Genomic DNA, 129,797 nt, shown 5'->3' with positions numbered 1-129,797 from the left:
GCTTTCCCTAAAAGGGGTATTATGCAAAGCTATGGTTCACCGCTCCCCGTCACAAGAGCCTCCGCTAACGGTCAGGCTCACCCCACACCTGCCAGTTGGTGCCCGTCCTGTTGTTTATCTCCCGAAGCCCCCTCCTGTGTAGCACTGATAGATAATTGCATTGGCTTGTGAGACGTAAATAATGGCCAATTTTCTCCTTCTTCTGCCTTCCGCTAACTGCTTCCCATTGCGGCTGCGTTCTCCTTTTACCTATTAATTGGACACATCTTCTGTTTTCAATTACCCTAATTGGTTGCACTTGCAAAAAAAAAAAAGGTGCATTTCCACGTCCAGTCAGCTTTCTGCTAGCTGCTGGAATTTTCATCACAGATCCTCCTGTCCTCCACCCGGTTCTGAAGGGCTTCTAACTATTTTAAATGAGTGAGAAATCCTTTTCCAAAAATCAAATATAGAACCAGCCAATAAGAGGTTGATAGGTACTCAGAGATCATACTCCATTAAATTTGCATGGCACTGTCGTTGACAGCCGTGTATTGATGTGGCCGAGACAGCGGTCTATCTTACTTACTCTTTAAAAAGTAAATAAATCTAAAAGTGAATGACTCCAGGAACAGGCCCTTCCCCTGGTCTCAGTACCTCACAATGCCAACCTCAGACCTTATTTATAAGATGTTTATACCCATGTTTCTTCAAGTGCTCCTCGTTGGAAAGTTTTGCTGGATGGCTTAGTTGATGATGCAGAAAACCTGGTTCCTCACGCCTGAAATATAGGGCCTGTTCTAGCCGGGTTGTTGGAGGTGTGTTAGCATCTGAAGTGAATGTGTAGTGACAGCCGCGTGCTTGTTTCCTGATGGCTGATGAGCAGATCAGTGACTGTCAGACACCTCCACTCGCCCAGTTCAGCTTGTCTCCCCATCAATATTCCTCCAGGTAACAGCATCAACGTCAACGGCAACAGCAGATGTTACAGAAAAAAAAACTTGCGCTTGCTGATGGCAGAGAGCCCTAACCTGAAAGCTTGATAGATGGTTTTTGATTCCTAGATGGAGGAATTTCTATGTAAGAAAGAAAGAAAATTCAACAGAAGGGCAGGCAGAATGATTTTGTAAGTATTCAGGTACTGCAAACAGTAACCTCTGCAGGTATGACAGAGCAAGGATTCTGGTTCTTTCTTCTGTCACATCACTGAATCAATAACTCAACACAGTCAACACCATTACCCAGGCCTTAAAACATGTTGCTTTTATACTGTTTATTACACAGCTCCATAAAGGAAATCCTCCTTACAAAACAGCAAAGCTCAGATGAACATCTGTAGCATTTGGTCATTGCCAATGTGCTCAATTAGTCCCAGGCTTTTGGAAAAAATTTTGTGGCATGCAGACTCCTAGGAAATACATCAATACGAGCGAGAGGAACAGCCATTTTGATTGCTTTAACTGTGGCGGGCATGGCATTGAGGGTCTCCGTGCAGCACAGGGCAGCTGTTATCGGTGATAAAAGCATCTTTGCATTGGCACGGTTAATAGCTACCTTGCCAAACTGCTGCCCCTGTGGAAAACAAAAAGCTGACAGGAGCCTCCAGGTTACCGTTGACATGAAGGGTAAAGTCTCCACTCTTCTTGCCCAATGAGGGCTATCAGTGTCCGCTATTGCGAAACCCCTGTCATTTGCTCCTTTTCTGCATGCCAGCACCTCACTGTTTCTAATCATGCTGTCTGCGGTCATGTTCCCATCTGGTAGCAATTGTGTGCTGTTTTAATTCCCCCCACTGTGCCAAAAAAGCCCTGCCACCCAGATGCCCAGAGCCAAACTCGATGATGTCATCACCTTGAAGCTTTTTTTCCCCCACCTCCTCTCTGTTTCTTTGTGCCTGTAAGCAGAGGCGGTCCATTAGTCTCCTATAACATAAAATCTCTTTTTGTCTATGCATGAAATATGTATCCATTCTGAAAGAGCTTTGCCCCCTCTCCTCTACTCCCCCCCCCCCCAAGTGTTCAAGGAAAAAGGGAAGAATTCAATCCTTTGTAGACTGAAAGTGAACACAATTTATTTATTTTGCCTTGCATGCGTGTGTCTGTCTATGGCAGTTATTAGTTCTGTAATGCTACAGTGGAGGCAAAGCTGAAGGGAAATGAACATCAAAATGGCTGGCTTCGCACGCTGCAAGTTACAGCACCCTTTCCATTAGAAGGCATCGTTTACATTTGGAGTTAGTGTCAATACTGTTTCCCCTCCATCCATTCCAGGCTAAATTTAGCTATTTCAGGCTAAACGCGTATACGGCGATGACAGCCTAGATGCAGAACTATTTCCAATGCGGTCCTTGATGTGATGGGACTTGGTCTGGCTTACTTGGGCAGAAGTAAGGAAGGGGAAGCTGGGACAAAACATTCATCCATTGCTGTCCTGGAAAGCAGATTTCTCTGCAGTCTTTTTGCTGACTCTGCAAACCCCACTCCCTCCTGTCAATGGGAGCTTTAAGATGAAGTTGGCAGTGCTGGGAAGCAGAGGAAGATTTGATTTTATTTCTAACTTTTTCCTGTCTTTTTGAGCCTGGTGAAAATATTGACATCCAGCAACTGCAAAATTAATCTAATATTACCTTTTAAAATATCATTTTAAAATATGAAATATGAAAATGCTGATTATTGAGCCAAATAATTTATATAATGGATGTTTGTTTGTGAGAAGGATAATGTTTATGTATGCTTAAGTGTGTGTGTGTGTGTGAGAGAGAGAGTGAGTGTGTGTGTGTGTGTGTGTTTGTGTGTATTTGACCATGAGTCCTAGTCTCTAAAAGGGTGAGGCTATTCTTTTACTGCATGCAAACTGAATTAATCACAAAATGTAATCAGTACTTGTGGAATCTTTCACCCCCAGAAAAGGTTGTGGGCTATTATTTGAACCGAGGATAAAATTAGCCATTTATTTCAAGGTAATCCGAGTTTTGAAACTTGACCTGTCAAGGTATTGTTGCCAAAAACCACTGGAGAGGTTTTACAACTTCCAAGTGTAAAAATATTTTTATTACAGCCATAGAAAAGAGGATCTGAGGAATAGAGGCTGGAGAAACGATGAACCTTCTGATGAACCTGAGAACTAACAATGAACAAATGGAAACATCTTTGCTTTGGAAGTGATGAGTCTATAAAGACACAGCATAGGCACACCTGGAGCCCAGATATGTATTGTTGCCACAATAAATAAAACATATTCCTTATTCTCTCTTTTTCTCTCTCCATCTCTCCCTCATGCTCCTCTGGCACTCTATAAACTAAAAATAACTCTTGCATCTGGGTTCATTTTTCTCAGTTTTCTCTCCCTCTACCAGTGTCCTCTCCCCCTCTTGTCGACAGTACAATTCAACAGTTTCTAATCATTGTATCAGATTAGTGCCTTGGATCTTATCCAGGAAAGCAGATCCTGGCCAGATAAGTGCTGTTGGGCTCTATCTGGGCATTTAACACTGACAAATGCAGGAATTAAAAGGCCAAATGGTACAAAGCACGGGACTTTCCAAGCTATAACAAAATAGCCAGGAGGGCACCAATGGAGCTGTTTGTGTGAGTATATGTGTGTATCTGTATGTGTGATGAACGGAGGAAAGGTGGTTTCTGTTGTGTATTTGTGTTTGGCAGTTACCCTGTGTTGGCTTTTGTGGAGGCGTTTTACCCTTATATAGCTGGAGAGCACAAGCTAATTAAGGGTGCAGTTAACCCAATTAACTCGGCCACAACTCAGCTTGAACTGTGTAACAGAGCGGAGAGGGCTGTTTAATTGAAGCCTTTGTTCTTTAGCTTTTGTATAAGGGTTTGTTAAGCTGTGGTTACAAAGGATTTTTTTTTTGTCATGACGAATGATTGCGAGAGGGACAAACAGCAGATGTCCATGCAAACAAGAGGTCGCAAGAGAGCTAGTTTCAGTGACAGGTGGTCCATACAGCAGCATGTCTGTCCTGGGGTCTCACTGGCAATCAGCTATTCAGACAGTGTAGCTGCCACGTCTGCCTTTCAATGATGCCATTCCTTTGGTGGTGAAGGATGTTCCAGAGGTCGGCTGTTAGCAGTGAGGCCTTTTGATGACTGTAGATCAGGGGAGTTGTAAAGGGGTCACCATTGGCCACAGTACTGCCTGCCATCCATAGTCATTCATGTACCTTAAAGCCTACACATTCACAATGCTATGTATGTCTCGACTGTGGCATGTAAGCTCCCAGCCTGTAGGCACCAGCCAAGGAATCACTCGAACACCTGTGTTACCTGTGCACAACCAGTGTAAAATGATACACCACAGACTTTGTGGTGACTGCAGAGAGAGCAGAAATGCACTGATATGCCCAGATAAAATTTTAAGGCAGCACTCTTCTGTTACGAGAAGCCATGTAGAACAGTCTGGATTACATTTCAGATGGATGGCATTATGTCAATGAGACAGAAAAAAAGAAAATAGAGAGAAACTCTGTCCACGGTTGTTTTGAGGTTTTGTTTCACCGTCATTGTTTGCTCATGGGAGTTGCTGGGAACAATGGGCCTCATTCTTAGTTTACTCCACAGGGATGGAAAGTCTTTGGTTTGATTTAATGGGTCTGATTTTCCACTGTAAGGAAGCTGCCCGTCCTCTTCAGTATCAAGCGCTGGGCAGTCTGCCTTTCATTCACTTGTTCTGGAAAATCTCATGTCTGTTTCCTCTCCTTTTATTCCTGTCTTCGCTTGCATTGGAAAACTGGCTGTGTTTGTTTGTTTGTTAAGGTTGGCCACATAGACTGAATGAAACTTTGCGCCAGGCCTCGTCTGTAGTTCTCCTGAGTGTTCTTCTGAGCTGCCTCCGCTGCAGCTGTGCTGTGGGTGGTTCGCTAAAAACTCAATTGCACATAAGGAGGGAAAAGGTTTACTTGCCAAAGCCTGCTGTGATTCCCTCACGGGGTTAAAACTTCCAAAGAGGATAATCAGGAACAGAGATGAGGATAAGGGCAGAGGGGATCAAGCGGCAGACCCATTATTATTAATGGAAGTCAACGTCGATTTAGGAAAACACAAGCAAATTAAGCCACAATTGGCATTGTGCTTTTCTCTTAAACTTGGACTGAACCTCTATCTGCCATTCCCTTCAATGCAGTTTCACCCTTCAAAAGCATGTTTAGGATATCTCCCGCTGTTTCTGAATAAGAAAACCTGTGTGAAATTAATATGACACAAAAAAGGAGTACCAGCTCTAAGAAAATGCAGGCGCGCACACACACACACGCACACTGACAAAATCTGACATAGAAGCACAGCCCACACAAAACATGTTGCTCATCTGAGTTTCTCTGTGATTACCCCGAATGACAACTTCAAAGGGAGGCAAGAAAACCAGGCAAAATGCGAGCGAAATGTAAGGCTGCGCAGATTTGATTGGACCCACAATGATGCTCATTACGCTGACTTGCCTCTGGCTCTTGTCTCTCTGGTAGTGACTGAGCACAGTCTTGCAGCTCGGAGCTGCCTAATCTAATGGTGTAACAATCGTGCCTCGGCCCCAGCTCATATGAGGAGGGCTAATGCAATCTGTGAGAGCCCCTGGAATCAGAGAGTAATTAGATTGCCCTGTTCTTGATGCACACCACACTGACTCATTCCCTGAAATGGAACTGTGTTGGAATGGGGCAGCTTAACCCTTTCCTCGCCGCCGCTGATCCTGAAACCTGAGGCTCGTGAAGAGGCGGAGGAAATCCGGAGAACAAATATTTCACGGAAACCGAATATTCATCAAAACTATTTTTGAAATAAAAAAAAGATTCGCACTCTGCCACACAGAGAACCCTAAATAGATACTTGATTTTTCCTTTTCATTTTTTTAACATACCTGCAGGAGTTTCATAATGCAGTCACCACTTCATCATTTTTTGAAGTGAAGAAAATCATTGTGTTTTGCACTTTGCAAGATTTATATTCAGATCCAGCTCAAAAGCCTGTAAATTGCAGTTTTGAGAACAGCATGTGTCTTTTTTAACTTTGCCTGAATTTCTTCTGTGGTTCGAGTACAGGGTTATGTATGAAAGAATGATCTGAAAGTATAAATTGTAAGAAAAAATACATATTCTCACAGCTATATTTTTGCATCCAAATCTAATCCAAGGAAAAAAATAATGTGCTGCCTTATGTGGGGAGACTACATATTTTAATTATGATATTATTACATTAAAACGTATCTTCGGGTAAGTTGTTAACTGTAATATTGGTTAATCATGAACTTATGACACAACTTATTCGCTGAATGTCCTCAAAGGAATAATTAATTTTCTGGGGTTTTTTGATGTTTTTTCAGTTTTTGCTTTGGATTTTGATTTGGCGCAGATAGTTTTCATGTGCACTGAAGGATATTTTAGATATATATAGAAGCTTCTGACATCCTGCCAGATTACAATAGGCGGTATTAAAGGGTAATTAAACATAGCTGAATCCAAAGAAAGATTAAAAATAATTGTTTGACTATACATATGTCCAACGTCTGAGACACAAAATCACTGTAGAAGCAGCTTTGGAGTTATCTGAAGTGTACTTTCTTTCTTTAGACCATGAACCTCCAAAGTCTTCATACCAGCTGCCAGGTCATCAGAAACTGCTGTAAACATTCAAAAATATTCTTCATTACGCACAAACCTGTCTGGGTCAATCAAAAACATACACTAAATCAGAAAGTGAACAACCCCTTTTATGATTTAACCCCATTTCCCCCTCAGTCTGTTCAAAATCATTTTTGTTAGATGCCGGTGTCTAATTTAAATTGCCATTGGGGGTTATAATAACTTTGAGCATCCTAAGATCCCTGCTATACCACTGATTTTCAGCAGGGGGTGCACAATGTCAAAAATACAATACAGTGAAACATGCCCAAAGGTAAGTTGATGTCACGTGAGAAAGCATGGGAGGCTCTTTGTGACGAGTCTTTTTTAGAGGATAATTCTCTCTCTCTCTCTCTCTCTATCTGTATCTCTCACATTCACACACACAAACACACACATACACACAATGTATCTTCAGTTACATTTATATATGTGTGTGGTGTGTCTGTGTATGTGTATGCAAATTCAATTACACGTATAAATGCCTGAAAATCAATTGAATAAATCTGATCAAGCACACAGTTAATTGTAAAGAAATAATACAGAACTACTGAGAATGTGACATCATTGAAAAAATGTATACCTGACAAGCTTATAATCAATAAGCTTAAATTGATTTTCATAACTGCTTTTAACTGGAGACTTCAGCAAAAGAAAAACAAATAAGAACATTGAAGATGCATTTGAACTGATGAAATAATTACTACCTTCTTAATCCGTCCTTAAGTGCTGTAAAGGCTTCAATTATGCTAAATGAAGGGGAAACAGATGAAATGAATTATGATTGCTTGCAGTTTGTGACCCATGGAAAATTAAAAAGAACAAGGAATTGTTTGTTAGCACACTATGATATGCAGTTAATCCACAAAGGTCTTAACTCAGTGAGTAAATATTTGTGTGTGGGCGTGTCTATTATCTTGTTATCTTGCTATTATCAGAGTTGCAGAAAAAAACTTTGAAGTTGTTCTCATGAAGAAAGTCTATATGTTTCTTTTAAATGAAATTGATAGCAGACACTCTGTTTCTTTACTTATGGTTGCAGTTTCCCCTAAACTGGGTTGCCAACATGCGGATGAAGTTTGCACCAAAGTGCTTCATCAGTGCATGTGACCTTAACACTGACCACTGCATTGTACTGGAATGTTAAAACTGGGGCATGGTTAGTGTCAGTGGCACTTATGTTAACAAGAAACAGGGCCCAGCAGTTCCTTTGGTTACAGTTTGCCTTTAAGTACTTATGTGGAGATACAACACTAAAAGCAACGGGTCAAGACTGCATTTGATTCCTGTTCATGTAACCAAGATCAAAGTGGTCAGTACAACAGGCCATAGTATCTGGAAGAAAAACAATATCAGATCAACAAATGAAGAGTAGACACACACAAAAAAAAGAAAAACTACAAAGACTTTGCTCTGCTAGCCCTTGGAGACTTGCACTGGGCTCCTCAGCTGTATGTATGACAACGTCAAGAGCAATGCTCTCATAGTGTGTGTGTGTTCACTCTCCCTCAGTGGACACTCACAACTCTACCACAATCTCCCTCACTGCACCACCAAACAGTGACAATCTTTCGTTTCTGCCTTTATTGAAAAGGTATGCCTGCTCCCTCCAGTATTGTTTTACACACTCTGTAGTTGCTGGCGTGTGTTGGATCATTTTGCAAAAGAAAAACCAGATGTGGCCTCCTGCCTCTCCACTACCCACATCGCTCGCCAAGACTATTTACATTTTTGGCTTACTGGTACTGGGAAACTGACCCATTAGGCAGCCTGCTTTTTATTATCGTTGTTTACAAGTGTCATACTGACACTGCAACATTTTCTTGAAGGAAAAAAATATGTTGATGTGACTACACAGCCTATAATGAAGTGGTATTATTGTCAATGATTGTCAATTTTAAGAAAGGGAAATAAGATTTGAGACATTATGTCTCAAACCAGCAGAAGTTGGTAGCACCATCACAGGCTTGTTAAAGCTCAACTCCATGTAGAGAGAGAAAATGAGAGAAAATACAGTGGACATGAGTGTTCAATGCTTTCACTTTAACAGTGAACTTAAAGGTGTATGAAATGGATGTGGCAGTACATTTTATATTTTGTACATAAAACATTGATGGCTGTATTAGACGTGGCAAATGGCTGATCAATTTTAAAATGTAACAGTGCATCATACAACTATGGACCAGTTCTTTAAAGCAGCGGGTCAATGTTATCATAGTTTAAGATAAGATATACTTTTATTGAACCCTGTGGGGTAATTTGTCCTCTGCATTTGACCCATCCTAGTTACTTAGGAGCAGTGGGCAGCCACAGTGCAGCACCTGGGGACCAACTCCCCCACATAGTCACCCACATAGTCAGCGTGTAAAGTATAACCGATGAAATGCTATTAGCACGAATCATAAGCTGACACTGCTAGCCGGGTAGACTTAAAATACCAGTTAAAATGGGCTTCCATTCAATGGCCTACTTGTAAATAAATAAAATGATTCAGTAAGGCAGCACATTATCTGAGGTTGATTTACCAATATGGGCCACAGAGACCTCTGGTGGTATGCATTGAAACTGAGGACCCCCCTTTAAACCTGATTACCTTTTTTTGATTTCATTTAACTTGTTAATGTGTTGAGCTACCAGCTTGAGCATTGGAGGACGTTGGGGGATAGTTTACACTTAAACAGAAAGGTCTGGTTGAACCTGTGAAGTAGAACGTGTGCTATTATTGGCTCTACCTGCCATCCTCAACAGGTGGCGTTGCAGAAATTGAGGTGGCTGTCGTGCCAGGCCTTGTGGAGATTTTTCTGGAGCAGGCCCCAGGGTAGAATAGTGCAAGGGCCTCATTGAAAAATAATTTACAAAGCCACTGCCCCTTTAGCTCATGTAACCCCAGAACTGATGTAATTAGTCTCGTAAAGCCTTCAGGGCGAGGGAAGTGGTGGGGAGAAATACGACCTCCAACACAGATGCCTGCCTTCTGCTTCTGTTGCTGACCTGCTGCAAGCCACAGACACTCCTCGTACCAATGCTGCCATTATCCCGCTGCACCACAGCAAACTACTCAATATTCATTCATTCAGCTTTTTCTGTGTGTGCACAGAAACCAGAATCTAGGAGGAAAACGTCCTATTATGAGAATATGAGGCTACTCTGCATGCAGCGCTGTCGCTAAATGGGGATCTGTGCGTGCTGGTGCTAACCCTGGTGTGCCATCACCCGGAGGCAGAGGCATGACTCTACACCGCTATCCCTGTCTCACGTCACACTGGGGAGCGGTTTCTTCCCTCATCCATTAATATCGCTAATATGCACTGCAGCTGTCTGTCCTTGATAGAAAAGATTTCATTGAAAAAGTTTTAAAAATAATTTCAGCAGTACTTACAGCATCTATTTCCGGTGCCTGTAAGAAGCGGCCCTAGAGCTGGTAGAGTCGCTTATTCACTGACTCATCAGTGAGAATGCGGCTCCCTCAGCAGTAAACGACAGTACCTCATTTTAGCACTAGATGGCTAAACGTTTAACAAATATGTTAGCTATTTGCTGATCAGCTCCTCTTATTCAGACACTGTATATCAGCAAAATATTACACTCTTATTTTCTCCTACTTTGTGCCCATGGGTGCAGTTGTTGAATTGTTTTTTTCCCCCCACATGTTAGTCTAGTACATTTTCTTGTTTCCTTTTTTTTCTGTAGCAAAGCTACCTGTCTGAGAATAATCATTCCTATAGCCCTGGCCACATCACTAGTAGTAGACTGCGCAATGGCCCATGCATTTATGCATGAAACCCTCTGAAACTTTAATAAGTGTGCACCATTAATCTATGTGCCATCTTTAAAAGTGGGAATTAAAGTTTCATTTGTATTTTTCTTCCCTCCCCCTCTCCTCCCCTGCCTCTGTCCACCACCCGCCAAGCCGGCCAGTTAAATATTTATCAGTGCTGAATCACACATCATGGAACGTTCAGTCTCTTTGCCCTCAGCACATCTGTGTTCGCTCTCTGATTCCAGCCCAGGGAGACAAGAGGAGGACGATAGGTTCAGGAGAACCAGATCCTGTTACTGGGAAAACAGCCCTAGGGATTAAACATCTGTGAGATACATACCTAATAAAAACACAATATCACTATTATCAGTTTTAGCTTGAATCCAGATTTAAATCCCCCCCCCCCCCAACAAAAAAAAACACCTTTCTGAGATTCAAAGAAATAGTTTTTTTTTTCTTTCTCAATCATCGTATTTCATCATATATAACCACACTCATATAATAGCAACAATAATACTGCTGCCTCACTGACCACAAAGCAATATGGGTATCATTGGTCAGACAACCAATCAGCAGGACACATGATGGAAGGCCCAGCCTCTCGTCGAATTTGGACTAACATCCCACAATCTATGAGCAAAATATAAATATTTATGCTGCTTTACATGCTATATCACATCCCACATATAATGCAGTTTTTTGTCTACCTATATTTACATTTTACAAACAGCAATTTTTAAGTTAGTATGAGAAACCTCCTTTCAATTAGTTTTTCTTCTACCAGTCACAAGATCCTGAAAAGATAGCCTACCACTTCAGAGCGTTCACAATAGATTGAAGCATCTATGTGCGTATTTGAGACAATGACAATGACAAAAAGTTGACTACTACGGTAAAATATAACGAAAACGGCTCACAACAAAAGTACACAGCCCTGTGTAGCAGCAAACGCACAATAGTGAAGAAGTCCCCAAGATTTCAAAGGCGTGTAGCGATACCCTAAGGCCCTCGCGCGCAGCCCCGCCCTATTCGCTGGAGCACAGGCTGTGAATGGAAGGCTGCGCAGCCAGGGGGAGTGAGACATGCGGTGAAAGACGGAGAGAGCGCGCAAGAGAAAACCACCGTGTCTCAAAAAAAAAAAAAAAAAAAAATCATGTCAGCTCCATTGGGCTGTACACCACACACAGGGATGAACGAGGAGCAACACTAGGCATGGAACGAAATTGCCTCCCTCTCAGCGGCAGAAGCAAAAGACGTCGAAACAGGAACAACTTTGCAATTGATGCGGTATCTCCTTGCCACGCTGTGCTGTTTTAACTGCACGGAGAGGACGCAGCGAACGCAAAAGAAAACAAAAACTTAAAAATTGATAACTTTTATTTTAAGAAAAGCGACGAAGGGAAGAAACAGATTGAAGAAGGAAAAAGGTGGTTGATGCTTGAATTGCTCTCGCAATGTGACTGTGGCAGTCTCAAAAGCCGGACATTTGCAAACCAATGATTTCCATAGGATTGGATGTTGCCGTGCTGCGGAAATACTGTAATGTTGTTTTGAGTTTCAGCTAATAGAACAAGAAAGGAAAACAAGGATCCCGAAATCCGTATCAAAGCTGTTGTGTGTCTGAAATAGACCCATGGCATGCTGAACAGGTCGCCCAGAAAAGAAAAACTCGCTATGTGTTTAAATGTATGGGTGCACCGTTGTAATTTTAAAATATTCTTGCTCCCAGTTTGAGCACAAGCAACTGAATGGATGGATGGTAGCATATGCTGCTGAAGGCGAAAGTTTTAGCAAGTTATGCGGGAGGGGGATGGATTTAAAAGGCAAACCGTTGCATCTTTCTACTCCGTGAATTTGAAAAAGGACTTGACAGACGGCTTGTGGTGATTTCCAGACATGCCTTTATCAATCATTTTATTCTTGCAGAATGGATTTTAATGGATATTGGAACAGCTCACCGTGCAACAGTAGAAGAGTAGCGCGCTAGTTGAATTGTTTGAATGAACGCGGATTGTTGTTTACTTATATGAAGTACTGGCGTAACCTTGAAAACTTCGGTCCAGTGACACATCTGGATTCCAAAGGAGTGGACTGCAATTTGCTTGCCTTTTTGATCTGCAAATCATCATGACCATTTGAGAAAAGGAGAAATCTAAGTATCGAACAGTATCAATATTTAAAACTGACCTGTTTAAATACTAGACACACACTGACTCTCCCTGTAGGTTATCATGGACAAGAACTATATTGCTTACCAAATGGAGTTGTCACTTTTGGTGGTAGCCCTCATATCTTGGGTCTCGGTGTGGGCGGACGATAGCAAGGTGATTTCTGACAGATATGCAGTCTACTGGAACAGCACAAATCCCAGGTAAGGATTAGAAAACGGACTTTTCAAAATGAAACACAATACCCTCCAAACACACACGCGCGCCCACACGTAGGCCTAACTTAAGATCATAATGTTTGTTTATTAGAGTGTAGACTACAAAATGTGAGCTCAATAACTGAATCCTCACTCCTGTCATTTTGAACAGGATGCCTTCAGTAATATTTTCAGGATGTCTGAACGTCAGTCCAGAATATGAGTATCTTTATGTTTATTTAATGTACTCTATGGCGATGCTCGTATATAAAAGTGTTGCAAGTGTATCCACATTGCAAAGTTCTTAGGGAACTTCTTAAGGAACTTCCAGAAATTCAGCTGCATATGATGACTTGCCCCTTGACCCTATTTATTTATTTATTTATTTATGAGGAATTCCTGGACCAACATTTGTTGCCAATCTTTCCTGCCTTTATGCTCCTTAATTACACATTCCCACTGAGAGTTAACTGTGTACCCAGAAAGTAGGATTTGGATTTATTTGTGATATTTTTCAGTCAATATTGTGAGTTCATGGGTCTTTTATGCTTCCTCTGAAGCTCAGAGTTTCATTCCCCCCACAGACACTAATTAAAATATTCACAGTTTTTTATGCCACATCCAATTAATAATTCCCCAGTTCTGTGGCTGGCCGTGGAATCACACATTATATTTATCAGTATCATGTTAGCAGTGGGCTACAGTTTGCCAGTGACAGTGGCTGAACTGTCCTTTCCTGCTATTGGTTTATACAAATTTTAGTAGCATTAATGCTTTTATACTCAATACTATATACGTATAGGCCCTACCTCAAAATAGGCAAATGCTTCCTAGTCTGTTAGAAACAGTCTAGGAGGGTTTCTATTACAGTTCTCTTTTTCGATGTTATTGCATGAGAGACCCAGAATAAAACAACTGATCACACACTTAGTCACACATTATTCACAGTTGTTTACATAGTGAATGGCACAAAACATAACCAGTATTTTAAAGAATACAAATTTCGAATTCCTCACGTGGTTGTGTAATATTTGCCGTTATACAGAAATCAATACCAAAGGTAAGAACATGTACAGGTAATACATATCGTCTGCTAAAAATAAATGAATGCATTCTAGAGACACTCAGGACTTTTTATGATTCTCGTTAGAAATAAATCTCCATCTGTTTTCCTTAGCATTATACTGTCGATTGCAGTAGTGAAAGCAAGATTGACAGTTATATAGGTACTGTAAAGATTCACTACTTTGTATATTGTATGTTGCTTTAATACATGTGTTGGCTATAAAATAGCTTATTCCTGTCTTTCTGAAGATGGGACAAAGTGTTAGATTTAAGTTCAGAATTAATGAGAAATTTTCTTGTAAATAAAGTGTTCCAGATGTATAGTCAGGAGCTAGCAAAACTCCATGTGCATCAGAGATTTGTGGCACTCATGAAGTTTTCTTGTTTTTTGAAACAGTGATATACAGTTTTCCTCTAAATGTAGGGTTTACTGGATCACAATAATTTTTTTTTCTTTCAAATTTCTTTAAAGGAAATTTCTTAGGATGTTCTTCCTGTCAGTTATCATGGGCATTAAATACAACCCCTGGAACTCATTTATTCTTTCTCACAATCAAAAATAATAAGAAATGGCTCCATGAAATAACATTTTCTTTAAAAAAAAGAAAGAAAACCAAGAAACTAAAAATAAAATAACTAGTCAAAGAAGAAAACACAGCAGTTTTCCATTAGCTCACTGATCACAGGGCCATTCTCTTTGATTATTAAATAATATGCGTCCAATTTTCTGACAAACTGAATAGTAGCATGATTGCCAGGACAGGTTGAAAACTAACTTATGGAAAATATTTTAAAGTGCCAAAGCCAATGAGACGCATGGCTTTTCTTTCAACTCTATAAATACACAAAAATGTCCTTGGTAATTTGGTGTTTTGGACTTGTCTATGCGAGTGTACTACTAATGGAGAAAATGAGAATATACAAAAGGAGAACAGGAATTGGGCTCTTCCCACAATTTCAGTTGGTAGTTTGCAGGTAAAAATGTTTGCATGTCTGGCAAAGTTGCCAGCGAAAGCTTGAAGTTCACGCCTTGCCATATTAAACTGTTTAACCCACCCACAGTTCCTCTTAAACAAGTTTTCAGGGTAAACATTACCACTAAATTTACTAGAGTTAAATGTTTGTCCCACTAATTTTGTCCCATACGGAATCATATTTGCTAGTGATTTCCCCTTCTCAGTATTTTGTGGTGTTTGTTTTGGTAGAGACAGGGGAGCACAATGTTGTCTTAGAGTGTTTAGATTGGCCCGTGCAACCAGTATATACTGTTCCTTTTAGATATTGTTGACTTTTTTAGTTTTTCTGAATTATTTAATGTATTATTTTTGAACTTTGTTTTATGTTGCAATTTATTTTTTTCACCAAATATGTTAGCTGCAAAGTTCTCGCAAAACTTACAAATGGCCAAAGAAAAAAATAAATAAAGAACTCCCAAGACAATTGAGCCAATTTTTGAAAATAATCCATAGACACAAATTATTGGTGCTTATCAGTTATGTTTTGTCTTGTTTTGTGTGTATTGAGAGCACATTTAGACTGTTTAGTCATTGGGGTTTAGTGCACTGTTGACAATTAGGACAAATTAAATGGTGGAACACGGTTCTGTAAAAGCAGCTCAACTGCCGTGCATAGGAATTCACCTCGAGGCGAGGGGTGCTTCGACAAAGGAGGGTGAATGGAGAGTGTTTAGGGGGTCTTAAAAATGAGGCCTCCTTTTGATTTCATTTTCAAATGTAAAAAAAAAAAAGAACTAAAGTATAGTTTGGGGTTTTCATTTGAATGTTTATAACAGTAGGACCTATCAGGACATCACAGACTGGGCCTCGGTCAGCTCCTTGTTGACGCTCGCAGTAAAAGAAAAGTTTAGGTAGTGTGCTAGCTTGAACACATTTCTTGTTGCTCCATTTCATATGATTTTATTAACTATTTACAAACAGGGCATACTTAAGTACGTAGAACACATCTCTTCATGCTCCAAAGAGGGGTAATGTAATCGAATGAAACCTATAATATTGAATTTGATCTGAACTGCAAAGTTATATCCCTTCTTTCTTGAGAGATCCCGAAATGATAAAGATTTATGAGGAAGGTTTACGTGTTTGTCTGCACAAGTATAAATATGCAAATGAAAATTGCTGGACTGCAGTGTTAATTTTCCTACAAAACATGGTTTGTTTTGTTTTGCTGCCTTGCAAATTCTATAGGTTAATTAGAGGGTTAATGGGATGAATATGATTACATTGTATACTTGGAAGTTATTATGCATGAAATTGTTTCATCTCACAGCAAAATTGACGGAAAGCTGAATCTCAATTTCACTTGATATTTGCTTGATTTTCATATCTATTTTTACATTCTACATGGATGGCATAAGCTGTTAGCTAATGACTAGAGTTCATATAGTTGCTTGGCTGGTCATTCTTTTTTGTTAAAATGTTAATTTTTCCCCCCTCAGGAAATGTAATCTTATATGTAATGTTTTTTTAATGATGACTCATATATTATTGGGTGGGGTCAATGTCCGCATTTTTCGATGCCTCATGGATGAATAGGCTTGGCCAATATCTGTTTGTGATGACTCATATATGAATGTATGTTGATTAGACAGACGTGTGTCTAATTCATGGCTAAACTATAGAGACAGTTACCCTATAGCCGTCCTATGGTTCAGTTTCACGTATACAAACTTTAGTTTTCACAAATCCGGATAGTGAGCTACCCTGTAATTCAGTGATAGGTACAGAAACTAAAGTTATAATGTTCCATCAAGCAATTTGTTTCATTATCTTTATTTATAAAATACATTTTGGTTGACACAGCGCTATTTTCTAGCTAGACAGAATATAGTGATATTTATGCTGTTGCCATACTATGAAGTAATTATGAAAAAGGCAAACTGTTTTGGAAAAATCAGTGGTCAAAAGAAGATGGCTTTATGGTGGGTAGTTACATTAATCATTATTTATATTATTTCCACGCTCAAATTACATAATTGTATTATGATATGTTCAGTAATATCATCTAATTTCAAGACCGTTAAAACAACATTGCGTGTAGTAGTCTAAAAAATTTGCTTTACTGATCAAAAGTTTACATGACCAAATGTAAAATACAGCTGAAAATGGTTGATTTAGTTCGGTATAAAATGTTATATTGGTCATATTTTATCGTTATGTTGCGTTGTCATGTTATTGGTGATTCAAATTACAAAGCACTCAGGCCTCCTGGTAATATAGTGAATGGATGTTTCTCATTATTATAACATACACTGCGCAGAACAAAACAATTTAGGTTTATTTAAAGTTTATAGTATACTACACGCATATGTATGTACGTATTACATTGCTATGTAATACATACACAGCAATGTCAAATCACAATCTCAAAAAAACACTGGATTGGACAGATCATGTTACATAGCTTTCTGTGGGGGGGTGAATTGAGTTTTTCCTCTTACCTGTTTTTGCCCCATGCAGACAAATTAGTTTTGAATCTAAGGGGCTACTGCTGAATGTGACAGCACAATTCTTGGTCTTTTGATTTATAGTTCAGGACTTCCACTGAAACCTTCAGTCAAGCATCAAGCACTGGCGTGGCCTGTGGCATTATAGCTGCCGCGTGATTTAAGATATCTCTAAAATAGAAGCAAAATAGACCTCAATCTCACTGTATACTAGTGGGACTGATACATGACAATAAATACTGGTCTGACACCAAAGTACTTCCTTCTCAGAGTTCACTTGCCTTCGCTATATGTCTTGTATTTTTATTTTAAGTTCTCTTTTTCTTCTACAGTCCTTCTCTCTATTGACCCCATTTTGCAGAGGTTACTTGGGAATATATAGGAAGGAGGGAAGAGAAGAGTAGAGATGGCAGTCAATGACGTTGTTCTCTGTGATGCCATTTTTGGGTTTGGCTCCTTGATGTCAAATACCAAAGATGAGCTTTTTAGAATCTTAACTTTAGGCTTGGCAAGTTAGACCATAAAAACGGGAATGAGTGCAAAATGGCAGGAAACTGTTTAGCCAGCGTTCCACTAGATGGCGCTGCATTGTTTTTTGCATAAGTATACAACCCAGTCCGCCATTTTCTGTCTTGAAAAAGCGATCTTTTTTTGGAGTCTAGAAAGCAGACAAGAATAAATGAGAGAGAACACAATTCCAATCAAAGAATTTTGAATGAATAAATTGGCTGTGTTGTTTTGTAGAAATGTAGGATGGATTGCCTAAGTTAGATTGGTCAATGACTCATTAGCAGTACCGCATGGAAGACTGATTAAGACTGAGTAAACATTTTGTCAAATATATCGCTGACCTGAACTTCGAAATTAAATATGTTTATGCATGTTCTGACATTTATATTGAACTGCATGAATTGTTAACACTGTATCACGTAAGAAGATATTTCATTGAGCTCTGTTTAAGATGGCGGCTTAATGGTGGAGTACCACAAAAGAGAACTGGGTTTCTGATATTTGTCAAAGTACTTTGTTAAAGTATTTGCTGAAATTGTATTTGCTATTTCAGGATATTACAAATATATAAAAGATGTTTCCGGTATCGTACATATCGGTATCTGTCATATGTCCAAAGACATGTTATTATCAGTATGCATAGAATTATTCTGAATTTATACAATTTACTCTTTAGTTATTTAAGAGATGCTTTTCGCCAAAGCAGGGTACAAAAGTGTATTTCACATGGTAAGCAAATACCACAATATATAATGCTGGTCAATTAATAATTATAATATTCTAGTCCTACTCTCAGAGACATAAGGAATAAACGCATGTAATGAAGCTCAACTGTCAATGTAGGATGCCGTACCACCAATTCAGGGATCGTTTTCACAAAGGAAAATGCCTGAGATGTATAAGAATATTTTTTAAATGACGATTTGGTGTAAAAAAAAGAAAAATAATTATGCAAAGAATGTGAATTAATGAAGAAATATATATATTATTTTTAAAACTGATAAATAACTTTGACGAATAGTGTGTATCGTCAATGTATATGATTATTGCAGGACATGAACAATATCAGGCCTGGTACATGTTGTCTTCTCCTCACCGTCTCTGGGCTGTGAAATGGAGAACCTAGCATGAGCTAGCAGTGGATAAAAGATGTTTGTGAGAACAAGCACTTTGTTATATGTCCCTAATGGTACTTCTAATGGAGAATTTGTATGCAAAAGGACTGCTTTGTCTTACTGGGAGAAGCAAATTGCCGTAAATCTGTTTTCTGTATTCAACCAGACATAGCTGCGTGACATTAATTCATTTTTCGAATTCAAATGGGCTGCACTTTGGGGTCACTAGACCTGTGTGTACAAATCAGCCGTCTCAATAAGCAGAGATGTAATTAATTTGAGCTATCATGAGAGCGGTGACTTCCAGTGCAATTTCTTCAGTGTAAAGTGTGGTTTAAACCAGCCTTCCTGGGGAAAGCACAGTTTGTTATTGCGCTGTTTGCTCTTTGTATCTTGTGGGAGATCCCACTTGTCCTAAAGGTTAGCGACAAAATCTCTTTTTTAGAAGCACGCCTGAACGACATTAAGCTCCCAAGGTGCTCACGGACGCACATTCGTCTTTCTCTGCAGAAATGAACTGCATCCATTTCTGTGGCATTTCAGACTGACATTTGCTCTTAGTGCTCTAAACACAAGTTGACCCAAAACTTAATGACTAAAAGCAAGGTCACCATTTTGTCTCGTTCAGTCGCCCCACAATTTATTTTTCGTCTTTTAATAAGAAATTGCTCCTCTCAATAGACAGGAAAAAGCCACTTTAATTGATAAAGTGCTAGGCTGTGCATATTTGTAAATCAAGACAATCGGATTAGGATATAAAATATTTGTGTTTTGAGTCCACTTGTCAAAGATATTGTGTCCTTTAAGTGAAACCTAATGTGGAGCCGTGCAGACTGTACCATCATTTTTATTTAATTGCAGGCCATTTCTTTTTTATATGAGTCTGCAAGAAATTGATTATCACATTATTGTTGTTTACTCAATAATTGTATATGTACCCTGTACAGGTGTACTAGGGAGGAGGGGCCAACAAGTGACAACATAAAATCAATTAATTAGTCATTAATTGATATACAGTTTCGTCATGGGCACGATATGGGAGTTCTCAAGCAAAACTTTTTCTCAGTTTATTAATAATCCTCATTTTATATTCCAAGTGCACAAAAAGTGCATTTTGTCTTTCGCGTTGAATTGCATGTTAATAGTCTTGCACATAGCAATATTAAATGGCTCTAATATTTAATTAAAGATTAAAGTTGGAACACCATATCTTCAAAAGCAGTTTGTATGAAAGGGGAATATTCTAATCAGTAATACAGGTTCAAAGCATCATTAAATAAAATGACCCAGAGTGTGCATGTGCCCTGAGCCAACTTCAAATGGGTAGGACACAGCATTTTGCTGCTAGTGCTAATCAAGGTTATGCTAATGCAATATATTTCAAATGGGACATTTACACTACCGTTCTGTCATCTGAACCTGTTATTGATGGAGAAGGTGCAAGAAAGACTTTCATTCATATATTTCTGTAGCTGGCTGTTCTTTCGGTCTAATTTTGTCAAAAAGTGTAATTATGCCCCCATTAGAAATGGCTGAAGACTTAAGATCAAATAGATTGTTCTCAGATGTCCTTTCGGTTACAACATACATACATTTGTTATTTTGAAAGTGTGTTCATTATTGTGCTGAACTGTGAAAAGACACATGTAGTCAAAAAGGACATATGAAAGTAAATGAAAAGTTAGGAATATGTGAATAATCTATATGAATCATTCATAACTATATACACACAAATAACACATTATTGCCTGAAAGAAACTATACTTAGGCATACTTCTGAAATATTAACGTGTTCCTAAGTCACTTCAATCATGCTGCGATTAAATGTAGACGGTCTATACATTGTGGTAAATTGTCTTTGTAATCGTATGAAATAATTTCATTTCTGTTTGTGGCTATCGTAAATTTTTAGTATCTAGAGTAAATTGTCCAATATCATCCCCATGCAATCCTACATTCTGATTATTGTCTCATTTTGAATAGGGGGTGTAATTATTCCAAATGCCTTCCCTAAAAGTCACACATGCTCACAAACTAATTAAAATCAACAATTTATGAAAGTCACATTTTTAAAAAAACCAGTACATACCTTGAGGGTCTTTAAATCGTCAAGAGAAAAGAATTACATACAGTTTTTACTTGAATGTGGTTTTATATCAGAAAATGACAAGAACTCACCTCATTCTGTATTAAGATAAAAATGCAAATTACAGCTCAGCCATGTTATGTCTAGGCACAAGACTTACATCAGTGTATACTCTGCACAATGGTCTTCTCTTACAGAGATGTGGATGGTAAAAATTGCTCCAGGCTGCTGAAAAGAAGGTCTTGTTTATTCATTCAGCCTTCAACTAACTTTTTTCAAACCCCATTCCATTGTTCTAACCTGTGTGCAGACAGCTTAGGCCATCGTCTTCCTTAGCATTATAGTCTGTTTGCATTTACACGAGTTCACTGTGCCTATTCCGCATTGCGCAAAACAGAACACCTCGCTATCAGGAACTCAGTTATTGATGAACAATGAGTAAGAGTTTTCGTTTTACTTCAAATTATAAAATTTATATTACTTCGAAATTTGGAATTGGGAGGTAAGTAGCAACTAGAGACAGTCAGGCGCTGTCTATTTTATTTAGATTTTACTCCCTCACACGTATGTATTTCTTTTCAGTTTTAACGCCTGACCCACATTCGCTTTGCTCATAAATGGGGGCTTTTACGTGTACAGTGCGCAGTCAGAAATAGCTAGCTTGGCTATATGCTCAAAATGAATGTCGCTGCTTTTTTTACTGTTCCAAAAAAAAAAAGAAAAAATGATAACCTGAGCTTTACTTCACAGCCTTCGGTCGAAGAAAAAGACGGGGAAAAAGCATTTGGCTGAAGACTTCTGAAATGCCACTTTTATTCTTATAGGTCGATGTTATGACTCTAAACAGATGCAGGACACAGTCTCACTTCCTACTCCTTAGCATGGCTCACAAACCTCACTTCTGTGTAGCATTGCTGGGTTTTTCGCATTGTCTAAACAGGTCTGTGTTGCATGGTCATGGAGCTTATTTTGAATTGAATAGAGTAAAACCCTCTGTGCCACTCTTTAGCTGCTCTCTTTCTCTCTCTCTCTTTCGCTCTTTCTCTGGTGTTGAGCCATTTCGAATCAAAAAAGGTTTTTACTGCTCACTGAAATTGTTGTGTCAAATTAAGGAAGTCTTCTTGATTTAAAAATTGAGTTGAAAGTATTGTTCTTTGGTTTGCCATTGGTTGTAGAAATTACAGGCCTTTTGTTTATTTACCCATTTCAATGAATAATAATAGTAGCATAATTTGAATTTTATTGGCTGTGCAATGTGTATTAATCTGAAAACTCTGCTAAACATAATGTAACCACAAGATATAATTGAGAGCATGCAGCTCAAATGACTTTCTAAACATCCTAATGGCTTGTCGCTTGTATAAGGGACAGTCAGGACTGGACAAATTGAATACATCTATGTGCGCTTGGATGATTGCTCATAAGAGTGACGACAGTGCTTCCTTAATTGATCCTGAACATTAATTTACCTTTGCTTGCACATACACATACACACGCGCACAATACATTGTCTCCCTCTTCATTAATGCTCCATTGCATCCTGATTCGGCTTTTATCTGCATCAAAACATTAATCAAATTACCGTAATGGTGTGCAGACTAAAATGCTGAAGTCTATTTCTTTTGTCTTTATAGTGTATTTTATGGACTGATTTCTCCACTCTATCACACATTCAAAATATGTGGCTTCTTTTGTGTCTGACTGTAGATCCACCCCATAGCAAGCATTTAGAATACTGTCCATTAGTCATTGACGTGCATGGCTTGCTGTGTTGTTTTTAGACAAAACCAGCTTTTTGTGTAATATGTTTATCATGATTATAGACTGTATTAAAATATAACGTCACAAAAATGAATAGAAGTCAAAATAGTACGCATTATAAAGTTATAGCGACTGCCTACATGTGATCAGGAGGGGAATAATAATTTAACAGTTCATAAAGTGTGTTCCCGAGGGTATTGATCATCTTCTGTGGAGTAGATGTCCCTCAAATTATTTTTAAGATCGTAGAACGGCAATGTCTGCTTCATGGCATCTTCGTTTTAGAAGCATGGCTACATAAACACACTCAGTAAAATGTGTTCATGGCTGAGCAGAGAACCTGTAATTTTAGCAGTACATGACAGGCCTGCTGTGATTTAAAATATTTAACAGAAACTCGCTAGGTTGAATTATTTGACGGAAGCCAAAACATTCAAAGCTTCATTTGGCTTGTTTGTTCTTTTAAATTTTCTGCCGGAGTCATTCCAATAAAAAAAATCCTTAGATTTGATTCAATGGCTGTGCAACACAAAAGTATAACATGTATATTGTATCAGATAATGCCAAAGTAAGAAACATTGTATGAGATGAAAGCACTAGGAATATAAGTACATTTACCTGGATTTCGACTACAATTTATTAATTGTTTGAACAGTTCATGGACTGTTGTGAATTTGGTATAATTTGTGGGTGATCTTGGAGACATTTAAAATCTGGATTTTGAAGGCACTGCAGAAAACCAGCATAGACAAATTAGGTATGTGGAAATTTTGGTCAGGAGTTGGGGTAAAGTGCTGCATCGTTTTAGTCGAATGTGGCTAGCATTGTTGAAACCATGGGATACTGTTTTGTTGGATGTACAAAGCATTTGTACTGTAAATCTGCCTAATGAGTGTCAGTGAATTTGTTTGCTTGGTACATTTAATGCAACACCTTTTTCGTGAATTTTGTTAAATTTTTTATCTTTTCTGTGAAAAAAAATATTTTAAAGGCGCTATTAGACAGGTAAACAGAATATATTATTTGGAATTTTAAGTTGTAGATGTAATAGTCCAGTACAGATATCAGTCCTTTATGTCATTGCTGTTGGGATAAGTGCTTTTCTAAAATAAGCCTTCTTGAAAACAAATTCTCTTAAAAATTATATTTGTATACACAAACACACACAGACAACTTCTGCTGCTATGTTTATGCTTGTGTTGATATCATATGTAAACACACATTTCAGTTGTGCTATTTACTGTAAGACACATGTTTATGGCCGTCAAAATGATCTTAAAATTATCTCGCTGAAAAATGTAATGATTTGCTGGTTGTGTGCGTCAAACATATTCGTAATGAAATATACAGGAATTCAATTACAATACAGTTACATAGCCTGTTCATATTACACACTTATGACTCTTTGTTAAGCACTGAATCCTCTCTACTCATTTTAACATTTCAATTTATTATTATTTAAAAAAAATAATTTAAAAAAATAATAACCTATTTAATAAAAACTCTAAAACCGATATTGATGTTTTTGAAAATAGGAAACCTGCTTTAGATTTCAGGGGTGCCATTCATGACGAATATTCTCCAACGCACCATCTTGTCTGTATTGCACTTAGCAAGCTAGCCAGGACATATTTCTCTGGTTATACACTTATAAGCTGTGCTATGATAGAAAAATAGATATATGGACAAATATAAGTAAGTAGCCTGACTGGTATCACCTAGCTAGTTTTGAAAGGAATTTATATAGCATAACCTTTAGCGTATATATAGCGTAACTAGCTACTACACTATAAGCAATTTCAACAATACAAACAAATAAAGGAAAAAGAGATTTAGAATGCTTTTTTTGTATGCCATCAGCATGCGATTGGTCATCTGGTTGTTTTCAGGATGTGATTACCTTGGCAAATGTGAAAGCAGAGTGAATCTGAGGCTTCCAAAATTCTAGTGCTTTCTTGGCGAGGTAGATTTGTAAATGAATTCTGAACTCTGCTGGAAATACCGCAGTCTGCTCTCCTTGGGTGTGGAACTAGTTAAACCTGAGATACACTAACACATCCCGAAAAAGTCATGCAAATGGGACACACTCCTATAGTTTGCCCAGTAATGATGTGTCACTGAAAATGTTTTAATATTTTATGAATAAAAATAAATAAGGAATTGCTAGAACGCTAATATGCTGGACGTTTTCATGAGATATTTTCGGTTCAGGCATGGTGGACAAGGTGCGAGGACGTTCGTAATTGCAGTACCTAGTTTAAATATCCTGACATATACTGCCGATTGCATGATGGTTGCAGTTTTACTTGGTAGGTCTGTGCTTACCTATACACATAAAAAAGTATTATGTGGCTGCAGTTTTTTCCTTTTTTTGGGGGGGTTGGGGGACGGCGGTGGAGAGTTGGCTGTCCCAAATAAGTGTCAACAGAATAGAAACAGGGTGGAGTATTCAAGTGCATACTATTTTGAATTTGTATGTTTATGTTGCTGTTAAGGCGCAGACATATTTTAAGGCATGTTCCCACTTGGCATTGAAAGGTTCGGCCCTGCTTACTTCCAACTTCTGGGAAGACAAACTGGAGTTCTAGCATCCCTGTTGGTTCCAGCATTTTCATCTGGATTTTTGATCTTTCCAGGCCCAGAAGTGTGTTCAGATCGTTGAGCCCATGCGGGTTCTAAACAAAGATAAAATATGCATTCACACTTTTCTTCTGGTTGTATCATTGATTGATGGTTTTTTTCAAGTGGAGGCGAGGGGTGTCTGTGTACAGTAGTGCTAGAAAATGGTCAAGATCGGTCTGAGTCCTTTTAAAGTCAGATGGGACAATGTGAAAGATGGCTCATACAGCAGCCACCTACTGTAATTGGTACACTTTTTTTATATAAAAATGAATTTGGCTTGGCATCGATGCCTCTTTCAAGCATCAATAATTAAAATTTACTGATGATAATCGACATTTCAAATGAAAATACTGACTGTTTATAAACTTGTTGAGTTTATAAACTTGTTGAGTAGCCTTTAATAATGATTATAATCATCATAATCTGAATAAGGAGAATGGCAACAAAATCTCACATAATGCAGATGTTTTATTTTTAAAATTTGGCATTTAGCCAGCACAACTTCTCCATTTGTTTTGTTTTTGTCGATTTAGGCAAGACTTACTCATGCATAGAAACGAACGAACATAACGTCTCCGTTGCGTTCAACTGCACATTTTCTCAAATAACTAATCTTTGGAGCAGGATAAGGAAATGGAAAACACTTGAATAAAACTGAATTCAAAATACAACTTTCATTAGGCCCACTTTCCATTGTAGGCTACTATGGTACAAGTCAAGAAAGAAGATTTATAGCCTAATCAGACTACAGCATTGCATTCATAAAATTCGGTCAAATACTTTATATGTAACTATACTAGTCTCTGTTCTAACTTTGTATTTGCTATCTGCCATGCAGCAGCATGTGAGAGAAGCAGTCTACAATGCCATATACACTATAGAGTGTTTAATAAACATACAGTGCAGACCACAAGTGTTTGGACAGTGTCACAGTTTGTGTAATTTTGGCTCAGTTCTATAGCACATTGGATTTGAAATGAAACGATTCATGTGGGATTAAAATGCAGACTGGCAGCTTTAATTTGAAGGTATTTATATACATATTGGGTGATTTGTGTGTGAATTCCTGCCCTTTTAAAATGTAGTCCCCCAATTTTAGGGGAGCAAAAGTAATTGGACAGTTGGCTTCCCAGCTGTTTCTTGGCCAACTGTGTGTCGTGTCATTAATTCACACACAAGATAGATATCAAAAGGTCTTGAGACGATTCTAAGTGTGGAATCTGGATGTGGAGTTTGTTGCTGTTGTCTCTCAACATGAGGACCAATCCAAACAAGTGGCAATGCCAGTAAAGCAGGCCATCATGGGATGTAAAAATCAGAGGAAATTGATCAGAAACATTGAGTGTGTCAAAATCAACTGTTGGGTACATTGTTAAGCAAGAAAACACTGGTGAGGTCAGCAATAGTAAACAACCTGGTAGGCCACAGAAGACCACTGTAGTGAATGACCGAAGAATACTTTCAATGAAGGAAACCCCCTTTTCAACTGTCAAACAGATTAACACTCTCCAGGATGTAGGCGTAGATGTGTCAGAGACTAAAATAAAGGGAGCACTACATCAGCATAACCTCAGTGGGTTTACTGCAAGATTCAGACCACTGGTAAGCCGCAAGAACCGAACGGCCAGGTTGGAGATTGCGAAAAAGTACATAAAAAATGTGGAACAAACTCTGACAGATAGATGAGATTAGTATTAACTGGTTGCAAAGTGATGGAATTTGAAAAGTGTGGAGAAAGAAAGGAACCACTCATGATCCAAAGCACCACAGCCCCCCCCCCCCCCCCCATATCTTTGAAACATGGTGGAGGTAGTGTTATGGCTTTGGCGTGTATGGCTGCTGCTGGAACTAGAGCGAGCTCACTTGTCTTTATTGCTGATAGCAGTAGGATGGATTCTGAAGTTTACAGAGACATCTTATCTGCAAAGATTCTACAAAATTCCTCAGTACTCATTGAATGGTGTTTTACCTTGCAGCAGAAAAGTGACCCCAAACAGACTGATAAAGCAACAGAGAGTTTTTCGGTGTGAAAAAATGGAATGTTCTTGACTGACTAAGTCAATCACACTACCTGAATCCAATGAATATTTATTTCACTTCCTGAAGTCAACATTGAAGGCAAAAATCCCCCAAAACAAACAGAAACTGGAGATGACTGCAGTACAGGCCTGACAGGGCCTCACCAGGGAAGATACCCAGTGTCTGGTTATGTCTAAGAGTCACAGACTTCAGGCAGTCATTGAATGCAAACGATTTGTAACTAAGTACTAGATCTGATGATTTAAGATTATGTTAATTTGTCCAGTTACCTTTGATCCCATAAAATGGGGGCTGTGTATAAAAAGAGCTGAAATTCCTGCATGGATCACTGGATATGGATGTAAATACTCTTAGATTAACCTCATTGTTTCATTTCAATTCCAGTGTGCTGGAGTAGAGAGCCAAAACAACAAAAATTGCGCCACTTCAAATATACTGTATAAACTGTACTGTATTTTGGTAGCTGATTTAATACATCTCATGAACATTTAATTAATAACATTCCAAAACATAGTCTGCATAAATTTAGAAGATACATTGTTCAATACATTGTTTTCAATTCAATATCATATTCTAAATATTACATGATCCTAGTGTATTTCATCATTTTGAATGGCTAATAATTGATTGATAGTTGGTACCAATTTGCAGATTACAATTTTTTTTACGTTTACTTTTACTTTTAAAAATGAATATATCGTCGGGAAAATGTAATTCAAAACCCAATGTAAGTGAACAGCCCTTTGTGATAGAGCAACTGTGGCAGTTCAGATGGGATTTCACATTGACTCATGATGGTGGTATTATGCGACTTAGTAAGGACGTTCAGATCATTTTTATTACAATGATTGCTGTAGAAAATAAAGAATGGGCGCATTTATGAAGGACCTTCTAACACACTGTATAATTTGAGTCTAGTCATTTTCTAGCTTTTCACTTTCCCATTCTCAGGGCTCAGCCACCATAAATCTTTTATCTCACACGTTCATCCTGTAACTTTATTGTTCATGAATGCAAGCCAGATATCAGAGCACATTGATATGTACAGAAGTATTCTCCATGCCATATAAATACTTTATATTTAATTCATATTCATACGTAGACATAAACCCATTGAAATTAGGGAATAGGAAGGAACAAAATATATTCTGATTAAGTGTGAGCTCACAGAGAAGACAGTGGTTGTATATCAGGTTTGGAATGTCTTTCTGAGAAATATTACTCATTTTCCATTCATAAGTTTAATACACACTGTGTAAAAATTATATTTTAACAACATTTCCAGATGATAATGGAATTGATTTATTCTTCACTTCAGTCCAGTAAAATGGGTAACATTTGTAGTTTTTCAAACAGAAATAAATATCTAAACACAATGCGTATTGGACAAATTAAATAATCTCAAAACATGCATAGTTTAAAGAATACTATTTGTGTGTGATTGCTAGGTTCAGTTAATAATTAAAAACATTTAGGGCTTTTGGAAAATTACTCAGTGGCATAATAAGGAAAATATTTTGCGGTTTCCAGAGACTGTGATTTTTCTGTTTGTAATTTAGTTATTAACCCTGAGGTCACTTTTCTATCATTAGTGTAATTCTGATGGTCTGTTGTCAGGCGTGCTGTCAATCTGCCAATCTGTGAGCTTAATCATTCTGGCCAATGCGTCCCAGATTGCCTCACCTGGTTCCCCACAGTAAAGCTGGGGCTTCTGACTGTCGGCAAAGGTGGCTCCTGCACACATGTTTCTGTCTTTAAGTGGAGAAGCAGAGGGTGGAGAGTTGGTATACCACAGCGCACACAGTAAGCTTTGACCTTCAAATAACTTGAGATTTGAAAGAAGGAAGAAAAGAAAGAAAAGGGAAAGCTTGTGAAAAGTGTAGCATTGCTCTTGAGTCATCTGGGAGCTTTCTTTCCTGAATTGCAGACATGTCAAATCTGTCATTCTCTTCTCAGCTGAAAAAAAGGCTTTTGTCTAGAGGTCTGGGGGGCTGGTGGTTAGTTGGAGGGTGTGTGTTGGGAGGGGGGCATGCACAGTGGCTGGGGTTAGGCATAGTCTGAAACAGGGATCACCAGACCCTTTCCCAATCCCTTGCAGTACAGAGAGACTGGTGCAGGGATAGGCTATTGTGAATAAAAAACCAACCGAAATCCACCATCCTCCAGATTGCTTTAGCTGTAGCTGTGGAGTTATAATTGAACCAATATGGTAGTTTTCATTTACATTGTTCAAGTGATCAGGGTTTTCCCCAGTTCTGTATTTTATGATTAATGCTGTTTAGATTTTGTGCAATCCACCAGTCTTTTAGGTCCGTTGGATAGCTCATCCTATTAACTTATATCCATGTACTATATAAGATGAGTGAGTACTTAAAGAATCCAACCAGCATATATCCTAAAAACAAGCCAGAATCTTGCTTAATGCACTATTACTGCTGACCTCTGAGTATCTTTAGTGTTAAGCCTATTTGCAACCTGTAACATTGCACACATGGCAGGGTTTCTACAATGTTTTTATTCATAACATTGTAGCATTGTAATTAATTGAAGAATACACCAACCATTGGTGGAGAGAGAAAAGGAAAATGAAAAAGGGAGAAGACAACTCTAAATTACCTATAAACTAAAATTTCCGCTCTTGTAAAATATCATGGAAATTAGGTAACTGATTTCTAATTTCAAATTAATAGTGGGTTTCCTCCCAGCTCTTCAGCATTGATTTCTTAGAGAAAGTCAAGAATGACATTGCTTCTTTTTAATTTTAATTGAATTTGGTTGGCCTGAGAAGGGGCAGCCTTGGGCTCATGGACATGTCCACACACAATAAAAAGGGCGACTGGGTCAACAAATATCCAAAAAAAGTCCCAGAACTGGTAAATTAAGGTACCCAGCACATCTAGAGAGTACCCAGCGCACATTTTGTCATCTTGTTTTGGAGAGACTGCAACTCAACCATAACAGTAATAACAGTGCGTTGGTTGCAAGCAGATTGACATATGGCCTGGAAGATAAATGTTTGTTTATTGTTGTCCTTGAACTTTCAGCAATATTTGATAAGGACCTTGCTATATTATTAGGTGTATGTTTTGGCTGTGTTGGTTTCAGAAGTCGTCAGAGTCAGCCTTTATGAGCATCAAGGTGTGTCTCACAGATGGGAGGCAGTGTAGTCTAATGGGTAAGGAAGGAACTTTAACGGAAAGGTCACAGGCTCGATTCCCGGGTAGGACCCTGTTGCCGTCCCCTGCTTAACCTGCATTACTTCAGTATATGTCCAGCTGTATGAATGGACGCAGTGTAAATGCTATGTAAAAGTTGTGTAAGTCACTCTGGATAAGAGCGTCTGCTAAATGCCTGTAATGTAATGTAAGATGGAACCCCCTATGAAGGCAGCACTACACGTTCGCCAATGAAGCACAAAAGCCAATGTTTACATCACAGAAGGCCTGAAGAAAAACATTTAGGCCTATACATTTTTAAACAATTTCTTTAGCTAGGTAGTAGCTACCTTGTTAAGTAAAATTAAATGATTATCACTGTTTTGATAAAACTTGTATATTTAAATGTTTTTCCTGATTAGCTGAGCCCATCTGTATTCATACATTTCACTGGCTATGGTACATTAACTGGGTCTATGGACTATTTACTAGCTAGCTTGAGGAAAGTTCTGTGAGCCATTAATCACCCAACCTATTACTGAACTGTTTACTGCAGTTAAAACACATTCATTTATAGACATAAATAGATCACATGATTGATTAACTGCACTTGTAACCCACCTCCCAGTGTACCTACCTGATCAAGGCAATGATATAGGCTGCCATTGTTTCAATGTAAATTAACATTTTTAAGGTCTCGTTGTTTCACAAGGATTTATCAGATTTCCTGCCTGGCAAAGGAGACAACTGCCTTCAAATTGAACCAAATTTACGCACCTTGATAGACAGCATTCTGTAATGCCCATGAGTTGGACCAGCATGTGAAATTTCTGGGGCTGGAAGGACACCAACTATCATACTTGGTGTTATAGGTAGCTTCAGACTGCAATTTTTTGGCCTTAGAGATGCCTTGGTTCACCTCGGCTCAGCTGACTTGCTGCTAAGGTAGGCGAGCAGGCAGTTCAGTGGAACTGCAAATTATGAGGAGCTATATATAATACTAATGGAAGTGAAAAATTGCAATCATCAGAAAAAATTGAAATAGCAAGAATCTATTTCAAAAAATTGATTGAAGCCATATAATTATATGTCTCCTACCATTCTACTGTATGTACTTCTTTCAGTCGTAACTCATGACTCAATTGTCACAGATGGAAAAAAGATGGTGTTATAACTCAGTCTAAAGCTTTACATGGTTTGTAGACAGTCTGGAATGCATTATCTGAGGTTATCATATACCATAGTTCTTTGTATATTTTCAGAAAATTTACTCACACACAATGTTAGGAACAACCCAGTAGTTGTATTTCATACAAATAACACGTAATTCGAAATGGATTTAATGAATTAAGTTGACATTGTCAAGGTCTGCATTATACTCAAAAACGAACAGGAAAGCCAAATAAAAGTCATTCATCATGGTACAGAAATTGGAAAAGAAGTTGAAAGTTGCAGCCTCAGGGCAATCGGTTGCTGACCCCTAGATGAATTAGCAACTTAAAGAGCTGGTTAATTTGTTTTACTTGTAGTCTGCCAGTATAGTTACAGTCAGAATGGATATAAAATTGGCCTGTACAGATTTTTGATCTGTACAAATAAATGTGCGTATTTCAGTATTGCTTAGCACACTTAGAATTTCCATCAATGTCTGAAGCTATCTCCATTGGTTTCTCAGTGATCGGGCTTATATATTAAACCTTTTCATAGTGCAAACATCCCATCATTAATCACATTTTTTCATTCCTGTTGGTTGTGAAGTGTTGAAGTGTTGTAGATCTTTCTTGCATACTTAACTGGCAAGACTTTAGGTCAGAGTTAAAAAACAGCTTTATTGCCCACTCAGAGTGTGTCATTTGATCCTTTGAATAAATCACGTAATATGAGATGAATCACCTGAAAGTAATTCCACTGTCTCCGTCAGTGAAACTGTATGGCATTTGGTAAGTGACAGTGCAGTTTGTGAAACTGACAGCCCGTACCGCTGTACCATCGGGTGGTGAAATCTTCTTTTACGGCTACGTTTTATTTTATGTAAATTCTTACATTTTTTTTGCTACAAGATTTGGCGATCATGAGACGCTTTGCAAAAACTTGGCATTTCAGACCCCTTGTGCTCTGAAGTTCTGAATCACAGCGCGACTAATGGAAGTGACCTCTTGACTGGAGCATGTTAGCTGGCTGTGCGCTGTTTCAGAGAAAGAGAAAGAGAAAAACGTAGGCAGTTTGGAGATTGGGGGGGGGGGGGCAGAGAAAGAACAGGAAAACGTACATGACCAGCGTGACAATGAGAGTACAGCAGTAGCTGTGCGCATGCTCAGCGTCCCCGCACCGGGGGTGAGGAGTCTTAAAACTAGGTTACAAATAAAAAGGACTGACGTGTATTTGTTTAGAGAGTCACTCCTGCGTTTTGTGTTTTTTCAAAAAGGGAAAGACAAAAATGTACAAATGTACACCTTGTCAAGATCATACAGCAGCTTTCCCAAACTGAATTATATATATATATATATATATATATATATACGCTGTAGGTTTGTTAAAGAAGAGTATCTTAAACCACATTTTTGGTTATAAAACTGGGATGTTCATTTAAAGATAATATGTGCATAACATTTTATAAAATTATCAATAAATATAATAGAGTGCATTCACAATTTTCATGTTACTGGTATGAATTTTAGTATCAGTTCCAGGAGTGTAATGGCTAACAATGTTATGTCCATTCATTATGCAGGTTAGCATCATTTTTATTATGGTGCAAAGCATTTTTTTAAATAACCTTTTTGATAAGTACCTATATTTTGATGTTATACCCCTGTAACAGTTCCAACTTTAAGATAAAGAAAAAAATGCATGAAATATTGAAAAGTATTTTTTCTTGATATCAGCAAACATAGACATATGAGTAAGAAGTGTGTATATATGTAGTAGTATATTTTTAAGCATTCAAAACATATATATCCAGTGCCATGAAAAAGGATTTGCCCCCTCCCTTATTTCCTCTATTATTGCATATTTGTCACTCTGAACAGTTTGGGATCTTTAGACAAAATATAATATTTGACCAAGGGAACCAGAGTAAACACAAAACACATTGTGAACATTGTTATTCATTTTTCATTTATTTAATGGAAAAAGTTAAACAGTCATATAAAGTTAACAAACACCCATCTCATCCATGTGAAAAAGTAGTTGCCCCTTAGTTTCTCAATCAGCTCATTTAACCAAATTTAATTGATAATTGGATTCAGCTGATTGAACACAGCCAGGCTTGATTGCAGCCGACCTTGTTAAATTTAAACCTTACTCATATTGATACTTACCAACAAAGTGAGAAAAGTAGAAATTACAGCACTTTTTATACAGTAGCCCCTACATTTCATGGCACCATGATGTTTGAGACATTAATGTCCTGCAAATGAAAGTAGTCATGTTTAGTCATGCTTTCCTTTGCCTGCAATGACTGCTTCTGAGTATATTCTGGTGATGTTCTGCCAAGCCTGTCCTGCAACCATCTCCAGCTCCTGCTTGTTTTGTGGGCTGGTTAAGTTTTGATCTGTCAGACAGGTGTTTGGGGGTTTTTGTTCATTATAGTGAGAATTCTTTGGTCAGCAACAATAGAGGTCTTCCTTTAAGGTTACTGAGCTCACCAGTGCTCTCTTCTTAATGATGTTCCATACTGTTAATTTTTACATGGTGCAAACAAAATGTATAAAGATACCCTCTAATAAAAGCTGCCCTTTAACCTCTTAATTTGATTACTTGATTACACATCTAAAATTATGGAGTACAGAGTCAAATCAAGAAATAATGTCTGTGTTTGTCCCAAACATTATGAAGTTCACTGCATATACTGCAGTTTTTTTGAGTACTGCAGGTAGCCTGGCGTGATTCCTGCCAGTGCCCTCACTCCCCTGTGATGATAAACTGCAGTCTCACCTCGGGGCGGCGATGAAGCGAGCTGAACATCGGGATAGCGGGAGATTACAGAGCCTGTGTAGCGAGTTTAAACAGGATTAGCCATTCCAGCTCAGGTGCTGCAGTAATAGGATTAGGGACTCCCCTTTCTTGTTCATTCCACCGTTAAGCCGAATTATGGGATGAAAACAAAGAAGGTGCGTTTCTGGACTATGCAAGGATGTGTGGGAGATGCTGAGCTCTTGGGAATCAGCGTTTGCCAGGAATCGCCACACACCTCAGTGTCAGGTGTGTCCACACTCTGCCCAAGAGTGATTTGCAGCGAATGTTGGGCTCTCACCTTTGGTAGCAACATTTCCTGAGGTTGATTGGGTTTATGTATCTCAAAAGAACTGAATGAACATTATTATATTAATCCTGTAGACATGAGCAAATATTGGGTCCCATTAGATGAGAATTTAACATTTTGTACTTGTATTAGCAGCATAAGCCTGTAAGGTGTAGAAAATGTTCCATGAAATATCCATTTCTTTCATTTTTTTCGGTAGGCAGTTAAAATATAAAAATATTCAAAGACTGACAACATCTACAAATGTGCAAAGCTTATTTTTAATGACTCCTGTGAGGATTAAAATTCTTAATTGAGTTATGCTTTAAAATGAGTTCTTTCAACAATACTATTATTAGTTCCAAGAATTGACTGTCTTGGACATCACCCAAACAAAATTATAGTTACTGTAGGCTGTACCTACCACTACTAATGTAGGCTCTAGCTTCTCTGTAAATTCTGGAGGAAACGAATTAGCTTGTTTTCTTGTTTTTTTAAACTTGCAGTCAGCTGACCCCTCCTTTTGAACTGTGAATTTCACTAGCAGATCTGCTGCAGCAACTGTGCCACAGGCCCATGAGGCTGACACAGGTAGAGTACAAGTGTCCCAATGCCCCAGTAGCTAGCAGAGCCGCAACTGATCAATGGGCAGGAGTTACCCTTCTGACTCAAAACTATGAAGGTGACACTATGGCCAGTTACACAGAAACCCAGTGGAATACATTGCCACAGATGCTGGCTTGGGTGCATCACTGTATTAGTATTTGACAATTCATGCGGGAAGCACATGTAATGTAACACAAGGGTATTTGAAGTTGAGTTGAAGAGCAGGAATTTAAGAGTTAATTAAACATACAAAATTGAGCATCTCCCCAGGTTTGACTAAGTTGATGCAAAATGTACTTCTTGAAAAGAAATGGGAAATATTTTTGACAGCAAAACATATCCCAATGCTCCTGGAAAGAAAACAGAAGGGAACTGATATACACTACACTGCACACATTATTTTAGGAAAACATACCATCATTACTGCTACTGATATCCATATTTCTGTTAAAATTGTTCTTTGTAAAAACACATAATGATGGTATATAATTCTGTACTATCACCTGTGCTGGATTTTTACTCCAGATTGGCAGGTGGTGGGAGGGGGGTGGGGTTGGTGGTGCTGGTATTGCTGTCAGCTGTAAAAAGAAGTGGATATCTCCTCAGTGCCAGTCTTGTGGGGGCCCACAGGAAAAGCGCCGAGCCGTCTACCCCAGAGGGATCCACTTATAATCCCAGGGTTTATCCTTCAAAAGCCAGTCTCTTTGAGGTTCTTCACAGACCTTTGTGCTCTTCAGCCTTTTCTAATAGGGGGGTGAAAGTTATACCAGGGGTGGGCAGGGCTTGTACATTATGGTGGGTTGGGGGGGTGGAGCGGGTGTTGCAAAGACATTGGCTTAGTTTCAGTTCTGGAAAAAAGAAATTCAGAGAGGAAATCCCTGGGGGGGATGAGCATGAAGTAGCAGTGTACGACATTCCTTGTAGGTAGAAGGGACTGTGAGGATCCCCTCAACAGCTGAAAAAATTAACCAAAAAGAACCAGGCGTCTGCCTCTCAAAAGCCTGTCTTTGGAGCTGTCCTTCCGGGGATCTGGGTCTTAAGCTCCGTATTTACTTTCGATACCAAGCCTTGCTCTCTGAACGCACTTAATGTCAGTGTTCAATGAGGAGCATTTTACGCCGCTGTTCAATACTTGACTTTCATTGCTCTACACGTCATTGGCTGCTGTGCTCATTGCGGATTTTTAAGGTCGCATTGCATCTGAGCCCTAATGGGTGTTACAATGAGTATAGAATTTATTGAGTTTCTTCCTGAGCCGATTTTCCTACAATCGAGTAATGGTATTACTCCATCCCCCCAGAAATAAACTAATGATATACAGTCTTATTTGTTGTGTGTCTGCTAGACTTTTAGTTCTTTTGGCTGTTCTGACAATTTCTACCTTTCGAGCAGTGCAATCTTGGCTGGGTTCCCAGCAAATGCCATCATGACGAGCCTAAAGACCCTGACTTTCCATTCCACCAGCACCTCGGAAGAATGATTGTCCATATGGTTTAACTTTATGCTGTCAGTCTTTTGGTACTTTCCAGCTGCTCTGGGGTTAATCTTTTCCACTGTGCCAGCTATCCACAGTAAATACATATCAAGATAGGTTCATCCTGCAGAACAGTCATTGACTTAAGAGAAAACAACATTGACTTAAGAGACATTGAATTGTCTTAAAAGCCAATTTGTTCAGAATGCACTTCATTCTTCCTAATTTGAGTTCTCCCTGTTTCTTTGGGGTCTTTAAATCGCCTTCAGATAAACTGCTTGCTAGTGTACACAGACACACATACACTCATGCATGCTGCACATGCACACATGCTCACTCATGCACACATGCACACACATGCACATACACAGACGTTATTCAAACCCTTGATACATATATATTTGTATTCTAAACAATGGGAAGTTATATTATTTTATACAAATATTATCTCTCACAGAAAAAGACTTGTTTTAACAAGCAACATTTTTTTCACAATAAGAAATGTTGCAATTATCCATGCCCCTACTTATTCCATTAGATAATCGACAATACATCTATATTAACGTGCTACTTTTTAATTTTACCTTAATCTTAGGATACTATCTTGTGGCCTCCCATGGCTTCCTGTTAATAATATAAAATAACCTTATAAAATGAGGTAACAAACATGTAAGATCCATTACCATGTGTCATCCATTACTATGGGGAAATGAAAGAACTCTCAGAAGAAATAAGACAGGGGGTTGTTGACCTTCTCAAGTCAAGAAACGGTTGCAAACAAAACATTTTAAAGTAAAGATACCATTTTACACGGTTATATTAACAACAAGAATCACTGGAACAGAGGTAAACCTGCCTGGTAGAGGATGCAAGTGCATCTTCCTCCCACAGTTCCACAGTCGGAGGTCTGCAAAACTTGGTTGCATTGTGGGGACACCGAAGTCCCCAAGTCTACTACCAGACAATAGACTTTGTGGATGGGTTAAGAAAGCCTCTGGTGAGGGAAATTGACCAGAATGAGCATCTGGAGTTTGCTAAATGGCACGCACGCACTTCAATGGTGGGCTTGTTTGAAGAAGGATGCTTATATTGAAAAGATGTCATACCTTGGGGGAAATATGGTTTCCGATCCTTGATGATATGGGGCTGCTTTGCATCTGCTTATCCTGAGGCTCTTGTTCAAGTCAATAGAAACATGGCCAAAAATACTTTGGCCAGTATCCTGGTTACCTCTGCCAGGAAGCTCAAACTTGGTCACAGACAGGTCTTTCGACGAAACAACAATCCCAAGCATAACCTCAGTATCAACCAATACATGAAAAATAATGACCTCAGAATGATGGTTTTAAAATGGCTTTCAGTCTGCACTCCTGAACTCAATCGAACAGCTGGGGGTTGGAAGGGCTCTCCACCAGCACAGACTACAGGATTTGAAGGATCTTGGAAGATTCTGGATGGAATAATGGTCAAAGATCCTCACCGATATGTTCAATGACACCTTTGATGTAAAATATATTTTTAATTTGACAAAAATTATATGTTGGTTACTTCTATTGAATCATTATTAAATTAAAATGCACTATTTTCCACATTTTAGAATTACAGTGTATTTCAGTACTTGTATTATTTATTTTATACAGTATTCACAGTAAAATTGTTAAAGCAACTCTTACAGAGTGCATATGGTCTGTATTGGGCTCATATGTGGTCTGTTAGAGTTAAACTAACACTGGACATTTTAATGTGTTGTTAGGCTCCAGGGGTGTGTATCATTTCGGAAAGGGCTCCATATTTATATATTTCTGTAGTGATATTAATATGGAACAATAAGAGGTGCATTATAAGTTTCTTTCTTTTTGAATAATTTATAAGTTCAGAAACAAAAAAATCTACCAAAGGGTCTATTTTCCTTTCAGTTTTTAATTAAAGAAAACTTGAATCAAGGTTTTTGTCCAGAGGAAAAATTGCGACCTTGAACCCTTCAGATATATGCTATATCATGTGTTATATCTTTTTCATTGAATTTATACGTATATTGGCAAAACATTTTTTCATTGCTGCTCTGACCACCTCTGGCTGAAGGAACTTTCTGCAACATTTATCTATTTACATGTATGCGTACACACACACGCACACCCACACACGCATGCATATGAGAGGCATTTTTGGCCATAAATCATACTTGATCGTGCACACGCCATTCTCGCCCACGTACACCATTATATGCTTTCACGCACACCATTGTACTCTCTGAAACACGCTATTATACTCACTCACACACACAGTACTCTCTCATATACACCCTTATGCTCTCTCACACACACCATTATACTCACTCACACACACCATTATGCTATTCCACACACACCATATGCTGTCACACATAGCCATTCCTCTCATACACCATCAGAGAGTATAGTGTTGTGTGTGAGATTGAGCATGATTTATTGCCAAATCAGCCTCTCTCACACACACACACACACACACAAGCACAAACACACAAACAAACAAGTATGCACAAAGCCATGGTATGCCACTCCATTTCTAACTTCCCCAATTCACGTCTTGTAGCGATAAAGATTTTACAATTTGTACTGAACGGTGACTCATCTGTTGCGTGATCTGCCTTCCCTACATACTTAATTACAACAGTAACCACTTCAGAACTATCCGAGACATTTTATGGAGTAGACGTACCATTCTTTTTTTTCTGCATCAACCAGATGCTTGCAGTTTACTGAGAACGCCAGTGACTTTGTGGGATACTTCCTCATTACCTTCCCCACTGCTTTCATTATCCCGCAGAAATGACTCGGCAGCTGAATGTACAAAGAAGAGGCCTGGCGCTCGGCCCTCAGTCTGTGATCATCAGAATTCAATTAAACACTTTCCGGCCCCAGGTTGTGTAGATGACCTGTTTATGTGTCGGTATTTGTGCGTGCTGATACTACTGCAGCTGCTGGTATAGCATGTGTTATAATCATTTTGAGCTTGTAATGCATTTTGTTATTCATGTCCCCTTGCCACATATTTTTTCCCATTTTGAAAACAGTATTGCAGTGATCTCGTTGAGAACTAGAAAGTTGCAAAGCAATTGGGTTGAGTGTTCAAAACATTTTTTTGTCAATACATGTGAAGTTTCTGGCCTGTCTTTGGGTCTATTCCTTCTCTGCTTGTTAAAATCACTTTTTACTGTGAAAGCCCATGCTGGATCTACTTCATTTGTGGGAATAGAGGCTCTATTATATATAATAAATAAGGTAGTTAAGGCAGGTTCCTAGGGTATGTTGAAATAAAAGAATGTGCTTGAACACTTGATTCAGTGGCTACTGAGACTGACAGAAAGACTAAAATAGGCCTATCTGCTGCATTGGTGTTGGAGTCGTAACTATGACTCAGTACAAAATAAGAATAAAGGGTTGCTGGTTTATTTTATGATAGATGTCATATGTATTTGTGGTTAGTTGGTTCATATATTTCCATATCTCTGCACTGTTATGAGTATGTGAAACGTTTTTGTATTCCTGTGTTTAGGAAGTCTCTTAAACTGCAATTGTTTTTATATTTGATGTTGCTGGTCTAAATAGGAAAAAGCTATGAATATGAAGCTTGGTTTTTACAAGGGGAAGCAGTTGGTCACAATATAATTCACACTATAGCTTCTATATGGTGGTTTTTCATGTGTCTTAATGGTGATGCAGCATTATTAGTACAAAAAAAACTTTAAAGAAAATACCATGATCTTTTATTTTTTGTCTCCCTATAAGGGTGAAATGATGTGTTTGTTTATGAATCTTATCTACCCACGTATACATTGTTATCATGCTCAACTGTTGGTCAGTTCTTAGTGAAATATATTTTTGGTAAAAGAAATAATTTTAAAAATGACATGAAAATGATTACTAAATGAAGCTGTTTAGACAATGACAAAAAAAGTAGCTATAGCACAGACATTGCCAATGGACTTATATAAATAAACTTTGATTCAATACTACTTGACTGAATCAGCTGGAATCTTTCAAACTAAAACTGTACGTGGTGAATTTGCATCATAAGAATGTATTTTAATGGGCCCTTGTGTATCAAGGGTATGATGAATAATTAAATAATTAATTTGAGATTTTTGACCTCTTAATTTTCATATGTCAAGCTGAATTTGATTAGCTGAGTCATTTATCTTTGTATGCATGAGGATATTACAGGAAGGCATGAGAATTAGGAAAGGTCCCTTGTTCTGTTGTGGACTTATTCCTCATTATTTTCTTGAAGACGTGCAGGCAGTCTCAGATTGCTCACCATGTGTCCAAGTACTTAGCTTGTTTTTGTTGAGTTGCCACCGTATATTGCCTGCACGTACCCATGTGCCTCCGCGAGTGGGGATTTCAGGGGTCATTACCGTCTTTCAGAGCCACGCCTAATGTAAAGGATTTTTCAAGATGTGATCTTTGGGGAACCCTTTGAGAAACCGTTTCCGTCTGAGGCAAAAGCGGTTAGACCCAATATGGGATGAGTTACTTTTCGAAAACAAAACGCAGACACGAAGGAAATGGAGAGAGGCTGTGGCCGAATTGAAAGGCTGGAGTGTGTGATAATGGGTAAAGACCGGGCAAATGGGAGTCATCAGCGTGCGGAAATAAAATGGAGGCGAAGCACGCCGCCTAAATTCCAGACCCGTGCGGGGCGGAGCGGAAAACAGGCCGCCGAGGTGAAGCTCCCGTGCCAGTTTCCACCCCGCTGACGTCCGCTAAGGTTTATGACTGGGAGCCCGTAGTAGAAGGGGTCCCCCTGTCCCTCCTCAACTGGGCTGAGGGGTGGCAGGACGGGGGACTCGATAGCCAGGAGTGTTTTAATCTGTCTGTGGAACGGGCAATTAGGGAATCCTCAGAAGCATCGGCCCAGTGAACCTTTTATTGCAAAGTTCACTCCGCACACAGGGATTAAACTGGCCAAGAAGGACTCTGCTGGAAGGGTCTTTTCTGCCACATTAGCTTTAACAAAAAGGATTACTGTGGTCGAGGAAAAGCACCCCAATACCAACTCATCCTCTGCCAACGTTCAGTGGTTGCAATTAACTGACGTTCCCAAAGAAAGTAAATTTGAGGGGTCGGTTTGTATGAGTATACCCCCATCCCGCACCCACACCCTTCAGGAGTGTAATTAGAGGGAAGAAGACTCCGAGGGTGGGAGAAACGGTGAGGGGTAAAGGGGCTTTGTTCAGTTTTTGTAGGAAATGAAGGCTTGTTAGCTGAACCAGGCTGCTTGGCTGATCAGCTTGAACGGGGCGCGGAGTTTAGGTAGGGCTTTGGGTGGGGTGTGTGTGTGGTGGGGGGCCACCAATAAGAAACTGTGAGCACTCCAGTGAACTTGAATGCAAAAAGCCCACACTTGATGATCAGCCTGTATCTAATATGGCAGTAAAAGAGAATAGCAGGCCATTATATGGATTTCACTTGAATGGACCAGAGAGTCTATTTGACTTGAAACTTAGATGCTGCCAGCATCGAATTGCACGGCCAAGTGCTTGCTTGAACATTACGGGCCACGGGGAGAAGCTTTGGTGCTTCAGCCAGGTCAGATTTCAGAGTTAGAAGCAGCTTTATTGCACAGCCTGGCAAGGTCGCCGATACCGAGTGGAAGGAAGAAAAAACAAATAAATATACAAGGTACCATTACTTGTTCCACTGTTGTTGTTGTTTTTTTTTTGTTTTTTTTTAACAAAACCAACAAGCGGCCAAATCCCCTCTTGTTCTTTCAGGGCAGCGGGGTCTGCTTGAGTTTGGAGAGCTTATTGGAGGTCTTTGTAAAGTCATTGCTAACCCCCCCCCCCCCCCCCCCCCCGGCCCCCGGCCCCCCAGCCCCCTCTCCCTGCTCTGCCACGGAGTTTAAAACGTGTTAAACGGCGCTGCCCTCTCTGGAGCCCGGGTGGATCACAGTGGTGCAGAGCGTTTGGCTTGTTAATGCTGCCCTTAATCCCAGCTTCTCTGGAGGGGATCCTGCCTGACTCCTTGCCTGCTGATACAAGAATCTGCAGCCACAGCTTTCTGATGGGCTGCCTGGACAGCACTTTGGGGGGGGGGGGGTTCAACGACGCCCTGACACCCCAGTCCCAGCCAAGGTCAGCCCTGATCTGAGCCAAAACACGGGCTGAAAACATTGGGGCTCTCGCTGCTGGGCACCCCAAGTCTCCCTTCAGTCGCGTGCGCACCCCCCGATTGGTCCCCGATTGCTGGAGCAACTATTCCAACTAGCTGTGTGTTGAGACTTGGCTCTGCAGTACTTTTAGCTTTAGGAAGAGGCCATGTTGATGGTGACTATATTGAAGAAAATAAAATAAGAACAGGTTCTTCATCTCTAAATATGAAGAGGGAATTGGATGATGGTCTTGGGTCTCATCTACAGGCAAAGGGAAGTGCTTGCAAAGTGCCTTTTTTATATCATTCATAAAAAAAGAGAAATAAAATGCGTGGCCGTTGTTTGCGTTTTCAGCAGCCTGTACTTTGATATGACTTTGTATAAATCATTTCAGCAATGTGGAATGTGTTTAAGTCAAAGAGCATTTTTTTCTCCTCTTGCGTTATTCATTATTGATTACTTTAAATTATTGTGTGTAGCCATTTCATAAATCATTGAAAATGTAAGAATAACAGTTGCTCATATCCGTTCTCGTCCCTTGGGGACAAAGCCTTAATACAGATCTGGACCATTTTTGGGGAAATAATGAAATATTTTTAGGAAACCTAATTATACCGTAGCATTTTACCTCGTGGAGCCTCTTAGACACTTTAAGTGATCAAACAGAATTTAAAATGTAATTTCCCCCCCCCCCCCAGCATCGGTCACTCTAACCCCTGCAATTCAAGTCCATTACCTTGAGCTCCTCTACCACATTTAAGTGATTGATGAGTATTGATTGTAGTAAACACATGTGTATTGTACAGTGTATCATCCGAACATGAAAACATCCATCACGCAGTCGGGGAAAAAAGAAATAAAAAATCAGTAACGTGATCCTAATGCCTCGAACGCACTACCGCCGCCGCTTTGAGCCCCAGCCAGAAATCAGTCATGAGCCAGGCTGCGCGAATTCCCATTTCTGTAACTCGAAGCCCGGACAAAATTCCTCCCCGTGCGGTACGCAGGTAGCGGTCGCTCCTGCGTCGGCCTGTTGTTCCTTGTGTTTCTCTGCTCCTCACACCGGTGCCCACAGGGAGTCTTTATTAGGAACATTTTCACAGAATAAAACCTTAACAGATTGCTTATTGATCGGCGCTGGAGCCAAACAGTGAAGAAAAAAAAGGGAAAAAAAGAAAAGAGAAACTCGGGCATTTTTCTCTGTAGCAGCCCCGAACTGCCTCACGCCGCATTCTGTCTCCCATTCCTTTGCAATATCCATCTCGTGATATCCTTCATCCCGTCGTATCCACACGCAGGCTGCAGGGAGGCCTTCTCATATATCACAGCCTTCACGGAGAGGTTTTTTTTTAGTTCTTTTTTCACTGGCGTGAGTTTAAGTCCTAATCCCCCCCCCCCCCCCACCCCAATCATTACATGTGTGTTTTACATTGCTCCAAATGCTTTCTGTCTCCAGGCCCCATTTGTGTTGGCCGAGGTTTTGGTGGTCTTGGTGCAAACTTCATTATTTCACGTCCAATTCTTTCATTAAAAATGAATACTATAAATTACCTCGTTTTAATGCTGGAGTCCAATCTCTTTGTTGCAGAGGCCAGAAAATTTTTGTGAAAGGAAGCCCTTCTAGTACAACACTTAGCACAAATTCAAGTGCTAGTTATTCGTTGGCCACCATATCCACATTCATACTTCTGTATCTATTGCAATATAGAAAATTACATAAATAGGATGATAACAGATGTCACAGAATTTGGAATACTGTAACACACATGGTTTGCTCCAGAAACCCTGTTTTTTTACCCTAACTTTCTAAGTTAAAACTTGACAGAGAGGAAAATCACTATCAAATATTGGCTGTCATCATGTCCAGTGGTTTGGTGTCCAGCAGTCCATGTCTGATGTGTCTTATACAATTTTTGTTTTAAATTTGTTGTTTTTGTCAACTGTGACTAAAATACTGCTGTATAGTGATGTTTTCAGTCCCATTGTGTTCAAAATTTTTAAAGTGTTATTTATGCATTAATTGTTGAGTTTTTATATGAAGTCAGAGCTTATGAACACATTAGGGATGGAGGTTATTCAGGTTATTCAGAACTAGCAATAGTAAAAAGACATGTCCCTTTGTCCAATCTTGAAAGTATTTCCGTTTTTTTAATCCGTACCATTTAAAGCCATATCTTTTTGCATCTGTGAAATAAAATTGATTTAATATTTATAAAGGGCAGTTGCATATGCTGCTAAGGTTGAGACGCATTTGGTCAACCAGTCAGTCCATATCTCTGAGGTTCCTGTCTTTGAGGTACTTCAGCAAATAAAAACAGAATAGAAAATATTTTATTCCAACATAGTCCGTTTAGCTAGTTCAACCGCTGTATATGGGGCTGTACGTGTCTGGATGTGTGTTTGTGCTTTTGCTTTTGTTTATGTTTTTTTGTTTTTTTCGGTGGTGGCAAAATTGGTACCATGTTTTCCCTGAAAAATACATTTGGACATCACGTTCTTGTTGGAAACACTAGGAAATGAAATTCTTTATAACAGGTTAGATATGATCTCTTGTACATTGAGTTATCTGACAGATGTCATTGTTGCTGGTGGGTATGATTGGATTGTAGTGTGACTCAGCTCTTGCTTGCTGACTTCCCAGATCCTCTTCTCAAGTTTCTTCTTCTGGAACACTTTAATTGGATATATTCGTCCTTTGAGAAACAATATTTAAATATCCCCCACATAAATTAATTTCTCATTGATTGCTCGAACTGACAGATTGTTTAATTTCTTTTCTGTTTTACTGAAAATCCTGCTGTGCTCCCACACAGTAACGAATACTCTGCACAGCAGTATGGTGTGACTTGTAAGATCATAGCGAATATCTAATGAAAATCCCTGTGGGACTAAAGAATTGTTTTAGATACGTGTTGCTGCTGATACGGTAAGGAAACCAAGTCCCAATTTGGACATAAATATTTAACTAAACAGAGTCATTGTTAAAATAAATCAGACTGACTGTGAGAGAAATAAGATAGCACCCCCCTGTGACTTTACTTCATTTTTCTTTCTTTCTTTCTGTCTGTTTTTTTTTTTTTTTGGCTGTGATCAGGGTATAGGATTTTCCCCACAGAGAGTAATATATTTTATGCTATACATTTTTAGTTATTATTTCTAATGAGAATTCTTTCAAGGAGAGAAAAACTGCAGCAATATTCAACATTTAGTCCAAAAAGGCCGTATTTATGAGAGCGCTATTGACATTTTACCTCTTTTTAAAACGCACCTCGAAAAATTCACAAAAAAATGTTTTTACTCATCAAAGTAATAAATGTCCAGTTGCGTTTCTGCATTTATAAGATTATTTCATACAAAAGAAATTCTTCTCTACACTGTTGTCATTGCTTTTACAGTGGCTCAAAACCTACCAAGTTCTTTTTCTCTTTTCTTTTTTCCATACGCCGAGCAGAGGATTGTAGTAAAGGCAGTGCAATAACTGGAGAGTTAATGGGATTATGCAAATTGGAGCACTCTTAAAGGGCCCATTTGAAGTGGTTAATGGAGATTATGGAAATGGTCCGCTGGCTAAGACGCTTGGAGTGGAAATGAAAGGCGAAGGGAGGGTTTGGGAGAAATAAATAAATAAATAAAGCGGCTATCCTTGTCAGCAAAGGAAGAGGAGGGAAGGAACGTATCACGGTGGAGTGGGAGTCTGGGAGAGTCAGGAAGGTGGGATGGGCGTCGGGTGCAGTTTGGGAAGGAGTCTGGCCGAGTATTTGCACTGTGTCCATTTCTGGTTAGCTTATTAGCACCTCATTCAGCCACTCTGGTGATTGTGTTTCTCTTTGTGCTCTGGCTCTTTGTTGCTTGGGTTGGTTGACATTGATATTCACCAAATCTTCCTGTGGACAGTGTGCAATTGCAAAGGCGATCAGCTCTGCTGTGTAATAATATGCCTACGGTCAGGATTATAATGACTAAGGAGGTTTACACTAGAGAAATATTGGTGTGCTAACCACATTGAAGTATACCTTGTATTGTTTTGGAGATCAAAGAGAAAAAAATAATCATGGCACACTCAACTGTTGGATTAGCAAGTCTTGAATAAGCTTATTAAATATTTTAAACAGCAACCCCAAGGTTCTAAATTAGATTTGGCTTGAGTGTAGAGTGCAGAACTGGTATGTTCGACCTTTGCAGTCCTTTTCTGACATCAGAGTATCAATATAATTAAAACAGAATCGCTCTTGAACTGAAGCAGAAATGGCAAGTCATCAAAACTGGCACCCTATAAATAATTTAGACTTGTAAGATTAATTGTTATTTGTGAAAAATGTTGGTGAGGACAATCTTGCCAAAGGCAAACACTGGAAGAAATAAATGCTTAATTCAGTATTTCCAATGCTTTAGCAGTGTCTTACCAACTGTTTCTCACAGTTTGAGCAACGTTTATTTTAGAAATGAATTTCTGTATGATGAATTTGTTTTGTTGGTTACCTATAGTTATGAATGAAAAATGGAACTGAATTTTATTTATTGATGGATTGATACCACTTTGTGTAACGTGATGGAGAAAATGTAACAATTCCAGTATTTTATAGCTAGGCTGTCAAATGTGTGATGATGAAAAGAGAGTACAATGTTAAGATATTTTCACATAAAAACATGTGTCATTATTAAAAGGTGTTGTGATCAAATTGTTCATTATAAAAAAACATTTGTAAACGTGGAAGAATATCAATATTGAAAGCCTGTGAAAGTTTGTTACTCATATTCTCTCTTGAATTATATTAGTTTAAGTGATGACACAGACCATTACATATACTTGGCCTTGTATATCTTTCCTGAAAAACTTGCTTATGTTTTCTGACATTTAATTTTATGAAGTGTATTTTTACCTTAACTTCTGTTTGCATATGGCCTACCAAATGATCTACCAAAACACACTTTTCATTGAACTGCCTTGTGGATATTTTAAAGTAAACATCTGCTCTTTTACAAAGGAAGAAGAAGTTCATGGGGCGCCATTCGAAATGCAGTTTTTGTTTTGAGCACTTTATGTAAATCATAAGGTTTTAGTCGTGACATAGTAAGTAGCTTTTGAACTGTATAATAGCACAAATTAAGTTTGCACAGCACTTATCCCAGCTTGCAGTATTTCAGCCAGGAGGTGAGACAAATATGCTTTTTTATATTCTCAAAGGATAATGCCACATATTCATGCAAAGTACCACCCCAAAATATGAAAACAAAATCAGTTACATGGCATTGTCCTGGCAGGTGTTGCTGGCTAGCTAAGCGTTTACACACCGGAGGTGCTGCAGTTTTTAGTGGTTTTAGTTTTTCAGTTTTGGTAGTTTTAGTTTCTCTCCGTTGGCGATATTTTCCGTCTTCCCTTTACTGTAACTAAAATACTTCAATGGAAGATTAATGCACCACAGGACATGGTCAGGGCAGAGCGTACTGTGATTAATGTGCATGAAACATCTTTTTTTGTGAGCTGTGTTTGAGTTAATGCTCAGTTACTGACATACAGTTCATGCATGTAGTGGGAGGTATGTTGAGGTTGATTCATTTTTGGCAAATATCAAAAACCTGGTCAGAATCTATTTAGCTTGTTTCTGTCCAACCTTTCAAAGGTATTCTTTGATTTTGTTATTTGAAATCTAATAAAGCCAAAAGTGCAAGATGTAGTTTGTGGGTTCAAATCCCAGCTGGAAAATTACTGCTGTACCCTTGAGTTAGGTACTTTGCTCAAATTGCTTTTGTAAATATCCAGGTGTATGAAGTGATAGTGTGTAAAAACAGAAAAAATGTAAGCTGTGTAAATTTCACCAGAAAAGACCATGTGATAAGCAAAAACAAACAGAAAAATAAAAATAAATATGTTGAACCAGAATTTAATCTGAATCAGACTTAGCTTTTAAGGCAGTTATACCGTTGTGATACAGTCATTCCTTCTTTTGTTGGATTAATTCAAACAGTACCAATGAGAACCAGACATGAGAATTTCTGGTTTAGGACTGTTCTGTTCTGAAGCATACACCATGGCACGCTATATTTTTAGACACAGAACATGTTTCAGTTTTGCCAGCCTTTTATGAGCTATCTCGAAATTTGGATCATCATCTCCATTTCACTCCCATTGACAGTCATCTATCAGTGAAATTTTACTGTCCTTGATACTCTTTCACCCACTTGAAATCAGACCTGTTTTTATCTTATTTATTTTTAGTTATCACGGTGACAAATAGACAATTTAGAAACAATTAGATGGTTCTATACCTCACTGAAATTGTTAGTTGGGGAAAAAAATCTTTACATGGAATGAAGTGAAAGTTCTGTTTTGTCAAAGTTCTAAGTAGAAGGAACATCTGATTTGTTTTTGTTGTTGATTGCTTGCACTGCACGCACAAGTAGGCATGTTAATGTTATTCGCTTTTGAAAAGGTTGACTTTGCTTTTAGCCTTTTTCTCCTTTGCTGTAGCTATCATCTACCTGGCAAAGCTTAGTGAGAAGAAGCTGTGAGTTTGTTTTTGATATAATGCAGGAACCTAGTTTTCTGATTGCATTCTTCTTATTCCAACTAAGATGTAGTATGGTTTCTATTCCCCTGATTTAGGAGTGGTCCTTGGAGTGATTATAAATCGAGTTAACATTCGGCTTCCTGCAGATTTGTTTATCACTTGGTTTATGTTCTGTACAACATTAGGGAAGGCAACATACGAAGAACTTGACAGGGCACATTAACGGTATTTGTCTGGCAAAATTTTGCGAGGGCCGCGCTGGCAGAAAGATCTTGTACTGTAACACAATCTTTCTTCTGATTCAGTTCCTTCAGATTATCATTAAGACGAATACAGATCTGCAGCCTCATACTGATGCGGTGTAATAGTAAAAGGCGCAGGGTATGACCTCCCTTACACAGAGACTTGCATGAGATTACTCCCTAGATTGAAATGCTTTCTACTCTTATATTTAAATTCATGAAAAAGTGGTACTGGATTTGGAATTAAAGACGGAAGCAGATAGTGGATGGCTGGTGTGAGGAGGCTCTCATTGTCATGCGCAGGTCGATTGCGCGCTGGGCTGGGGGAGCACAAACAATTGAACATGCTGCAAAGTTTAAAAAGCTTTCTATTTCATTTAATTAAAGGACTAGAGTGGGCACCGTGCACGTTTGCAAGGGAAAGCAGACTTGGCAGAAGTACAAAGCAACGCAGGGAGGGTAGGGGGGAGGCCGGAAAAGGGATTGAGGTCTTATCTGTTCATTTAAAGGTATGGCGAGGAAAAACTCTGGCCTGAATTTCGAAGTCGTGTTTTAATTCAACCCAGGTGTCTGGTCCTTCAGGTTGATCCAATGGAGGGTTCACTGCAATGAAATTGAGGATCTGGTTAAAGTAAAATCCGAACCCGGGATAAGACGTGAAAGCCAGAAGTATGCACCGACCTACGGATACAGGGGTCAGTAATGGCGGCTTTGAAACACATTTACTTACAGCGAGTCCAGCGTTTAAACAACCCCTTAGCTAGTCGTCAGCAAATGGAAGATTATTTTTTTCCTCACCTGCAATGGAGTCAGGAAAATGCCTATTTAAACATATTGAAATAGGAGGTCAGATATGAAATTGAGTATATCCACCAAGTTTTGTTTTGGTTTTTGGTCTCTAAAAATGGTGGTCCTGTCTGAGGCACGAAATGGCTCCTTAATCCAAAATTGTTCAATTTGGCGCCTGATGTAAAGGAAACAGTGAATTTTATTTATTTAGTTTTCGTCACCCTTGAAACCAGTCGCATTACTTTTTGTTAGCATACGAGTAAAAGATTTATTAGAAACATACTTTTCAGCGCACATACGCTTTTGATAATCTTTGGTTTTACCGCAGACGAACCTGGCCTACCACACATTCCAAGGGTAATTGCTTTAATGATAATGATGGATGGTGGAGAAGTTTTTTTTTTAATGCCTACAATGTAAGCCGTAATATCGCGGAGTATAACATAAACATGATCTCTGGACCTTGTTTTATTACCAGTGGCTTGCCTTTTAAAGGGGCTGTTCCTGATGTAGCCAGGAACATTAAAATCAAGTGCTACAGAGAGGCCAGCTCTCCATTATGAATAGATGGGTCAATGGGATCTCTGAACCATGTGATGCATTGCACTTGTTTTATGTTACTCAGCTTAGGGGAGAAATGAAGAGAAATGTGCTAGCTGCTAAAAAACCAGATGCTTTAGTCTTGAAAGCATATTTAATTCACTTTAATATGTTTATTATCTTAATGGACCTTTGTTAATAATAACTGTCTCACTTCAGTGTGTAAAGTGTAACAGCAACATACAGTATTTATTTAAACCCTGCTATTTCATAGCTTACTTTTAGACCAACTGAGCTTAGTAAAGACAGTTTGTGTTGGGTGCTTATTATTACATGGTCGAATTTATTAAATATGTAGAAGGATGCATTATTTAAATTCATGCTGGTGTTGGGCTGGCATGAGAAAAGGTGTGTCGTATATGCAGTAAAGTGACATTTTTCACATTTATGCCACTTTCCGGTCTATTTTTTCAGTGTCAGCTGTGCCTTGTGGTTCAAAAGTTCAAAATATCATTGCTGCTGAACTTATTCATTTAAGTTAAAAAATAGTCTTCATCAATAAACTTGTAATTATGTATATATTCTTATGGAAATACATTCCGTTTGAATATTGGAATGCTTTGTATTGAGAGATTTGACATCTCAGCAGCTTGAATGTACAGTATGTGAGGTGGTGTGTGTGTGTGTGTGTGTGTGTCAGCCAGGTTACAGCATGTTGTGCTGCTGACTCCCACCCGGTGTACTGAATGAAGCAGTAGCTTCTCTCTCTGTAATTGTCAGGGCGAAGCATTTTGAGGACGAGGTCACAGTAGGTAACCGGTGCCGCTGACTTAGTACTGCTGGGACCTGACCCATCGTGGTTGCATTGTCTCACAGCTGATGGGACCTGACCCATCGTGGTCGCATTGTCTCATAGCTGATGGGCCGCCCCCATTGCTGCGAGCTCAGGTCTTTAGAGTTTTCGAAGGGTGAACTGGCTTTGATTTTAAGCAGGGTCCGAAGACGAACACGCCAACCACAGGTCGGCCAGCCTGCTCGCCGCAATCTCTACATTTTCTTTCTTTTCCACCTCACCCTGCCCCGCCCAAACCGCTGAATTGCTGGAGAAAGGGGGAAGAAGCGTGTGCTCTCTCCTCTCAGTACGTGCGCAGGGTTTCGGTTATTCTGGACTGCCGGTGCTCACGCTCCCGTCTGTGTGATTTGGCTGTGAGCTGCTCCACACAGCCACAAATAATTAATTGAGAGAGAGCAGCAGCGGCAGGGGCAACAGGCCCCACTGGACCCGGGCTGTACGGGCCCTTAAAGTGACAGTTCGCCGCGCGGTTCGCTGACAGTTCGCTGTCCCGCCAACCGGCCCTCGCCTTTTCCCTGCACCCGATAAATTAGCGCTAATCTCTCTGAAGAGAACGTCGGTGGCTAAGACGATGCGGGCAGGACCGCATCGCTGAGTATAAAGGCTCAGAGTGGACTCGTGTCGGTAATCTAAAATGGCTTCAGACACCTTGTTCTGTCAGCTTCACTTCAAAGCCGGCGCCCATAAAATCAGGAAGGGCAGAGTCGGGCTCGGGTGCTGTCCTGCCGAATAAATACCCTCTGCTCTCGGCTTAAGCCGTGAGTCGGGAAAGTACCGGAAAGGATATGACGTGCTGTAACCTCGCGCCTTTTTTCGGCACCTGTAGCTGGTCTCCGGTTTTGACGGAAATCCGCAGAGCGATGGAGCGCACGTCGGAGGCAGCTGCCCCTCCTGCCGGCCTCGTTAGCGGCAAGCTGTGAAGTGGCATTTAAATAAATAAAGGAATCGGCTGAAAGACCACCCCACCAACCCCCACCCCCGCGCCGTAGTGCCAGCCCTGCGTCTCTCAGCGCCGTCGCTCGGGCTGTCAGTTTCCGCGGCGTTTCTCCCCGGTTACGGCCGGCCCTTTGCGCTCGCGGCCCCCGGAGGGCCCCGGCAGCCGCGCGAACCCCACACACGCTCCCCCGAGACGCACCTTGTTCATTTCTCATAATTAATATTGAAGGTAATGGGCTGGCTGAATGGCCGTTGGAGACTTGCTCCCTCCACCATATGCTTTTCCCTACTTCACAAATGAGCAGATAGGGGGTGGGGGCGGGGGGGAGTTAACTATGTGTGATGCCAGACACTGTGTTCATCTTATTTTTTTGTGTCCTTTGGCAGTCTATCATATACACCTTTAACAAGGGGATTATATTGCAGATATAGTAAAAAATATATATATTTAACTACCCCTAGCTAATTTGTTGGCAGCCGTATTTAGATCTAGTTTTATCTTAACCCCTGGGACATTTTCATTCTCCTGTCGCCATAGGTGCACAAAGGATAAGCCTCCTACTACAAAGCTTCCTCCTTTTTAAAATGTGAATTAGTCTTTGCATGGAGCCCCTCTCTTGCTCCTTTCCCTTCCTCCCAAACCTGTTGAGAGCGCAAATGCAGACTGTATCCGTTCCATTTAGAGCTACCCCTCTCCCTCCCCTCCTCTCTTCCTCTCTCAGACTTCATGTTAACAAGTGCTCCCAGGTGGTTGTTGCCATGGCGATTTCCCCATGGCTGCCGTGGCGGTGAGCTCGGGGCGAGACGAGAAAAAGGTTCGGCGAAGACAGCTGAAGCCTTTCTCTGTGGCCTCCAGCTCCTGCGCCTCCTCATTTTCTCCGCTTTTGTCCTTAGCGGGGCGAAAGGTGCTTTACTCCAGGCAAATAACCCACTTTGCATTTTGTTTCCATCGGCAAAGTTGGTCCACTGGAGGCCAATTTCATTTGTGATTTATTGCGGGTTCCATATTCAAGTCCATATGCGCCGTCCCTCCACAGTTTGACGTGAGGCTACTGATTTGGACTATATTCTTATGCAAACCAATTTCAGCTGCACATTCCCCCGTACTTCCCAAAGCAGCGAAGACTGATACCCACGTCCAGCTGTTACTCTTTGAACTTTTTTTTATCAAGTTGGGATTAACGCCCAATGAGACTGTTCAAAATGAAAATTAACATGGGCACATGCCAGCAATATCATATGACACTAACCATTTTTGGACCCTGTATTTTGGCACTTAAAAGGAATAAAACTTTCATATAGGGGCTGTCATTAATGCATGCTTTCGTCCCCATAGTATTAAAACGGCGGTTTAACAATCTGCACATTTTCCTTGCATCAGACAGCCGAGCCTTTGGGTCTGTTCTTTTGTTCCATTACGGCTGTTCTCCTGTCTTTAATTTGAAAGATATGCAGTGCAGTCACATGTCCTATAGCAGCCCTGTAGTTGAATTAATTTAGTCTCCTGTGTGTCTGTGTGTGTGTGTGTGTGTGTGTCTGTGTGTGTGTGTGTGCGTGCGCATATGTGTGTGTGTGCGTGTGTGCATGGGTGTGCGTGTGTGTGTCCACGTGTGTGCGTGCGTGTGTGCGCATAGGTGTGTGTGTGTACATACGTGTGTGTTTGTGTGTGTGTGAGTGTGTGTCCGTGTGTGCGTGTGTGCGTGCGTGTGTGTGCCTGTGTATATTTAATACTTTAATACACAGATATTAGCTGAAACATGTCGAACTCAAAGGCAAGCGCGTGGCATCCCCTGTCGGATACATAGTTAACGCAGATGTTTTGTGAAATCAGGTCTTGCTGCACTCTCTGAACTGTGGCTGCTGTATGCTCAGTGTGCCTCAGTACTGTCTCCCCTAGGAGGGCGCAGCTACGAGAGGGAGAGAGAAAGGGAGACTTTCAGTGTGCGGCTGCGTCAGCAGGAAGCCTCCGCGCGGGCGCGACGCCCCCTCCACCCCCACAGGTGAGGGGAACAGGAAGGAGAAAGGAACACTTCAGCGAGAGTGGCGTCGTCTCTCCAGTTACACACAGGTGGAGTGGAAGTCTCTCGGAAACACGTAACACGAGAGTTCCCTGAGAGGGGCTCGGACCGCAGCCAGAGACCAGAAACACGCTTCCTCTGGCGGTCTGCGGTCGAGGGGGGGGGGGGGCCACGCCTTGCGTGACGCGCGCCGGCGAGGTGCTTTCCGCGCGACCGTGGAAGTCTAACCGCCGAGGCGGAGCGTGGGAGGCGACGTTGACGTATAAGGAGCGCCGCGTGCGCGCGGCGTGCCCTCAACCTTGTCGGGCGCGACCGGAGGGGTGATTTACATGCTCCGGCGTTCATCCCCGCGCATAAGCACCGCAGGCCGCCTCCTCCTTGGCAGGCGGAAGGGAGCGCGGGGGACAGGAGATTGGATCCTGAAAGAGATGGATTTGCTCGGCGGCTAAAAGCTCTCGCAGGAGAAAATTGCTTCGTGCTTCTCTTTTAGCGAAGTCTGAGTGGCCCTGCGTGTTTTCCGCGGGCCACGACCTGTGCAGTGCGTCACAGCCTGTGGTTACCGCTGCCCAGCGCATTCGTTTCAGTGTCTTTCTCCATCAGAATCGGCCAGGCAGAAGGCTGGTATTTTTAGGTGCGGATAATGCAACATTACTGGGTAAGGGGCTTGTGCGGTATAGGAGAGCTCTTTAGTAAATTTCTTATGAAGTTCTATATATACTCTCTTGTCATCTTGACAGGCCCTCTGGATAGGTAACGAAAGTGAGGTCTTTTTTTGCTGATAATTGTGCGGCGAGGGCGAGCCTTCGAGCCGAGCGGAGCGTGGCTCGTCGCTGTGAGCGCCGTCTCTGCTGAGACGCGCCCGCCCGGCTCACGGGCGAGGGAAGCAGGACTCACGCTGTGGTGAAAAGCGTTTTCTCCTGGAGAGGGACCGGAGCGTCCGGGGAGCTCTGAGTCACGGCTGTCCTCTCTCCGTCTCCGTCAGAGCCGCCTTCTCCCGCGTTCTAAACTTTGAATGACGTTCTCCCCCGTGGCTGTTTTTGTTGTGGCTCCCCCACCCCCCGCCCACCCCCTTCCAGCCTTCTTATTCCTCCCAGTGTGTTAGATGGGAGGCACCGATGGTGGACCTGCTGGCCAGGGGAAATAGTTTTTATTCAATGCATACCTAAGCAGGCCCCCTGTCTGTCACCTTACCTCTCTCGTGCACACGCATCACCTTCACACGTGCACGCACACACACACACACACATGCACGCACACCCCCACACGCACACATGCAGTAATACCCGCATGCACACACACACACATGCATGCACATTAATGTCCATTTACGCTCATACACATTCCTTAACAGGCACACTGATTTACTCACAGTCTTGTGCATAGACTCACATGCTCGCAGTCACACATATGAACACACACATATATATATATATATATATATATATTCCTTCATACCCATATGCGCAAACACACATTCACACAGAAGCACATATATATGCTCAAACACAAATGCACACACGCATGCATGCACACACATGCTCACACGCACACACGTGCACACACACGCATACGCGCATGCACACAGACTCACACACGTGCGCACGCACAAACCCACGCACAGCCATGCACACACACACACACACACACACACACACACAGTCGCAGTCTCTCTCCACAGTGGCCGGTCTCAGTGGTGGCCCTGCTCTGTCTGAGTCTGCCTAATGGGCTGCTTTCTCAAGCCTGCATTCCCAGAATGCTTTTAGTTTATTCTGTATTTGTCTCTTTTCTTGTTTCTTGTTTCCCCTGAAAAGGGTATTTTCAATTGAGTGGGGGCCTGTGGCGGTCATTTTCAGACTAAGCTGGGGATTCGAATCCCCGCCCACTACATCACACTGAATCGTAGCATTACCTTTTTGTATTTTCTTTTTCGTGCTTTAAAATGGGAAATTTTTATGCCTAATTTTTTTTTTATTCCTGTTGATATATTATTGAAGACAGAGTCTAAACATTTGGGGCGCCTACAATAATTGGTTTCCTTTCTCTACATTTATAAAAGTTTCCGTATTGTATATATGATTAGTTTCCTTATAATGGAACTAAAATGAAAGAGTAAGAAAATATAGTCGCATCTGTTCAAGAAAATTGTATTTGTCTCTAAGAACAATGCACTTTTACTCTCGGGACAAGTGTTGGAAGGCACCCTTGACTGCATACACTACATTGGACACTTTCTTTGGCAATGCTTTATTGTATCTGTCCCCTACAAATAATACAAAAAAAAAAAAAATAAAGTAGATGTTGCAGTGCCAGTGCGAATAACAAGCGAATAAGTCTAGGTATTTTCATGAAAGCTGCCGGGTACTGTAAATGCAGAATCTTATTGAAGCAGCCGAGCTGGAAGTATGGAAGTATGGAAGTTGTATCAGTATTACTGTACTTTTAAAAAATTGTTCAGCAGTTTGAAAGTTAATTCAGCGCTGGCTTTGCAACACACTCCAGGTGAAGTGATGCAGGGGGGAGAGAGGCACACAAACGGAAATTAATCTGGGGCTCTTATTTTTATTTTTTTTAAGAGTGCAAGACAGGAAGTTGAATGGGGGTGGGGTGGGGGGGGTCAACCTAAAATTGGAACTTGTTCCAAAAAAGAGTGGGTGCCGCATTATATCCTTCTCCTTTCCAAATAACCCCCCCCCCCAACCACATCCACCCAACATTCATTTTCACCCTTCAGCACCATCCTACACGTCTCCCCACCCTTGCCCGCTCTCCCCTCACATCCCCCCCTCCCCCTTTCTCTCTCAGCGCTCTGAGCTGCCACCTCCCTCTCTGTTTACGTGGTACAATGTGAAGCTTTCAGCCTGCATGGTTTAATGCTGAAAGACAGGCCTCCATAAATAATTCATCCCTCCTTCGCCAGCCTTCCTTCTGCATACGGTACGAGTGTTAGTGACGGTCTGGGGAGAGGAGGGGGGAATTGTAAGCAGGCTACAAAAGCGAAACTAACGAAAGCTCGGCTGAGCAGGCCCTCTGCTTAGCATTGTAGATGCGCACCTCTGGAGGGTTGAAGTGTGTGTTCGTCTGCGTGTGTGTGTTTGCCTGTGTGCATGTGGGCGCACGCGTGTTTGGGTTTGGAAAACTACAGTTCTTTTGCGGTTGGCATGGCGGTTTATGGTGGTTAGCATGTCCTTGATGAGTTCAATGGAAAGAAAATGATTTTTAACTGACATCTTGGGATGTTTAATGATTTTTATTGGACTAGGCAGGAAATGGTGTCATGAATGCAGCAAAGTTAGTGTGGAGCAGCACGCTGACACAGGACCGTGCTATACTTCATTCCCAAATTAGCCAAAGTTTCAAAGTGCAAGGTGTACATAAAAGTTAGCAGCCAATGCTTGTTGAGTTTTTTTCTCAGCTAGTCTTGAACAAATAACATTTTTCTATTATGCACAAATTTTGGAGGTTACATCAAGAATTTGATTGGTGACAGCCAGAAAACTGAAGGTTCCATTCTTCCTCTGTGTAATTATATACAGAGAAAATGAAAGAAGCATACCAGTTTGATAAAATTCTTTATACATGTTTTAATTCTGTTTGCGATAATACTGGCAAATTTATGCATCATAATTCTCCTAAATGAAGTGAAGATTTTTTTACATCACTGAAAGTCTTTCTCTGTTAAAATCAGCGATGTGTTTTGCTGTGGACGTGAATCTGAGATTGTTCTAATCAGGATTAATCTAGTATGGTGTTGGTGACCGTGATCCTTTATTTTGTTGATTGCAATTTGAATTTCAGATCCATTATAATTTAGAACACATCTGTGTTCTAATTGCGGGATCATTCCGTGTTAATGTGTTACTTTCAGTTAATTTCCGAAGGACCGCGATGTTCAGACAAGAATCTTTACTTTTAATTTATTGCATTTGCTTTTATTTAATAACCGATGTGCTGATGTTTCCTGGTCACAGTGTACTATGAGGCCAATTATGCTCTCCTTTGCCCTTTTAAAGCATCTTTTTCTTTGAAGTCGGGGGCAATATTCATTTTCAGGATCGCAATGATGAACGCTCACTTCCTGGATTCAATCGACATTTGTCCTTCGAATCACAATTAAGTGAAAATGTCTTTCTTTTTTTCCAAAGACATTTTGGAGTTGTCAACACTGATTAAAAATTCAAAACGTTGTTTTTATTGAAAAACATACCGTATGTTTAATTATAAATCAAAGCTAAGAACAGATGTTAAATTAATCCATTTCTTCTTTTTGTCTTTTAATCTCATAGCTATTTTAAGACTCTTAAGTCACTTTGATCGATCTCTGAATTTCAGAGTGGAAATAAAATAAACATTTGTTGGCATTCTACGTTGAAGTCATGACATTTGTTATCCAAATGAGCATCTTAAAAGGCACTGAACATTGAATTTGATACACTTCATGTAGACCCTGGACCTTTCCTGAGCACATGGTTATTTTGTTTATGGTGTGAACACAAAAAGAGCAGAATTTGCCCTGTAAATAAACGTGCCCCGACTGGAGGATTAAAGTCACACAGTTTAATCTAAAAATAGGAGCAGAGGTTTTTGAGTTCACCCATCATGTGTGCTGAACTGAAACGCTGGCCCCTGTGGACATGAAACAAGAAGGAGGACGTTTCAGTGTAATGGATCATGGGGTAATAACACTAAAACTTCAACAATTCCCTTAGAATTAATCTGTCTATCCCCAACGTGCTGCACATTTTCAAAAGATGAAAGCTATGTCCAGGGAATCTTATTTTCAGACACTTTATCAAGGAATAGTATTAAAAATAATACAAACTAGAAATCATTACATGTTCCATACCACTTAAATAATTGGTATGCTTATGCTTTTTTTATGAATTTGAGCCTGGTGCCTGTAATCCCCAGCTTGCTAGTAAAGCGAAAATATCAGCAGACAATTCACTGTGGACGAAAGAAAGTAATCTATTCCGGACATTAAAGAAAAACTACTTTAGGGGTAAGAATCGGCTTATCAAACGTAGTTTATGGTTTAGCTGCCTCATGGTTAAGCGTCTGGTTGATGGTGTGTGAACATGAGTAATGGACTGCAGTATATTCTTCAGCACCGTGTGTAATAACCCTGCATGGATCTGTGTACTGATATCCAGTGTGATGGGTAGCACGCTCCCGTTTCTCTCCCTGTGGAGCCATAGAAAAACAGGATCCGGTCTGGACAGCGGCTATAAATGCATGGCTCTATGTGTAATTCCTCCAGCTGGTTTGGATCCAGTGGCCGTGTTCCTGCAGGGACAAAGTGGGAGAGAGGTTGGGTGGACTGGGTGTCAAGGGCCGCCCGTGGGATCTGCCCACCGCTCGCCAGCAGGGCCCAGGCTGAATGGCCTCCGCTCACCCATCCGGCAGCCATCAGTGATTAGCAGTGCATTAGCCTCCTCCCCAGAGCAGCATTAAGTGCTGGAGCTAAACTGTGCCCAGCCTTCGGCCATGTTCAACAGAAACGGGGGAGGGAAAAAAAAAAAAAGATTTTGGAACGCAGACCAAGTTCCTGCAATTACAGGATCTGGCCCTTGCTGCCAAGCAGAGAGAGAGGGAGAGAGAGAGAGCGAGAGAGAAAAAGCCGGCTGTGATTTTGCTTCAGTCTTAAAAATGACTCACTGCGAAGGCTTCAAGGGCACTGCGAGTACAGTCCCCCCGCGGGCACATTTCGCTCGTCCCTTCCTTTTCATTTCCTGGCCCGGGCGCGGACCCCGGGAGCCGGGCGGTCAGCGGCGCGGCCGGACGAGGCCGGCGCCGGGCGGGGGGCTCGGAGGTGTGGCCTTGCGCTCGCGCGGCGCCCGCCTGAGCCCGAGCCGGCGCGCGCGGCCCCTTCCCCGCGGCGGCGCCCGCCTCCCTGATCCTCGCCATCAGTGCGGAGTCATGCTCTGCGCTCCGGCTTACTCGCGCCCGTCCGTCAGCGGCACGCGCCGGATAATACACTCGCCGCTCCCGCCTCGTCCTTCTCAGGCCCCGTCGCCGAAGGCGCCGTTCTCCCGGGAGGATCCGCGCCCAGGAGGCTGCGCGGTGTTAATTTGCTCCGCAGTAATCAGCGTTTACCCCTGCTTTTTTCATTGATTAAACAATGCCTGCGTAATGGTTTTGATGACCGCTTGATTACCGATGGTTCAGCGCACGCACCCGTGCATCTGTCTAATTGGCGTGTTCCTGTGCCGTCGCCTTTTCCAGCTGGACCGCAGCGTGGGACGAGCGTTTATGTCTGCACCACCGTTTATGTTTTACGCCCCTTTTACAAAACCCCAAAAAAAAATGTTCCTTGGAAAAGACAAAATGGATTGGCAAGTGCTGCAGTTCATTTTTAAGGCCCATTTGGCCATCAAAATGGACGGTCAGTGTTATGAGTGTTCTTTCCTGTGTGTAGTTATAGAGTACACTGTTGTGAGGCTGATAACAGCTCCAAAGCTAAAGGCAGCGATTAAGAATGTGACTTGCATGTTGCTGTGGGGAAACCCAGCTGGGAAAATATTAGGTCAGAAAAGTACCCAAATGTGTCTGTAGGGCACAGGATGAGGCTCTACAAGAGCGGCAATGTAGAAAGTCCTTTGGCACAGCGCTCAAATGGAATTATTCTGTTGCACAGATGTGACCCGGCTCATTTCACCTCGGTGTAATTGCTGCTTATGCCCTTGTACACCTCGGATAATTTCTTGACACAAATACCTATATGCTGTCGAGCTTAGGTCAGGCTGCGTGTGTGTGTATGTGTGCGCGTGCATACGCGACTCTAAAATTAAAGCAGTTATTTAATTAAAATGTATTAAACGTAGTGTGATCGCCGACATTGTTGCCGCTGGCAAGCGGGCCGGCCCTTGTGTTTGTCAGGAAGATCGGCTAATGATAATGATTGTGAGGTTGGAAGCTTGTTTCTAATCATGCGGCCTTAAGTGGCACGAGGCTCCTGGAGACAGACAGATTGTAAGTGAGGGAGCAGGCGCAGCCAGGCTCTTGCTAACAAGATGTCAGTAGACAAACCCAAACTGTCAGGTTCAAGGCTTTGTTTCTCACCCCCCTCCCCCAGTTTTTAAAGGCTTTTTGTGGCGCTAACAAAACAAAATCAATCCTTTGCTACCATTACCCTTCTCACTTGTGAAAGAAGTATTGACAGGGCTAAAGCAAAAGAAAAAGCTCAAGTCAGCAACTTAGAACAACCAAATGTGGCGGAGTGTGTGGGATGGAGGTGTGCAGTTCTTTATTTTCAGACATTTAAGGCTGCGTGCTTTCTCTAAAAAAAGTGAAAGACATTAGCCGCTAGATGAATGACAATGTCCTGCCTGCTCGTACATTAGTAATCCAGTATTGGCACTTCAGGTAATGGCACGTGCACATCATACATCTTAAGGTCTCATTTGTAGATGAGGCGTATTGGACATTAATGCCTAATGCACTCTCTTCCCACAGAACCTCCGAGGCAGATTTATCAGAGGAAAATACAAGCGCGTGCTTTGCCATCTCAGCAGCTAGAAAAGGGGAAAAATTACTAATCCTATAGAAAATCCAAAATATGATGTGGTGTGAGGTCTGTGGGGATTACAAGGCTTTAATTTTCCCATAATCCCTTGAAGTGAATTCACTAATGACATTAGCCCCCTTTTCATATGATACGAAGAAGAAAAGCGAAAGGGGGCATCGCTTAGAAACGTAACAGTGTCAACAGAATTATGAAAGCGGTGAAGAGCAGCGTGTTTCCAGGCAGAATATGAGGGGATTTAGACATGCGATGTTTAGGGGGGGAAAGAGAGAAATGTATATTGATTTCGGAATCTCAATTACTGCTCAGTAGAGTCCCGTCTCTGAGCGCCGTCGATGCCACGGCATCCTAAGGGCTTTTCGCTAATAACGGAACACGTGTTTGGCACCTTATTAATTCGCACACACGTGTCCCTGTCTCTGGCACAGGACCCCAGCCCCCCCAGCCCCCCACTTCCTTTATTGCTTTCCCTTCCCGAACCCGCTGTGTTAAGTTGTATGATTTATAAGTCGGGCTCGTTGGCAAGCAGACGTCCGCGGCCCTGTCATGTGTGACAGTGGGAGAAACGCCGGGAGATTAATGAACTTGAGTCTGTTACTGACTTCAGACCGTCTCTATCAGGACGTGAGCGATGCATACGGGCCCAAACGAGACAGTCGTCGCGCCGCCCGTCCCGCCCGCTCCGTCCCGCCTTGCGGGGGTACGCGCGGCGAGCCCACGCCGGCCGGCCGCCAGGCGCCCCCCCCGAATTTGCCGTGTTTCCGCACGGTCAAAACGAACGCGGACGGCACCCGCCAGGCCCGAATCAGTGACGTTCCGCGGAATCTGTCCGTTCCGGAGACGACAGCTCAAATCTTTTTCTGCGGCCGGATCGGCGGCGGGGGCTGGTTTAGCCAAATGCGAGGCTCGGGTAATCGTTCCTGGGTTCTGTGAGGGTGCTGGGGATGTCTCTTTAGATTAACTCTGCCCGCTGATTTCCCCCCCCCCCCCTCAGGAAGCAAATGGCAAGAAAAATGGCCTTCTTTAACCTTGCGCAGATTTTCCAGGCCTGCTAAAGTGCTGCAGTAAGAGGGGCCCCCTCTGGCTCGTACACAGCTCTGTGCTCAGTGTATGCCTTCTTGCAGATATGGATGACTAGCTGCAAGTGGCCTTGTTGCAGCGGCGCTTCCATCTCCATTTCGCTGTATTTTTGGAAAGTGTTTTCCTCACCGTCTTACCAACCAATGAACTCCCATGGACTACAGACAAATTAGGAATACTCATTCTTTACCATTATTATCTTTTCTCAATTTTAGCATAATTCATAATATTATTTTTCTGTCTTTTTATTTATTCATTTTTTACCATTGCTGCTTAACAAATGAGTTGTCCAGTAAAGAATTTAGCCACTGTTTTTTTTTTCTTTGTGCGTTGGCTGGTTTGTTTAATTTATAGCAGTGCGGTGCAGTATAAAAAAATGCACAAATGAAAGAAGCATTTGTCCCTTGGTGCTTGCCCAGTCTCTCACATGATTCCAGCTCTGTTCCATTTGGTCAGACTAAATCCTGGCCTCCGTCTCTCCCACTCACATACGGTCCTTATGTCAGCAGGCTTGTTTTGTTTTTCTTCGCTAGGAGCTTTCATCTAGCACTGATAGGATCCTAGGAAATCATCATTTGTAATGAAAAAAAGTCCAGTGATCAAGCACCCTACCACCCTCCCCCTCTGTGTAGCATAACAACTCCTCCTACTCTGTTGTGCCATTGGAAAAAAGACGGATGTTTGTCCCATCGCAGTCGTGATGATACCACATAGTTTTTGTGTCCATTTGTCTCTATCAGTGGTTCGGGATGTTTATGCTAAAAACTCCCTTAGCTTTTCTATAACAAGAAATGTCTAAAACCACCAGCTGGAAAAAAGAGTGGGGGGTGTTTCCATCAAGAATGTGTTTTCTGACATTGCAGAGATATATGTGACAGGCCTACAAATACAATTGGACATTCCAGATGGGGATAAAATAAAAAATTGGCCAATTTTTTTGAGAATGTTTTTTTCTTCTGAATTTCTAGCTTTTTATTTTATTTTTGAAACAGACACCATTTTATCCACCCGATCAATAAGAGACTTTATCCACTGAGTGTGTAAAAAATATTTTCATCAAGGCGGTGACCGATTTCTCGTTTTTTGGACAGTTGATTGTAATGGCTGTGTGAGATGAATCCTTCCATATTCCCACTTTTAATCCATGGCATGATAGTCCCCCCCCCCCCCCCACACCCCAGTGCTTCAGCACAGGAAAAGTAGAGCATAAACTGCATAGAAGAAATTAGTAAGCCATGTTGCGGCTGCTGATTCACAGGGATCTGTCAGAAACAGGCCTAATGAGGTTCTTGAATCAATAAGCTCCTAAGGATGATGAGAACTCTCTGATGAGGCTGAATGGCATCGTCTCCTTCAGAATTTCCTCCTTCCTTTCTGTTATTCACCTGCTCTCTGAATATCATGAGGGCCTGAAATCATCCTCACAAAAGGCATCTTTTCACTGATTTTAATCAATAAGATACAAAAGGATTGATTTGCAAGTATCGACAAGTACATTGAGGAAGTCAGAGAGGAATATCTGTTCCAGTGGGAGGGGGGGAGCAGTGAGTCCTGTTTTTTTCCCCTCCATCACGATTCAAAGCCGAGCAGATTTAGTTTCCATTTTCTTCATGTTCTATCACTTCTTTACCAAAGCTAACACAGAGGACAGATGTATACAAGGATGAAAACAAAAAATAAAATATGTGCATTTTTTAAAAAAGAGAGAAATTACAAAGGAAGAAAATGCAGAACCGTGACATTTTCACACCTTTCATTCTGACAAATTTAGGCAATCTGAAATGCAAAATGGTTCCAATGAGTTTGACTGTGAAGGGTAAATTGTCAGGGGCAAAGATAAATGCTGTTTTTCAAAACAGGAAAGCTAATAAAATTCATTTCTGGGTGCCCACAGAAAAGTGCTGAGTTTTTCATGTTTATCATATTTAATAAAACACATGTCACACAGACACCACAATCGATTAAGATAGCCTGAGTGATTAATCAGCTTAAAGCTCAATGTCACTGAGATATTGTGTGTGTGTGTGTGTGCGTGTGTCTGTGCGTATGTGTGCACGTGTGTGTGCATGTGTGTGTGTGTGTGTGTGTATGTGCACACATACACAGTCATAGCCTTATTTCATGAGGGCAAGTATACTAAAGGAATTGCAAAAAGAGACACCCATGATCTTGAGAATTTGATGACCATTGGATCTCAGGAACAGTCAACCTGACTCTGCTTTTCAAAACCCTGCTTAAGGTAATGGATGAGCACCAAAATAAGCGCATTTCTTTTAAAGGGCAGTAAAATAAGTGCAGACGTGTGGAAATTGAACACCACAGAGACACGTAGCTCTGGGAGCAGCACAGTACCCAGTGCATCAATAAAGTCTGAACATTTCAAGCCTTAATAAAACATTTAATGAGTCACCTGTTACAATAAAGGGGTTAGAATAACTGGGAGAGAAAAAAATTAAATTCTTCAGCAACTGGAATAAAATAAAGAATGTTGTGCTTCAGTTAGTATTATGAGGGGAATGCACTTAAAGCAATTAAAATTCACAAGCAAAGTCAATCTTGTGAAAGAAGTTACCCTCTGTGACGGCTGCTAAATGTTTGCTCAAGTCAGTGAATGGAAAGGCCTATAAATGTACGTTGTTTTCAGTGAGAAAGTTGCAAATGAAAATGGAATGTGAGGGGGACCACGTAGCTTGCTACCTGTTGGTCTGAGAAGCCACGTGCAAAGGTTCAGAAGAGGACCCAGAATGCCTTGCCCTGCACTGTTGGGGTGGTATCTTCAGGGCTTCGGAAGGGGCCTGAGGGGCATGTTCCTGTCAAAAGGGGGGTCACCCCTTCACAGAGCCAACTGCCACTCATGAGCAGGCCAACGTTGCCCTGGGCAACACAACAAAGCCAGCAGTGATGAGGTCATCGGAGGTTGGAGGGAGAGCAGTTAGGCCTCACTGCAGACTTTTTTTCTCCCTGTTTTATATGAAAGGCTGAAAGAGAAATGGGGGGGGGTCGGGATTATGGGGGCTCGTCCTTTGGAAACCTTTTCATTTTTTTTTCAAATCTGATTAGCCTTTGAGCTGCATATGGAGAGAAAGGACCAGGAGGAGAGGGGGTGGGGGGAGCAGTTCCCCTCGTCCGCCAGCTTTTGTGCCCAGTTGAGTAGGGACCTCAGTATATCACGGCAAATTAGGCTTTTACATTTTTTTAAGCAAGAGAGGAGTCCAGTGAAGAGAATGGCCATGTTTCTGTTTACCCGTATTGACCCACATCCCAGCCTTTTAAAACAGGGGTCTTCAGAGAGAGAGCGAGAGAGCGAGAGGAGGAGGAGAAGAAAAGAGGTAGATGAAAACCGAATGAAAGGCTGGGCACAGAATATGTTTTTTTGTGCATGCCTCATTCCTTGCCAGCTGCCAATGCTTTCACAATCGAGGTCTGGGCACTAGCAGATTAGTAGTAGTCCTACCCTAACCTCAGCTGCAGAGAGAACATACAGTCCCTCAGTTTCCACTGTGGGTAAACTGGGCACGCAGCCTGCCCTACAGTAAATTCATGACATGGGCATTTGGCCTACAGTTTCCCACTGTGGGGAATCAGGTTTAGGGAGCTTTGTTCTTTTCCCTTCTTCTCAGCGGCCTTGCGGGAATGCGTTTCGGTCACATGGCACATGATATTGCTGATGCGCATGCAAAAAAGAAAAAAGAGAGTGAAAAGGCGTGTGAAATTTTGCACGCATGGCAGATAAAAGATGCTAGACAGCTGTGACTCCAGCCCATTTGGGCTTGATATTTTATAGGAATATCCATTAAAGGCTGAAGCCATAAGTGATTTCACATAGCGGAGTTATACGGTGATGATATCTCAAACTGGTCGAGTTCCAGACTATTTCTTGTAATAATATCAGGTCTTTTATGTACGTAAGGATTTCTCTCTTTTGGACTGTGATTATGGTACGCCACATTCAGTAAAATGGAGTGGAATCCCATTGTGCATGTGAAGTTGGAATATTCTGTCTCTTTTCCCACATCTGTATTTAATCTTTGCGTGATTTACCATTCTCATCCAACTTCATATTTTATAGACTTATTTATTGTTTTTAACCAGTACATCTAGGCCGATGTGATGTATCACTAATTTAATTGCTCTGATTTATTGAAAATACTGTTCAGGCAGTTGTTACTGGAACATTTCAGAAACTGAGCCAGAGAGTGTACTGCTTTTTAGATCCCCAGCTAATCCACATGGAAAATGTGCTCAGTTTGGACTGAGCTAGATGTGTGGAGTTTGCAGAGCTGTCAATCAATGTGAAGCTGGAAGTCAGGCAAGAAACAACCCCTTTTAATGTTATTTTAAGTACCAGAACTTGGTAATATCGCTGTCACCATTATCACATTTTTTTCATGCCACATTAGTAAATATTTTTTTAATGGTCTGTGCTAGGACGTAGTATTTTTTATAAACACCACAGAAAGTGAACTAATATAAGAAACTGTGTGCAGGATGGAAGGCATAGTATTGTGAAAATCTGAAATGCTATAGATTTCCACAGAAATTGCTCTTGGGTGAAGACACATGAAAAAAAAAGACTGTTGTTGTTTCGAGAGGTGAAAAAAACGCCTTCAAATAACCACTGAGCTTTGTCATTGTTAACCCAGTCCTACATTCCTGTCTTTCCCTCCTCTTTTTTGTGAAGAGTAAAAACAAACTCCTGTTTTTGTGTTTTTTTGTTGCTTTTTCATGGAGCCTCCCTCTCTTCCAGCCATACTTCAAGTGATTGGGCTTCTCCGGTAGAACAATGGCAAACCCTGGGAGAACTGAAGAGGGTCTGTCCAGGGAGATCCGTCCTCTTTGTTTCACAGGAGACGAGCTCTGTGACCAATTAGTGTTTTATTGGACAGAACACAGTTGGAGTAGGCTCTGTTGTATATGGCCTTTAAAGGATTTTGCTATGTAACATTCCACTCTGCCTTTTCTGCATACTCTAGCCTCACAAAAAAGATGCCCTTTTCAGCAGAATGCACATGAAAAGGGCACATTATAAGGGAGTAATAAGAACTTTTGATTGGTGGCACCAAATAGGTAAATACAACTATGCTATCTACACATTTTAATGTAAATATTGATCTAGAAATACTGGAACGCCTGGCAGTATATGATGCACTTGATGCTTTGAGCTGTTTTGTGTTTCTTTGAACCTGATGACAATCAGACTTTTAACACGAGCGCAAATCTATGGTTACTTTGGCGACACATTTGTCAATAAATACTCCTTCAACCAAATCGATTTCTGTGCCAGAAAGAATAATGTTTGTCCGCAGAAGTAAACTGGCGGTTCAGTCACCGGTTGAGAATTTCACGTTCCGTTCCTTTTTCGCCCGCAAATTTCCCCTCGCTTTCGGAAGATGTGCTGTTTGTGACAGAGCGTTTCAAGTTTTGAGTGGGTGACTTCCGTGTGTAACTGACTGATGGGTCATCATGGAGGCGGGGGCAGAAAAGAATGACATAACTTCAATAACAGATCTTTTCACACTGAGAACAGACAGCAAAATGAATAGAAGTGGAAGGCTGACTAAGGGCTGAAAATCTTTTGGGTTAGATTACCTGCTGTGAAGTAAAAGAAAACGGGGATTTGTGGCTTAAAATAGTTTTCTTAGCACAACAACAGGTTTGAAATGTTGATGGTGAAGTGGTCGAAATCTAAAGGAAAAAGTTGAAAGTACGGTACTTTTTTATTTTTTATTTTTTCCTCAACCTGAATCAAATGGAGCAATAATATTCTAGAGAAACGGCCATTTCCTGACGCGAGATACTGTTGAGAAACTGCACGGTTGCAACAGCCCTGACACGGTGTCTCAGGCCAATGCAGGGAGCAAAAAAAAATCATCATCAGAAATCATCATCACTTAAAAAAAAAGGCACACATATGTTAGATATGAGTGTTTCTAACTATGTTTTTCTTTCTTTTTCCGGTCTGCCTGATACACAATATAACTCACCTTGACAGGTAAGTCTCCTGTTTTATATTTTGCATTTTCTTTAATTTATGTTTCAGTTCATTTTCCCCGGGTTTTCCATAAACCAATTTTGCTGTAATCACAGCTATTAGGAAAAAACTAATGGCGTTACATTATAGTAGTTCTGAAGCAGCATCAGCATTATGTACTCCCCCCCCCCCCAACACCCCTCCCCCCAATTAATTTTTTTAAATAAAATAAATTCACAGTGTACTGCAAGTAATTAAGTGCTATTATGTGTTATTTCAGGCGCAAGCTTGTGTCTGCACTATTTTTGAAATAGTCCTCATTTTGAAACAAAGGCAGGTCTGGAAGCCCATGACATATAATAATTGTGCTTTTTGATTACTGTCCGTATTGGCTCAATTTTGGCAAGTAAAGACAAGAGCATTTTGCTGATTACCTTTGGCTCACCTCTGTCGTAGCTTGGAGCTGAAGCTGTTTAGAGTTGGGTAGGTTCAGTGCCTCTCTGTTTCCTCTTTGTTAGCCTTCAGTGCACTCCGCCAAACAGTGTGGTGTGTGTGGTGCAGACATTTAAGGTAACCGATCGGTCTGCTGCAGTCCTGTTGTGACCGTTAAGAGTAGAGTGGTCTTGAAATAGTTTGGAAAGGCTTTGGTACATTGTGGACGGAGAAGGCATCTTTCTTCCTTCTCTGCAACCCACCCATACCTCACACAGTATTGTTTACTTTAACAGACTCCAGTCCACAAACCCCTTGATTTCCAGCCATTTATTTCCCTGACTGCATTCCACCGCAGAACAATGGATGCCTTTTTGTCAGTAGCAAATTCTCTGATCTCCCTTCTTTAGTATTCTAAATAGTATAACACAGGATCTCCCCTATGTTTGAATGTGTGTGTGGTTTTGTTTATACTTCCATGAATCTCGGGGTGTAATTCAGCTGAGAAACCGATATCTTTCAATAAAGGTCTGATGTGAATTGCCTCAAAGAAAAGAAAACAGCAGGAAAAAAACGACAGAAAAACAGTTTGTTTCCATAGTGGCAATGACTTTTTTTTTGTTCTTTAAAAAATGTAAGATGAAGACAAATGACTCATCCATAGTTTTTTTTTTCTTCTCCTGTATTTGGAAGTGTTTATGAGTTCCTGACAGTTGCTGATGCGTTTAATAAACAAACAAACAAGCGAAATAAAATAGGAGGAAAAACACGGATGGGGGTCAAACTGCTGACAAACAGTCTGCTACTGGAGAATATTCACTGTAATGCGCATTCTGTAATAGGGTTGTGTTGATAAGTAAGCAGTTAATATCATATGGGGCATCTTGTGTCTGGATTAATACACAATGTAATGTTGTTCTGTATCCTGGCTGCACAGCGAATACAAAATTCTGTTGTGATTACTGTGTAATGAGGGTCAGGTGCAGATCTGTTTAGGGCAGCCAGTATCTCTCATTTGCTATTCTCTGTGCCATTTATGTAAAACAGTTTGCTGGCTCAGAGAGGGAATGCAATAGGTACTCATATTAATGTAACATTAGTAAAATGGTCTCTTGACAGTAATATCCAATGACTAAATTAATGTTCCATCATCAGTCCATCTGGCAATGTGTAGTTTATGCATTAATTGGGGCCCTTTCTTTAAAGAATTGAAGCTGAACTCCGGAGCCATCTGTTTTGCTGATTCCACATAATGTACTACTATTGACATTGTTCAGCTTTCTGAACATTGTTACAGCATTGTGCATTGTGAGTCATCTGAGGGAGGGAGATATATGCTCTATACACTATTGCCAGTCCACTGGAAGTCCTTGCCCATACGATTCTCTCCTATTGGTTTCATAACTTCCCAGAATGTGCAGAAAACATTCCCAGTTTTGCAGATTTCCCAGTTTTGTTTGCTTACACAACTGCTGCAGGGTGTAACGTTAGCCCAGCTGAGGTTATGGCATCACTCAGCAGTTGGATTCTGAACAGGGGCCAGTCCAGCCCTCACAGAAAGGCCTTAACTCTGTGATCTCTTAGAACCTCACTTTGTTTTACTTGCGCTCGTTCAGTGGTGATCCCATAGGAACATGTGCTCACTCAGGGTTCAGAAAAGGGCCATCTTGTGAATTACTGTGTGGAGCTGGGTTCTGGTCTGCTTAAACAAATCTTAACTCTTCATCAGCCCACTCCAAACAGGTAATTACCTGTGCTGGCCTTTCAGTTTCACTGGCCGATGCCCCCCTCCCCAATCCCCCCCCAGCCCATAGCAGGGGCTGTTCAGCTGCCATTGTGATACATGAATAAGGCATGCAAGATCGCCCTCCGGATAGGCCTGCTTAAGTTCATCACAGGCCTTTTGTGACCCCTGGCACCTCTGTGACCCTCCCAAATGCAACGACTGCCCGGCCCAGGATTGCTCTTGTCCACTTCAAGGATCAGTGGGTAGCGGTCACCTCTGCCCAATTGTCCTGCCTGGGACTGGAAACCTGAGCTACATCTGCCCCGGCCAGCCCAAAGACCAGAGGCACAGTTGCTAAGTAGCAGGGGCACTCAACTGGAACCACCAGAGCCTTCAACAGATGCCTCCAGGAATTCCCACGTCTCTGAGACTAACCCCCCCCCCCACCACCACCACCACCCGCCTATTAAAACACATTGTTAACCTTTCATTAGGAATGCCCAGCTGTTGGTGAATATTCCCACTCCTCCCTCCCCTTGCCCTTATCCTTATCCTCTGTTTGCACTTGCATACTTCCGTGCAGCACTGCAAGTTCAGACGACATCTTGGGACCCGCTTTGTGGGTTGCTATAATAGATGTGCTTTAGAAACGTTATCAACCACAAAAGAGAAGGTTTCAAGCAGGGGTGATACCTGAGACTGGTCTTTAGTGTCAGGGATGTGTTTCTAAGGTTGGCAGTGCCTCCTTCTAAGTGCCTGAGAGTCAGTTTCCACGGTATTATTTTTGTCCATTAAAAATCGTTACACTAAGAGCTTTTTAACATTGATTGATGATACTCACGGAGTTTATGTTAATTCGTAAATGTCAGCATTTATTCACCATAAAAGTAGTGTACAGTCTAATTTGTGTCTTCTTCTGGATAGTTAGCTTTTACTGGGAGCAGTAAGATATGGACCTGTGTAGACCTAATTTCTTGTCTTGTATTGTCAGGTTTTGTCAATACAGAGACTAAAAAAGGCTTACCGCTTGAACATGTCTTGCCGCACCTGAGTTTTTTTTTTCTTGAGTTTTAGTTAAACAAGCTGCGCACAAAGGAATTATGCTGTCATAACTAAAATCAAATCATTTTGTTCATCCCAAAGAACATGAATCTGAAATATTTGCCTTGGGATTTGTGTTTAATGCCCCTTTGAAAGAACTGTCCAAAGCCAAAAATTCTGGTGGTTCAGGAAGGATTTGTCAAAAGTGATGACACACTTTCCACTGCCAGTGTGCACATTGGCGTCGGAGGCAAGCCAAGGGAAAGAGATTGTCAAGGTGCAGTGGAGCTGCTTCGCTGCTTGGGGAAGATGGCCGCGTGCTGACAATGGCAGAGGTCCAGTGCGGCGTCTCCCAGAGAAAGGTTAATCGTCGCAATCTCTTTACTGCTGTAATCTCTCTACGGGATTTGCATAAAATATTAATGAGTGATTGGATTAACATTACTGGGGCCTGCTCCCAGCAGCCTGTGGTATGTAATCCCTACAGTGTTGGGGCTGTGATAAGGGCAGCCATTGGTCCAGTATGATGATAGACAAGAAAGAGAGGCAGGGAGTGGATGGTACGGAGAAAAGTCTTTTTTTAAAATGGTAGCGCCTCACAATGGTCTGAAAGGTCTGATCTGACCAACTGTGTATATATGAGTAATCAGAGAGGAGGAAAAATAAAGTTTCTTCGAGGAGAAAATAAAGTGGTAGAGTCACCATTGGTAGCGATCGCTGTTAGAAAATAGTTTCGAATACTGGAACTGCTGTGGAATGATGCTTTCTTCGTGTTTTAAAGACTTTTTATTCCTCTTTCACAAATTTTTGAATATAACAGTCTTTTATTTCTCTGTGCTATTAGCACCATTTTCTTGGGGGAAAGGGAGGAAGACAATGGATAAATTGAAAGCTAAAGCTCTCTGTTTTCAGGGTATTGAAACCTAGTTCAGTGCACTCCTGGATTTCATGATGGAAAGAGAAAATCTTTGCTCAAGTACAAAAGAGGCCTTCACACTATTGCTCAGTAACAATAGCCTTTATAAAACATATAGTCGCCACTTTCAAGGACTGTAGTGAGCTTCATAAACCCTAAAAATGTGTTTCTGAAAGAAATCATCTTGTGGAACTATGAAAATTTAATAAATGATCACATTCTTCAGTATCGTTTTTCTTCCCTTTTAAATATATCAATCTTAAATAGTTTTAAATAGTTTTTTTCCAGTTTGCACGTGGCTGATGCACAAAAAAGAAGGGAAGAAAAATTTGTCTGACTCCCTGGGGTACGGCTCCGTCATTCTACTACAGTATGCAAATTCTCCTTGGGAAAATCCTTGGCTCGCTCACAGGGAAGTTTTATTGTTGTCCAGCCTCTTTGATTTGTCTTCCATATCCAACATTGACAGCCTGCCACCTCAGGGGTTACAGGAACAAAGCAGTGGTGCACCCAAGCAGAACAAATCCCCCACGCCTGCTGTTTGCCGTTTTCTTTTTTTTCTGCAGGAATCATTGCAGTTAGAAACAGTTTAGAGGGCACTGGCCACTACACACTTCCAAGTCTCCTGAGCCAAGATAAACAAGAATAATCCAAGGCAACAAGACTGCATTAGAGAGTAGTGGCAAAATGTCATTTTTTAAACCGAATCTATCAGTTTGGTACCATAGTTTCCAAGAACAAAAAAAACTTCAATGTTTATCCTATTGTAATTGTGCCAAACAGCCCTTAAAAATGAAGAATGTGTCATTTTTTTGATCGGATATTAGTAAAAAAAAAAAAAAACTTTAAGAATTATGTTTAGTGATAACTTTTTTGTTCTTAAAACAATGAGGGAATGCATTGCTGGTCAGGGTGTGATTTTTTAGTGTGTTTTCATGCATTATATCTACAGATGACAAAGATTGGTTTTAATAAACTTATTAAAGTTCTTCTGTAAAGGCATTCTGAATTTCAGATTCTGAATTTCTTATTAATAGAGGAGATATGAGGTGAAAATTATTGTAACACGATCGCTGTGCAATAAAGCTTTAAAACACTTCCATTCCTGGAATTTGAAATTAAGTGAAGTTCACTGCATGCGGTCAGAAGGCTCAGATTCGCCGAATTTCACTCACAGCCATGAATTACCTTCCAGGAGGGTTTTCTGGCTTTGGGTTACCCAAGCTAGTCTGACATGGTGAAATGGTTCTTTATTCTGTGTGCACAAAATGGTACCCCCTGCATGTCTGAAATTTCTTCAACAACATAGTAAACTAAACCGGTGCTCTCGTGTCACTCTAGGACACAAAAATTCTAAATTTAAGGAGTTAACGAAACCCCACAAGACCTCAAAAACTAGAACTCTTTGTTCCCTTGCTTGTATTTATAAGTGATATGATCTCTGTACAGGAAAGGCAGAGGATGGTTTGAAATAAATTTAGATTGCATTCGATTTGTTTAAAAAAGAGGGCGGGAAATTCATGTCAAGTTCTTGTTATAGAAAACAGTTGCACACGTGGGACTGTGGAGCTTAATCAGAAACATAACTTACATATTAGAATATGGACTTTGAATGGACCTTGCATACAAAATGCCAAATTTACCTTCTTGAATGAGATTGTGGATATTAGAATATGATCTGCCCTGGTGAAAAGAATGAGTTCCAGGACAAGATGTTTGTGCATTCCAAACCAGTGACTGACTGACTGCACAAGAAAGCAAACACCAACCTTTGCTTACAGCAGGGGTTTACGAAGACTTTGGAAAATCCCCGAATTCTTCTGAAAAATGATACAGTCCTATTTTGCAGCTCCAAATGTCATTTGGATTTGTAACAAAAATATGCAAGTAACCCAAGCACTGTTTCAACCAAGATTTCTGTTAGAGTTGGCCTTCCCCTGGACATATTTGGCAGTGCCCAGGTCAGGCGGGTTTGTGTCAGTCAGCTTTTATGAAGTGTCCATATACAACCATATAGCCAATTTCCCACAACATGGAGTCTTCAGCACGGTAACTTCCTCTGAATGATGCATATTATATAGAAGTACAGAAGCATTGTCCTTGGAATAATATTTTAATCTTTGCCGCTGAACTGCCACGGAGAGATGCCATTGACCTGGGACTGTGGTTAGTCTCTGAGCCGCAACGAGAGATGCGATTTAAGTAGTGACATAAATCACTTCTCATCATGGAACCAGTCACTATCCAGTCTGATGGAAGGAGATCTAAACATTTATCTGTAATAAGGTTTGGTTCCCTTGCGCCCATGCATTTTCACATATAAAACATTGAAAATAAACTCTTTTCAGTTATGCATAATCCTGTTAGAACTGAGATAGAGACCGCAGGGCACTGCACAGAAGGAACTCCACACTCCACACTTCTCTGTTGTACCTCAACAAAAACTGACTCAGCAGGATAAAAATTTTGAAGACTTTGACTTCAGTTCTGAGACTTCATATCTAGTCTGTTAACTTGCAAAAAATATAAGAGGGTGATGTGGAGCATTTTAAGTAATTAAATGTTATGACGAAAATGCTAGTTACTGTCACCCATCTTAGTTTTTCAGGTGATTTCCAGTTATGGTTAAAAAGGGTTTTCTCCCTGTCACACGTCGGAGTGCAGGAATTTGGAATGCCCCTTAATCAAGACCAAGTGGAGTTTTGCGAATCTATTCTTTTCATTATGGGATTGATTTTCAACCCATTAGACGTGACAGATGCTGGGTGTGCGCGCCGAACATTTCAAAGAGCTGAACATCGCTCTCCCTCCCGCCGTCAGCGCCCAGTCGAACCCCGAGGTCTCCCTCCACTTCGCCCTGTAAAGGGTTTATCGGCCGTTCGTGCTATTCAGGCCGTGCCCGGGCCATTCACAGCTCGGGATGAAAAATAGAACGGGATGAGGACCGGGGCCGTTCCACTTGTTGGCCGCTCATTTGTTTACGCAAATAAACGAGGGAGCGGTGGGGGAGGGGCGCCCGACGTGAAAGGGACGGGGGGGGGAACCTGGGCAGGCCTTTAGGGTGACGCAGAAGGGGAGCGCGGTTCAAGAGTAGGACTCCCCCTGTCACATACTGGGCTGCTGAATGGCACTTGTCCTCTAGATAAACTCCCCACCCCTCCTCTCCTCCCTGCCCCCCCCCCTCCCCCCCCACAGAGCAGCCCTGGCTTGGTCTGACTGCTGGCGCTGCAATCGATTGGTCATGGATGCTCTCTGGGTTAAACAGCAGTGTGGCTCTTTCTCGGTGCCCGCCTCCGTGGCAGATGTCTGGGAGTCATCTCAGTCGCGTTGGTAGGGGACAAATGTGTTGCGGTGATAAGTTACCGGCAATTTCTATACGAGGGTCGTTGACAGCCGGAGGCATTGCCAATTCAGCCAAGAATCCATTGGACAGTCATAAGCTAAGGTGATGGAACGGCCAAAGCAGAACACAGGGACCCAGTGGAGGCCTCCTACAGGGCCTCTGATCTTCATTCCCTCTGACCGACTTAAATGAACCCCTTACTGATATTATGCAAATCTCCAATTGCTCTTCCAGTCTCTGGGTGCAGTGTAACAAAGCATATCACAATGCCATAGAATGTATATGATTTAATGTCAGCGCTTGTTTGTTTGACGTTGTTCTGGCATTTACCTAGACATTGTGGAGATACATATGTTGTGTCTGCCTGTTGTATGACATACACACTTTATACCTATACTGATGAAACTCCAAAGTAAAGTAAGCTCATGAAGAGACTTTGTGGCATACAAATGGCAAACATGCCAAAAACATTTATGCCACAGAATACCCTGTGTGAACGGAAAGTTTAGAAGAGCTGTGACCATTTTTTGCAACCATTGTACAATCCTTTAATGGTGTACAGATGTTGAATATTTAAAAAAAAATTTTAGTTTCCTAACTATTGTCACAAATGTATTGGAATAGCTTTCACTTTGCTCTGCGTGTCCTAACTGCAGCTTAAACACAATGCTACAGCAAGGTCATTTTGTTTATTTACCTACAGAAGCCTACAAATTACCTATAGTAGTTCGATTTTACTCTAGTGCTGGAAATGAAGGGCAAGTACACAGTAAATAATGAGTTGTGGTGGCAGGTAATTGGTCAGTATTATGGGATCTCCTGTAAAATTAGTTTTTTTCGGATCAAAAGACCCAAGAAATTGAAGATGTGGCCAAACTAGTTGGGCAGGCTAGTTGGAAAGTCAGCCAGGATGCGAAAGAGCATTGTGTGATGTTTAAAGCAGAATTTACACAGAATTTACGCTCACAGGAAAGCCATGGAAGGTAGAGGCTCCAGTGAGGAACCAGGCAGAAAACAGGAGGTTGTGGTGCCTGTATGAAACTGCAGAGAGAGTGAGAGGCTTGGTCTCTCCAGATGAGAACATGGACAGTGACCCAGTAAATCTCTTACATTTTGAATGAGAACATTTTTTCCTTTTCTCTCAGCTATTTTAGGACCTTAAGTACCATATAATGCAGAGCACAATGCCCTTTCCATTTACTTGGGGAAATGGTGAGCAGCGATGAGACAGTTTTGTACTTGTAATGAGGTGAAAAACAGCTTTACCGATCCTCCGAGTGTGCGAGAGGTCACGTGATACGGACATCGCAAAGTAAGCCCCGGAGAGGACTGTAACTGAAAGCAGGAAGTGCATTGTAGTCGTGTCCATTAACACAGGACATAGCCACCTTTCATAAAGCGATTCGTTTTCGAACTGACATACTGACAAGGGAAAGTGTAAATCATTTGGTCAACTCTCACTTTGCTGGCATACAGCGGCCTATTTTACTCAGACCAGTAATTGGGAAAACCTGGCTGCGGTTAAAGCTTTCAAACGCGGACCACCACCTCCTCCCACCCCCCCCCCCCCCCTCCACCCCTGAGTCCCACCCTGCTATTCCCTACACCTCTCCACCCCTGCCATTAAAATTTCCCAAATCTAGCATAGCGTCCGTGTAATTTTCAACAATTTGGCATCTGGTTTCACAGGAATATAGGACTTATGAAATCTGAAACAAGGAGAAGCCGTGTCTTGACAAGCAGTGAAACTGAGAGGGGTCCGCGTTATAAATTAAATTGCAGGGCTGGCAGGGAATAAGCTACCGCTGTAAGTGGCACCCCAATGTCTGCTGCAATTAGTGCCGATTTATACCTTTTCAATGAATAATGTGTCATCAGGTTCATGGCTCCATTATATCACATACGCAATTATAAATCCGACCAGAGCGACAATTGATCCTGAGAACATTGATGTAAAAAAAAGGGCTTTGTTACTAAACAGAGTTACACGAGGTATTTTGACAAGCCATTAGTCAACTCAGAAGACAGAAGCAATCTGAACTGTGGCCGAGTTCTCCGTCTCAGGAGAGTGGTGACAGCCGACACATCTGTGAGTTTGCAGGCAGGGCACGTTGTTGCCATGACACCTGTTTGGCATTTTTAATGTCGGAGGATTGCGCCGGTCCTTTTTTCAAAGCAAGGGCCCCCTCCCAGCAGGTGAGAGTTCATCATTAGCAGCAGGATAATTAATTGTCAGGCACACAAAAGGCAGACCCTGGCCCCTCTAGGACCTCTTTAGGACCTCTCATCCTAGGGCACCTTGTAAATCATAAGGATTGTCAGGGTCAGCACAGCACCACATTTTTTCTGTTAGCGGGCTGAATCAAGATTCATGCTAAGAAAGGGATCTTTCAGCAGCCCTTAATACATGTTATATGTGTTCCCTCAAAGCAGGATATTGCCATGTTCATATGAGCCTGTGCTCCTCCACCCAGTCCAGCACTCACTGAAAGAATGTTGAAGAGACTGTATTTATCACATGGTTCCTGATTCACTCGTTATCCTGTAAAACGCAAGGTCCAATTAAAACAATAGCCGCGTTTCCACCGCAGGAACTATACCCCGGAACTAGGAACCTTTTGAGGAACTCAGTGCGTTTCCACCGCAGGAACTAGGGTCTAAATTTAGTTCTGGGGGCTTTGTTTTACCCCCCAAAACGTTCCTGCTCGAGGGGTAGTACTTTCCGAAAGTACAGGAACCTTTTGGGTGGAGCTTGCAGCGCTGAACATTTCTGATTGGTCGAGTACTCGTAGCATTTGTGTTGTATTTATTTTCCGCCATTACCCGCCATGTTTGAAAATATGCAGCGGCAAACCAATTTATTTTCATAATAACTTCAAATCAAACTTGTATGTTATGCGGCGCAGTAGCCTACTTTTGGTTATAACCTGTCAACGTCTTGGAATTATAACGTGTGCTCTTCTGTTCTTTTCTTGCTTTAGTATTCGTTTTATAAAATGCTAAGCATTCGTGCTGGGACAGCATATTACGTAGGCTACCAAAACATTCAAACGGATTAATTCGGTTGCTGAATATTTTCTTCCGGATTTTCTTTGTTAGCCCGTTGTAATTGACTCAAAACGTTTGATACAGTTATGTGAGGTATGCGGTAGTTCTGCATAATTAACATTGGTGATACAGTACAAGCAAACTGGAAATCACCTTCCGCACTTTTTATCCGGGTAAAATAACAGGTTAATTCTAGTAATCTTCGCTTTAGCTTTTTCAGACTGCCGTAATTTTACTCAATTTTACTGCCATTTTTCAATTCCACGAAAAGACCAGGAAGACTATGGACTCATTTATGGTGCATGGTTCGCATCTGGAGGGCACACTTCGCTGCTCGGCTAGCAGTAACTTCGAAGGAAAGCAAACGGTTACATTTTCACGCAAGTCCGAGTTTTCGTTCTATTCTTGTCATTTTGCGATTAGCCTATATGGAATTGACAACGAGAAAGTAATAAAACAGCAAATTGTTTACAACGTGTGCATGTTTTCTGCTGTTAATGAATGTGTTTGAGAGGATATATGAATCAATCAATAAATACAAAAGTAACCATATATAGTCATTGTTGGTAACCCGTTGTATATAAGTGGAATAAACCCCTCCGGGCTGTCCCGGTTATTAGAAAATAATGTAGGCTACTTCGGTGGTAGTATGGGGTTACAGAAAAAATCATATGACAGATGGACCGACGACAACGTCAGTGGGCTAATTTGCCTAATCTTCGCGGTACTTTAGACCCCGGTGGAAACGCAGACAACCATTGGCTGAAGGAACCTTTTAGTTCCTGGTAAAGTAGTTCCTGGGACTGAAAGTTCCGGGTAATTTTGGTGGAAACGCGGCTAATGACTCCATTTTAAAACGCGTGACGTGTGAAGCCGGCCAAACACACTACTATCTCACGAGGGCACATGATAAAGCTGTGTGAGTACCGTGTCGCTGGAGGTGAAGGAAGGATCTGAATATGGCGGTTTCTCTCAGTCTCTCCCTTCCTCTCTCACACACGCACACACACACACACACACGCACCCAGAGGAGAGAGGGAGAGGAGTGCGGAGGCTGTGCCGGGCAGGCCAGATGGCGGGAGGCTGTGTGGCACCAGGCTCTCGAGGAGTCGGCTTTGACAAGAGCCCAGGGAGTTGGGCTCTCCTCGGGCAGATGGGTCTTTTTTCTCGAGCGAAGATCGGGCCTGGCCTCGTCGTGAGAGTCACGTTCGAGCCTCTGCTGGGAGAGAATGAAAGGGAGAGGGTCTGGAGGCTAGGACAGAACAGCACCACTTTATTAACCACTCTCATTCCTCCCCATCAAACGGCCTATCATCCTATGCTTATAATGCCGCTCTGTGAATACAAGAGACCTGCTGGGTGCTTAGCTAATTCAATTTAAAGAGATAAATAAGTAAATAAATAAATAGACTGAAGTTGACCTGTATTTTGTCAAACAAGATTTCAGTCCACATCCCGTGCCCCTTGGGAATGGTGTCCAAATTAGTACAATTACAATTCTTCATCATTTCCAGATGGCTGATTTGATCCCTGTGACAAATAATTGGGTTTATTTTAGAGAGTGTCAAAAGGAACTAATGGCAAACCCAAACTAATTTCAGTGGGGTACTTTTTTGCTTTTATATTAATGTCTTTACTTAAGAAGGGTCAATTGCTGGAATTAATTAAGAGGCCTTGCGAGTGAACAGCCTTTCCTTGTTGTTTTTGTGTTGTTTGTGCCAGAGGCCTTCTAGTTCTGCTGAAGGAGGTTGTATTGATGGCTTTCTGAGCCCAGGGGAAGCCATAGCTTTGGGAATCTGTATCTCACGTTTCAGCCTCTGCTTTCATCTTACACTTGTAGGGAAGCCCAGAGAGACTGGGAACTGCACAAACAGAATTCAGTGGAGGGAGCTGTCATACAAGGGAGGATGTGTGTGTGCGTGTGTGCACGTGCGTGTGTGTGTGTGTGTGTGTGTGTGTGTGCATGCACACATGTCTGTCTGTCTGTACGTAGTTGGAATATCAGTGTATAATACTCATCACTGTCATATCACATGATTTAGTTTGGTTTGAAGGCAATGGAATGAAGGTATGAGAAGCAGTGGTCGAGTTGACTGTGGAATGGCTGACTTAGTGGAAAGCTAGTGCAATTGATTCATTTGATTGGACAGAAAATAATGGGCTGCTGAATGATGCCAGCTCAGTTAGCTGGTATAGAGAGAAGAACACCAGTTATGCCTGATAAGGAATACAAAGGTAACTGGTGAGTGCATAACAAAATTGTTCTGATTTCTTTGTGTTTTCCACTTATTGACAGTTATGTCTCACCGCCGTTTTAACCTTCTTCTTCTCTAAACTTGAAGTTTTTTGTCCCTTTACAAGTTTACAGTATAGTGTTTCTGTAAGATCGGAGACTACTATATTTGCTTGGAGATAAAAATACATCCTGAATGGCTAAATGCCCCTATCACATTATACACACAAGACATTAAAATGCAGCACGTATCATAAGCCAGTTAAGCCCTGTGAGTGCTCAGCTATGAACATGATTAGTCATATCAGCTTTCTTTTAAGAGGTACTTCAAGTACAATTCCCACAAAATGCCTACTTCCTGTTATGCGTAAATAAGCAGAAATCTTGATAAAAGGAGTTACCTGGGTGTTCTGTCACAAGTTAAAACTGCCCATTCATTAGTATCAATGTTTCTTGTGTGGCTATGAGCTCAGATATATATATATCTATATGTGTGTCAAAGAGCACAGCTTGCAGTGTGCTCTCTTAAACCAAACCACATATAGGTTGTTTTTATTTTTTAGTAAAAGCACCACACTTTCGGTATTTTCTGTATTGTTTTCAGACGCTTTTTCGGCAGTTCATCGTTCACATCTGCGCGAGTTGCCCTTTTTCTGCTGGGCGTTATTACCCAGACAGAAATGACCAAATGTAAAATGACAGTGTGCAGTCACAACAGGTAGCGCATCATTCTGCTCCTTTTAAAACCTTTTTCCACCGCGCCTAAAACCATTTAACCTCGCAGCCATGCCGCTTTCGTCCCTTTTTCACGCGCCTCGCTTCATTGGGAGCTGTGTAACGCTGTGCAAATGCGTGTTACCTGCAGCCGAAGGGCGTTCTCCCCAGTACACTCAGAGGAACTCTTAACTGAAAACCTCTTTAACACACATTTGTTAGTAATAAAATAAAACGAAATGGACTGTGGACCGAAAGTAAGCATCGTTCTACAGGGATTTCTTAAAACTGGCTTAATCGGTTTAGAAGAATGCAGATTCGGCAAAAGCCAGATTCAGCAAAAAAAAAAAGAAAAAAAAAGCTGTTTCTTGTAAAATGAACGTATATTCAGTTTATTGGAGTAACTACGTTATACCAGATACCGCTGGGAAATGTTGTCTCATATTGTTTGCGAAGTTCCATGTGATTTCAGGTTACCCAGTGTCTGGAATAGAAACCTTCCTTGCTTATTTAAAGCGCGTTCACGATACCATACCGTACATTGATCCCAGGGACAAGCTGATATGGTTTACCTTTAAAGTCAGAAGACCAAGCGTACCAGAACTTTGGGTACAGGCCACCTGATACATAATGTGAACTTCCTTTATGTGACCAGAACTGCAGTGATACAAATTAATTTTTCATTGCTCTCTGTTATCTTCCAAAAATACCTTTAAAGGCATCCTGCTTTTCATTCACCTCCAACATTACCAGATTTGACCGTTTTGTTTTTCTTTATTACGCATATATGTAAACAAACTCCCTTTGGTTGTGTATTACATCTGTCTGTGCTCTGAATCCAGGTACTCAGGTTAATGTGAAATCAGGCATTTTGAAGGCATTAGCATTCTACTCCACTCACCTGGAAGTGGATTTGCAAACAAATTCCATATCAAACGCGTTCGGCAAAGGAAGCAGTTCATCGACCCTCGTTTTCCGCGTTTACTTCCCCCATACCAATGTGTTACTGTTACAATTCTGGAATAATGTACAGTTTCAGAAATAAATCACAAGAAGTTTTCCTCATCTACCAATGATAATGTTTTATGGTATTCAGTGATTCATAAAAATGGTACAGGGACATCTGTGATTGCACACTGTTCAACAAGCTTGTATTTTCCAACATTCATCATTGGTTGCTCGGGACTGTAACAGGACCACAGTATTATATTTCCCAGACACATAGAGCAGAGTGTTCAGAAAGCGTGATTTTACCCGAATTCCTTATTCCTTATATTTTTGTGGGTGCTTGGTGGCCCCATTACTCAACATAATAAGCGATGTGTCTTCGGTGAGCTGCTTGTTTGGTGGATTTACGCAGCGTATTTGCATGTTTGCAACTGAAGTTCAATGCAGAACCTATGTCACGGGTCTCCAGCAGAGCAAATGGATAGTTTTCAGCCAGTGTGGAAGCAGACAAATTGCTAACACCTTCTGTCACACTTATTTCCTACATCAGAAGGTGATAAGCTAGAATTCAAATTCCATATGTGAAGGGGGCGCAGGTACAACGAAAGAGAGATGTGACAGAAGCGGGTGAGCGACTATTGATTTAGACCCATATGCTGAATGTTTACGGAACATGGCCGCCGCTGCAGTCACTTCACATTCAGAAACCTTATTTAATACCCCGATAATCTCCGTAATGTTTTACTCTGCAAACAATAAAGTACTGTAAGCAGAGGGAAATGGAATGAAAAAAGGCAACAAGCCATGCAAATCTGTCTTTGCTATGTGTTGTTAGAGATTGGGATTTTATTTTAATATCCTGCCATCGACCTGGAAGTAATCTTTATTTGTTGGCTATACCTGCACATAAGTAATATGCTGTATCAAAGGGAAATAAGCTTTTGTTGTTTGCCTTTAATTTTGGATTTATTACGTCTGCATTTTTTAAAATCGCATCTCATGAGCTATGCAGATTGATTTGATCTGGTTTATTTACTTTCATTTGGAGAGACCCCAGGAGACAGACCTGCCCCGAGGAGCTCTAGACAACACTAATTATTGTAATGTATCCATTTCTGTTATTGTAACATTGTAGCCCTGTCTGTTGGTGTATCTCCAAACAATGAAGGCTAAGAGGGCAAGGGGAAGGAGACGGGGGGGGGGGGGGAGCGCGCACATTGCAGGACTTCTGAAACATGTTTGCTCCAGAGGTTTAGATTTAGATACGGCTGTGTGGAGAAGAGCGCCCTCCCGGACCGGGGCACTGGAGATTGAGCTGTTTCCGGGGAAGGAGATGAAGAGCGATACGAGCCGCATCGCGGTTGCCGTGACTGCCCCCGCGTTGCGTGCTGTCTCGTGTGGCGGCGGGAGGGGCGCTGGGACAGGGGCGGCTCAGGTACCTGTAGTGCTAATTGGCCACGGGTGAATAGTTGTGTCAGAGTGGAGCGCGTGTGGGAGTGGAGAGGGCAGAATTAAAGTGGAACACGGGCTGCAGCGTGCGTGTGTGTGTGTGTGTGTGTACGTGTCTGCATGTGCGTGTCTGCATGTACGTGTGTGTGTGTGTGTGTGTGTGTGTGCGCGTGTGTGTGTGTACGTGTCTGCATGTGCATGTGTGTGTGTGTGTGTGTGTGTGTACGTGTCTGCATGTGCGTGTGTGTGTGCGTGTGTGTGTGCGTGTGTGTGCGGGTGGGTGGAGGTATGAGAGGTTACTTCGTCTGAAATGCACCGTGAGCTGTCTTATGTTCCATTTGACCCCCTTAGCCAACTGTGCGAGGCATATTTGTTGGGTATACATCGTCAGTAGAGTTGTTTTTGTTCCGCTTCAAGGTAACTGTCAATTAACCGAGGCCGACATTGAACACCCGGGTTTTTTTTTTTTTTTGTTTGTTTTTTTTTTTTTGCTAACTCATATTGATATCTTTGAAAATCCAGCCACCAATCTGAGCCGTGCAGTTGTTATAATTAAATGCAAATGAAAGGAAAGGGAAGGAGGGTAATAAAAATAACCTCACTTCTCCTCGCTCTGTCTTCGGGGTAAGGGGAAGTCTGCCAGAAATCGCGTTCTGTGTTTTCTGGTGCCGTTTTGTTTTATCATTTTCCTGCCTTCTCCCCTGGCCTTGGCCCCTCTCCAGTGGGAGTATAAAGCCCTGTGTCTTTCATCGAGACTCTTATTGGTTAATACACTGCTCCCCGCTGCTTAACTGGTGTTCTCTTTCAGAGCCGCATTTGGCTTTTAACACCGAGGGTCTTTAGATATGCTTAAGAATGGCACCAGTTCCAGGAATATTAAAGACTTCCCTTTTGAAGCCTTTTCACAGTAAAACAGGGCTGGCTCTGACGTACCGCAGGGAATCCGAATGAAATATGCATTAAAAGCAGCGTGGTTGCTATTAGGATATTGAATCAAAAATTACAGCCCCCCTCTGCTCTTGCCCGTAAAAAAACTTTTCTCGTCCTCAGTACCGCACACTTCTCTTTTTGCCTGAAGTTACCATGGAACCCATGGGTTTGAAGCAGCAGCCAATTCCACCCTATCAGCAAAGCCATGAGTGGCTCCTTTCTAACTTGTATATATTTATAATGCAGGGAGAACTTTTCTAATGCGGCCTGTACAAAACTTGAGTGCAGCATTAAGAAAATGGAGAAAAAGGAGAGAAAAGGTGAGAAGAATTGTCAGGTGTGCCATATGTTTTCTCTCCTCAATTTGTGAGATTAAGTTTATCATTCAGATGCTTTAAGGATTCGAATAATCTACCACCTTCTTTCGTGACTTATATCATGAACTCTCTTGCTTAACCTGGAAATTGAATTAAAGTTTGATTAAAGATTGGTCTGTTGTTTGTCTTAGTCACGTGGAACTAACCTGACAGGTGGACTTAGATTCAGATCTCGTTTTGTTTCACGTAGGTTTGTTTCGCGATACCCTTTTTCGATCACTGTTGTAAATACAGTGAAAGGGACAGACGCAGCTGTGGCAGAAGAGGAAGTGCCGCGTTTATGCGTGCCGATGCCCGGCGTCGGTGTGGGGACTGCCGAGAGGGAGTGTTTAAACACAACGATGTCACTAATCTAACCTGACTGGAATTAATGGCTGGTGACCGGAGCATGTGGAGTTTATGAGCTTAGGAGCAGCAGGCAGCGGGCCTGGCCCAGCGATGGGTGCTCCCCAGCCAGGCCCAAGGCTACGCTCCCCCGTGCCGCCAGGGCTCCGGGGTTAACCAGCCCGGCCGCGACGCTCCCGCTCCCCCCCGTCCCCGCACGCCCGTCCCCTCTCATCTCCGTGATTGATCCGGACGTTGAGTGCCCCGCGCTGTCAGTCAGAACCCTCCCGCTAGGTGCTACCTGTCGCTCCCACTCCCCGCGCGTGTCCTCCCCCTGCCCCATCTCCGTGACGATGCTGATCTCGGGACGCGATGCCCTTCCCTCGTTGCCAGCCCCAGGGGTCTGTGGGCGAGTCATTCCCCGCGGCCTACTGTGCAGAGTGCAGCCTGCTCTAGTCATGCATATGATGGACATGAGAATAATCCTGGAGCATGCATGCATTCATGAGCATAGGCATACCGTTTTGAAAGCTGTCTTAAAGGGAAACTAAATCCTAAAATTTGATTTCAGAAGTCAAATGAACCGTCAAGTGAATTTGAATTCATAAGTCTTCAAATGAACCACTAAAGAGGAACCACGTCTCCTTCCGTTGCACTAAGTAAAAAAAGAAATTGCTTTTAACATTTTTAGATGAAGGGGCTTTCAATAATAAATGACACGCTGAAGACCAATGCGGAAATGTAACTTATGAGGTACTAAAACAGTTGAAGAAGTTATTTTTAGACTGGAAAAATTTCGAGTTCAAGCTGAAGAGTCGTTTTATGTACTGTATGGACGGCCCAACTTGGATTTATTCAGTCGTTTTTTTTTTTTTTAAGTTCATCCGGCAAAGACGCACAATAACAGAAAGTAGCCCGAGCATGAATTTGATTGCTCCCTTTAAGTTTAGTAATGAGGTGTCAGGCGAGTAAACAGGTATGACTGATACAGATGTGATGTGACAGGAGCAGGGCAGGGATGGGAGAGCAGCCATGCTCCGAAAGTCAGGCGTGACAGCCATCCATCTCCTCGCACCCGGAGCCGCGTCAGGCAGCCGCCGCCCGCGTCCGCGCCGCTGTCAGACAGGAGTCATCCCTCACTCTCGCCGGCGCTGGCCCCTCGCTCCGACGCCGGCGCGGCTGACAGCTACACCTGCTCGCTCTGATAGGGAGAGGGCCACTTCGGGCCTGTGGCCCCCTCCCCACGCACCCCCTCCGGTAGGTGTGCCACTCGGCTGCCCGCGGGCCACCGCCGCTCCGTCACCCCGGGCCCATCAATCCGTCTCGATTGGCGGGACCTGTCTGCGCGGCGCTGCCAGCCTGGACGCGCGCCCCCTCCCCGCGCCCCCCTCTTCCCGGGGCACCGCCCCTGTCCGGGAGCTGTCAGTCCGTCACGTCTGCCGGGCGCGTCAGTCAGCGCACCTTCCTCCTCTGCGCCCAGCGGTCCTCCGCACATGAGTGGCCACAGCCGTCGCAGCAGACCCCCCCGGGGGGACGTGTGCACCTCCCTCCTCCCTCGTCCTCATGCGGACCGGATCCGTCCGCGCTCGGCCCCTCCCCTTGTTTACCCAGACACACTTTGCAACTTTAACAGCTTCCCCAGCTTGTATTTTCTTCCGTGTAAATGTTTCGTTTGGAGCCCGATTTGGTTGAAAGGTCTGTTTGTTTTTGCGGTTGGTTTTCTTCCACCCCGTGCCCCTGTCCGCTGCTACGTTTTGTTTTTGTTTTTTTCCTGACAGGTCAAGGCAACACCTCTCAACGATGGAGGGGTCACATATGTTAGCGGATTCCATGTTGGTTTATGTGTGGTCATTCCACAGCAGACAGGCAGCTCTGGGAAGTGTAGTTTCAGAGGGCTCTCTTTTTTGCTCTGCTTTACTTTGTTAGTGCATGTACAGAGAAATGCGATCATGGCAGTCAATGTAGTTAGCCTCTGTAGCCCAGCGCTGTGCTTGCCTCACAGTCCATTCAACAATACAGCAGATATAGTAGATGTACTCACTCATGGCATTTCCATGTGGAATTATGGCATCAGAAGCGCTGTCTGTTGGAGTCGTTTTAAAATGGCAGATTTGGCCTGCCTTGTGAGGTCACACATTTAGAAAGGCCTTACTTGTTAAGTCAGAAGGGAAATAAGAAAAGTACAGAAACAGGTCAGGAAACTTCCTGAAGGTCACCCCAAACCCCAGTTTAGAACCTCATTAGAGAACTCATTCCAGAGTCGGTCTCGTTTAAAAAAACTCCCAAAGCACGTTTTTCCTCGTTTTTTTTTTTTTTTTAAGTAGACGAAGAGAAGGAAACCTTTCAGTATCTCTCTCATTGGCAAGTTTAACCTACACAACAGTTAGCATGGCGCTTTCCTAGCGAGGCCTCGCGACCGGGCCCGCTTTGATGTGGAAATGAGTGTTTTTTTTATTCTTTGACAGCGTGAGTCGGGTGTTTACATAACACAGAGAGGCAGAACCCCGCGAGAGACGGCGTGCCAGCGCTACCAGGAGAGGCCCGATAGATCTCACCGTCTGATCCTCGCTTAGCCACGGGCACTGTGAGGCAGGAGGAGAGCCAGCCCAGGAATACATTATCCGCACTGGGCCTTTTCAGAAGGAGGGAGGGAGAGAGGGAGAGAAACGGAGAGGGAGAGATTCCCACAGACCGGCCGCCCACCCACTTCCATTCAGCTCTGTCGTGTAGCGGGTGATAAACACGGGCCGTCGCGCTGATACGTGAATTCACATCCGTGCGGGGTGTGTGTGTGTGTGTGTGTGTGTGTGTGTGCGCGTTTGTGTGTGTGCTTGTGTATGTGCGTGTGTGTGTGGATGCGTGTGTGTGCATGCGCATGTGTGTGTGTGTGTGTGTGCGTGTGTGCATTCGTGTGTGTATGTTTGTGTGTTTGTTCATGAGTGAGTGTCTGGATTAACACGGATTAGCATTAAGATGGCTGTCGCTGTTTGAACTGCCTTTCAGTGGCCATGTAGACCCCCATTCCTCCTATCTCTTTATTTTCCTTCGTCTAAAATGAACCCTGAAGGCCTGTGTCATGTCACTCACTTGCATTAAGGTCAAAGCATGCAAACTGCAGGTATTTTCGCCCCGCTCTGGTAATTTAGCCAGATTTGGTTTCTTTAGCCTTTCATCAGGAAATAATTTGTGTGGCGTGGGCACATCACTTGCAGTTTCAGGTACAAATATAGTTTTTAAAAATTAATTTGCCTCCTCAAGAGATCTGAAATAATTCTTGCTAGCTCCTAAACTGCCTCATAAAACAAGCTTTCACAATGCACAGGGAAAACAGATAGAGTACACAGCATGTGAACCACAGACAAGCTAAATAAAATCCGGAAACCCGACACAAAGTGGCTATGACATCTTATACTCCCACTTCCCCCTTCATCTGAAAAAAAAATGGGATGAATTTAATTTCGTGACAGTTCTGGATTGCCGATAAGTCTTAGAAATCCTTGGCCGCGAGCCAACTGAATTAAAAGAGAGAATATAAATGGTTCTGAATTAGGGGGCCTCGTGTGTGACATTCCCAAAATGAGAGCTGAAAGCAGTGTGAGTCATTTCTCTGTGCCAAAGCATCAAGTGCCGCGGCTCAGACAGGTTTAACTGACGGGAACAAAGCCCCCAAACGGGAGGTAAATAAGGGATGAAGGGATCTATTCAAAATAAGATAAATGAAGGCGATAATGGGCCAACAGTCCGCCCGCGGAATGGAAAACAAGAAAGCGAACAATCATCAATTTTCAGCGTTGACCTGTCTGGTAGTGGGGGGTGGGGATCCCCATTCATCTGATGCTATCGCCAAAATTGTAACACTGACAAACAAAATTGCGCTAGGTACCTAAATGCACTGGGTGCCAATTACCGGAGGGTAGCAACTGTGAGATTATTGCGGATGTTGCGATTCTGGCCCTGAGTGGCTGGATAAGTGACTGGCCCCAGCTCAATACCCCATGCCAGCGCTGTGCCTACCAGTTAATTGTAGTGATAAACTGCGCACCATCTGCCACGGGAGAGCTTTTCCGACCGAAACTCTACCCGCCAAGGCATATCGATCCACATTAATTCCGCGGGAGATATTATTAGGACGCGCTGCAGTATCTGGGCAGACACAACAGTAATGGGAAGGGATGCGTAGTGCGGGAGCGTTCCGTCCTCGCCGCGTTCCGTCCTCCGCCACGCCTTGGTCTCCGAGGGGAGTCGACCCTCGGTTTCGCTCTCCGCCGGGAAATGAGCTCGGACGTCCCGCTTTCGAGGGCGTCTCCGAGCGGACCGGCCCCGGCAAAGCGCTCGCTCCCTCCTGCACTTTTCATTTGTCATCTTTCCTCTGGTATTATCCAGTCTGGTGGCTGAGCCTCTGTTATACGTAGGGGGCTGATGTACAGCAGGGCTTTTCGGATATAGCCCCCGTATCTCCCATCCCCGTTTCCTCTGAACAAGCGTGCGGAACAGAGGCGCGTGCTTTAGACTACAAGCGCTTCACTAGGTGGAAGCTGGGCTTTCTGAGGCCTCGAAAGTAATTCCAGCCCGAGCTGACGGTTTTCTGTCAGAGCTCAATCACTGATAATACCGAGCACACAGATGGCGTGCATCTCGTCCTGAAACGCGGAAACACAAGGAGCGTTTGCTCTTGATCACTGACGTGGCGCATGGTTAATTATCTCCTTTTGCACCAGAAGTAAACAGCCGAGCGCTGGAAAACATTAGAAAATCCGAAGGAATTCAAATCGGGGGGTTTGTTCCTGTGCTCGAGAAGGAGCAGTTTATTTGTTCTTCGTACCGCAATCTCTCCTTGTTTGATTTCACCACTAAAGAAGCTGTTTCTTGTTTCCCTCTCTCCGTGTTGAGGTTTTATCTTCGCCCCATGTTTGTGTACCGGGGAACTGAGCACTCCGCGCGTAGATTAAACCTCGCGCTTTTCTAAATTTGTGGTGTTACACAAGGCGGCTTTTTCATTCCCCGAAACAAGGGAGCACCTTGCGACACGTTCCCTTGTTCCTGCCGCTGCCTGTGGTGGTTGTTTTCATTTTTCCGCGATGTAGTTACAGAATAATTGCGGCCTTGCGGTCGCTGCTTTTTCACTGAAGATGTCGGGAGGGGAAACCTGTTTGTCTTTAAGGCCGCATCCTCTCTGACGTCATTCGGGGTCACCGGCTCTGATGTATGACAGGACTGCATTCATGCTAAGCCTCTACTCTGGAATGCACTGGCCTCCGTTTCACACTGACATCGCCATGTCCCCCCCCCTGGAAGCCAATCAGAGGTCTATCATGTACTGGCCATTACCGGTAAGTGAAAAATTATGTTAGGCTTTGCATGCGTCAGTAGTCCATGTTCACTCTCTCTTCATCCTGAGCATGCTAGGCACCAGGCTCGGGTAGCTCTGAGCTGAGTGTGGTTGGGTACTCACATGGACGTGGAAGCACTCTCCTCTCTCCCCCAACTCAGCATTTTAAACATCTCAGTTCTGTGGAGCTGTTGGGTGGGGAGGGCATTGTGAGGCCCACCACTAACATTGGACGGATACTTACCCGATTCGGAGGGGTCTGGGGGAGGTTTTCGGATTGTCGTTTGGGAGCAGGAGTCTGCACATTTATCACGGTCTCAAACGAGACAGTAATTTTGCTTCCAGATGCTCTGGATGAGGTCATCCTCAGCTGACGGCTGCGCAGGGCCCCCAGCAAGATGAACGTGAAAGCCTCTTAATTCAGCCCAACCTTCCACCCTCATCAAAGTTACCGGCTCGTTAGACCAGCCACTGAGACCAATCAATACAGCCATTAACCAAGTGCAGCAAATGAATGAATTTAACCGGGCCTGACTGCCCATCTCTCCCTCTCTCTGAGGCACAACTCCTTTTTTTCTTCTTCTTTCATCCACCCTTTTCTCTGGGTCTCTGCTGTGCTGTATTATTGTCAGGCGAAGGAAAGAACCTCAGTGGCATCGCTGTCATTTTAATTCCTACATTTCATGTTGTGTCACCTCTATTTGCCTGCCTTGATTAAGCTCATCAGAGAAACAATGGCTGGCTGCATCATTTTATCAGTGGGTTGGGATATTTCAAATTATTTCCGATTTCATTACTGAATATCTTAGAATTAGCTCAGAGCCATTTTACTCAATTATTTTCTCAATAGCAACAGGCAGGTATTTAAAATAAAGGCAGAAGCTGAGCTCACGTGCATCCACACACACACACACACACACACACACACACGCATATGCAAATACGAATGCATGTGCATGCACACGTACAAATGTGCGCAAGAGCGCACACACTCCCACACACACTCACTAACACACACACACACACACAAACACACACACAAAATCACACCTTCCCAGCCTCCTCAATCGCTTTAACCTTCTACCTTCCAAACTGTCATAGCCGGAGCAGAGTCTCTACATGAATGTCTTTGATTAGACAGGGTTCTGCCCTCTTTTATTTTAATTAGCTAATTCCACATTACACGAGAGTGAGGGAAAAGAAAGGAAAAAATTCATTTTTTGAAAATGCAGTACTTGCAGACCTCATTAACACACTTCAAAAGGACATATAAAAAATTAATAAGGGAGCAACAGTTTGGGTAAATTAAATAATTTAGTTGGCGTGCTTATCCGCAATCCCCCAAGATTCTATTAACAGCACAAAAGAGGAAAAACCTCTCATTTTTTACCCTAACAAAAAAAATCTTACACATTGTCTTGTGTTATTTGGATGCATTTTGCCTTGTGCTTTGTTTTTTTCTTGACTGCAGCAGTACAGTAAAATTTACCAGCTGCAGTACCCAGCATGCATTGCTTCATTCTGGTGCTCCATGTAAGGGGTGCGGGATTTATGTTTTTACTGAGCATCCCACAGTCACAAGGGGAGGGACAGGCCAGACGAGAAGGTGTTTCGCCCTCGCAGTGGGAGGAGTCCCAGCTCTTTGACTGACAGGGGGGCGTTGCTTCCCCTGCGTGTGTGAGAAAGAAGCCGCGGGAGGCCGGTGGACAGACAGCCCCGGTGAGCTCCGCCCAGCCGCGTAATCCCTGATTGATGTTAATGAGCGCGTTGATTGTGCCGCGGTTTCGGGCGTGGGGCGTCGCGCTGCTGCGCTTCGGCCTGAACCTCCCGCAACCTGACCCGCCAAAGCAGAGTAACCCCACAATAGGACTGCTGGGGAATCGCCCGGACCGTGGCATTGTGGGCCGGATTATAACAAATGGGACTGAGGGGAGGGCGGGGCGGGGAGCCGGGCTGACGGATTTCTGACGGACTGCGGGGTACAGCGGCCTGACTCTTGACAAGCCCCCGTAGCCCGGTCCCCCCCCCCTCTTTGTCTTCCTTCACTTCCGTGACAAAGAGGGGAGGAGTGTCAGGTTCCATCCGAGGCCTGTGGGCAAAACTACAAATTCCCTTTCATTCTTCTTAAAAAAAGGAAAAGCGTGATTGTTTTTTCCTTTCCAGGCGCATGGTTAAAGGGCCAGAGAGGGCCTGTGCAGTCCAGGCACGCATTAGGCCAATGAACAGGGACCGCAGTGTGAGCGCGCATTGACAGCACATCAGACTTTGCATAATGTGAAAATGGACTTATGGACAGTATTCAGTTATGTTTTTGGATGACATACATGGCAGGAACAACAATGTAATTCGGTCCCTGAGCACTTGGACATATGGATTGCATGTTTTTTTTATAAACTAATTCATACAGCATGCAGCTGCATTTATTATTATTTCAATGAGTACCATGCCTGATACATAGTTTTCTTTAATCTTTTAAGAAGAAGCAGAACGTTTTGTTGAGCCAACATTTATGAGAAGTATGTTACATCAGACAAGTGCCTTGGCCATACATATTGTATTGCGTATGTAATAATAATTTGGGCTTGTCTGGTCCAATTGTTGTGGCTTTATTAGATTTTTCTCAATCTTCTTATTAGTTATGTCCCCTTATGTCCTCTTATCCTGTTCCTTATTACCAAAACTAGTTTGTATTTCCCGTTTGGAATATAGACCTTTATTTCTGAAGGCTACTTGTGTAAACACCGCCATCGTTACAATGAAGTATGCATTACAGGGTTGAATGTTGGTTTCTGTAGTCTTCTGTAGTGTCAACTGGGGAACAGACAGAAGCTGCGCGGGATGGGGAAAAAAAGCCTGGCGTAGCCTCTGAAATATTTAACCCAAACTAATTGGAGAGCACTTCCCATTTCAGGATTCCTCAACCCCTGAAAAAGCAAGACCAGATCAAAGGCTTCTGCTCTGCCCCTCAGGAGACTGATGAGAGAAAGAGAGGGGGAGAGAGGGAGCGGGGAAGGAGGGGGGAGGGGGCTGGCGATGCAGGCAGGAGCTCGCAGCAGAGAAGCGGGCATGTGGAATGTGTTGTGGACAGGTGCGAGGGTAATGGAGAAGGTGGCAGGGCGTATACTGCTGGGAACCGGAAGAGGAGGGAGAGGGGGGCGGTTTGATTTGCCAGCGCCGTGTGGCAGTGGCTGATGAGCGGAACATGTGCAGCAGAGACTATGCCCCCCCCCACCCCCAAACCCCCCCCCCCCCCAGTTCATTTCCCTCATTACCAGACCGCTTTTTATTCACTGGCTCACAGCTGGCCCTTCTCTCAAAGTACCGCCGGGAGGTCGAAGGTCACCGCTCCGCCTGCCCTGCAGCTCGTTGGAATCTCCTCCACAGAAAAGAGGAATTTCTCTGAGGCGGAAAGCGGCCTGTTTTTTCCCCTAACTGCCTTTAAAAGGATAGGGCCCCAAGCTGCCTTGGCCCCGACTAACGGATAGCTCTCTGTGCTCAAGCTCCAGTCTGCCCGAATACCCCCCCCCCTCCCCCCACACACACACACGCACTGTCTCAGCCCTGCACACACGCATGTGCGCACACACATAAAGTGTGCACACGCGACGCGCACACACTCGATCGCTTCTGGCTCGCACACGCTCCCTCCCCGTCTGTTTTTCCGACGGCTGTTTTGTGATTGACAGCTCCTTCTCATTTCATAATCTGGCCTTACCGCCCTCCCCTCTCTCTCCCGCTCCACTCCAGTCAATTAAAAATCAATACAATGCTCATCTCTAATCTGCCTCCTGTGGTCCTTTGATCCACGCCTCATTAGAAGCAGGCTGGATCTACCTCTCCTGCCAGACAAACACTGCAGAGGTGCTATAGTGCGTCTGCTCCCCCCCCTCCTCATCTTCCGCTATCCGCCTGACTCACAAACACTCTCTCCATCGTCGCTGAGAACAGAGAGCCTCTCACGAATGCATTACATTTTACATCTAAAACATTAATACGGCTTATTAATAGAACAAAGGTCTTCCTGGCCGCGGGCCACCGGACACAGACGGCTGTGTTCGAGCGACCTTCATTAGTCCGGTGGCCTCACAGTTAGCCTGCCCCCACTGACACCAGAAGGTCCTTGGTTCGGTCCCCCCGCTGAGCCGCGGCGAAGGCTTTTGCAAAAAAGCGGCGCTGTTTCCCTCTCCTCGCCTCGCCCGGCGCTCAGCGGCGCGGCGGCCGCCAGGTGTGTGTCCTCGTGTCCTTGCCCGTCTCGCTCTGGCGCGCCGCGGCCCCGGCGGGGCGGAGGGCGACCCGGTGAGAGAGGGCGCTCCCGCAGCCCCGGGCGCAGGTGTGATCAGGCTCCCCCCGAGCCCGTTTCATCCGTCAAATAAAGCGCTTCTGCAGGCCGTCTTCTTTCTCTTTTTTCTTATTTTTTTTTTTAGGTGCAGAATTAGGGTGCTGCTGGCTGTGCCTTTTCCCTCAAGGAGGCGCCTATTTCTAGATCTGTTTGGAGGTCAGGGTTCAGACAGAGAAAAAAAGCTCCCTTGTTTCAGACCAAGCGACGCTTCCTGTGTGGAGAAATAGTGTTCCAGTGCCCTGCAGCACATACACACACACACACACACGCACACACACGCACGCACGCACCCCTATTCTCACCCAGCCTGAGGGCTCGGCAGTGGGCTTACAGTGCAGGGCAGCCTCTCTCTTTGGACTGTGTTAATGCACCATGTGTGTATCTGCCTCCGCTCTGTCGCTGGGCTGTGTCGGCGAATCGGAGCGCGGCTCGTTTTATTACTTAGCGCCGTGTCGCGCGTTTGCAGGCATTAGTCTAAACTGCCATGAGGAGTGGGGACAGATGGGTCAGAACCTGCGCGTTAGCCGCGCGTCCCTTCGATCGCGCGTCGCCGGTACGCACGACGTGGCGGGCGGGCAGGCAGGCGTGCGCGCGCCTCGTCTTTCGCGGGAGCCCGTATCCGCGGAAAGGGCTGACATCGTGACATCACCGGGCAGATTGAGACGTTTGTTGGACGGGGCGAGCGCGGCCAGAAGGATCCCGCCGCGTAAAGATGGCACGGCCTGCCGTGCTCAATTAACCCGCCAGCAGGGCTAAAGGGCACTGGGAGCCGAAGGGGGCGCTTCGCCGAGCGAGGCTCGCCGCTGCGCTGGGGCCCGTAGATTAGGGTACGGCCAGCGGGGGCGCGCCGCTTTAACCCCCTCCGTCAAAGGGACGCCGAAAAAGCCGCCGCCCTCGTTTCCCGCGTTCATCCTCGATCTCCCCCGGCGTTGGAGCTTGTGTGCGCTTGGCATCTGGGAAGCAGGCCGCTAAAAGAAACATCAATATCCATCTGCGGGGCGGTTAAGTATGCTTCTGAATGCGCAGTGCATCAGTCCTAGCGGCTGCGGTGCGTAATAGCTGCAGGCACTGCGCAGCACTCTGCTCGGTGTAATTCAGGGTCTTTAATTCTGGATGTGGATCAGTGCGGTTGAGGTGATGCGCCCGGGTAAGCGTAGGCTGCGTAGGATGTATGGATGAATGGGACCGGGCCCAATGGCGTATTCGAGGCCATTCGGGAGAGCAGCGTTAAAGTTGCAGGAGCGACTCCTCGGTGAGACGCGGCGGGAGGGCAGGGAGGCGGGGGGGCTGACTCACGCGCGCCGGGCCTGGCACGCCGCGCTCCATGTGAAGGCCCGTCTCCCGCGGCTGCCCGCGCTCGCCCGCGCCACTCGGCCCCGCTGCCAAACGCGCCGCTCCGGTGGCTTATCTAGCGACACACAGAGTCCCTCTCTACTCCCTCGCTGCCAGGAACCTGGGGAGGTGGGGGAGGGGGGAGGGGGTAAACAACACAAACCTGTTAGGAGAAAAAGGGAAGAGAAGGCTGAAATGCCGTTTTAATTTTTCTGGCATTGACAATTACTGTATTTTATTCACCGTTATAGAAAGGATTCTTCATTCGCCCCCGCCAATATCTCCGTGTGTACGGTAAGCTTTGCTTGACAATGTTAGCTACCCCCCCTCACATACTTATTGCCATCTCTTCCTGCCCCAGCGTGCCCTGTTGCCCTGTGATAGATTGAGCTGTCCATGGCAGACACACCATCTCCTTCCAGACTGAAACAAGGCATGGAGCAGCAGCAGCTGTCTTGATTCAGCGAGAAGAGACACTTCATTAAATGCAGTCAGGAGGGGAGAGAGAATAATAGGTAGGGAGAGAGGGCTTTATTGAGAGTTAAGTGAGAGAGGTGCTTTTTTTTTTTAAAGCACTTCAGCCATATGTAGTGCAATTTGCTTTTATTTTGTATGTGGGACATGCTTCTGTCTCATAGGGCCATCACTTTGCGGGGGTCCTTCTGGCATCACAGGGCAAGTGGTCACAACGGCTACAAAAAATGCAATTTAAAAGCCCCGCTTCCCTTAGATGAAGCCTAAAAGACATCATTGAATTCAGTGTTTTCAAGGCCCCCGCCCCCCCCCCCATCCCCTCACACACGTTTTACGTCCCCGTTTCTAAGGTTAAGATGGCTGAAATGGCTTGGCTCGGAGCGACGGCGCCTTCGATTCGAGAAAGCCAGCAGATGGAGTGCTCACGCGCTGTCATGGCAATTAGAGTGTATTTCAGCTCATTGGCGATATTGACCGGAACCAGTCATAACCTTTTATAGCTGCAGGGCATTGAGAAATGAGCACACGCGGGGCGAGAGATGCAATTGGTGCGATCCCATGTCTGGCGATGAAGCGAGAGAGCACTGGTCTTTTTTTTGTACTGGGGGGGGTGGGGGGGGGGCAGAGCAGACCGAAAATGAAGAGCGAGGTAATTGCGGTAAACCTGCCCGGCGCTGAGGACTGAGCAGCAGTCAGGAGATCCCCCCCCCCCCCCCCCCGCCCTCTTTCCCCCTCCTCGTGCTGATACTTGTAGATGGCTGATAAATGGAGGTCAGAGGCTGTGCTGTGCCAATCCCCGAGCTGAGAATGAATGGCCTCATTGAGGCCTTGTTATTGAGATTGGAGCGGCGTGAGTATTTTAACCCTTGTCATTAATTTGTTGCCGCGGCGGCTGGGGGAGGCGGGGGGCTCCAGGGCTTTTCAGCGCTGGTTAATAAACGCACAGCGGGGAAATGGACTGCCTCGGCGTCCCTGACCCCCGGGCCCCTCACGGCTCTGCCCTTGTCTCCCCTTGATTAACACAGTGGCTAAATGTGACCCCTCCCCCTCCCCCTCCCCTTCCAAATCAACTCCGAGCTCCCCAAGCCCGAGCCCGCAGCAGAATGTCCGGATCGATGGTCCAATCACAGCTGTCTCCCCGCAGTACAGACTGTGAGGGCTGGGGGTCGCGACCTCCCATTGATCCGCTCGGCGGGGCCCGTCTGGCTCGGTGATGGATTCCGTTCCGCGGCCCAGTCTGACGATTCCGTCTCCTGAGCCATGGATTCATCTTAAACTCTGGGTTCCCAGCATGCACCTGCCCCGCCCTGCTGCATCTGTCCCAGGTTCCTCCCAGCGCTCAGCATCTGCTGTGTCACAGTCAATAACCTTCTCTCAGTTTTTTGGTAACATTGTTTGTTACAGTCATTAACAAGCTATGTAAAGTAAACATATGAAAAATGTTCAGACAGGTTTCAAACCTGTTCATAGTTAAATAATATTTATAAGGGTAGCTATATCTGTTAGAGTGATATAAGGGTAAGTTTACCCGAAGATAGTGTCTCATGATATGATTTATTAAGAAATTAACATTAGAACAACATCAATATTTTGTCAGTTGTACTCAAGAAGAGCTGGGACCGCATTATTCTTTTGTCTCCACTGCATGTTTACAGACTGTAATGTCTGGTCTTTGTGTTGTTGCAGGCAGGAGCAAAGGCAATACAGGAGATTGTTGTTTTAGTAAGTGGAGCAGGAAGTTTCAGAGAAAATGTGTTTTCATCCCTTTTATAGCTTTAATAAATATATCTGCAAAAAAAAAAAAAAAAAATATATATATATATATATTACTGCAATAATGTGAAGGACAATGTACTACAAAATGTAATATATATAATAATATGGATAAAATTCTCATTTTATGTAGAATGTAGCTTTTCGAAATATCGTGTGTTTGTCGCTTTGTGCGGCTACATCAAAGAAGTTCACCGGGAGTTCACATGAGGTCAGTGGTAATCAGAAACTGTAAAAATGCGTGGTTGGGTTTCACGCAGTGTACGGTGTTGAGCAATCAGCTTCTAAAGGATTGTGCATGAGAGCTAACCAAAGAAAATTCTCCATTAGTTCTCGAAGCACGGAGTGCTCCACTCTTGCGAAATAGCCACTGGTGTGGAGAACTGCAACTGGTATAAAATTAGCATTTCATCAGACGGAGCATGTTGAGCCGTCTGCCAGCCATTCTGCTCTTTACTCCATAAGGTAAAGCGTGACTCAAGATTGATGAGGATGGACAGTCCTCAAATTGCATAAGGCTAGAGTGGGCTGGTGGGAGGAGGCTTCTGAAGGATGCTTACTGCTACAGTTCCTAATAAACACAGCACAGTTTCCAGCGAGAGACAGAGGGATATCAGTGAGCATTTCCACTGTTGGTTGTATGACAGCAGTTGACTTGCCAATTCCTCCTCGTTTCTCCTTTTTTTTTTTACCTTTTTCTATTCTTTTCTGTCAGCGCTGCACGTCCATCCACATGAGAGTTCCTCTTTGATCTCTGGCACGCCTTCTTTTCTCTGGCCCCTACAACCTTGAGCTGTGGACATAGACGGGGCCGAAGGAAGGCCTGTGATTGGCCGAAGCCGATAGGCTGACATTCAGGGCGGGGCCACCCAGCCACCGCTGTTTCCTGCTTTCAGCTTTCCAGCCCCGCCCAGCTAAAAGGACCAGCGCTTCTAATTGATGGCCTAGCCTCTCCATAGCCATAGCCAGCGAGAAGAGCGGTAATTAGGCTTTGCGGGAGACGCTTCCTGATTAAAAATGCATCGCCGCTGCTCGGGCGCTTCCTCTCCGTGCCTGAGCCGGGGGACCATCGTACATCACGAACCTCAATAACGCTGACGGGAGAGGGGCTCGCGCCCGGCGGAGAAACCGCAACCCGCCGGGAAGAAATCAACATAATGCGTGATGCGTTTCTCCGAGCGCTCTGTCATCCCGTCACTGTAGGGGAGAGTCCCAGACAGAGACCTGACAACGGCCAATGGGGGGGGGGGGGGGGGGGGGGGGGCAGGGGGACAGGCAGGAGGGGGGGTGGGGGGGCCTGGGAAATGGGCAGAGAGAGGAGCTTGGGTTACCTCTACGCCGTACCTGTCAGCCCAGGGGGCCGAGCCGCTCCGCCACTGTCTGCTGCCCCCGTGGGCGGTTGAGACACACCGCCCCGACAGCCACAATAGGCTCCGGTTTCCAGGCCCCCACCGGCTGATGCGGGGAGCAGATAACTTTGTCCCTCCGCTTGTATCTTTTATCTCACATCTGGGAGCTATGCCTGGGAGCTGTGCAGTGACAACACTGTGCCCATTGTCCTTGCCCTTGTCAAGACACGGATCTAGTTTCGGGCGGAGCGGGCGGTCCTCAAACACTACAACTACCCCCCCACCGTCCCTCACCACCCTGCCACACACACACACACACACACACACCGCCCCAACTCACAGCCCCAACTCACAGCCCCTTGCTGGCTGTGAAGCGTTTGCCTGTAACTACCGTCACCTGACATGGTGGTGGGCGGGATTTATCCCAGGTTCGCAGGCAGCTCGCCCAGCTCCTGCCATCTCTCCGCTCCGAGGAGGAGAGGAGCATGACTGCCGATGACAGGGCGTGTTCCCCGCTAGCTCCCAAACTGGCACCGCGGCGGTTCGCAAGCCTGGAATGAGGAAATACGCGCGCGCGCCTTCCATCTTGCCTCGTGCCTCCGTGCAATAGGCCCACGCGGTTCTCGCAGCAGGGCGCCCTGCCCGTCTGTAGGATGTCAGGCCGCCTTTGTGGCCGTACAGCTGTAAGCATTCGTGTTCTGCTGCGAGATTTCAGCTCTGCAGAGTCGCGTTGAATTCTTTACCCTCCTGTTCCGCCACACACTGCAGTGCATTCACCACAGCGCATCCTAACACCCCGGAGCCCCAAACAGTCACACGCTTAACATCCTGCGTTTATTTGTAGTGCCCCCGCAAATACTGATGGCCATTTATCAAAATGCAATTGTGAGGGTTGGGGGGGTGGGGGGGGTGGTAGAGAATCCTTGCCCTGTATATGATCCATATGGCAAATTGACTAATGACACAGAAGCATCCCCACTTAGGTGAAATATATAATTTAATCAATATGTTCAACTGTGTGCTCAGATTGCACCATAAATCATGGTAAAGCAAGCAAGGCAATGCAGGGTACCTGTTTGCTGACGATCACAAGATCTGGGAGAAAGTGTGTTCTGTTCATTACTTACCTAGCAAAAATCACTGCTTTCTGAAATACAGTACTACAGTATAGTGCACAGGGGTAATGTCAGTATTTTTGTACAATGGAGGTTTAGCTAACCACCACTTGTCTTCTTTTTAGCACTTTGAGGTTTAGATTCAGATGTAAATATTGACAATGGCTGCTTCTCTGTCTGTTTTACAGTATGTGTTGTTTAGGACTGACCATTGATGTGATTGCTTTCAATAAGAAATGAGTGATAAACATTTTTAAAAAAGGTATTCGGAAGTGCATACTTTAAAAAACACTCCTTTTTACAGTTCCTGTACACTGGTCCTTGCATGAAGTGCATGAAGCATTTTTGTTTGACTATATCCAACTCTTTTGGGAACATTCTGTGCAAGTGTGCATCCCTTCAGAAGAGCTGTTTCTGTTCACTGGCTAAAGGCTTTTGAGTTTAAATCCATCTCATGTCCCCTGAGCGAGTTCATATGTATTTGTGGAAACCAGCCTGAACAAAGGCAACATCAGTGAAGCCGTGTTGCTTAGCATTGGTCAGAACTAAAACCATGGGACATCAACATGTAGATGCACAGCATGGCTTACAGAGTAAGACTATAGCTGCAGCCAAGAAATGTGTTTCCATCAGTTTGCTGTACATGTAAAACAATAGTGCAGCGTTACGGGGTTATTTTTCTATGAATAATTCCACCGTGTGCAAAATTGAAAGATTTCAGAAAGCCTGCGTATACAAGGCCTTCTTAAGAAGATGGACACCGTAGCTGAAGGCAGTGGACGTGCGGTGCTTTTATGAAAGTCCGGAAGTTTAGGAAGCTGTCTGGATAATGCAATAACACTGAGATGAGAGTGTGTGCCCAGGAGGGCTCATCGAGTTGACCAGAGACAGAACGCAGGAGCAGTGGGCAGGGAGCATCATCGCAGGCCTGGCCACTGAGCTGCGCTGCTCTGCTAACGCTATTACTCAGCACTTTGCTAATGGTGTTAAAAAAGACAAAAAGGGCAAGCCAAAGTGAGCGGGGGGGAGGGGGAGAGGGGGCGGGGGAGGAGAATTCACTTAGCTCTTGAGTGCATGGCATCATTATCATTTTAATTTTTTTCCTTTTATGCTTTTTTCTCATAGCGGAGCGAAGTGCCCACAGAAACCTGAGACGAAAGAACAGGATAGGTTAGCGGAGTTCACGTAGCCCCTTGAGAGGCTTCATGTGATGTTTGTTTCCTATCCTCTAGCTTTTTTTTTTTTTACTGCTAATGACCAGCTCTGTGAAACCCCACAACTCAGTGCTGTGAGTAATGCACAACTTAACTTGCCTACGCCTGGTTTAGGCTCTATGTAGGGGTCTTCCTTCGTTTTGAAAGTGGGCTGTATCTCCAGAGAAAGGTGTGCACGTGGCAGGGAGAGGAGGGGACACGGGGCCTGATGTTTAACTATGCTGTGCGCAGAGAGACGACATCAGTATCCTGCTAATGTTAGTAGCCCCCTAGAGGAAAATCTGGAGTCAAGGTGTACGATGTTTTCCTCCTCTCCTCTGTAATCTGCCTAATCTGCTAAACTGCCGTGAAATGTTCGACTTTGCAAAACATGAAAATAAGCAGATGCACATGTCCAGGTTTTGTGGAAGTTTTACAGGGTTTTTTATGTATTGTTTCTGTTGCAGTGGAACTGTGCCATGTCATGCATGTTAATATTTTCAGAATTCTGTGCATGTTTTGGCAAATTAAAAGGCCAGAAAATAACTCTCCTCAGTCAAGGAGATGGAGATTAATCAAGATCAAGGACACACTTTTGGGGTCAGTCAAATACTTGTCCGTTCAATGCACACATGCATTTTGTAATCTGCCAATAGTCTGAATACATTTTTTTCCCTGCATGTCCTACTTACACAGTTTATTCATTTTGAGCCACTTTACTGTATCAACAGTCTTGTATATCATGTGTACGAAATCTCCAGACAACAATATCAGCGGATAGAAGAAATAAGTGTGTGTTTTTTCAGGCCTATTCAAGTTTTCACATTGAAAAAAGGCAAGTTTGCCTGCATTCTCTCGCTTGCGTGGATTGGCATAAACCTTATCAGCAGTATCATAAACACTGCAGAGCCTAATCTTTCCTCTACATTTGTGCCAGATTTCACCCCGCTATCCAGCCCAGTGGTCTTGACGTCACGTTCTATCAGTACTTTGCGTGCTAGGTTTTCCACATCAGCACTGAGTGGACGCTATTTTACTTGATTATACAGAAATGAACCTGGATAATTTACCGTGCGTATCATTAGAAAATATCTAAAATGAGGAATTCTGGCTGCACATCACATGGGCTTTCATGCGTCATCCTGTTTATAGTAATAAACAATGATTTGCAGAAGCGATGCATTGCACATGTAGTTACATAAAAACAGGGTGATGCTTGGTGTATGGGTGAATGTCAGTATGCATTAACTATAACATTAACATTGAAGTGACTATGGAAACATACTGTCTGATTAGTTATGTTCAGAAATAAAATCAAAAGAGATGGCCGTCTGACGTTTGATGTTTATTGATGTTTGAGGTCATCCCGCGGTCTGCATTGATGGAACTGTACTTAACTGTACGGAACCATGGTTACATGGAATGCTCTGCCTGGGTACATTCAGAAAATCATAAAAATCGATTCAATATCTTACTAAAGCAACATGTCCTGGCTTAACAGGGCTCCTCGTGGTAGCAAATCTTGGAGATTTTATTATATGGAAGTGTGTACTGTATTTATGTATTTCTGTATGTATTTATATGTATGTGTAAATGTGTGTCATCATATAGTGTATTTTATTACTTAATATGGGCATTTCAGGGATATATACTATGGTTATATGATAGAGATGGAAAACAAAACCAATTGTTGGTAACAGATGTAATAGTGGTTTAGCCATAATAGGTTGGAAGTGAATATTTCATTTTTATTTTTTCTCTGTGGAAGGCATTTTGCTCATCTTATGGAGTGGAGCAATGAACTGTGTGCTGTTTTGTTGGTTCTTGTTGTCTTTGATGTTAAGTCTAATAATGTCCTCGGTGCTTAATGTTGTGTTTTGTTTGGACCCCCGGAAGAATAGCTGTTGCTTCTGCTGGAGCTAATGGGGATCCTAATAAATTAAATTCAATTAAATTAAATCTGTAGCTGTTTGTATGGCGAATGTAGCAAACAGCCAATGCTAACTCGTAACTGTAACTTTTATGTTGTGCATAAAAACTAGAAACCTCAGAGAACTGATCTGCGGAAAGATTTAACTGCTGTACGGCTTTCCTGAGCTTTGTCTGTGGCAAAACAAAGGCAGTAGACAGTCTGGCAATACCAAATAACTCTTGTAGTAATTTATCACTGCTTTGCCAATAACCATTGGCTTTCATTTGTACACCACTAGCGAGGAACATTTCTGTGAATGTGTCCTCTTACTTTCTCTTTCAATTATTCACAGATGTGGAGGGTATTGATAAAACTCGCTGCGTAAAAAGAACAGACTCATAGCCTTGAAAGGCATGGATTACGATTGTCATTTAAATGCTGCTTAGTGCTAAATCACCTCCGTTTGGCAGAGGCGTAGGGGTGTGTGAGAGAGCTGAAATGAATGTGTGTGTTTCTCCCGTGAATGCTCAAGCATTTCCAATTAGTCTTCAGCCGTCCGTCCTTTTACAGTCCACGCCCAGCTTCCAAAACGCAGGAACGCCCACAGATGTGCTCCAGTTTTTTGTGTCATTGTTGCTGTTATTTTTGCTGTTGTTGTTGTTTTGTCATAGTGTTGAATTTTGGGGAGAAAATGAATGCTTTTATATCAGAAGTAATATAATTAATCACCACTTTATTTGAAAGCCCTGGAAAAAAAATGCTTCCCTGGGTCCTCAACAGGCACTGTCACATTTTTTGAGCAAGCCCTCAAATCTCAAACCAGCTAATTTAAAAACAAAGGCCCATTAAATCTTCATTTAGAACCCTGCCATGAAGGGTTTTTATGTGGAAATTTATTGTGCGTGCTGCAAAATAGTGGAAGCCCAAAAGAGAGGTTGACACACTTCTTTCAGCTGTTGAATGTAAATCAGACTAATTCATGCCAACAGTTTTGTGGCTCAGAAAATGAATTGGTTTCATCTATCTCCTGTGCCGATCGCAGCACCTGTTCACATCCTGAAAACGCGCTAAGCTGCAGGTTTTGTCTAACCGCATGCGCCGGCATCCGGGTGCAGGAAGAGCGGAACATAACAACGCGTTTATGAGCACTCTCTGTGCGGCACCTGCATTTCTGCCCTTCCACAGTTCCGAGGTCTGAGGTTAATGTCACGGTGATTCCGGGTCCAAATTGCAATGTAAATGGACATGAATCCAAGTGAAAAAATAGCCCGAATGTCAATAGCATCTTACCTCGACTTCCCTAAAAATGCTCACGGAAGGGCAGCCTCACTTTAACTGGGACTTAGTGCTAAAATGGAATAGCTTTGACACAGAGTGAATAATAATGTCTGCTTTCCCGGTTGTCAACCAATAGCAGAGAGATCCAGTTGTTTCATCTCTCTGAGCAAGGGCATTCCTTCCCCGAAGGCTGTTTCTAACATCTCTGCTGTTTGTTTGTTTTTTGTTTTTCAGTTGATTTTTTCGTGTTGGCCGAACATCAACTGGAGGTTAAATTTGTGTAAACGCCCTGATAGGAAAATTGCTCACGCCGAGTTGAAATAACACAGGGAATTGCGGGGATGCAGGGTGGTGGGGGAACCGGGTTTCTGAGCGTCTGTTTGACACAAAGAACAATAAACACGGTCCGCACGGGGAGAGGTGGCCACCAGATGAGGCTGCAGAACTAACACGTGGGAAATGGCTTCCAGACAAACCGACGCACAATGGGCTGTTCTCACACATCGCTCTCCTGTAAGGTTCTCTTCACCTTCTTCCCCTGTACCTATTCAGCTATGAGCATAGAGAGAGAGCTGGGCAACCTGAGATAGCCCAGCGTTCTGCAAGAAGTCGGCGTGCAGTCCACAGAGCTGTCTGGGGATCCGCTTGAAGAGTAATGCTCAAATCCCAGTTAGCCGGCAAACTATGGGGATTTTAAAATGAAGGTTCACGTTTTTTTGAGGATCTGCCTTGTTCTTGTGAAATGTTCCGATATGCTGCACAGTGTTCTGCAGACATGCAGACGGGGGTGTTTGACAGGGTTTTGTCAGGTTATTAACTTGAGTTGTTTGTATCAAGTGAACTTGCCCAGGTCACGGTTAATTGCAGAATAAATCCCCCTGTTTATTTTGGCCGTGGGTCAGTGTTAACAAAAAAAAGAAAAGGAAAAGGGTTCTAAAAGTTCTAAGATGCTGGTAACCTCTGACATAAACCTCTGCGGAAAGCCCCTGGATGTAAACAAAGGGGCCTGTATTTAGGTTTGTGCTGGGGTTCCTCTACAAATGACACTGAGGAGCGCAGCACTTTGTAGCCACATCAGGATCCAGCGGGGCACATGTTGTCTGGGGTGGAAGTGAGCCCCCCCAACCACCCCCACCCCCCCAACCCACCCCCCACCTTGGCGGAGAGCTGAGCACTCACGGGGCAGGACAGGATGAGAGTAATGTTCTCTCCTGTCCCGCTGGACTCTCCTCAGTGATTTATTCCACCTCTGTGGTGGTTTATCTTGTAAAGTGTGTTGCTCAGACAAACAAGCAGCTGGAGTCCTGTGTCTGAGGGCAGAGCAGGTGGTGTGGGGATGCGCGAGCTTCCTGTGGGTGGGGTGGGGTGGGGTGGGGTGGGGTGGGGTGGGGGGTCTCTGGCTGACCGGACTGACACACTGGGATTCGTGGGAAAGAAAGAGGAAGCGTGCGTTCTGTCACGGGCCTCCCCTCTCCCCTGCTATCTCGCCGTCCAGGTGCCCGACAGATTTGAACGCTGGCACTCGGTGTGCGCAATGTTTATAAAGAGGTTCGCGCGTTCCGAGTCATGGCGGATCGTTAGGCTGGAGGATTTGCTGCATAATTCCTAATGGCAGACAGGCGGGCCTTTTTTTTTCCTCAGAAGGAGAGTGCTTCGATGGCGTTATAATTCACCGATTCCATCCCATCAGATTTGCTTGTTTGGTTTTGACATCTTGCTTTGCAGATGCTTCGTACGAAAGCTTCAAACGCAGAGAGCGTTGCAGACAAACATTTACTCCACGGAGAAGTAAAGCGGTGCGCTGAACCGCGCTTCAGGTCCTACCCGTACTGACGAGACAGTACATCAGCCGTCGTCAAAACACTGTGAAGCCCGAGGAAGTTTAAAAGTTCACCCTTAAATCATCCGTCTGTAAACAGTCACAATGCAAACAGTTTGATTAATTAAGCTTCTGTAGTAAACCAGGCGGCTCGGCAACGTTTATTTGTCCTGACATCCCAAACTTCCAAGGGCCAGGAAGAGCCAAGAACAGGTCTAATCACTCGGTGGGCATAATTTATCAATCAACAGCATGCCTTGGTGGTCTCCAGAAATGAGCAATTAAGGGATGGTTGGGCCCAGGGATGGAGGGCTATGGCAGTGAACCGTGCTGGTGCCTGTACTGGAGAGGGAGAGTGGGAGGGGGAGACGGGGAGGAGGAGGGGGGGGGGGGCCCAACTGTCATGCTGAAGCATCAGGGTGGAACTGCCTCATCTCAGACCAGCAGTTAAAGTGTGAGGGATGATATTTCATTTACAGCGTGTGATGTCTGGGGAAATGGGAGGAAGGGATCAGCGTGGAGGAAGGGCCTCCCGTGATTGGGTGGGAGCGAGGAACGGGGAAGGAGCGGGGCGGGTGATGGCTTGATTGATTACGGAACCTAAGATATTTGCATGCATAAGCTATTCTGAATGCGCTCGGCCCTGGCTTGTTTATCAATATCTTGTTCTGTCACTGTCCTTTCCCTCGTCTGACCGCACACCACATGAACCCCCCCACATAACCCCACCATCCGTTCCCCCCCCCCCCCCCCGCCCCCCCCATTTCCAATGCACAGCAATGTCTCACAAGGTCATTTTTAACAACATGTTACAGATTGCAGTCCAAAGACTCGTACAGTATGTTGCTGTGTCAAACGACTTGGCAGTTTCCTGAGGCTATGATCGCATACATATAAAGCAGCGAGCGGAGCCGAGCTGGGGAAGCCGGCGCTATTGATTTACTGAATCATAATGTGCACTTCAAAAGTAAAGATGAGGCTTGCCTATGCAGAACATGCATGATAATGATGTGTTTTCCCCGTTGAAGGGTTCCCCACGTGCTCCCTTGTCGGGGTAGTCAGTTTAAAATATGGATTTAATCCGGTGGTATTGTCAAGAACACATCAACTCTGTTGTGTGTATATGTGTGACAGCGTATGTGTATATAAGCACAAGCATACACACAACAACAGGAATATAGAGTGTGTGTGTATGTATTTTTGTACAGTTTGTATACATGTGTGTGTGTGTACAGTATGCGTGTGTGTGCCTGTGTGTGTGTGTGTGTGTGTGTAATATGTGTGTATACATATAAACCATAAACCCAAATACAGGCAAATGTTTATTTATTTTTGGCTTAAGGGATATTCCAACCGCAACCCTATGCAAATTTGTGGCAAAAAAGCAAAGAAGAAGACAATGGAATAAGCGCTCCCCTCCCTTGTGCCCCCTCCCTGGATCAGCCCTCAGTTACTGACACTAAAATGAGCTTTTCCAGCCTGCCACCAAAATAATAGAGAATGTTCCCCAACCAAATCGGATGAAGGGCTATTTCTAAAAGCAGATAATCTTGGACAGCAGGGTTGGGACAGCATATTATATTTAGATTCTTTTTTTTGCGTGCGTGTGTAACGGAGTAGGGATGCAGAGCAGGAATGGGGTACGGATTGGTTGATGGAATCAGCGTTTTTGGGGGGGAGGGCGCGGTGGGCGGAGTCAGAAGGAGAAAAGGCCCGGGCGGAGAGGGGGATTGATCTCTGCGCCGCGGCGATAAGGGGAAGGCGTCTGGAGAGGATCCTCCCGCGGCAGCTGGAGCTCGGAGCTCAGCGGCCCTCCGACCGTAATCCCACACCCAGATTATCTGTCATCTGATGCCGCGCCCGCCTCGAACCCCAGGCCCTGACCCGCGCCCCTGCGTCCAGCCCCCCCCCCCCGCTCCCGCCCTTTCACAGCACATCAAAGGCAGACGCCGTCTCCGCGCCGACCCCGTACGGGCTCCGTATAATAGATCATGCTTGTGCTCATCCCAAGACTTTCAAAGAATCGTGCTGCGTGTGTGTGTGTGTGTGTGTATTTTTATATGTGTGTGTGTGTGAGCGTATGTGTGTGCGCATGTATTTGAGTATTGTGCGTGTTTTTGTGTGTGTGTGTGTGTGCCATTATTGGTTTGTCTAACATATTAATACGTGTTATACATTAATGAAATGGCACGTTCTTGGCAATAAATTTTTTTTTTTTCTGTGACTGTAACTGAGTGCGTTTGTATTTTTAGCATTAATACACATACACTTCTCTAACATTTCATGCGGTATCATGAAGCACTCCTGTTATGTCCCGTTCGTTCAAACCTAGCTCTTTATTTCGTTGTACCAGTTATTTGCTGGTTTGTATTCTTCAGATTTTTGATTTTTGATTTTTTTTGTGTGTACTACATATTTTAGTACACATTTTTTCACAGTTATAGTCCAGCCACATTAATTCAGGAGCGGGTGCTGGTAACAAACCATTTTAGATTCCTGGGCTTTAGCCATCACATTTGATTCAGGTATTGTGTGCAAGGTGGAAGGGATAAAAATGGTACCAGTGGGAGGAACATGACTTGTCACTTTCCAGGTCCAAGGGAGAAATAGTGTAAAAATATAATGCATGTAGCGTTCTGAGAAGAAGAATGCGATTTAGGACGAGCTTGAATATATGAGTGGAATCATCTCTCCTCCATGCGCTGGGACAGTGTTCAGCTGGCCCATGCTATGAGGTAATAGCCATTGCAGCAGCCCCTGTAAACTACATGCACTCATGGGGATTCTGCAGTGGGCAGATCTATGCCACCATGCAGGTGCTCAATTTGTGTCTAAATTGCCCCAACCGGCAAACTCATTTCACCGGAGCTGGGTGAGAGCCAGACCCTGTGAAACCACTTAATAAAGCTGCTCTCACTCTGTGAACTCCTGTCAATCTCCCCCTGTCCTGCCCCACATTCTGCTTCCTCCCGCTCGCAGATCCACGGCCCATCACCGCTCTTGGTTTCGCTCTCTGTCTGTTAGGATTGTGTGCCCTGAATATTTCCATCGCGGTCCACGCGGGGAGCGGTGCGCTGGACGGTATGACATTGATGTGCGGTTCTATAGCGGTCTTTGAGGGGGCGAGCGCTGGCTTTGAACCGGCGTTTTCTGTAAGCTCATTCGCGGGGGTCCTGAGAGGCCTCGTCGAAGCCCGCGGATCGATCGTCCCCTCGGCAGTAAAAAAAACACACGCTGGGCCTTTCATTCTGGCCGTCGCCGTGCTTGTCCGTCCCTGTGCCCCCGCAGGACCCCTCTAACCGCCTCCTCTCCCCTTGCAGATTCCTGCGTGGCGAGTACACGGTCGAGGTGAGCATCAATGACTACCTGGACATCTACTGCCCGCACTACGAGGACCCCCTTCCCCAGGAGCGCATGGAGCGCTACATCCTCTTCATGGTCAACTACGACGGCTACACCACCTGCGACCACCGCATGAAGGGCTTCAAGCGCTGGGAGTGCAACCGGCCCCAGAGCCCGAACGGACCCCTCAAGTTCTCCGAGAAGTTCCAGCTGTTCACCCCCTTCTCCCTCGGGTTCGAGTTCCGCCCGGGCCACGAGTACTACTATATCTGTGAGTGCCCGATGACAAGCAAAACTGACACGGTTCACAGTGCGATCACACACACGCACGAGCGCACGGGCGCACATGCGTACACACACACACACACACACACTCATACACACACACACGCACAAGCGCATAGGAGCACACGTGCACACACACACACACACACACACACACAAATCCACTTAAATTATACGCACACCTGGTTGTCCGCACACTCCTGTCCTGTACTCAGCCTACCATACACAAAATAAAGTGCTTTTTAGTCACTTACTTTAGCACTTACTCCCCCTTGGTTGAAGGCATGTGGCTTGGAGCATAACAGAATATGAAGTGCTGCTCAGTTTGTCACCAAACTGATGTAAAACAGCGGAAATTTACAAATGCTGTCCAGTTTTATGGTCTTAGGCCTTCTGTTTGTTTTGGAGGGAAAAATCTAAACCCTTTGTGTGAATTGGGGGAGAATTAGCCCCACTATCAGCACTGGTGGATTAATGAGCTTTACACTGAAGCCCCATTTGCATTTGGGACGCTCCCCACTTTTCGGGCTGAAACCCTGGAAGCACCTCATACCAAAACAGACAGCATTCTGCAATAAGCTCCATAATACTTACGAATTCAGCCTCAGCGCACATTTACACGGACTACAGAACACATCATAATGAAAAGACAAGCACTAATGCAGGTGCGCTGTGAATCAGAAATGTGTAACCATGTTTGATAATTTGCCATTATCTGTCTGATTGGTTTGGTTTCTTTTTTCCTTCTTTGTGTGAAACATGCAATCCTTTCTCTGTTTTCATGTGTAGCCTGCACCCTAGAGTCTTCAGACTCGCTCTGAATCCTGTACGCAGCAGGACACAAGCTGTGCGTGAGTGCACTAGACTGGGAAAAAACTGCCACATGGTTGGAGCAACACCACCCATCACCCGCATGTAGACCTTCTGTTGTAGGGCAGCCTGGTCGGAGGTGTGTTCTCTGAGGAGAGCAGACACTGAGAGCTGAACTTGGGAGGAGGGCACAGTTTCTTTGGCATTCTACCGAAGGCCGCTTCAATATGTCAAGTGTTAGAAATCTGAGCTGTCTGGAACCAATCACAGATCTCAGGGACAGATGAGGAGGGCAGGCCTGAAATGCTCATCTCTGGCACCTTGGCAGCTTGTGTGTGTGTGTGTGTGTGTGTGTGCATGTGTGAGTGTGTATGTGCGTGTGTGCATGTGTGTGTGTGTGTGCGCATTTGTATGTGCGTGTGTATGTGTGACTGACCTGCCCTCTCCTTGGTCTTCAGAATGGTACATCCCATCTCTTCCTCTTGATGAAAATGTCAATTTGTCAAATGGCAAGCATGTCATTAGCTGGGTGCTTAGCGTCACCCGGTGAGATCGGTGCAAAACCAGTTACCGGCGCCCTCATGCGGAACGCACCAAATTATGCTGATTGGCCAAATCATATTTGGCAGGGGGGACCTGATGGAGGAAAGTGAAAGTGGGGCCTCCTGGCTTTAGCATTTATCTTTACCGTCTTTTTTATTTTAACAACTAAAATCCATTAACCTCGAGGAGTTCCACGCTGCACAGGGAGCTTTTTCTCCCCTTTTTTTTTCCGAGACACTCCTGATGGTTTTTTTTTTCTTTCGTCCCCCTGGATGCTCCACGCCCGTTGTCTCAAGGTCGCAGCGCACAATACTTCCGATTTCGGCTTGTTGAATTTCCTCGCCCTCCTCCTCCGTGTCTGGGCGCGCGTGATGGGAGTGAATTTGCCTGGGCGCATCTGTCCCTGTTTTGCTAATGGCCCAGTGAAAGGTGTCCTTTGGCCTGATAAAAAGGGCCCCCGCTGAGCCCAAGCAGGAGAGGGCTCGGGGCAGCGTGCCGGATGCATTAATGAGGCAATTTCAGCTCTTTTTGTTTTTCCTCCCCTCTCTTCCCCTTTTCCCTCTGTTTTCAGAAAACTTTAGAGGAACTGAGAGTGGAGGGGGAGAGAGAAAAAAAAAAGTTCAGAGAAAAATGAATAAGGCTTTTCATCTTAAATTAATACGGCTCATTAACTGGGTCGTTGTGATCGTGTGTCTCTTGCTCCCCCGTTCTGTGTGTTTCTAGGATATTGCCACTCAGCTGACATTGCAGTAAAACAGACGTCGTGATTTCACGCTGAGTGACTGAGCCTCTAGCAGCACAAATAAAAGTGACAGATACAGGATATTTCTGAAAAGAACTGACTCTACCGGCACTAGAAGTCAAATTCTCACTTTGCAAAGTAAAAGCTGTACCAAGGTATTCTTGCGCAGAAAGTGTATTTTTCTGCTTGTTCATTCATAGTGACTCACTGCCATCTGTTGTTGGGAAGGCCTAACAATTGCAGTTGTCAAGTAACAAACAATTATTCTCTCCCAAAATATTTCAGAAAAGCACCGTATCTTCCATCACTCACTCTGCCACCTTCAAACAACTTTTGAGAAAAATGCTCGGCATGCCAGTACATCACTTTCTTGACAACAAGTGTCATTTGAATGGTTTTTTTTATATATACACTGTATAAAATGTAAACAAACTACTCGTATCGTCAGACAGACAGATCCTGATGTCTTGTCTGTAAGTGGGAAGCCTTGAGTGGAGACAAGGACAGAGAAGGAGAGCTGCAGTGTAGGACAGTAATGTGACGAGCCTCCCGTGCGGAGAACAGGAGGAACCTTTGCTCCTGCAGCGCCGTGGGCTCTGGGACGTAGCGGGGCCCTGAGGGACTGGCCCCCTGTCAACATGTCTCCATTCCCAGACAGGGAGTCCCTGTTATCACTCCAGCGTGCATGGATGCTAATGGTTTATATTGTTTTGTTTTTTTCTCTACACACACGCAGTGCACATTTCAGTGGCGATTGTTGTCGGGGGTGGGGGTTTGACGGAAAGGTATTTAGGCTGGGAAAAAGAAGAGGCCAGCGAAATGGTCCCCCCTCTTAACCAGCGGGGCGTCCCACCACTTATTATACATGCTGGGACGTTGTCACTCCCGAAAGGAGGAGAAGAGGAAGATGGAGAAGAGGAAACAAAAAGAAAAGAGGGTTCAAAGTTAGCATTCAGTGTCGGTGATTCTTCCTGGTCCTGAGCTGTTTTTAATGCACTCCGCCCCGAAGCTCCCAGTCAGGCCCTGTATTGTGGGCCCTTTTGTCCCAGACAGCAGCCAGGGCTGGGAAGCAGTTTGCCCCGCTATTCACAACTCTTTTTTTCTCTCCTCCCTTAGAAGATTGTTTGGCTACTACCAATATTGTAGCTGTCACGGCCCCTGGGGTGCTGGGGCAGGGGGATGACTGGAGAGGGATGGATGTGTGGGGCTATAGGAGGAGAGGGGGGCCTGGCTGGGTTATCTGCTGACAAAAGAGCTTGTCCATCACCCCGGTTCTGATGCCACCCCCTCCTCCCAGCCCTGATTGATTGGCGGTGATGGCATTATGACAGCCTCTTCTGCGCAGCTGCCGCCAGTGAAGCTTGGGCCCGCCCCCACGCGGGATCTTTGGCTCAATGGGGAGTCACACTCTGGGGGGGGAGGGGTGGGGTGGCGGTGAGGGGTTGAGGGGGTGATGGGAAGAGTGGGGGTTCAAGGGTTTGAACATAAGAAGGCTACAGACTAACACACATGGTGTGTTTGTGCGTGTGTGTGTGTTTTAATTTTAACCAGTATTGTTAGACTGTGTGTGTTAGTCCTCTTTTTTGTTTTAGCTTGTGCCTTCTGTGTTATCTTTAACACACATTTACACACACACACACGACCTTCGCTCCCGAATTATTTCCCACCCAAACGGGAGCACTTGTTAAAAAAGCCCATTATTGAAAAGACTATCATTAGCAAACAGGCTTTAATGTGCCTGTTTTGTATATGCAGTGGAAAAATGCCTTGTTACTCTATGGATGGAAAAAAAATAAAACAATGCACCACAGTGAAATTATGATTAAGCTTCCATTAGGGTGTAAAAGCAATCTTTGAGTCACAAGTGCTCTTAGTTTTTTTTCAAGGTTAAGAATAAAGCACTATTAATTGAGACATTTTCCATCCTCTACTTTCCTTCCCTGTAATTTTATTACCATTTCAGAGGTGGATTAAATGATCTTTTTTCCATGGTGCCATATGGTGTGTGAGCGTGCTTGGTGACTTGGACCACGGCGCGGTGGAGTTTTGTTCTTTGCACCCCGGTCACAGTACAGCCTGGGAATTGATTGGTGACATGAACGTTTCGGTGGAGCACCTGGTCAGCGGCGGGTTCCAGCTCTGGTGGCAGTGTCACATGGCCCGAGGCGATCAGGGTGACCGGCAGGATGGCTGTGCGGAGGCGGGAGGAGTGGGGGGGATGGGGGGGGCATTTATCATGCCAGGATGGGTGTGGTTCTTCTTTCAGCGAAGGCTTTGTCTGTTATCTAGACATTGTGGCTTTGATGTCATGCAGACTGATTGCCTTCTCATAGGGGGGAAAGGAGAAAGGACTGCGTGGGTTTTGATGAGTCACATCTCTCCCTCTTGCCAAAACAGAAGGTTCCCAATACAGACCATGACACCTGCAGATAAAAAAACATGTCTGCTTTCCTGTAGTGACTCTCAGTACTGTCAGCCATGCCAACCATTACTAATTACACATTCCCTTTTGGAATGAGGGCACCTCAGAACGCTGAAACTGATGCACGATTCTTCGTCTTCCTCTCTGTTTGCAGCTTCTCCTCACCCCAACCTTGTCGGGAAGCCCTGCTTGAAGTTGAAAGTGTACGTCAAGCCCACGAGTAAGTCCCGCCCCTTTTGCCCGACGGACGGCAGTCCTGACCACTTACAGCCTGTGTTGATCTCAATTGCATCGATTTCAGGAATTCAGTTCTAATCACGGGTGTCCTTGTTCAACATTGTCTCGCGTGACCCTTGAGACTTGACTGAGGTACGGTACGGACGCCACGCCTGCGTGGCGTGCTCCTGCTGCTGGTCTGAAGCTAGTGCTCTACTGAAGCCCGAGTCAATGTTGATTTATGAAGTGAATCCCCATTCCGTCATTGTCTCTGCTCTGCCTGTCAGGAAGAGACAAACCTCTATTCGGCAGTGAGGCAGCATAACTCATTACTGGGCCGCGAGCTTCCCAGATGGACAGTACAAATAGAAACAGATAATACCGGCCTCAGGGCACTTTCTGGAGGAAATTATTCATCTGTAAGGGGCCAGATAAAATCAAGACTTTGACCTACCAACTAATCATAAAGTCTAAACCAAGATGCCGATCTCCCATAGGAGTAAAACAAAAGCGTCAGAAAGCCACTGGCAGCAGGGCTGTCGTTTGTGAATTAAATGGAGGTTGGAATTAAACTCCCAAAAAATGTTCACTTGGTGCTGCTGCTGTAACATTGAACAGGAACCACATTAAGATGTACTCTGTGCACACCTATACATTTTTATGTGAATTAACACTGGAAAAATTATATTCTGTTTCTATGCTTTCAGCTGAATGTCGGGATATGGTGTTGATTTAATGTAGTCATTGATTCTATTCAGTAACAATCGTTACCTTCATTTGTAGAGCACCTTTAGTCTAACATTTGCAGCTCAGAATAAGATGTTGAAAACATGTAATCATGCTGTAATATACTGTGTATATTTACGTATTCAGTCATTCGTTAATTCATTCATTCATTCATTCATTCATTTAGGCTTCCAGTTTCTTGAATGTGCTTCAGCAGTTCATGGTCAGTTTATTTGTTACTGTTATGAACGAGTTAGCCGAAGTGAGCCTGTCTGAACTGGTAATCAACTTGCAGATGTAGCTTCTATTCAGCTCAGACAAGCTACTCATTTGTTTCAAGCTATTTGTACAAACCCGGTAGAGAAAAGGAAGGTATTAAACTGCCTTCACAGTTCAGATGACTATGTCAATATTTTTAAGTGTCATTTGCAGAATAATGTCCTGAAGCCTTATTCCAGAGCTATTTATTTCCAGTATAGGCTGACTGATTGTGTCATCCCATTATCTCTGTATAATTATGAATAAATATGACTAGCACTGAAAACATCAATTCCCCAGAACAGTTAAGGCAATTGCATGTAAATTGAAATTTATTTATTCCTCCCAAGTACAGATGCATATTTCTTAGATTCTCAGTGATCTGCTACTGAAGCACCAATGAAAAATTGACTGGATATGGTTCTTCATATTGCCCCCTAATGCATTTTGCTCTGTGCAGTAATTTCATCATTAAGGTCTTATTGTTTAAACTCTTGCGATGTAATTTAGATTGATATGATAATATGCTTCTTGTGATGTCTCAGACTGCTTCATCCCAGCTTTAATGAAGGGTTTTGGGATTGATAATTGGTGCTGTGAAAAGATATTAATTGATGGATTGATTAAAAATGGAAATTTTTCTTTAGGACTCTGGGGCTTTATTTAACGCGTAAACCTTGAAGAATTGTCAACTAAAATCATACAAGTTTTATCTGCCAAGAGTGATTTTTAAATAAATGTGACGCGATCTTGATGGGCTTTATAATTAAATATCACAGATCTCAAAAATCATACTTCTGTTAATCACATTATTTTTATGTAATTTAGACGCAAACTTTAAGAACCATAAAATACTTTTCACGGTAGCTCCAGTGGGACTTGTACAGCCAATTCTATCAGCCCTTAACGGGTCAAGGCAACTGGATTCAGATTGTGGTTATATTCCCCAGAGCTGATAATTTAATATCTTCTTAATATTTATTTCAAGTTTTAAACCCAATTATAACCATTAAATTGTAATTAACATTATTTGATTATTGTGACCTCTTCGGCAGACAAGGACAGGGTGGGTGTGTATCCTGCACTCATTTACATTCATATCTGTAAGACACATCATATGTAAACCATTCCTCATCGCTAGCTAGGTTGCAGCTGGTTAGAGCAGCAACTTTACACTACCACAAAAAACGAAAGAAAGCAGCATAAACTTGGCTTTACCATCAGATAGTTGTGTAACAACGTTGTAACACTGAGCTACTGTACACTAACATTAGACTTCATAGCAGTTTCAAACTCCGGACTTTGCATTTGAATAAAGAAAGTCATTGATTCTGCATTGTAAGCTTGAAAGCTATTTAATTGTCGCTAGCTAATGGTAGGACTACTTTCCAGTCCACCACGTTCTGCGACAAGTTCCAGGCGAAAATGGGCACTGTATTGGTTATTGAAATGTTGCAGTGCCCGTGGTCTCCAGAAATACGACCCGTTTCTTGTACGTCTCTTCATTTTTGTGAAAATAAAATCCAGAGAAAGAAAATCTCCACATCCAAAGAAGGGGAAATGCTTAGGCATTTTCAATTTAGCTTGCATTACCCCCACAAAAGTGGCAAGAGCGTCATTTACATATTACATTTAGAAAAGATTTCAAGAAAAGGTTTTTGTTACGTAACTAACACCTGGTTAATCTCACCCTCTGAAAACCTGCCATTAAGCCAAGGAAGAAAGCAAGCCAATTTTGGTGCAGGTTTTTGTACATACATTATACATACATTTTATACGTTTTAAACAACACATCAGCAACAAAGAGATTTCAGTTTCCTGAACCTTTATGGCCCATTTGTTAATACACCTTGGACTTTAAGTTCTGTGCTGAAAAATGGGGCCAGTCATCGCAGATTCCCAAAACAAGTTCTTGTCCAAATAAATAATCGGAAATCCTTTCTTGCCCTTTGAATTGTTGAGGGAAGGGAGACATTTATTGTATTCCATGATTTATTTAGGATTTTATTAGAGTATGTACAGCCAACAGATTAAATTCAATTTTCTCTCTCATCAGGGTCTAACCTGAGTGGGATTTTGATTGTGAAATATGTGTATATTTACCTCTGGCATATGGTAAAGAATGTGGGCCTGTCTGTTAGGAGCTTTATTATACATAACAACTCGATCTGCTCCCTTGCCAGCTCTGTCCGAGCCATTACCATAATTCTCCCTGGCTAAGTCTGGTATGTGACTGTTTATTTTCATGCGCACACTGAGGCCTAAAATCATAATCTTGTTTGGGAGACAGGGGTTAACCCTTGCTCTCCCAGACCCCCCCTCCTAATGTCTTTTGGAAATGGAAACAGTCTTGTCTGAAACTGGCGTCTTAAAAAAAAAAGGTCTGGTTAAACCATTTGGGAAAAAAATAGTCCAAAATCAAAGAGTAATTTTGGGGGTAGGTTAATGGGGGCTGGGGAACTGGAGCGATGCTATGTACAGTGTAACTGAACTGAGGATTACAGTGTTTGGACATGGCATTTGTACGTGTCTCAGGGTACCTGGCTTCACCAGACAGGTCCCTCTCTCTCTCTGAGCACTGTCATCTGAGGGTGGACGCTTTCCCTCTGATCTCATCTTCACAGTAAACATCGCAGCAGAGCTGTGAACAGCTCAGCACTGCTTCGCTAAAGCAACGGTGGGCTGGCTGGGACAGTGTCTAAAGCTTCAAGATTTTATGTTTTTCTTTTCCTCTGTTCCATCATGTAATTGATTTCATTTCGCCAGATCCTACTGCTGCAAATCATATTTTGTGGTGCTTCTATAATTCAAATATACTTACACTACCAAATTCATATTCGCAAATTGAATGGTAATACAGGTGCTGTAATGCTGCAGTAATTCACATGGTGTTGTCTGACTGTAACTCGCATTCTGTAACACTTGTGTTCTGTCTGTGTCCCTGTGTCTCAGATGACTCTGTGTACGAGTCCCCAGAGCCCTTCCTGACAGATGACAGCACAGGCGGCTGCTGTGTGGCTGCCCCCTGCCTCTCGCTCATGCTGGCCATGCTGCTGATGCTGCTGGCTTCTTCATAGCATCATTGCCCTGTCACACCCTCTGCAGGCCTCCTCCACAGTGGGCCTTCCCACCCCCCCCCTCTGCAGCCTCCTCCACAGTGGGCCTTCCCCACCCCCCCTCTGCAGCCTCCTCCACGGTGGGCCTTCCCCACCCTCCCTCTGCGGCCTCCTCCACGGTGGGCCTTCCCCAACCTCCCTCTGCAGCCTCCTCCACGGTGGGCCTTCCCCACCCCCCTCTGCAGCCTCCTCCACGGTGGGCCTTCCCCACCCCTCCTCTGCAGCCTACTCCACAGTGGACCTTCTGCACCCCACTCCCCCCCACCCCATCTCATACCCTAACCCCCCCCCGGAAGACCCCTCCAGTTACCCTTACGTCTCAGCCACCATCAGGACAGTGTAAGACCACACTGTTCACATTCACTGGAACCCTGCCACAAATACTGCTGACGCTGACGCTCCCGGCGACCTTCGACCTCCACACGCAACTCAACCCCTGCAAGTGATTATGGACAGCGGCCGTCAGGGATGGAGCGAGAGTCCTGCACAAGATGCTCTCAGCATGTTTTCTCTCCTCTTTTTGATGGATAGCTGTGCAGTGCAGCTAGAGCAAAATGATTGATTTCCGAGTCCCCCACCACTCCATGTAACCTGTTTTTATTCCTCTGCTTCATCTCCACTGGCAGTCCACTGAAGCCCCACTCCCATCGTGAACACCTTTCTTTTGCTTTAGTTTTTATAGTTTTTGTTGGTCAAGGCTCTGTTAGTCTTGGACTGTGTCCATCTGCATATAGAACCTTCACTTTTCCAGTGACTGTGCTCAGGGTGGGGTCTCTCTCTCTCTCTCTTTCTTTCTTTCTTCTTCTCCCTCCCTCCCCCTCTCATTCTCATTCTCTGTCTGCTCCATGCTGCCACAGTCCCAGAAAGTTTCAACATTAGCCATCCTTAAGAAAAGGCATTTTTCTGTAAATCTGCCAAAGACGCTTCTCTAGTTTTCCTTTTTTTTAACTGTGGGTGTGGGAGACATCAGGATTTGGACGGTAATCATATGCAGCCAGAGAGCTAAATGTGCAGACGCTGAATCAACGTATGAGGAGTCGCATGGCTGAAAGGACAATGATGTTGTTTTTTTATAATCTTTTTTCACAAAAAAAGAATGTTTAGTAAAAACAAATGAACAGTAAAAAAAAATTGCCTTTTTTCCTCTGGTGCTGAAACCGATATGAAATTTTCTGGTCATAAGCTACAGTACTGAGTGGAAGGGGGACATCCTGTGGTGATGAAGTATTTTTGTGAATTACAAACCTTGCTTTCGCTCACTCTACTTCCCGTACTCTCTCTTCTCCCTGCTGCTTTCTATCACTGTCCCTTTCATCCTCCCTTTCCCTTCATCCCTCCTTTTCCCCTCCATTTCTCCCTCGCTCTCTATGTGGAGTTTTGTCTGACGTGCTGTGCCACTTCGCGTCCCCTGCCTGAGAGCTGGTGAAGACAAGCTTTTTCAGTGGAAAAGTCCGGAGAGTCAAGGCCTCGCATTTGGCACTGGATGCTCATTCAGCTAACTCTCTGGGGCCTGTGCCCACAAGACTGTGTGCAGGACCTGGCTTTCTCACCAGGGAAGCAGCAAACAAGCAAGCAAACAAAAAAGCGCAGCAAAAAAAAAAAAAAAAAAAGAAAGAAAAAAATCATTCAGTTTTGAGTCTGTGTAGCACTTCTGCCTAACTAATGGACACCCATTTTACAACTTCATCAAATGACTGGGGGCAGGGACAAGGCGCTAATGCTGTGACTTTTTATTGGAACGCTCGTCTCTAATATGGAGATCATTAAAAAAAATATGATTTCTGTGAGAGCCAACCTAAATGACAACAAAAAAACAGAAAAACATTTTAAAAAGTTACCTGAATACAATTTTTATATTTTACTTTATTCCATGTTATTTTTTACTTTTTACTTTTCAAAAAAGCAGCAGAAATGATTCATATGTGATATGAAATTATAATGTAGACCCTTGAATGACTAGAGTGATGATGGTACCAGTCTCTGCAGTCAGACAAGCCTAGAAAAGTCAGCCGTTTGCTATTGTTGTTGTTGTTTTTCTGCTTGTATCACAATGCATTCTGGTACTTGTAGTCCTGTAATGATTTTTTTTTTCAAAGGTGAAAACCATATTATGGTGTGATTATCAGATCAATTCATCTTTTGTTTGACTTTCATGTGGGAACAACATGTTTTCAGTTCCTATAAAATGTTCTTGTTTGGGCAAAGGAAAGCTACAGGAAAAAAGGAAAAACACAAATAAAGCTTTTTGTCTATAGCAGAAAAAACTCTGGTTTGCACCATGAAGTGTCTGTACCTAGAAAATAAATAATAATTATATGATGTCAGAATGTCTATAATAGCTGCCAAGATCAAACATAAGCTATCAGTCATTATTTCAGGTATTTCTTAATTTCTAAATTAATTTGCAAGATCAATTTGTAAAAAAAAAAATGTGCAAGTGTTCTTTAAAAACAATGTCAAGTAGTCAAAGTAAAGTCAAGGCATCGGAACATATTTTGTAAGTAAATAAAACATTATTCCACAGTTCAACAAACTGGTTAGAAACTGAATTGGGAAGTAGGGGTAAATGGGATTATTTTCCCAAAAATAAACTGATTGTTGTTCAACTTTTATTTACTGTTTACCCGCTGATACTCTTGTCAATTCCCTGACATAGTCCTTTTGGCTGTAGCAACGCAGCATTATAAATATTCTGCTGGAATGACACCCTTTCACTTAAGAATATACTTTCTAACCTCTGCTGATTGCTCCTAGTGAGTCTTCAGAGGGGAGCTAATTTTAGGAATGTATCAATTCGTGTTTGATAAATTCACAAAAAGTAAAGCTGCCAGTAAGACTATTTCCTTTCATTTCAACTGCAAAACTACAAGATTACCATCCAATTCACTCCATGTCACTCTGGCATGGCCTCCAAAAGACAGGTTTGTATTGGTGTGAGATCGGCTCATCTCTGCAAATAAACTAGAAAGCAAAAAAATGAAAAAGAAAAGAAATATATATATATATCCAGATATATATCATCAAACTGTCTGGTAGAGGAGGAATCTGCTGTGGCTTGTGGAAGTGATTTAAAACGATCAATACTTTCCCATGGCAGCTACTGCAGGTTTTGCTGATAAGGAGGCAGGATGTGAGGATGATGACAAAAAAGTGGAAATAAAGTATAAAATAGTCATGGAGAAACTCCCCTGCATCGCTGCCTTTAAGAGCCGGCCCATGTGGTCTCGGCGGAAGGGAAGAGGGGCAGGCTGGGATGTTTGTTGTTTGAAAAGGTGCCAGAGTGGAGATCAGGAAATGTTGTTTGATAGCGCTGAATGTTGCAGGTACCCCATACGGAGACAGCGCCCAACTCCCGGGGAGGCTGATAAAGGAGAGATGGGGTAATTGAAGGGTTACCGGGGTATTTTCTTCTCACAATTTCTGCTATTTTCTTTTCCCCTCAATTCGCCGATGGAAGCGGGGGCCGGGTGTGTCTTGCCGCCGCTCGTGTTGCGGGGACAAACCGCACGCTTCTGCTGTGAACTGCTAATGGTGCTGCTGCTGACCAGCGGTGAGTGAGAGCGCTGTGTCCCCCTTCAGCAAGATGACCAAGGGGAAAGTGTATATAATCAAAAGCCTTTCACAATCTTCATCTCCTACAAAACATAACCCTCTCTGGCCACTCTGGGGAACATTTGTATCCATTTTTAAAAATTGAAAACAGGCCTTGGTATCTTACTGTTATACAATCAGTAGATTACTATTAAAGTTTCACTACCATATTAATCTCGGGATTGATTATAGCGTACAATTAAAATAAATATTGAAAATATTGTAAAATAGGGTACCATCGTCAAGACACAGCCTGCCTGTTTAATCAGGGTGGGGGTGGGGGGGGAACCTTTTCCCAAGGACATCAAAATTGAAAAACAAAAATCCCACCACCCAAGTGATGTGAGTATTTGTAATTCTCAAAAACAGTCAAAATGATCCAGAGTGTGAGTAGTTTAAAGTGAAGCTGTAGAATTATCATTGGTCGTTTCTGCAGTGGCAGTTGGCACTAGCTGTGTCTGAAAACACAAAATAGCAGCAATGGTCTTCATCTCCCACTGCGCTCTCTCATTTCTGAGTCCATCACTTAGAGCTACACTTTAAAAGTCAGCAAGTATGAAGTACTTCTGTCTGATACTCCTTTGTGCCCCACTGTCATTTACTGTATATACACACACACACACAGAATAAGTACATTATAGCCCCAATCAGAGCCACAATATCTCTCTCTCTCTCTCTCTCTCTCTCTCTCTCTCTCTATGTGTGTGTGTGTATATATATATATATATATAGTTGGCGGCTGCCAAATACATTGCTTTATACAGAATGGTAATGGTTCTTTTTATGAGACTCACGATCCAAGATCTAATTACGCTTTCTAAATGTTATGCTACTTCACTGAGCTTTTATACCTATTTAACCTTTAATACTGTATTTCCAAACCCCTCAGGATACATGGGGCTCTAAAATCATCTGGGCTCTTCCAACTGAAGCACTTGACTTTGACATGTGTTTACTTGATTTGCACAAAGAATGATAGGAGTTAAACAATAACAGTCACTCTCATCATACTAACTCAATTAGAGGACATTGACCCAGTTCTTTCAGGGCAACTGGCAACTTCTCAGTGGCTTACTGTCTCTGGCTATTTGCTTAATTGGCCAGCACAACTATTTTCCCTGTGGTCCTTCATCTGTTCCTAATTAAAAGATATTTAGATTTTTTTAGAAATCTGCTGAACTAGTCCCTCCAGGTCTTAGCTCAATGATAATGTTCATTGATTTTATAATGATGTGCTCTAATTCAAAATGCACCATCATAGTTCTGTCAGTCATGAGAGGAATATAAATACTACTAATTAAGTACATGTACTTTATTACTAGTACTATGTACAGTACATACACACCGAAAGCAAGCATAAGCATATCGACCAGTTATGGCATACTGTTGCTGTTTTTCCCTTACCCCACTCTACTTCGACTTCTACCTCTAGAGGAGACATAAACTTGTTACTTGTTATTTGCTGTTTACTCTGGCATTTCATTTCTTGTTCTCTCTCAGTTTTTGTGTTGTTCTCACCCCTGTGCTGTGTTTCTCTGCTCGACGGCTTGCCACAGCAGGAACTCTGTGAGGTGCACTTCCTCTGCCGGGCTTGGCTTGACCTTTTCACAATCAAAAAACCCTGCAGCCAAGGCCCATCAGGCCCCTGATGTGAAGTGCTTCTCCCACAGGGGGTTTCCAGGAGATTGCACCCCAGGCATTGCTTAACAAGATAAAACAGAGCTGCTATCACAGCTCATTCCTAACAAATTGTGACTCACAATCGCAAACACCAAACCCACCGAGTGCTTCGCAACATGACACCACTATACAATGTGCTGTCCTTCGGATGGTCCAGGTGACAAAATAGTTTTGATTTCTGATTCCTGCTTCGGTTTTGTGACAGGGGAGTCTCCAGGATGGCATCGCATCCACTCTGTCACGACTTGGAAAGAGGGCTTAAAAGTTTCAGCGGCAGTAAGCAGAGGAGCCGGAGAGATGGCTCTTGAATCATTGGGTAATCAAAATTTGTAATGCGATCTGTTGCGGGTGCACTGCCTGCATCCAGATGAAATCTGTTTCCTACCTAACCCTCTGACATTTATGGTGAGGTTCTGTTGGGGACTAAGTACAAAAGGCATCAGGTTTCCAGGCTTTCATGAGAGGCATATATTTTCAGCGCGGACTTCACATACTTTATTCCACAAAGCTGTTCTTCCATACGCCATCTTGTATTCTAGCGAAATCATTAATGCAATATTTTTTTGTGTGTGATACGCTCTTTAAAAGCTTTTAAATAGCTCTGACAAAAAAGTTATGCCATTATGCTATTCAGCCCAGAAATTAAATACAAAGTCCATTGGTGTGAATAAAGGCTTCAATTTTCACATATATTGTATTAGATATGACAGTACATCAGTAAAACAGTAGAGTATGTAGGTCATATTTAATCAAAGATGTATTAATATTCTACAACACTCATATTACATTCTATTATTTTATTTTGATGGTGGAGTGTATGGTACTAGTCGAAGCAAATGAGTCATCACACAGACTCACAGACTGCACGTTTTATTTCCAAGATTTGGGTAATTTTCTCTGCGGTGTAGAGGCAGGCTGACTCAACTCTAATAGTAATGATTAATTCAAGGCGCACGTTCAGACCTGATGTAAACATCACCTGAGTCAGACCTGGAAGAATATGAGTGGAATTCACAACACGAAGGCTGCTACATTTCCATAGGCATTGCTGGCTTCATCCAAAGGCTTGTATTCTTTCTGATAGTCCAGCAGTTGTTGTAAATAGTACACATATGCAAAAATTAAATAAAATGGCTATTAAATATTTGTGAAGTAAAACATGAATTCTGGCACTTAAAAACAAAAGTAATCCCAAAACATTTTAAATCAAACTAAACAGAAGGAACTTGTTTTAGTTTCAATGAGGAACCTTGTGACCTACAACCTGTCCACCATTTTAAATAATGCATAACTGCCAATGGGTATACAGCACAATATGATTTCATATCTGCACATCAAACAAGCCGAATGGCCAGTTCTCATCATCAACTTTCTTATGTTCTTATGTTCAATCGATGCTTATTGTGCATTTTCCAAGTTGAACATTCAGCCACAGTAGTCACTAAACAATATGGATTTTACATTAGTTTAAAATGGCTGGAATTTGTTTGACTTGTGCTGTGTTATAAGGATATTGTAAGGAGCAATCTTTGCAAGGGCTTGCACAAAGATATTGTTTATGTCCCATAGGCCTTTTCAGCCCTATCAGGTTTTATTAAAATTGAACAAATGGTCTAGGTTATATGGTCGTTTAACTGCTGGAAGGAAATGAAAATTAAAGAAAGCTATAGGAAACGCGATAGGGTGTCTCTGCACCGCTGGTGCTAGGCCCTGTAATAACTGCATTGATTCTATTAAGTGGAGGTAGTAACAGACAATAAATAAGGTAAGTAGGGAAGGCTGGATTTCGGTTGCATGTGGTCGTCTTAGTCTTCACTCCCGGTTTTGAAACAGACGTAGGCTGTGTTTCCACGAAACCCAGCTGTTTGTTATCGAGCTCTTTTATAGCAGGTCTCCCTAAACTTGAGCTATGAAAATGAGGCATGAAATGGGTAATGATATAATGTACCGTTCATACCGAGACACATTCATTTTGTGCTGATACGCTTTTTGGAAATGGTACACTTTGAAGCAGGATAGTGTTTGCCTTGCCTTTGCTGTTTTGAATTTTTTTATTTTATTTTTTTTAATGAAGGTTGAAATCATTAACCTTGGCATTTAAGACAGGTGTGAACTGCTGATGAATTTAATGAATGCCAAAAAGGATTGAGTGCAATAGGTATTAGTGTGATATATCTTAGCACCAACTATTTTGCAAATAATGAACATACACTCAGGATGCCGGGGTCTCACGTGGTCATTCTGACCTTCCAACTTTCTGCTGTAGTACTGACGAAGGCTGGAATGACCGAGTCTCAAAGTGAGTAAATTTACAGTTACACACAAGGCTTATATATTGTGCGGGAGTGTTTCGACATTAGTTTGAGAATGAATTCCCCCAAATAAACAGCATACACATCTGTTATTTAAAATATTTTTAGGTGTGCAAAGACCTTCATTTATGCGATAACTATTCTGCGATTTAAGAAGTGAGTTGTATTTTTTTAGATTTTTTTATTAAGAAATAAAATTGGCTGATCCAGATTAGCTATGCACAATAGCCCTCATTAGCACTCGAAAACATGCTGACAGAAAAGGTGCCTGGTGCTCAGGTCATTAAATTCTCCTGCTCTAGACAAGCTGGACACGAATAAAATAAAAGGTTAATGGTTGGCTTGTTTTTCTCAGAACCATCCTCTCCTTCTGTCTATAACAAGCCCTTGAACACAACCCTTATTTTATAAATCCCACCTTTCTTTAACTTCAGCACACGTACCCCCAGTGGTAAACAGTTACAATGCATTCTGTTTGCAATGTTAATTTCCTTCGTTTAACACATATTTTAGCATAATTAACAGGAGCGAGACAATCTGCTGCTAATTGATTCTGCGTTCGGGCAGCTGATTCGCATTCACTGGAGCTTTTTTCCACTCGCTCTTTTTCTCTCTCTCAAACACAAGAGGGTGAAGGGCTGGCTTTCTTTATTAATGAGCACCATCTGTGCCGAAGCAGAGAGGGGGGGAGGGAAGTGCCGGGCATGTATAGCTGAAGAAGGGACCAGGCTATGAAAAACAAAAACGAGGAGCAAGGGACCGGCGTGTTCAAATGTCAAGGCCGCCCGTAAGTGTCATTATGTGGTTGTGATGGCCACTGTGCCCCTTACTAATGCAAAGCCTGGTGCAATGCTCTTCACTCCTATAGAAAGCCTTGTACCTTCCCTTTTTCCCAA

The 129,797-nt window shown here is 43.1% G+C and overlaps 1 protein-coding gene across 2 annotated transcripts; it reads left to right on the top strand.

The window, feature by feature from the left end:
- Positions 1 to 11,431: 11,431 nt before the first annotated feature.
- efna2a (ephrin-A2a) lies at positions 11,432 to 121,565 on the top strand. Of its 2 annotated transcripts, none has more exons than XM_064331402.1 (4): positions 11,432 to 12,738; positions 112,179 to 112,471; positions 117,157 to 117,222; positions 121,155 to 121,554. In XM_064331402.1, exons 1-4 carry the CDS (start codon positions 12,599 to 12,601, stop codon positions 121,277 to 121,279), a joined length of 624 nt encoding a protein of 207 aa, XP_064187472.1. In that variant the 5' UTR covers positions 11,432 to 12,598; the 3' UTR covers positions 121,280 to 121,554. The 2 variants fall into 2 exon arrangements, with proteins under 2 accessions (XP_064187472.1, XP_064187473.1); XM_064331403.1 differs by lacking the exon at positions 11,432 to 12,738 and adding an exon at positions 68,735 to 69,485 and having other exon boundaries at positions 121,155 to 121,565.
- Positions 121,566 to 129,797: the final 8,232 nt, after the last annotated feature.

Source organism: Anguilla rostrata, chromosome 4 (genome assembly GCF_018555375.3).
Source record: "Anguilla rostrata isolate EN2019 chromosome 4, ASM1855537v3, whole genome shotgun sequence".
Classification (NCBI taxonomy): Eukaryota; Metazoa; Chordata; class Actinopteri; order Anguilliformes; family Anguillidae; genus Anguilla; species Anguilla rostrata.
Note: the sequence above shows the minus strand (reverse complement) of the source record. Positions and strands in the feature narration are given on the sequence as shown.

Bases quoted from the DNA above. Each gene is read 5' to 3' on its own strand.
- efna2a (XM_064331402.1), top strand. From the start codon at position 12,599: ATGGACAAGAACTATATTGCTTACCAAATGGAGTTGTCACTTTTGGTG. The intron at 12,739-112,178 runs GTAAGGATTAGA...CTCCCCTTGCAG, and splicing joins TGGAACAGCACAAATCCCAG to ATTCCTGCGTGGCGAGTACA. The intron at 117,223-121,154 runs GTAAGTCCCGCC...CCTGTGTCTCAG, and splicing joins AGTGTACGTCAAGCCCACGA to ATGACTCTGTGTACGAGTCC.